This window comes from Muntiacus reevesi, chromosome 4 (genome assembly GCF_963930625.1).
Source record: "Muntiacus reevesi chromosome 4, mMunRee1.1, whole genome shotgun sequence".
Classification (NCBI taxonomy): domain Eukaryota; kingdom Metazoa; phylum Chordata; class Mammalia; order Artiodactyla; family Cervidae; genus Muntiacus; species Muntiacus reevesi.
This window is the reverse complement of record NC_089252.1, coordinates 67,095,298-67,239,182: the sequence shown is the minus strand read 5'-3', so window position 1 is coordinate 67,239,182 and position 143,885 is coordinate 67,095,298. Positions and strand designations below refer to the sequence as shown.

General features: G+C 46.0%; 2 protein-coding genes and 1 non-coding gene across 3 annotated transcripts; 1 reads left to right on the top strand and 2 right to left on the bottom strand.

Annotated features, from left to right (window-relative positions):
* The first annotated feature begins 12,855 nt into the window (after positions 1-12,855).
* LOC136168118 (U11 spliceosomal RNA) lies at positions 12,856-12,985 on the top strand. Its single transcript, XR_010663268.1, has one exon. It is a non-coding gene; the product is annotated as a U11 spliceosomal RNA (small nuclear RNA).
* A 2,232-nt stretch (positions 12,986-15,217) lies between these two features.
* Positions 15,218-17,572, bottom strand: CCR4 (C-C motif chemokine receptor 4). Its single transcript, XM_065935234.1, has 2 exons — positions 17,532-17,572; positions 15,218-16,347 (listed from the first exon to the last, which is right to left on the bottom strand). Exon 2 carries the CDS (start codon positions 16,295-16,297, stop codon positions 15,218-15,220), a length of 1,080 nt encoding a protein of 359 aa, XP_065791306.1. The 5' UTR covers positions 16,298-16,347; positions 17,532-17,572.
* A 38,486-nt stretch (positions 17,573-56,058) lies between these two features.
* Positions 56,059-117,379, bottom strand: TRIM71 (tripartite motif containing 71). Its single transcript, XM_065932395.1, has 4 exons — positions 116,507-117,379; positions 67,972-68,139; positions 62,126-62,260; positions 56,059-57,510 (listed from the first exon to the last, which is right to left on the bottom strand). The coding sequence occupies exons 1-4, from the start codon at positions 117,377-117,379 to the stop codon at positions 56,059-56,061; spliced, it is 2,628 nt and encodes an 875-aa protein (XP_065788467.1).
* Positions 117,380-143,885: the final 26,506 nt, after the last annotated feature.

The window sequence follows — 143,885 nt, the reverse complement described above, 5'->3', positions numbered from 1 at the left end:
AAACTTCCATCGTTTAATTAGGCAAAGGACACATAAGTAAATATCCAGGGCACTGTGTCAGAAATTCAAACATGTGGATTAGGGCCAAGTTGGCAAAACATTCTGTGAGCCTCAGGAGCAGATGAGGAAATGTAAGAGCCAGGTTCCCCTGATATTTGTCAGTGGAGGAACTGTTAACCCTTGCTCAGGTTACATCCCCCTCTATGGCACTTAGCTCATAAAATTGTAGTTATTTGTTTACCACTGACCAGAGAGCCTTCATGACAACTACCATGTGATTTTCATTCTTGTATCCTTGGTACCCAGTTCAGCACATCTAGCCCAAAGTAAGTTGTCCATCAATGCTTCCTGAATGCAAAAAAACCCCAAAAAACTTCTATGTGTATACACACAGATTGGGAGTGGGTCCATGTGTTTTTAGCACTCCTTTAGCCATGTCTATCAGATGTCAGCTGAGGTTTCCTTCTCTTTGAAAATCTAGAAAAATTTGTTTTTAAAATCTTCCCAGGATTTCTGTGAACCCCTGGAGGGCTTCCTTCTCATCGTTTCCTCTGGCTAGACATTGTGCCTCCGCTGAATGAGTTCAAGTCATGAACGAGCTCACCATCCCACATACTTTCTTGCAGTATCTTGACTCAAATGTGGAACTGAGTCCCTTGAGTTTCACAAAAACCTCACCCACATTGGCCCTTTCATCTTTAGAACTTTACAGAAGCTTAAAGAGACAGGGGTGGGGGCGGTCTACAAAGTAATAGCATAAGCTTAATTGTACTGAATATCAGATATTCCAGTTTTTACAAAACATTCTACCATGGTCCATATTGCTTGGCCATCTTTTTTTAATCTTCACTTCTCTTTGTCCACTCCCACCTCCGAATTTCTAAGGATTTTAAAATTAAGCATGTCCCATCTGTATTTCTGAAATGACACATGCTTGCCTCTCTCCTTCAGATCTAACTTCTTAGGAAGGGGCCCTGAGAGGGAAGAGGCTTCCATGGGCTGAGAGAGAGGAGTCAGAAGGAAAGCAAAAGTCAGATGCTAGGACGTACACCTGGGAAGGGTCCTGGCATGACCACTGCCCATGGCCAGGCTCTTAGAGTTAGAGAACACAATGGAATCCCAGCCAAGGTCTTGAAATTTGAGCAAAAGGGGAGGAAGCAAGGTCCCTGCATTTCCCACTGTAGCTCAAGTCTAAAGGAAGCATAGCATAGGTGTCTGCACAAGGACCAAGGTCCCTTCAAGGGTTCCTATGAGCCAGACATGGAGTGGGGAGAAGAAGGGTGATCTCTCATGCCAGCCAGAGCAGCAGGAAGTAGCAATGGCTCCCGAAACTGCTATGTCATCTGAGGCCACAGAGGCACACAGGAGAAAATGAAACATTTCCAGTGTTGTCACAGGATCAGTGGATAAACTCAGCAGGTCAGTCCATGGATTGATGGTTGAAGCCTGGACAGGATCAGGTGAGTCTCAGCAGTTGCTGACAACAGATGACAAAGACCATTTCCCAAAATTGTAATACCAAAATGCCACTGAAAGAGGAGGGAGTAGGTGAAATGCTGAATTGACTTGAGATTAAGTCTCTGACTTTTGGGAGAACTAGGATCTTGAAATAGAAGTTCAGTTCAGTTGTAGAAGGAAGTTTACTGTTGACACCAACATGCATCTCTCCTAACACCTTTGGGTAGGATCAGTTCTATCAGGTGTCAGTAAAAATGCTTGTTCTTTGTCAGTGAGTGTTATAACTTCCGCCAAATGGATCAGCATGTTTATTTAGAAATATTTTCCCTGCTATTTTATTATATTGAGTTCATCTCAAGTGATCTCGTTTTGATTGTTGATCTTGTTCATTGTTGTACAATCATATTTCTTCCTTGGAGTAAGGAATGTTGGACTGCAGGCTCATTTTGAATGGAGATTTCATATTAGTTTGCTTATAAAGGTTTATTTCTCTCTCTCTGCTCCTCCATCTCTGCATAGGAATGTTGAGGTTGCCTCTGTATTGGATGTTGCTGGTACCCTCCCCAGAAGCCTTTGCCTACTGCTGCACCCCTTCTTTAGCTGCTGTGAGTATTAGTTGCTTTTCCCCCCAGAAAACTACTCTTTTAATTAATTAATTTATTTCTTGGCTGCATGGCATGTGGGATCTAGTTCCCTGACCAGAGATTGAACCCAGGCCCTGGACTGGAAGTGCAGTGGACCAGCTACCAAGGAAATCCTACCACAGATCTACTCTTGGCTTCAGTAGGAGGATGCCTCACTGACATGTGGATACAAAAGGCCCTTTGCCTCAAAATGGAACTAATTCTGTGGAACAATTCATGCTCCAGAGCCCCTAGGAAATCAAGCCAGTGCAGGCAACTTGTAATGGTTAAGTTTATGTGTCAACTTGACTGAGCCACAGACATTTGGTTAAACAGTATTCTGGGTATGTCTGTGAGGATTTCTGGATGAGATTAATATTTGAATAGAAGTATTATTGATTTATGTTGATCTTTTATCCTGTAATCTGCTGAACTCACTTAATAGCCCTAAGAGTTTTCCTTTTTTATGAATTCCTTACAATTTTCTACATAAAAGATCATGTCCTCTGCAGAGACATAGTTTTACTTCTTCTTTTCCAATCTGGATGCATTTTATTCAGTATTTTTTTTCTTGCCTTGTTTTCCTGACCAGAACCTCCAATATACTATGATCGAAGTGGCAAGAGCAGACATCCTTGTCTTGTTCCTTCCTGATTTTAAGGCAAAGGCAACTACAATGAGGTATCACCTCACACTGGTCAGAATGGCCATCATCAAAAAATCTACAAAAAATAAATGCTGGAGAGGATGTAAAAAAAAAGGGAACCCTCTTGCACGGTTGGTGGGAATGTAAACAGATACAGTCCCTATGGAGAACAGTACGGAGATTTCTTTAAAAACTAGGAATAAAACTACCATATGACCCAGCAATCCCACCACTGGGCATACACCCTAAGAAAACCATAATTGAAAAAGACACATGTACGCCAATGTTCATTGCAGCACTATTTACAATAGCCAGGACATGGAAGCAACCTAGACGTCTGTCAACATATGAATGGATAAAGAAGTTGTGGTTACATATATATAATGGAATATTACTCAGTCATAAAAAGGAACACATTTGAGTCAGTTCTAGTGATGTGAATAAACCTAGGGCCTGTTGTACAGAGTGAAGTAAGTCAGAAAGAAAAAAAACAAATAATGCATATTAATGCATACATGTGGAACCTAGAAATATGGTACTGATGAACCTATTTGCAGGGCAGGAATAGAGACTCAGACAGAGAGAACAGACTGATGGACACAGCGGGGGCAGGAGAAGTGGGACAAATTGAGAGAGTAACATGGAAATGTATACACTGCCATGTGTAAAATAGATAGCCAGTGGGAAGTGGCTGTATCATACGGGGAGTTCAATCTGGTGCTCCATGACAACCTAGAGGGGTGGGGGGCGGGAGGGAGGCTCAAGAGGGAGGGGACACATGTATACCCATGACTGATTCATGTTGATGTATGGCAGAAACCTACACAATATTATAAAGCAATTATCCTCCAATTAAAAATAAAATTTTTTAAAAGGGGAAAGCATTCAGTCTTTCACCATCAAGTATGATGTTGTGAACATTCTTGTACAAGTCTTTTTAAGAACTAAGGTCTTAATTTCTATTGCACAAATACCTAGATATAGAATTCCTGGATCATAGGGTACATATATGTTCAGCTTTACAATTGTCAAGATATTTTCTAAAGTAGCTTTTGTATCCAGCCACCTTTTAAATTTCTCTTGTTACATCCCAGTGAGTTTTGGAAAACAGAAAGGCCTCCACACTGTAGACTTATGTTGCACCTTAATTGGAAGTCTTCTCTGTGATAGACTCAACATGTCTGTAACCTTCAAGAAGCTTTCAGAAGATGATGTTTTTATTTTCAGCTTAAATCCATTCCCTCACAAGCTCAGTCTTTGTCGACTGTACAAACCCTCTCAAACTCCTCAGTCATTCCCCCAAGAGAAGCCCAGCTAGACCACAAAACGCACCACTTGAACCACCATTCACTTTATTTGCATGTGATGCTTTTGTAGCGATGTCATTACTATTAGGAGGAATCCCTCAAACCAAGGCGACTGTGGAGAGGTAGCAGTACAGTCCAGGGTTGGTGCAGAGCTTTTTCCTGCCTGGCAGGGCTCCAGGCATAGCCTTGGCTTATCTCCTGTGAGATCAAAAGAATGCAGACATTCTGCAGGTTCCCACAAGCTATCTTGTAACCATCTCATATGCAAACTCTGCTTCCCATCCCACGACTGACATCAGCATCTTCTTCAAAGTACCCCTCTCTGTAGGCAGGTATCATACCAGGGTGAGCAACCACCTGCTCACCTCTCCTGGGAGCCCTACTTTTTAGATTCTCTCTGTGGTTCATTAGTCAGCTTTCCCTAATCACAAGGCCTCCCTCTTTTTATTTTTCTAAAATGTGGAGATCCTGATTGTTTTGGCAGGTTGTGAAAATAAGGCATGTTTGTTTAAAGAAATAAAGAAGCCTAGAAATTGTAAAATAGTATAATTCTTCCCTCTATAAAAATGGATAAGAGACGTCCTGGTGGTTCAGTGGTTGAGAATTGCCTGCCAAAACCAATGCAGGGGACACAGGGTTGATCCCTGGTCTGGGAAGATTTCACAGGCCACAGGGCAACTGAGCCAGTTTGCCACAACTAGAGAAAGCCCACGTGCAGCAATGAAGACCCAGTGTAGCCAAAAACAAGTACATAAATATTTTTAAATTGTATAAAAATTTTTAAATAAAAATAATTTTAAGAAATGGCTAACTTCAATAATATCTCAATAAATCCAGAAAATTTTTAAATGAATAACAGTTTGGGATTTAAGTTTTAGGTTTATCGTTCCAGGTTTCTATAATGCACTTACAGGAATTCCTTGGTAGTCCAGTGGTTAAGACTAGACACTTTCAGTGCCAGGGCCTGCGTTCAAAAAAAGCCACACGGCCAAAAAAAACAACAATATTTATTATGAACTTTTGTGCCTAGTAGTAAGTTTACAGCTGGAAGCCATTCTTTTTTTTTAATGGCATATTCCATAATATACATTAATTAATTTTTTATTAAATGTTTTAACCGTATAGAAAAGTATTGAGAATAATGTAACAAACATCCTTTTGCCATTTACCTGTTAGAAAAAAAGTTCAATTGCATATACATATTTTCTCCAGTTTGTCACTTGTCTTCTGAGTTTTATTTTGGTGATGTTTCACCATGCTTATTTTTGTATTCACATGGTTGAATTTATTACTCATTTCTTTTATGGCTTCTGAATTTTGAGAATGTTCTCGCCTGTACCAAAATTATGAAGAAATTCTTCCATGTTTCCATTTAGAACTTTTATTGTCCCAGTTTTTACACTTAAATTTTTATCTATTTGCCACTCAACCATGTATGTATGACAAATGAATCAAGCTTAATTTTTTTCCAACTTGGCCAACTCCTTAAGTAAATTTGTTGTGTCCCTCCTTTGATTTAAGATGTCATCTTTGTTTTTTATTGAAGTATAGTTTATTTACAATTTTGTGTTAGTTTCAGGTATATAGCAAAGTGATTCAGGTATATATGTATAAATATTCTTTTCTAGAAGATTTAGATATAGATACAGGTAGAGATGGGCTTCCCTGGTGGTTCAGATGGTAAAGAATCTACCTGCAGTACAGGAGACCCGGGTTCGATCCCTGGGTCAAGAAGATCCCCTGGAGAAGGGAATGGCTACTCACTCCAGTGTTCTTGCACGGAGAATCACATGGACAAACAGTCCATGGGGTCACAAAGAGCTGGACACAACTGAGTAACTAACGCTTTCACTTGCACTTTTTCACAGGTTAAGCTATGCACACAATGTAATATTACTCAGCCATAATAAAGAATGAAATCTTGCTATTTGTGACAACATGGGTGGACAGAAATGGTATGGACGTAACAGAAGCAGAAGATATTAAGAAGAGGTGGCAAGAATACACAGACGAACACTACAAAAAAGATCTTCAGGACCCAGATAATCATGATGGTGTGATCACTCACACTCACCTAGAGCCAGACATCCTGGAATGTGAAGTCAAGTGGGCCTTAGGAAGCATCACTACGAACAAAAGCTAGTGGAGATGATGAAATTCCAGTTGAGCTATTTCAAGTCCTAAAAGATGATGCTGTGAAAGTGTTGCACTCAATATGTCAGCAAATTTGGAAAACTCAGCAGTCCACAGGACTGGAAAAGATCAGTTTTCCTTCCAATCCCAAAGAAAGACAATGCCAAAGAATGCTCAAACTACCACACAATTGCACTCATTTCACATGCTAGCAAAATAATGCTCAAAATTCTCCAAGCCAGGCTTCAGCAATACGAGAACCGTGAACTTCCAGATGTTCAAGCTGGGTTTAGAAAAGGCAGAGGAACCAGAGATTAAATTTCCAACATCTGCTGGATCATCAAAAAAGCAAGAGAGTTCCAGAAAAACATCTACTTCTTCTTTATTGACTGTACCAAAGCCTTTGACTGTGTGGATCACAGTAAACTGTGGAAAACTCTTCAAGAGATGGGAATACCAGACCACCTGACCTGTGTCCTGAGAAATCTGTATGCAGGTCAGGAAGCAACATTTAGAACTGGACATGGAACAACAGACTGGTTCCAAATAGGAAAAGGAGTACGTCAAGGCTGTATATTGTCACTCTGCTTATTTAACTTATATGCAGAGTACAGCTTGAGGAAGCACAAGCTGGAATCAAGATTGCCAGGAGAAATATCAATAACCTCAGATATGTAGATGACGCCACTCTTATGGCAGAAAGTGAAGAAGAACTAAAGAGCCTCTTGATGAAAGTGAAAGAGGAGAGTGAAAAAGTTGGCTTAAAACTCAACATTCAGAAAACTAAGATCATGGCATCTGGTCCCATTACTTCATGGCAAATAGATGGGGAAACAGTGGAAACAGTGTCAGACTTTATTTTGGGGGGCTCCAAAATCACTGCAGATGGTGACTGCAGCCATGAAATTAAGACACTTGCTCCTTGGAAGAAAAGTTATGACCAACCTAGACAGCATAATTAAAAAGCAGAGACATTACTTTGCCAACAAAGGCCCACTGAGTCAAAGCTATGGTTTTTCCAATAGTCATGTATGGATGTGAGAATAAATTAACAAAAACAAAACAAATGAACAAACATAACAAAATAGAAATAGAAGGGAGGGTGTGGGGGATGAATAAGCCAGGTGAGGGAGTTTTAGGCGTACGGGTTTCCAGTTACAAAATATATGAGTAACAAGTATAAAATGGACAGTGTGGGGAATATATCCAATAACTATGTAATATCTTTGGTAACCTTTTAAAAATTTCTTATCTCTATAAGCAGATGGATATTCCCTAAACTTACATGGTAAACATTTCATGATATATGTAAGTCAAATCACTATGCTGGGGACTTCCGAAGTGGTCCAGTGGCTAATATTCCATGCTGTCAATGTAGGGGCCCAGGTTTGATCCCTGGTCAAGGAACTAGATCCTTCATGCAGCAACTAAGAGTTCGCATCCTGCAACTAAGATCTGAGGCAGCCAAATAAATAAATAAATAATTTGAAAATCATCATGCTGCACACCTTAAACTTATACTTTGTCCATCTCACTCAGTCGCGTCCGACTCTTTGAGACCCCACGGACTGTCGCCCCCCAGACCCTCTGTCCATGGGCTTCTCCAGGCAAGACTACTGGAATAAGTTGCCATGCCCTCTTCCAGGGGGTCTTCCCAACCCAGGGATCAAAACAAGGTCTCCCTCATTGCAGGTGGATTCTTTACTATCTGAGTCACGAGGGAAGCCCAAGAATACTGGAGTGGATAGTCTATCCCTTCTCCGAGGAATCTTCCTGACCCAGGAATCAAACCGGGGTTTCCTGCATTGCAGGCAGGTTCTTTACCAGCTGAGCTGCCTGGGAAGCCCAAACGTATATGATGCTGTATACCAATTATATCTCACTAAAACTGGAAGAATAAGAGAAAATTATGAAGAAAGGAGAGCATTCCCATACACCCCATGCCCCATTTTCCCTATTACTAATATCTTACATTAGCGTGATGCATTTGTTATACTTAATGAACCAATACTGACACATTATTATCAGCTAATGTCCATACTTTATTCAGATGACCTTAGTTTTTAGCTGATGTTCTTTTCTGTTCCACAACTACATTCTATCATCATGTCTCTTCAGGCTCCTCAGGCTCCTCTAGTCTCGGACAATTTCTCAGACTTTCTTTGTTTCTACTGATGTTAACAGTTTTAAAGGATCTTGGTCAGATATTTTGTAGAATGACCCTCTTTCCAAATTTTTATACCTCTAAATTATCCCTAAATAGGAAGGAGCTGGTATCTCAAAGCCTGGTATCATGTAGCAGCAGCAACAGCAGGCGTTCTTGTCTTCTGTTTTGAGCTAAAATATCTCGGGAGTGTGCCCTGTTAAGCATTTTAAGCAAGTGAAAGTGAAAGTCTCTCAGTCGTGTCTAACTCTTTGTGACCCCATGGACTGTATAATCCATGGAATTCTCCAGGCCAGAATACTGGAGTGGGTAGCCTTTCCCTTCTCCAGGGGATCTTCCCAACCCAGGGATCAAACCCAGCGTTCCCTCATTCCAGGCAGATTCTTTACCAGCTGAGCCACAAGGGAAGCTGAGGATAAATATATCTGATGATAGTAATAAAATATTATATTCCTATACTTCTATAGTATTCCTATCCTGATTGTAGTCAGTATTATTTTTCTGGATGTCGATCTCTGAATTGTTAAGTGTGAGTATGCGTGTGTTTGAGGCAGGGTGTCCATTCTTTTTCGGGAGGCAAGCTGCTTTCACAATCCAATGGCTCTCTTCTACTGCCACAGAGACAGATTGCATCCTGCAGATCTGAAACTGAACAAATCTGCCTCCTCTGAACCAAACTGGGACTCGGAGGGCTTCTGATTCAAGCTCTGTTCCTGTCAGCTCCTGCTCCTGGCGGTAAACCTCTCCTTATAGGAAATAGGTTCTTGCAGAGATTGTGAGCTCTGTCACTGCCATACCCTTCTCCACATCTGTGCCTGACATCGGCTGCTTTTAGTAGGTCTTTCATATATATTTTAGACTCTGAAAAGTATTTCTCTCTCCAACTTTGATTGAAAATGGAGTTTGTGGGGTTTTTCATTCTTCTTGCTGATATTTTCTAATTTCCCAGAGAAGACAAAAATGCAGATTTCTGCAACTCTGTTCATACCAAAAGTCATAATGAAGTCATTTTTGACCCAAAGACCACCCACTAATTTCTGGAACGAGGAGGCAAGTCAATCAATCTTTGAACTCTGTCACACAAAGTTTTATTAGAAACATATTGGGGATTTTGGAGAGAGGACTGGTGAACTTTATGTAGTGAAATAGAAACTTGAGTTGCCAGCATAGAGTACTTAATTAAGAGATAAGGAAATTCACTCATTCACTAAAAAATAATTGAACAACTGCTCTGTGCTAGGCATTTTACTAAGCAGTTAGGTGATGATTATTGGTGGTGGAGCGGGTCTACTTCATTATTAAAATGTCGTTTCCCCTGAACTCAATTGCTTGGGGATAATAAAGCCAACCTTATCTACTCTAAGAGGAGGCTGAAATGAGTTTCAAAAACAGTTAGTGGAGTTCTGATATTCTGAAAGGGGAATTTGAAGCCATTAGAAGCTTTTAAGGAGTAAAGTGTTTTTTTAAAAATTTTATTGAAATATAGTTGATGTAAAATGTTGTCTTAGTTTCCAGTGTACAGACAAGTGATTCAGTTATACATATATATCTATTCTTTTTCTGATTCTTTTCCATTAGAGGTTATTACAGGATATTGAACATAGTTCCCTGTGCTATAGAATAGGTCCTTGTTGGTTATCTATTTCATATATAGTAGTGTGTGTATTTTGGTCCCAAACTCCTAATTTATCCCTCCCCCTTCCCTTCCCCCTTTGTTAACCAAACTTTGTTTTCTACATCTGTGAGTCTATTCCTGTTTTGTAAATAAGTTCACTTGTATCATTTTTTTAGATTCCACATGTAAGTGACATCATATGATATTTGTCTTTCTCTGTCTGATCTACTTAGTAAAATAATCTCTAGTTCCATCCATGTTGCTGCCAATAGCATTAGTTCATTCTTTTTATGGCTAATATTCTATTATGTGTGTATATATATATATATATATATATATATATACACACCACATTGTCATCCATTCATCTGTAGCACTTAAGTTGTTTCCATGTCTTAACTATTCTGAAGAGTGCTGCTATGAACATTGGGCGGCTTGTGTCTTTTTGAGCAGGAGTTTTCTCCAGGTATAGGACCAGGATTGGAATTGCTAGATTATGGCAGTTCTATTATTCATTTTTCAAGGAAACTCCATATCCTTTTTCATAGTGGCTGCACCAATTTACATTACCATCAACAGTGTAGGAGGGTTCCCTTTTCTCCACACTCTCTCTAGCATTATTTTTTCCCCTTTTTTTTTTCTTGTTTTGTTTTGTTGGTCACACCACTTGGCTTGTGGGATCTTAGTTCCCCGACCAGGGATGGAACCCAGACCTCGGCACTGAAAGCCGTGAAAGTGAAAGTCCTAACCACTGGACCATAAGGGAACTCCCTCCAGCATTTACTACTTACAGACTTTTTGATAATGGCCATTCAGGAGTGAAGTATCATGACCCCAGAAGTGAATAGAACTTGGGTCTGGTTCATTTGAGTCCAGGAAGCCACAGACCAGTGCAGAATACAGGACCTCATGGTCAAGGGTAGAGTTGAGTTGTTACTATAACAGAAAGAGAATGGTGTAGGGATGATGGCTCAGGGTTTGAGGCAGGCGAATTATGCCAGCAAACGTGAGGTTGACTAAAGGAAGCACATGAACCAAGAGTCAAAGGGGGTTGATAGCCAGAGGGTGATGAATGGACAGCCTGATGCAAACTCTATGCATCCTCATTTTCTCACACCTGGGGTCAATCCCATTTATATTAGGGGACGATCCAGAATTCCCATTTTCGACTTGAGTTCCTGGGAGCAGACTCTGAGACTCTGAGATGAACATACAGGAGATTTAATGGGGAGTCCTCTTGGGAACAACATTTGTAAGGGCATGAAGGAGGCAGGACTGGGCCGCAGAAGTTGTTACCACAATGTAGCTGCAACAGAGGCTCAGCTAATCTTATGGGCAGCTCTGTGGTTGGAATGACTTATCAGCATGTCCCAAATTAAAGCCAGGGAGCAAGTGATTCTCTCCCCTCCAGACCCAGGCACTGGAAGTGAGCTGCCGCCCTGGGAGGACAGTCCTGAAGAGACCAGCTGAGAGCGCCAAGTGTCAGCGCTCCTGGAGTGGATGGGATGAGTGCTACTCATTCTGCACAGGCTGTGTGGACAGCACCCCACAACCCAACAGTCACCTCCAGCCTGCTGCAGGGTGGCCACTGTCCCAGGAGCTCAAAACTGCCGCCAAAAATGAGGTCCTGATTTTTCTTTTGTCTCAGCTTTTCCTCTTTTGCTCCTCTCCCCACCTGACCCCCCTTCACTTTAACTACAAAAATCTACTCATCCCTCTCTGACCACCAGGGGTGGTCTTGACACAATATCTGCCTTTTCATGTGCAATTTCACCAACTTAGAATGTCCTTCCTCCTTTCCACTCACCAAAATCACGCTCCTCTTATAAGGCCAACTTCAAAAGTTAGTTGAAGTTTGACATTTGACATTGATTCCTTCTTCATCTGGGGCCCTAAAGCATTCTGTTTGTGACTCTGTTATTGTATCTGTCCTGCTTGCTTCGGAGTTGATCTTGTATTTGTGTTTTCCCTTCTCAGGTTACAATCTATATGTGCAAAGCCCGCTCCTTTATCTCCTATTCTCCTCTCCATTACTTACCGTCCTGTGTGGTACGAGACAGACTCCCAACAAATCAGAAATCAGTGCATAAAATGTCCCAGAATGTTATGACAGTTTCTTATGAAAAATCTCTCTTAAGTTCAATATATCACCCAGCATTCTTCCTTCTCTTGGGAAGCAGGTGACACTTTTTTATTTAATAGATTTTGAGTGCCTATTATGGGACAGATACTGACAGGGCTATTTCTCATTATTCTTCTTGTTGTGCTTGAGGTAAAATTCATACACTATAAAACCAATCATTTAAAACTGTACCTACCATTCAGGACTTCTCTGGCCATCCAGAGGTTAAGTCTCCAGGCTTCCACTGCAGGGGATTTGATCCAAGGATTTGAACCTTTGTCAGGGAACTAAGATTCCACATGCTGCATAGTGTGATCAAAAAATAAAAGTAAATCAAAATTGTTTTAAATGTACAGTTCAGTGGCATTTGGTACATTCACAATGCTATGCAGCCATAACTTCTATCTTATTCTAAAACAATGACATCACCTGAAAAGCAAACCTCTTTCTTTTGTTCTTAAAGAAATTATACCTAGTCTGTGACTCATTTGAAAAGACCCTGATGGTGGGAAAGATTGAAGACAGGAGGAGAAGGGGACAACAGAGGATGAGATGGTTGGATGGCATCACCAACTCAATGGACATGAGTTTGGGTAAACTCTGGGAGTTGGTAATGGACAGGGAGGCCTGGCATGCTGTGGTCCATGGGGTTGCAAAGAGTCGGACACAACTGAGCAACCGAACTGAACTGAACTGTGTTCCCCAGAAGCTAGACACGGTGCAGCAAGAGAAAAATGGGCCTAATGTTCTAATGGTCCTAATGAAAACATACAGTTACACCCACCTTAAAAAGGGTTTCTATCACAAGAGGCACACGTAGGACAGCTCTTGTTCTTTGCAGAATCAACATCAAGAGATTTTGGAAGTATAATTTTTTGGTTCTTGGGTAGCTGGTGATTCTTGGTCCTGGCACCCTTTAAAAAAAAAAAAAAGCAAAAACAAACTTTGCGTAGAAATCAAGCTGGGTTTTCTATGTTTGTTACTGAAGGGGAAGGAACTTTCTTCCCAGTGATCTGAGAGGGTTGTTTGGGTATCACTAGAGGTTCTGAATCCCCATCCTGAGGGGACAGCTCCCAACTTTGGAGCAAGGGAGGCCCTGAGGCACTGGAGGAGACAGGTGGCCCCATCCGAGGATGGGGCGCCAGGGTTGTGTGGTCTGCAGCCTCGGGGAGCATTGGATGTGATGGACACTAAAGGGAGAGTGAAACCCTGTTGGCTAGTCTTTGTCTTTTGGTGTCCTTACATTTCTGTCTCCTCCTGATTAAATGAATGAAACTGCAAGCTTTAAGAGGACAGGAGAGGCAGCCGCTGGCTAGGAAGTTCAAAACCACACTTTATGACCAAGGAACATAGAAACTTTGAGTAGTCATCTTCCTTTTCAATCACTCTGAACTCTATTCTGCTTTACAGATAAGAGGAAACCAAGGCTAAGACAGGAGAGTAATGGCTCAGATGCACAAGGAAACACAGAAGTATAACTTGCAGACCCTGCCATGTCATGTGGGGTTTTGTAAGGACTGCCCAGGAACCCCTCCTGTCCCCACTCTTCATCCACTCTCATCCCCAAGTGTTTTTGTGACGATGAGTAGTGACTCCTTTCTCCATCCCAAGTGGTTATCTTAACACTGAAGCCTTTAATTCTTCCTCTCGGGAACATGGATCTCTTCTATAACATGTAGCAAAGATGATCAAGCCAGACAATGGGAACATTAGCGGCTCAGAAGCTCATCCCCAGTGGGAGACCAAACATACACATAACCAGGAAAAACTATGCACAGGTTTATTTATTGTCTTTTATTGTATTTCTAAAAAGGCAATATCAACTTACCCTGTTAAAAATCACCTTCTGAAAATAAATTTTTTGGAAATGCATTCTTTATAAATGGAAAGCATGCAATAATGTATAAATTTACAGAAGCATTTTAAACTGGTTAACTCAGGTAATAGTTTGCAAAATAGGTTTTGTTTTTGGAGCAATTACAGATATCCTTAGACTTTGTAAGTCTTAATTCTGATTAAGGCTGTAAGAACAGAGATTTCTCTTAATGACTAATTACATAATTAAAATGACTTGTAAGAAGTGACTGATTGAAATTTTGAATCATCCAAAAGTTAAAAACCAGGGCCAATATTTTAAAAGATGACACTTTTCACAATTCCAAATTTTTTGGAAGTCATATTTATGCCATATCAGCATTAACTTTTAGTGGATTATTTTTGCCTTACTTGATGGCAGGCACTTTGAAATGATTAAGGAAGCTATGTCTTACTTGATTAGTCCTTGTTATTTTTGGTTTTGAAGGAAATGTTTGTAAATGAGTAAAGGACCCCAAATAAATGTATCTGGGCCTATGTATTATTTCTTAAATTTGAATACTTATTATTAATGAAAATAAAATACACCACAAGCATATGAAACTGTGTTTGAATTTCCACAAGTTACATTTAGATTTGTTAATGCCTTGCATTTCATGTTTAGAAATCAGACCATTCTAATGCCCTCTTAAGCTTATACTTGTTCTCAGCATTGGAAGTTTGGCTTTCATTAACAAATAATCCTTCACAATAAAAGAATCCAGATCTAATTCCATGCCTTTACTATTCGTTTCTGCAGACACCTGGCTTCATGGAGTACACTGTGCTTCAGATATATGATTAGGAAACCACTGGGACAGTAAGCTGAAGTTTTTCTATATTGTTTCACAGAAGCTAGTAAAAGTTTAAAGGCCTCATTTTCGCAGCAAGAATTAGCGCTTTACTCCCCCAGTCAATGCTCTACAAACCCCTCTAAAGAATGCCATGAAAAAAAAAAAAAAATCCCATGAGTTCAGGTTGGAAGGGAATGGTCTTCCCTTTCCAAAATCATCTCTCTCCTCCCTGAAACATGCTCAGGACTGTCTCAGGTTCATTCATCCCTGCAGGAAAGCCTGGCGCAGCAAGGAAGGATGCCTCGGTCCAGGGGAACTCTGGTCACACTGAACTTGTGCTTGGCAGGAAGAAAACGTGACTGCCAGGTGAGAAGCCCTGCTTTTTGCAGTGGATGTAATTCTTCTCCCCTGTACTTGTTCAGGAAATTGTTACTTTGATTGCAATTTTAAATAAGCTCTCAACTTGGGAAGCTTATTAACTATTTCTTGCGTTTTCAGTTTTTACAGAGCATCGCGGAGATCATGGTCCACTGTGGACTGTGTGTAAGATGAGCTGGGGGTGTCAGTGTACATTGGGAGGAATCGACAGTATTGGCAGAGCACCAAAGTGCCCCGGCAGGTTTTGAAGAGCTGTACGATGTACTTGCGAAATTTCTCCCCCAGGAAGAAGTAGATGACAGGATTGAGACAGCAGTGAACAAAAGCCAGGGTCTCTGTGGTCTGAATGGCATAGTCCAGGTGTCGCTCAAATGTGCAGTCCTGAAGGACCTCCAGCTCCACCAGGGTCTCCAGGAAGAGCACCACATTGTAAGGGGTCCAGAAACCCAGGAAGAGGACCACCACGGCAAAGATCATCTTCACTGCCTTGTTCTTCTTCTCGTTTTTGCAGTGCTGCAAAGTCCTAATGATCATGGAGTAGCAGAACAGCATGATCCCCAAAGGGATCACCAGCCCTAGAATGTTGATCTCCAGGGAGCTGAGGACCTTCCACCTCGTGGAGTTGAAAGAGTACTTGGTTTTGCAGTAGGTGTGGTTGCGCTCGGTATAGCACGTGCTGAACATGAGGCCTGGGAGGGAGGCGAGCACAGCCACTGACCACGTGGCCACGCTGGTGATGACCCCGTAAGTCAAGGTCCGGGCTCTCAGGGAGAAGACGGCGTGCACGATGGCCAGGTACCTGTCGATGCTCATGAGCGTGATGAAGAAGATCCCACTGTAGAAGCCCACCAGATATATCCAAGAAATGAGCTTGCAGAGGCCAAGCCCGAACACCCACTGGTCTGCAGCGTAGTAGCCCCAGAAAGGGAGTGAGAGCACGAAGAGCAGGTCTGAGATAGCGAGGTTGAGCAGGTACACGTCAGTCATGGACTTGAGCCGCTTGTACTTGAACAGGACCAAGACCACCACAGAATTTCCAAGCAGACCGAAGAGGAAGACCAAGGAGTAAAGTGGGGGCAGGAAGAGCCCCCCAAATGCCTTGACTCCGTCCTTGTTGCAAGGCTTGGGGAGGTTTTCATAGAGATAATAACTGTTATAGATGCTTTCATCCAGGGTGGTGTCTGCTGTATCCGTGGGGTTCATTTTCAGCTTTACAGGCTCCTCAAGGCAGGTCTGAGCCCAACCAGAAGAACCTAATGAGGGGAAGAGCCAACAGATTTCTATAAGAACAGAAACAAATCACAACGGTGCTGTGTGCAGAGCACAGCTGCGTCGCCCAGATCATCAGACACTCTTCCCGAGCTTCCGGCATTGAGGGGCTCAGGTCCTTGAACTGAAGAGCAGTGCAGCCACAGTGAAATAATCCTGCCCTTTGGCGGCAGACAGATACCAAACTCCAGCTCTGCCACTTTCCCTACCCCTCTGCTGGGAGCTCTGGTTCTCCCATTTGTAAGCGGGAGAAGTAAAACCTTCTTTCAATGAGGTGTTTTTCAAGGATGTATTTCTGAAAGCTAGTCTAGCATTTACTGAAATCACTCACAGAAATGACAAGACCAGATGACCTGCCAAACAGTACCGCAGCCAGGGCCTTTCTGACATGAAAGCAAAAAAAAAAAAAAAGAAAGAAAATCTATGCATGTTTCCCCTTCAGATTGTAAAGCCCAAAATTCAGAGGCTAGAAAGGAACCAGGTCTTGCTTTTGTATTAAAATTCTAATTCCTTCTGTGTGTTTTGCACTTTGCAGATTTCATAGCATGTTCGCTGGTATTGTGCATTCAATCCAGTTGTGTATTCCTGTTCCTACACCCCTTCCAACAAAAACCTGGTATTCTAAGCCAAATAGCATACTGAGCTGTGGTATAGATGACTCACGAAAGTCTCAGAGAAGTTAAGCATCTTCTGAAGACCACACGGTCACACAGAGAATGTATTCTTTGGGCCCCACATCCCAGTGATGTGCTGTAGGTGAACCAGGTCTGGGAGGGTGAGGAGGTGGGGCTGGGGGGGCTCTGATGTGTGGCTCGTGCTGGTTCCCATGATGTAAACACTCCCACCATGTGTGTGTACTAAGTCGCTTCAGTCATGTCCTACTCTTTGCAACCCCCTGGACTGTAGCCCACCAGGTTCCTCTGTCCATGCCCTTCTCCAGGCGATCTTCCCAACTCAGGGATCGAACCTACATCTCCTGCATTGAAGGCGTATTCCTTTACCATCGAGCCACTGGGGAAGCCCAAACACTCCCACCATGGCCAAGGTCAGATCACCAACTGCCCCACAAAATTTCTGAAGATTTAACAATCAGCTACAGAGCACTGTTGCAAGTGGGCCCCAGCACACCACACTCAAGTCCCGTGTTTGCTCTGGAGCGCTGTCTTACCTGGAACACACCTGGACTCCCAGGCTGGGTGGCTGGCCACTCCCGGGCCAATCTGACACTAAAGCAGCAAATGTGTTTTTCCAGGCCCTATGGAAGATGGCAGTATTCAGTTGGGTAAGTTGAGGGAAATTTTTGGTCTTTTCATCAGAACTGCATATAAAGATCAATTTTATGCACGAATGCTATCAGAGTGGCAATTAGCAGGATAGATCTAGAAAAGGCACGTCATAGCCAGAAATAAAATCTCTACCTTCCCAACCACCTTCATTTCTTATCTAAACTGGCAGATGAGGTTACAGTCTTAACCTTACACACACGCTCAACCACCCTCATTTCCTATCTAAATTGGCAGATGAAGAGGTTAAAACCTTCTGAAAGTTACACACATGTCCATATGTGAGTCAGAGCAATGCAGGAGGGTTTCTGCCTCAAGGTCACCTCTCCTTGCATCCTTCTTAGTGGCACCCTGATATTCTTAATCAAAGCCCTATCACATCATTCAATAATTCCACATACATTCCCCATCTCCCACTCTGACCACCACACACCCAAACACCCAAACTACGTGTTTCTCAATAGAGAGGTTTTGATTTATTCCTGCAAAGGGATGCCAAAGACCTGGGGCATCGCAGGTTCTCAAAAAAAAAAAAATGTGTTAAATGATTATCAATTCCAATTAAACAAATAACAATTCTGGTCTACCGCCATCATTTTACCAGTGAACATGAAAGGAATAAGAGAGGCTGAGGTGTTAGGAAATTATCAGGAGACGAAACAGAAGTCGACACAGCTGGTAAATGTCTGGAATTATTCTGCAGCCCTTATTTGACTGGTGTCTCTTGAGCCGGGAGTCTTGATAGAAGCCAGAAGTGGAAAAGTATATATGGTGAATGAAAGTTAACTGTGTGTTCTGAGCACATGGCTTAGGCCAGATGTGTGCGGGAGGATAGCACTGTTAAGCCTGTGAGGGCCAGTCAGATGAGGGCTGGGAGGGCTGGGTGTAAGCCGAAAGGACAGGTGCCACCTAGGATGAACCAGCAGAGTGACCGGGATGCCCGTCATCGGCTGGCTGCCCACCTGGGCAGCTCTCAGCGCTTCCAACCCCACACACCTGTGGGCAGAGCAGCACAGGGTCCGAGAATCTAAGCACCCACACCATCTGCCCCCTTACCTCGCTTTTCTGAAAGCGGCTCCAAGGCAGTCTGCGAGGCAGTGCCTGACTTGCTCGAGAAGCAGCGTGCTAAGACAGACAGGTGCCTTTGAAGGGCGCGTGGCTTCCTGTGAACACCAAGTCTGTTCCTCGCCCATCTACGCACGCTGACTTCAAGTGGGGTTTTTTGATAGAAGTAAGAAGCAGAAAATGACTGACTCTCTGCTTGGGTTCAGGTTACTTACTCATTTCCCCAAACTGAAAGCTGGGAAGATTTGTGCTCTGCTAGCTCGGGGAAGTCAGTTTTTCAAGAGAGAAACTTTTTCATGTTTTAAAATTTGTTGGATTTTTAATTTACCTTTTTTCCAGTTTAGCTGGCTATGCACACTAGAGATGACCTTTATGTTCTGGATCAACGCGCTGTTTTGTTATCTCCCCATCCTGGATGCGCCGTGACCAGCAACCAAGATATGCCACGATATGTTCTCTAAAGAGTGGGATCTGAGGAGGTCAGAGTGAGAAGCCAGATTTATTTAAGAATAATAGTTAGGAGCAGGGAAGTGTATTCAGATGTGTGTGTCTGGCAGTGACATGGAGGCTCTGGTCAACCTAGTCAATAAATGTCCTCAGTCTGGTGTAAGGGACATGACGACAAAGCTCCAAGCCCCCCGCACCACAGGAAGACCCTTCCCCCAAGCCTCTTCTACTTAGAAACGGCAGCGCTTCCCCTGGACAGTGGTCCTGGCTGAGCGTTTCTTTGGGTTCACCTACTAGTCATAGCCAAGGGGCTGACATCGGTCTAAGTTTTTTCAATGTGGCAACCTTGGCCCCTGCCAGCTCTCAGATGTCTTCTTTTATGTGTCTACAGGTGCTTGGGTCTTTGGTTCAGCTTTTTTTAAAAGAGCCACAAAGGTCATTTTTCCTGAGGAAGTTGCATGAATAAAAATTGAAAAATTGAACTAGAGTGGTCTTTATCAACCTTTTTTTTTTTTATCAACTTTTTTTTATCACCGCATCCCAAGGAGTCTTTTCAGACATTTTTTTCGTCATCACCTCCCCATGATATATTTGGGTTTTTTTTTTTTGGCCACATCACGTGGCATGTGGAATCTCAGTTCCCCAATGCAGTCTTAACCACTGGACTACCACGGAAATCCTCCACAAAATATTTTAATACCACGTATAAATAGGGGAGTTCCCTGGTGGTCTAGTGGTTAGTGTTTTCTATTGCTTTCACTGCTGTGGCCCAGGTTCAATCCCTGGTTGGGGAACTGATATCCACCAAGATGCGCAGTATGGCCAAAATAAATAATAATACCACAGATAAATAGTATGCTTGTTTTATATATATATATGCTTTATGTATAAAAGAGTAAGATTTATTTAGGGTGGGGGAGTTGCTTCTGGCTTCTAATGGGAAGACACTGGAAATGCTGCTTAAAATCCTACCACATGCAGGGCAGCCCTCCACAATGGAGTCACCCAGCCCGGAAGACCAGCAGTACTGAGGTTGAGGGCTCCTAAGCTAGAGCAATGTTCCCCCAAGTAAACTGCAGAGCCAGATGCACAGAGATTCTGTAAAAGGGAATGGACAAAGAAGCTCAGGGAATGTGTGACTTGGACTCAGGTTAAATGCTGAGCATGGTACAGTTCCTTATCATAGTGCTTTCCCAGTGCTAATATTACCCGAACTCTGGAAGCAGATAGAGAGTAAAAATGTCTCAGGTATATGTTATTACCAGAGCTGACACCAGACCTGTGGACAGGAGCTAACGCATATCTTTAAGTCACAGGGTCCAGAGAAGGGAATCTATGGAACTAGTAGAACCAAAAACCCACATGGAACCAGTTGGAACCAAGATGAATCTCATCTCCAGCAGCCCTTGAGTCTCACTCTACACTGATTTTACTACGTCAGCTACTAAATGATACCCCTGCCCCCAGCCATGGTCCAAAGTTGTGCCATGTTGGGAAGAAGCTCCTCTGAAACACATTCCCACTCCTCCATTCTCAGGCCATTGAATAAAGCTTGTGCTACACCAGTCTCAGCTTTGGTTTAGTCTCTGGCTGCATGAACCTGAAAGGAGTGAGAATCTTCCCTGTCGAGGTGGGGCCTCAGCCGGGCTAGGGCCCCAGCAGGGGTCCATACGGGCTGACTGGGTAACAATTGGACAAATACATGGACACCCAGTATACAGAGTAACCTATAAAATGGACATATTTTTAGAAATGCAGAGCCTGAGGAAGATTCCACCATGGAATTAGAAGCCTTGAGGGACGAGTTGCCCTGGGCAAGGCCATCTGAGTGTGTTGTCCAAGTCTCTGTGGACCCCTGCATGGACAGGGAGAAGAGATGAGGTTCTAAAAGAACTGGTGTTATCTGGATGTTGAAATCGTCATCAGTGGTAGTTGGTCATTATGGGTCTGGAAATGGTCCCTTAAAGCCATCTTTAAGCATCTTTAAGGGAGCAGTTGGTGCTCCCTTGACTGACTGGCCATGTGACAGGCCCCTGGCCCCATGTGTGAGTAAGTTAGAGCTCTGAGTCTGTGCTGGCTAGCGCTTATGTCTGCTCAGTCTGGGTTTGGATTTCAGGGCCACCGTGTATGCTATATGAACCTCAATTTTCTTATCTGTAAAAAAGGGGGTGATAATGCATGAAGATTGTGGGAGGATTAATGAGCCAAAGTTTGTAAAACACTTAGCATGGTGCCTGGTCCAGATAGGGATTCAAAATGGCACCAGCTGTGAAAATTAGTAGGTTGCATAAAACATACAGGAATATGCTAGCTTCGTCTCTTGAAATGGCTGAGCCTGGCATGTTTCCCTTAGCCATCATTAGGAATTCAGAAAATATTTTGATTCAGACTCAGTGGGCCACAATCAATTTTCACAATCACAGTCTGTATTCAGGTTAAAAGCAGGTTTCAGGTTTCCAAGTTGCAAAAGTTACTGTTCTGGAGAAAGTCATTCTTCAGGTTTGCAAAGTAATAATGATACTGTCCTAAAGAAGCACGAAATAGGTTTTCCCTCCAGTAAGGGTTTCAAAACTAAGCAATATTCCCACCCCCACACATAACACAAAAAAAGGATCACATTTTGAGAACCCATAGAGGGGAGGTGGTGCATTCAAGGCAACACAGACAGAGACACAGTGCATTTCATGGACAGAATCTTGTATTGAGCTGAGTTTCCGACACCTGACCAGAGGAGAAGGTGACCAACAGAACACCAAGGGCAAACCCTCCTCCAAAGCAACGTGATAAGCCTCACCACACAAACCTTCACCAGGAAGCAAAGCAATAGCATGAGACTACTGCGCCCCCTGGTGGACCAAGCCTTACTTCAAGACCAAAGACATCAAAGTACAATCCCCATAGCCACGCACAGGACCAGCAAGTCTGACACTGGAAGCTAAAAATTCCCAAGGCCTTCAGAAAGCGCTTCATGAAACTCTGCTGAAGAGCAGTGGTGATAAAACAGCCAGGATCTGATGTCAGACCTGTAACTTACAGCTTAAAACGAGAGAAGGCTGTCAGGCAGGGCCACACAGCGGGTGGACCCAAGGACAGAGTAACAACAAGTTAAGAGTTGTAGGGAGCAGGTTATATACGATAAGCAGGTTGGGATTAGTTAGTTTTCAAGAGTTCTCTGGTGACTAAGTTGAGAAACTTTGTAGGCTTGAGACAGAAGGGTTGTCCCTAATCATCTGGTTCCCAAGCCGCAGGGCAATTAGGGCTGGTTCCTAGTGATTCCAGAGTATTATAGGGGAAGTGACTGCAGGATAGTATAAATGACATGATCATAAAATACCATTTAACCAAAATTGTGGTCAGAGGTTTCCCTGGCAGTCCAGTGGTTAAGACTCCAAGCTTTCACTAGGAGTGCAGGTTCAATCCCTGCTGAGGGAACTAAAATTCCACATGCTGTAAAGCACCACCAAAAAGCAAAAAACAGGACTTCCCTGATGGTACAGTGGATTGGATAAGAACCCACCTGCCAATGAAGGGAAAACAGGCTCAGTCCCTGGTCTGTGAAGACTCCACATGCCTCAGAGCAACTACCCATGCACCATAATTACGAAGCCTGCACACTCTAGAGCCCTGAAGCCACACTACTGAACCCACGTGCTGCAAGGACGTGCAAGAAGCTTGTGCACCGCAGCAAAGGTCCTGCATGCCGCAACTGCCTGCCGCAATAAGACCCAGAATGGTCAAATAATTATTTTTAAAAAAACAAACAAAAAAAAACCCCTCAGGGCAGACGGTTTTGTAGAAAAATCATACCCAACATGCAAGGATTTTTGTTTCGTTGTTAACTACACATCTCTAGCACTTACAACAATGTCACACATGGGATTGTGTTTAATATTATTTGCTGAATGAATATCTTACACAAATTATTTTATACGAAATAACAAAGAAATTTAAATCAACTATATTTCAATAAAAATTAATTAGAAAAGAGAAAAGAAAAGAAACTTAGGACTTCAGTAGTGGACAAAAGATACAAAAGTAAAAATTCGCCAAATAGAAATTATAATTAGTAATAAATGATAACGGAATAATGTGCAATCTTCCTAGCAAACAATAACAAAAACAAAAGCAAGGGATTTTTTTCCTAAGTATTTAAGCTATGACCAGTTCTCCTAGGTGAAAATTTATTCAATGATTCAGTAAGATTTCCTGAACATCTCCTACATATTGAACAATGAGGATTTCAAGAGGAAATATCCATGTTTCAGGGCACCAGTTCACAGTCCCACGGAGAAGATGACAATGTGAGAAGATAATGATGACAGATACATTATATAAAATAAGATTTGAGGACTTCTCTGGTGGTACAGTGGATAAGAATCAGCTTGCCAATACAGGAAACACGAGTTCGACCCCTGGTTCGGGAAGATTCTGTGCGTCACAGAGCAACTAAGCCTGTGCACACCTACTGAGCCGTTGTGCTGCAGCTCCTGAAGCCCGTGGGCCTAGAGCCTGTGCTCCACGACAAGGGAAGCACCGCAGTGAGAAGCCCACACGTGGCAACTGCAAGGTGGCCACTGCCCACCACCACCAGAGAAAGCAAGGCGGGCCCAGCACAACCAAAACCAAAAATAAACAACGAATAAAAAAGATTTGAACAGAAGTGTGCAATGAAGTAAAGAGATACTTTATAAAGTGTAATACTGAATAAGTGAGATTTGAGCACAATTCTCTAACAGAACAGAAATCATACCTGGCTCTGCTTGTTGGAATAAAGGCAGGCTCCTGAAAATAGTTGATATTTGCCAATTGTATTTGCCAAATGAAGCCACAAAGGAAGGACTCACTGGCAAGGCTAAGGAGACAGTGGGGTCAGAGGCAAGGAATGGAGAAAGGGGAGGAAACCAGTTTGGGACGGTGAAGCTCAGCGCAGGAAGTGGGGACTGACATTGATCGTAACTGAGATCTAACAAAGGCTGAAGTCACCATTGACAGTAGCCTTCTGTGAAATAAGAGAAACCATAACTTCATCAATGCTTTTCTTTCCAGCTGAACGTTAGCTCTACCTGTGACCACAGTGATGCAAATGTATTGAAGGCTCCATCTAGCAGAAGTTCTGGGGAACACCCCATGGGGTAAGTCAACTTCCACTTCCATGTTTTCTTTTGAGCTCCTGGTGGTTTTCTTCTGCCCCAGAGCAAACCAGGGCTAGCTTAGAGCCAGTGTGCAACACGCCTTCTTTGAATTCAACCCTGACAGTTCTTCCTTCCCATCAGGCTACGATAGAAGACAACAGCTATTTCCTCTTTGGATTCAAGGAACTATATATAACACCCAAATATGGTCAAATTCTGAAAACAAAACCGGCATTGTTCTATTATGAACAAGTGTATCAGTAAGAAGGCAGGAGGCCAGTGTTCATCAAGGAACAAATCCTATCATCTCAAAGAGATGGAGCAGTCTTACTCCTCCCAGAAGCAACTGCTGACACCAGAAGAGGCCTGGAGCCTAGAGCCCAACGACCTCATTCCCACACAAGCGGTCCCCATGTTATAGCTGGAGACCCACTAAGGGGAAGACACTGCCCAGGATTGCTGGCCAGAGGCCATTTCTACTCTGAGGTGGATCTGTTTCTGGGTGAGGCTTGGACACCCCACGGTCTGGCCTCAGTGAACCCCCTGGTGCTTTGAGAGTAGGACTCAGCCCTCCCACCAACCTGATCTCCGGAACCCTGACCTCTGACATCCCCACCCCCAGTGGCCCAGAGAGGAAAAAGTAAGACAAAATATGGTGGGGAGCAGATAACAACTGAAAGGCTTTGCTCCAGCCTGGCTCAGGTTCACGAAGGTCTTGTCTGAAGGACACGTGGAAGGGTGCTGACTTGCAGCCCTCCAGTCCAGGGAACACCATGGGGCTTCAGGGGAGCTGCTCAGGGCCAACTGCCCCCTTCCGGCTCAACCCTGATCAGCAGGCGGTGCCAAACACTTACCCCCACTCCCGGCAGCCACCTCAGCAGCGCAGCTCCTCCGTCAGTTCCCTTGGCTTCTGCTTGGCAGTCTGGAAGAAGTTGTTGATCTAAGAACATTGCTCATCTCTTTCTTCAAATTCACCCAATAAAGAAAGCCAAACACTGGAACAGGCTGGGGAGGCACTCCTGCCTTTTCATCTTTGCTATACCCAATCAGTAGAAATAGATCTGTAATCATTTGATTTATATGTTTGTTGAACCATTCCTCAGTATGGAGGCCAATTTCAATGACTTTCTTTCAGAGACTTTTTACACTATTAGGAAGCCCCCCAAATATTGTCTACTACCCCTCCAACTCCCACCCCCACCCCCGGCAACTCTACGCCCACTGGTGATTTTATAATCGTTTAACTCTGGGAACTAGCATAAAAGAACAGTGGGACACTGTTGATGGGCTGCAGAGTCTTCACGGAGCATCCGAGACTCTAGAGAGGCCCCTTCCATACTGGGAGACGCCAACATGTTCCATCAGTTCTTCAGAGCATCCTATATATTCCTTTCCTCCTCCAGAGCAACTACCACCCAACACACATTGTTTTTCAGTCACTAAGTCGTGTCTGACTCTGTGACCCCATGGACTGTAGCATACCAGACTCCTCTGTCTTTCACTATCTCCCGGAGTTTGCTCAAACTCATGTCCATTGAGTCAGTGAGGCTATCTGACCATCTTTTATCCTCTGCCGCCCCCTTCTCCTTTTGGCCCAATCTTTCCCAGCATTAGGATCTTTTCCAGTGAGTCTGCTCTTCACATCAGGTGGCCAAAGTATTAGAGCTTCAGCTTCAGCAACACTTCTTCCAATAGGATTTCCCAGGCAAGAATACTGGAGTGGTTTGCCATTTCCTTCTCGAGGGGATGTTCATGACCCAGGGACTGAACTCGAGTCTCCTACAATGGCAAGCAGATTCTTTTCTACTGAGCCACCAGGGCAGCCCCCCCAACACACATATAACCCACCAAATCCTGTCTCTGGAATAGCCAATTCCCTCCATCCCTGACTTTCTACCTGTAAGTCAGCCCTGTGGGGTTCTGCCTCTCTCCTTAACTCAAAGTTCGATCCCTCCTTGTTAAACACAGTTGGGATACAAAATATAAAATACAGGTTTGCATATTCAAAGAGAATGTTTTTATTTGACCATGTGAAGAATTTTGGAAATGACAGTACATTCAATATAAGCAATTTTAATACTGCCATCTTTTTTTTTTAATACTGCCAATCTTACATTTCAAAGAGGCAGTAGAGAAAAGAGTATCATGGGTATTTTTATTACAGAGAAATGGTTTACCACAGCCCTCAAGAAACTGCATGGGGAGTCACCATGAGGATAGAAGCTGGAAAAAACTCATGTTCCTGCAGCTCTGAGAATCCTCAGGTGGAGCCTGTGGAGGCAGGTGGTGGCCGTGGAGACTGGAAAAGAGTGCAGACATGTACCACGGTCTGTTGCTCCCATCTTCTTTTGGGCTAGTGTAAAAAGAGAAGGTGAAAAATCTGTCAAAAAATAATGGCTCCATACTGTGCTAAACAATGGAGCCTTGAGCTGCAAAACCCAGGGCCTTCAATAAAGAAAAACAAAACTGTTTAGAAGCAGTTAGGAGAAACACTGGGCCATATTCCCTTAGGGTTACACCCTCCTCAGCGTTCCCAGATGTCAAGACACCATCTCGCCCATCTCTTAGGAACAGGTATCCCCGTCCTCCCGCTTCTCTTTCCTCTGGCCCCCTCGAGCCCTGCCATTTCCCTGACATTCCCACACCAACACTCACTTCCAGAATCTGCTTACACGTTAGCACCACAGGGCTAAGAGCTGGGATGTGCCAAGCCTTCCTAAGTGCCAGAAGTCAACGTGGATAAGGAGATGAACAGAAAAGTCTGAGTGTGTGCATGCATGCGTGCTAAGTCACTTCAGTCATGTTCGACTCTATGACGGCCAGGCTCCTCTGTCTTTGGGATTCTCCAGGCAAGAATGCTGCAGTGGGCTGCCAAGCCCTCCTCCAGGGGATCTTCCCAACCCAGGGATGGAACCCACGTCTCATGTTTCCTGCATTGGCAGGCAGATTCTTTACCACTGCGCCACCTGGGAAAGACACTATTTTCCTTATATTCACAATGCCACCGTGGTTCTCTCATGCTACGACATTTGAGAACATCTCAAGATAACGAGTGATACCTAGTATAAAATAAAATGTATTTTTAATCAGAAAACATTTTTTATACATTATCTATGGTACTTAAAAATGTCATGTCAAAAATTAACTTTCGCTCTTTTCTGAAAATATTTAAACATTATATAACACAAAATGATACTTTGAATACTTTGTTTAATACTTTGTGTTATCAAACAAGAGTATGTGTGCGTGAACTTATGTGTGAGTTCCTGTTTACATACACTTTTGGGTGCAAATATTGTATAAGCAGTACTCACACCTACACAATGACATAATGTAATAAAAAGCTCATGTAATATCCACAGAACACCACTGTATCTGCATCATAAAAGCCCTCCTCTTGCATACTGTTTTTTTTAAATGGGGCTCATTTTACCTTATAGGATATGCACATATATTGTTAGCAGTTCTAATATATACTTACTTGAGTGTCTTGGTTTATTTAAGGAAAAAAGAAAGAGACGTTGTGATCAATAACAACGCACTTGAAAAGGATCACTCGTATATAATTGAGAAGGGGGACTGATTTGGTTAAAAGTGTCAGTCAAGCTATATTAAACATATTTTAACATACAAAACTGATTTTGGAATTATGAGAATGGAACAAAGAAATGCAATTTCCATGTTGAGCATAACTTACATCATTTATTGATAAGCACAATCTTCTAACCAACTATATTGCAAATAAGGAAATAACCAGAGTATTTAAACTCACCCATTTAATATGTTTTTAAATACTTTAGCTTCTTTCAGCTTCTCTAAGTTTCTGTTTTGTGCTTCAGTTTCTTCTGTTTCCCCCAAAGTTGAAGGCAACTCCAAACTCATTATCACATCCTTATCTGCATACTAGGGCCTCTCGCGGGTTATGTGCTATGAAGTAACGTAACCAGCTTTTCAGTTCAAATTTATTTTATATCTAACATTTAAATTCAGTTTAGAATTAATTTGGGGAATCCAAAGAATATTACAATTCTCAAATATGTGAAAAATTTACACGTGAAGAAATATTCCTTCTCATGAAGTTAAGTTTCAAAATTCTTACCTAGGGAAGTGCTCAAGACAATCACCAACATTATCACTCCCTCCCACCTTACGGTTTAGCAGTCACAGCTTATTATTATAGAGTTTGGAATGTTTGGAGAGAAATATTACTGTAGGTTAAAACCTAGAAAAATTCACATAAGTAGTTGAATGATAAAGATTTTACCCTAGCTGTTGTGTCCATAGGGCAGATCCTGACTATTATTTTTGCACCCAAGCTAGAAATCAGTGCTTGATTCTGGTAGTTATTTGAAGGGCCACACTCTGACGATATGCATGTACAGTCTTTTCATCACAGAATTTAGAAAAATTAAAAACAGATATAATGTACTAATTTAAAATATACTGCCTTATAAAATAAAAAAATAATTAAATAAATAAAACATACTGTCTTAGAGGAGCCTGGTGTGCTCCAGTCCATGGGATCGCAGTCAGTCACGACTGACACACATGCATACACACAGAATCATAGATTTCATACATACATGATGGAATATATGATTCTATATAATATACAGCTTAAATATGTAAAGATTATTCAGGAAACTGGATGTGTTGTATTTATATATATAGTAATAAATGCATATATGATCACATATAATAGTGATATATAATAATTAAAAATTAAAATATACTGCCTTTCATGTATCAGTTCCGTTCAACCGTTCAGTCGTGTCTGACTCTTTGCGACCCCATGGCACCTGCAGCACACCAGGCCTCCCTCTCCATCACCAACACCCGGAGCTTGTTCAGACTCACGTCCATCAAGTTGGTGATGCCATCCAACCATCTCATCTGTCATCCCCTTCTCCGCCTGCCTTCAACCTTTGCCAGCATCAGAGTCTTTTCCAATTAGTCAGTTCTCTGCATCAGGTGGCCAAAGTATTGGAGTTTCAGCTTCAGCATCAGTCCTTCCAAAGAATATTCAGGACTGATTTCTTTAGGATTGACTGGTTTGATCGCCCTTTCATATATACTGAAAATCACATATGAACACTAAATTAAATATTGATACTTAGCCTCTTACCTTCTGAGATGGTCCACACACTGTGGAGTGTCTCTCTTCAGGGCTGCTCTCATCTTCTGAGATGGATCACATTCTATCTATGGAATGTGCACCTCTCTAAATAAATCCCCTTCCTACCTATCACTTTGTCTCTCACTGACTTCTTTCTATGACAAGGCATAAAGAACCTGAGCTTCACTCAACTGACACCAGTTCCGGTTCTGGAGGAACTAAGGCCCCTACCCAGGTGGAGGATGGAATGATGATGCTGACCCTCCTGACTTCAGTCAACTAAAGCTTGATTCTGTTGACCTTTCTCCCAATTCTATGCTGAATTCCCTTCTGCTCAAGCCCCTTCATGAATATGCACATGCTCCTGGTTTAAAAATTACCCCCCTCAAAAAAACTAGCCAATTTTACAGTTCAGGGGGCAACTCCTTTGGAAAAAGATCCTCGTTCTCCTTATTTACAGGAAGTAATAAATCCTTCCTTCTCCTCACTGTCCTCCCCCAAATTAGTATTTCTTTACATCAAAGATTCTTCAATATATAAGTGATACTGGCAGAAATTTAAAGGGCACTTCAAATAATTCTTCTATCAAAGGATCTATTTTGACAGTGGTTCTTGGAATACGGTCCGTGGACCCCTAGAGGGACTCCAGGATTGTTTCAAGGGGCCCATGAGGTCAAAACTATTTTTATAATACTACTAATAATAACAGATTAAATTCTAACTTCTAAATTCTAAAGAATTTGTAGAATTACTATTGACCCTTGAACAACATTTAGGTTAGAGGTACCCATCGTCTGTTCATGTAGTCAAAAATCCAAGTATAAATTAAGTTGGCCTTCGATGTAAGCAGTTCCGCATTCATGGATTCAACCACCTTTGGATCTCACTGTGTAGTACTGTTGGATTTACTATTGAAAAAAATCCACCTGTAAGTGGACCCAAGCAGTCAGTCATTTTGTTCAAGGGTCAACTGTATACATGTGTTTTTAATTTTTTTCTTCTACATTCTAAAGAATGTACAATGAAATTTTCCAGAAGCTACAGGTGGTGATGCTGCCGGCTGGTTTTACCTGCCAATGCTTTTGCACCATTAGTGCAAATATCAACATAGTGAAAAAGGCAAAGAACATCTCATTATTATGAACTTAGTTTTGGACTTGCAAACGCTCTAAAAGACTCTCTGGTTCCCACCAGAGGGCTCCACATTCCACACTTTGAAAACTGCAGTATTAGGGTAGTGAATCTTACCAGCAGGTGACAGAAGGTACAATTTAGCATCTTCGAATTAATCGTAGTCATAATTTAAGATATTTTGAGTTATAAAATGTAATCCTGGATTAGGCAAAACCTTCTCAGACATATTACAAAATTACAAGCAACAAAAGAAAAAATAAAATGGACTTCACAAAAACTTATACGCTTCAAAGGTTCAGCTCAGTTCAGTCGCTCAGTCATGTCAGACTCTTTGCAACCCCATGCACTGCAGCACACCAGGCTTTCCTGTCCATCACTAACTCCCAGAGCCTGCTCAAATTCATGTCCATTGAGTTGGTGATGCCATCCCACCACCTAATCCTCTGTCATCCCCTTCTCCTCCTGCCTTCAGTCCTTCCCAGCATCACAGGGTCTTTTCCAATTAGTCAGTTTTTTGCATCAAGTGGCCAAAGTATTGACGTTTCAGTTTCAGCATCAGTCCTTCCAATGAATATTCAGGACTGATTTCCTTTAGGATGGACTGGTTGGATCTCCTTGCAGTCCAAGGGATTCTCAAGAGTCTTCTCCAACACCACAGTTCAAAAGCATCAATTCTTCAGTGCTCGGCTTTCTTTCTTTTTTTTTCCTGCCTCCTCCAACTTAAGGGGGTCTTCTCAGCTTTCTTTATGGTCCAACTCTCACATCCATCCATGACTACTGGAAAAACCATAGCTTTGACTAGATGGACCTTCAAAGGTTACCATCAAGTAAAAAGACAACCCACAGAATGGGAAAAAATACGTATGTCTGACAAACGACTTGTATCCAGAATATATAAAAACTCTTATAATAAGACAAATAATCAAACGAAACGAATAAAAGAGCTGAACAGACATTTCGTCAAAGAAGAGATACAGTTAATAAGCACATTAAAAAATAGTGAACATCATGAACCATCAGGGAAATGTAAATCAAAACCCCAATGACACACAATTTCATACCCATTAGGATGGCTGTAACTGAAAAGACAGATAACAAGTATTGACAAGGTTGTAAAGAAATTGGAACCCTCACACATCACTATGGGAATGTAAAATAGTACAGTCACTTCGGAAAGGAGTGTGGGAATTCCCTCAAACAAAAGGAGTTGCCATATGACCTAGAAATTCCACTCCTAATATATACCCAAGAGAAATAAAAACAAATATCCACACAAAGACATGTAAATGAAAGCTCAAAGAGTCAGAAGATGGAAACAATCCAAATCTCTATCAACTGATGACTGGATAAAAAGATGTATCACCATACAATTGAATATTATTCAGCTATAAAAAGGAATGAAGTGGAGAAGGAAATGGCAACCCACTCCAGTCTTCTTGCCTGGAAAAGTCCATGGACAGAGGAGTCTGGCGGGCTGAAGTCCATGGGATTACATAACTGAGCATGTGTGCACGAGGGTGGAGGGAAATGGGTTGGTAGCAATAAAGTGGTAGAACTAAAAAAAAAAAAAAAAAAGGAATGAAGTACTAGTATATGATATATCATAGACAAGCCCTGAAAACACTATGGTAAGTGAAGGAAGCCAGTCACAAAAGACCAAATATTGTTTCATTTATATGAGATGTCCTGAATAGGTGGATCTATAAAGAAAGTAGATTGTTATATAGGGTTGGGGCAGAGGAGAGTGAGAGAATGCTGAGTGACTACTAATGAGTATGGGGTTTCTTTTGGGAGTGATGAAAATGTCCTAAAATTGATTGACAATGGTTGCAAAACTCTATGAACATACAAAAAGCCACTGAACTGTACATTTTTTAGAAAGATTTATTTATTTTATACTTTGGCTGTGCTGAGTCTTCATTGCTGTGTGTGGGCTCTCTCTAGTTGTGATGAGAGGGGGCTACTCTTTGTTGCGGTGCAAAGGGTTCTCACTGCACTGGTTTCTCTTGTGGCGTGTGGGTCCTAGGGCACAGGGGCTCAGTAGCTGCGGCTCCTGGGCTCTAGAGGATAGGGTCAGCAGTTGTGGTGCATGGGCTCTTTTGCTCTGTGGCATGTGGGATCTTCCCGGAGCAGGGATTGAACCGATGTCCCCCGCATTGGCAGGCAGATTCTTTTTTTTTTTTTTTTTTCCATTTATTTTTATTAGTTGGAGGCTAATTACTTTACAATATTGTAGTGGCTTTTGTCATACATTGACATGAATCAGCCATGGAGTTACATGTATTTCCCATCCTGATCCCCCCTCCCACCTCCCTCTCCACCCGATTCCTCTGGGTCTTCCCAGTGTACCAGGCCCAAGCACTTGTCTCATGTATCTAGCCTGGGCTGGTGATCTGTTTCACTATAGATAATATACATGTTTCGATGCTGTTCTCTCGAAACATCCCACCCTCGCCTTCTCCCACAGAGTCCAAAAGTCTGTTCAGTACATCTGTGTCTCTTTTTCTATTTTGCATATAGGGTTATTGCTACCATCTTTCTAAATTCCATATATATGCATCAGTATACTGTATTGGTCTTTATCTTTCTGGCTTACTTCACTCTGTATAATGGGCTCCAGTTTCATCCATCTCATTAGAACTGATTCAAATGAATTCTTTTTAATGGCTGAGTAATATTCCATGGTGTATATGTACCACAGCTTCCTTATCCATTCGTCTGCTGATGGGCATCTAGGTTGCTTCCATGTCCTGGCTATTATAAACAGTGCTGCGATGAACATTGGGGTGCACGTGTCTCTTTCAGATCTGGTTTCCTCTGTGTGTATGCCCAAAAGTGGGATTGCTGGGTCATATGGCAGTTCTATTTCCATTTTTTTAAGAAATCTCCACACTGTTCTCCATAGCGGCTGTACTAGTTTGCATTCCCACCAACAGTGTAAGAGGGTTCCTTTTTCTCCACACCCTCTCCAGCATTTATTGCTTGTAGACTTTTGGATAGCAGTCATCCTGACTGGCATGTAATGGTACCTCATTGTGGTTTTGATTTGCATTTCTTTGACAATGAGTGATGTTGAGCATCTTTTCATGTGTTTGTTAGCCCTCTGTATGTCTTCTGTGGAGAAATGTCTGTTTAGTTCTTTGGCCCATTTTTTGATTGGGTCATTTATTTTTCTGGAATTGAGCTACAGGAGTTGCTTGTATATTTTTGAGATTAATCCTTTGTCTGTTGCTTCGTTTGCTATTATTTTCTCCCAATCTGAGGGCTGTCTTTTCACCTTGCTTATAGTTTCCTTTGTTGTGCAAAAGCTTTTAAGTTTAATTAGGTCCCATTTGTTTATTTTTGCTTTTATTTCCAATATTCTGGGACGTGGGTCATAGAGGATCCTGCTGTGATTTATGTCGGAGAATGTTTTGGCTGGCAGATTCTTTACCTAATGAACCATCAGGGAACCCCTGAATTGTACATTTTTAAAAGTGACTTTTATGGTATGTGAATTATACCTAAATGAAACTGTTACATGCACACACAAGTCAGTGTCCTTATTATGACGTTAAGACTCTACCCCTAATATTCTAACCTCATGTCCTACTATCAATCCCTACCTTTCTCCACACTAACCTTTGCCTCAAACATGCTACCAGGCAAGTTGTCACCTCAGGTCCTTTGCATTTGGTTTTTTCTCTGCTTCAAATGTTCTTCTTTCACATACATAAATTCTCCCATTCCTTTCAAGCTTTTACCAAAATATTACTTTCCAAATGAGATCTTCAACTCTTATCGAAATGAAAATGCCAACCCTCTCTGACATACGCTATCAATCCCCACTCTGCTTTTCTTTTTCTCTCTAGCATCTCCTATTATCTAAAATGCCAGATATTCTACTTTCTTACTTCTTGTCTTATTATTTTTATTGAATAAAAAGTTGATTTACAGTACTATGTTAGTTACAGGTATCAGTTCAGTTCACTTCAGTCGTTCAGTCATGTCCAACACTTTGCAACCTGATAAGACTTCAGCACGCAAAGCTTTCCTGTGTGATTGAGGGCAGGAGGAGAAGGGAACAACAGAGGATGAGATGGTTGGATGGCATCACCGACTCAATGGACATGAGTTTGGATAAACTCTGGGAGTTGGTGATGGACAGGGAGGCCTGGCGTGCTGGAGTCCATGGGGTTGCAAAGAGTTAGTTGGACACAACTGAGTGACTGAACTGAACTGATACTGTCTTCCGGACAGGGAAGCCTGGTGTGCTGCAATCCATGGGGTGGCAAAGAGTCAGACAGGACTTTTCTTCCGGACAGGGAAGCCTGGTGTGCTGCAATCCATGGGGTGGCAAAGAGTCAGACAGGACTTTGCAACTCAATAACAACAAACACTGTTTTCCAGTGGCTGCACCAATTTACATTTCTACCAATAGTGTATAAATGTTCTTTTTTCTCCACATCCTCCCCAACATTTGTTATTTGTAGCCTTTTGATGATAGCCATTCTCACAGATGTGAGGTGACACCTCATTGTGGTTTTGATTTGCATTTCTCTGATGATTAGCAAAGTTGAGCATGTTTTCATGTACCTGTTAGCCATCTGTATGACTTCTCAGTAAAAATGTTAATTTAGATCTTCTGATTTTTGATTGGTTTGTTTGCTTTTTGAGTTGTATAAAGCTGTTCATATATTTTTAATATTAATTCCTGTCACATCATTTGCAAATATTTTCTCACACTCCATAGTTTTTTTCATTTTGTCAATAGTTTCCTTTGCAGTGCAAAGGTTTTTAAGTTTAAATAGGTCTCATTCATTTATTTTTGCTTTTATGTCTTTTGCCTTAGGAGACTAATCCAAAAAATATTGCTATGATTTATGTCAGAGTATTCTTTTTTTAGGAGTTTTATGGATTCTGGTCTTACACGTAAGTCTTTAAAGCATTTTGAGTTTGTTTTGCATGTGGTGTGAGGGAATATTCTAACCTCACTATTTTAAATGTAGCTGTCGTTTTCCCAGTACCACTTGCTAAAGAGACTGTCTTCTTTCCATTATATATTTTTGATACCTTTGTTGTAGATAATTGCCCACAGGTGTATGGATTCATTTCTGGGCACAGTATAGATCTATAAGTCTGCTTTTTTGCTAGTATCACACTGCTTTGATTACTGGAGCTTAGGAGTATAGTCTAAAGTCTAAGAGGGTGGAGAAGGAAATGGCAACCCACTCCAGTATTCTTGCCTGGAAAACTTCATGGACAGAGGAGCCTGGTGTGCTGCAGTCCATGGGGTTACATGACTGAGCATGTGTGCACGAGGGTGGAGGGAGATGGGTTGGTAGCAATAAGGTGGTAGAACTAAAAAAAAAAAAAACAAAATAATAAGGTCTAAGAGGGTTATATGACCAGTTTGAAGATGGTTTTAGTATGGTAGATCATAGTAATAATGGTAATAAAGATTAGACATAGACTGAGTTTATTGTTGGCCTTTTCAAAGATGAAAAGCCATAAATTAATCAATCTTATTCTCTCACATTGACATGAGTAAAATGGATTAATAACAGAACTCTAAAAGATGAACTATGGAATGTTTATAATATATACTCTACTGAGTACATATGTACTATCCTTTTCAATCCTCACAATAACTTTATAACGTAGGTTTCTTCATTATCTTCCATATGTTGATAAGGAAATTGAGAAACATTATTTGCAGCCATGCCGACATCATAAAGTTGCTAAGTGATGAACCCGAGATTAATATCCAATGCCTGAGCTCTGAGCTATCTTTTCTTGACATCAGATTTGGCTAAGAGGGATCAGTTCCTATCACTTTAAGGTCTACAAAGGTTCTCAAAGTACTCCAATCTCCCTTAAAAATAAGTGTCAAGTTACAAGAACTTGGAGGGACAGAAAATTATGCTGTATGAAAAATGCCAATCTTAAAAGGTTACAAACTATATGATTATAATTTTTATAACCTTTGTGACAAAATTATACAGATTGAGAAGAGATTAGGTGTTGAGTGTAAGGCTTTATCTCATAGGTATACCTTAAGAATACCCTCATGAGGGGTTCAACTCCCATCTCCTTGCTTTCTCTTGAGCCCAAAAGACCATTCTTCCATTCTTCGAAGGTCACTACTACAACCCCTACAGCTCCTTTTTGAGGCTTAGCCCTGACAATTCTTCCTTCCAACCAAGTAAGGACTGGAGCCACAGCTAGTTTGCTCTTTGCTACCAGAGAAATATACACTATATACAATTTTCTACCAATTCCAAAGAACGAAATATGCATTACTTTCTTTTTTTGCATTACTTTCTAATTATAAACAAATGTATCAGTGTGGCGTCAAGAAGACAGCAATGTGTTCATCGTCACCTCAAAGGAGATCGACGGTTGATGAACCATTTTCGTGCCCCTGACCCCTATGCGACCCTTCGACACCAAGTAAGACCAGGGCCCCAGCGGCCTGTCCTCACCGCTAGTTCGTCCCCATATCACACTCAGAGACTCACTGAGGGGAGGAAATGGGCCAGGTTCACAGGTCAGATGAACTGCCACGCCCTGAGCCAGATTCCGGGGAGATGGGGCCTGGTACCCCCCGATAGCCTGGCCCTCACTTGATCGGCTCAGCAGCCTTCCAGAGCTCCGAGATGGGTGAGGGCCGCCGCCAGGACCCCACAGCCTCCCCTTCCCCACCTCCTGATGACCGGTCCTTCCTCTGTTCCCCAGTTGAGTTACCTGTCACACACCAGCGAGTTCTGTAAAGAAATCGCATGACGACGCCGGCCAGTTAACCGCCATTCTACCTCCAAGCTTGTGGCCCGCGGTATGTCTGAGCATGCGCTTCTCTCAGCCAATCAGAAGCAAGGGGGAGCTGGCGGGCGCCTCTGAGTGGCTAGCCTGAAGGCGCAAGTCTTGCAGCCAATCAGAGCCAAATGGGCTCAGAGGCAGTGGCTCCGTGGGGGTGTGTCCTTTCGTTCCAGGCTGGAAGTTCATCCAGAGCTCCCGGGAGCGACTTGTGTAGGGGCGGCCGCCTTGTGGCCAGTGAAGGTCAACAAAGAGAGGCATGTCTTGGGAATTCGTGTGGGGCAAGGGCTACAGGAACATCTAGGCATCTCACCATGTGCTGTCAGTGCTCACGGCTGTGAGTAATAGGAGGCTGAATATCCGATCCTGCACTCACACTGATTCCTCTGCCATAAATGCCCTTCTCTCACTTTCCTTCGCAGTTAACTCCAGTTCTTCTTTCAGAGGCCGATGGAGTGCCATCTTCTCCTTCTCCTCTAAGCCTTCTCCAACCTGGTAGACTCTGATCTCAGGCAGACCAACCTCAGTGATACTGCATGGAGACTGCGCAGCTATTGTGCCACTCCCTACCACATAAGACTGGGAGCTTGTCACACAGCCAGGAAGTGAAGGCAGGTTGCGTAATAACAGCTTGTAAAGGCTCTGGAGACTGAGACCAAGCTTCACTCAGAGCCAGGTTTCACAGCCACCAAGCTTCGTGGCCTCAGGGAGGAGAATTAACCCCTCTGAGTTCAGCTTGATCACCTGCACAAGGGAGGAAGATGGAAAAGCCTCCATTTGAATCGTTGGACGACTTCAACTGTAACGGGACAGAGAAACGCATCGCAGACTCTTGTCATTTCCCTAACTGTCTGAAGAATGGGAGGAGTTCAGGGTTGAGGAGTAGGAAGGGGATCAGTAACATCTTCTGGTACCTAAAAGCTACTTACTTTGTTGTTGTCATTTAGTCGTGTCCGACTCATTGGGACTCCATGGTCTGTAGCCCGCCAGGCTCCCCTGTCCATGGGATTTTTCTGGACAGGGTTGCGATTTCCTTCTCCAACAGATCTTCCTGGCCCAGGGATCAAACCTGCGTCTCCTGCATTGGCAGGTGGATTCTTTACTCCTGAGCCACTGGGGAAGCCCAAAGGTTTCTTTCAGTTCAGTTTAGTTCAGTCGCTCAGTCACGTCCAACTCTTTGTGACCCCATAGATTGCAGCATGCCAGGCCTCCCTGTCCACCACCAACTCCCGGAGTTTACCCAAACTCATGTCTATTGAGTTGGTGATGCCATCCAACCATCTCATCCTCTGTTGTCCTCTTCCCCTCCTGCCCTCAATCTTTCCCAGCATCAGGGTCTTTTCAGATGAGTCAGCTCTCTGCATCAGGTGGCCAAAGTATTGGAGTTTCAACTTCAACATCAGTCCTTCAATGAACACCCAGGACTAATCTCCTTTAGGATGGACTGGTTGGATCTCCTTGCAGTCCAAGGGACTCTCAAGAGTCTTCTCCAACACCACAGTTCAAAAACATCAATTCTTCGGCACTCAGCTTTCTTTATAGCCAACATTCACATCCATACATGACTACTGGAAAAACCATAGCCTTGACTAGATGGACCTTTGTTGGCAAAGTAATGTCTCTGCTTTTTAATATGCTGTCTAGGTTGGTCATAACTTTCCTTCCAAGGAGTAAGCGTCTTTTAATTTCATGGTTGCATTCACCATCTAGTGATTTTGGAGCCCCCCAAAATAACATCAGCCACTGTTTCCTCCTCTATTTGCCATGAAGAGATGGGACTGGATGCCATAATCTTAGTTTTCTGAATGTTGAGCTTTAAACCAAACTTTTCACTCTCCTCTTTCACTTTCATCAAGAGGCTCTTTAGTTCTGCTTCGCTTTCTGCCATAAGGGTGGTGTCATCTGCATATCTGAGGTTATTGATATTTCTCCTAGCATCTTGATTCCAGCTTGTGCTTCATCCAGCCCCGCATTTTGCATAATGTACTCTGCATACAAGTTAAATAAGCAGAGTGACAATATACAGCTTTGGTGTACTCCTTTTCCTATTTGGAACCAGTCTGTTGTTCCATGTCCAGTTCTAACTGTTGCTTCCTGAGCTGCATACAGATTTCTCAAGAGGCAGGTCAGGTGGTCTGCTATTCCCATCTCTTGAAGAATTTTCCACAGTTTATTGTGATCCACATAGTCAAAGGCTTTGGCATAGTCAATAAAGCAGAAATAGATATTTTTCTGAGACTCTCTTGTTTTTTTTTGTTTGTTTGTTTATTTTTTTTATTAGTTGGAGGCTAATTACTTCACAACATTTCAGTGGGTTTTGTCATACATTGACATGAATCAGCCCTGGAGTTACATGTATTCCCCATCCCGATCCCCCCTCCCACCTCCCTCTCCACCTGATTCCTCTAGGTGTTCCCAGTGCACCAGGCCCGAGCACTTGACTCATGCATCCCACCTGGGCTGGTGATCTGTTTCACTATAGATAATATACATGCTGCTCTTTCGAAACATCCCACCCTCACCTTCTCCCACAGAGTTCAAAAGTCTGTTCTGTACTTCTGTGTCTCTTTTTCTGTTTTGCATATAGGGTTATCGTTACCATCTTTCTAAATTCCATATATATGTGTTAGTATGCTGTAATGTTCTTTATCTTTCTGGCTTCACTCTGTATAATGGGCTCCAGTTTCATCTGTCTCATTAGAACTGATTCAAATGAATTCTTTTTAATGACTGAGTAATATTCCATGGTGTATATGTACCACAGCTTCCTTATCCATTCATCTGCTGATGGGCATCTAGGTTGCTTCCATGTCCTGACTATTATAAACAGTGCTGCGATGAACATTGGGGTGCATGTGTCTCTTTCAGATCTGGTGAAACTCTCTTGTTTTTTTGATGATCCAGCAATTTGATCTCTGGTTCCTCTGCCTTTTCTAAAACTAGCTTGAACATCTGGAAGTTCATGGTTCATGTATTGCTGAAGCCTGGCTTGGGGAATTTTGAGCATTACTTTGCTAGCGTGTGAGATGAGTGCAACTGTGCAGTAGTTTGAACATTCTTTGGCATTACCTTTCTTTGGGATTGCAATGAAAACTGACCTTTTCCAGTCCTGTGGCCACTGCTGAGTTTTCCAAATTTGCTGGCATATTGAGTGCAGCACTTTCATAGCATCGTCTTTTAGGATTTGAAATAGTTCAACTGGAATTTCATCATCTCCACTAGTTTTGTTCGTAGTGATGCTTCCTAAGGCCCACTTGACTTCACATTCCAGGGTGTCTGGCTCTAGGTGAGTGATCACACCATTGTGATTATCTGGGTTGTGAAGATCTTTTCTGTACAGTTCTTCTGTGTATTCTTGCCACCTCTTCTTAATATCTTCTACTTCTGTTAGGTCCATACCGTTTCTGTCCTTTATTGAGCCCATCTTTGCATGAGATGTTCCCTTGGTATCTCTAATTTTTTTGAAGAGATCTCTAGTCTTTCCCATTCTATTGTTTTCCTCTTTCTTTGTACTGATCACTGAAGAAGGCTTTCTTATCTCTCCTCGCTATTCTTTGGAACTCTGCATTCAAATAAGTATATCTTTCCTTTTCTCCTTTGCTTTTCTCTTCCCTTCTTTTCACAGCTATTTGTAAGGCCTCCTCAGACAGCCATTTTACTTTTTTGCATTTATTTTTCTTGGGGATGGTCTTGATCCCTGTCTCCTGTACAATGTCACCAACCTCCATCCATAGTTCATTAGGCACTCTGTCTATCAGATCTGGTCCCTTAAATCTATTTCCCACTTCCACTGTATAATCATAAAAGATTTGATTTAGGTCATACCTGAATGATCTAGTGGTCTTCCCCACTTTCTTCAGTTTACGTCTGAATTTGGCAATAAGGAGTTCATGATCTGAGCCAGAGTCAGCTCCCAGTCTTGTTTTTGCTGACTGTATAGAGCTTCTCCATCTTTGGCTGCAAAGAATACAATCAATCTGATTTTAGTGTTGGCCATCTGGTGATGTCCATGTGTAGAGTCTTCTCTTGTGTTGTTGGAAGAGGGTGTTTGCTATGACCAGTGCGTTCTCTTGGCAAAACTCTATTAGCCTTTGCCTTGCTTCATTCTGTACTCCAAGGCCAAATTTGCCTGTTATTCCAGGTATTTCTTGACTTCCTACTTTTGCATTCCAGTCCCCTATAATGAAAAGGACATCTTTTTGGGGTGTTAGTTCTAAAAAGTCTTGTAGGTGTTCATAGAACCGTTCGACTTCAGCTTCTTCTGTGTTACTGGTCGGGGCATAGACTTGGATTACCCTGATATAGAATGGTTTGCCTTGGAAATGAACAGAGATCATTCTGTTGTTTTTGAGATTGCATCCAAGTACTGCATTTTAGACTCTTTTGTTGACTATGAAGGCTACTCCACTTCTTCTAAGGGATTCCTGCTCACAGTAGTAGATATAATGGTCATCTGATTTAAATTCGCCCATTCCGGTCCATTTTAGTTCGCTGATTTCTAAAATGTAGATGTTCACTCTTGCCATCTCCTGTTTGACCACTTCCAATTTGCCTTGATTCATGGACCTAACATTCCAGGTTCCTATGCAATATTGCTCTTTACAGCATCGGACCTTGCTTCTATCACCAGTCACATCCACAATTGGGTGTTGCTTTTGCTTTGGCTCCATCCCTTCATTCTCTCTGGAGTTGTTTCTCCACTGATCTCCAGGAGCATATTGGGCACCTACCGACCTGGGGAGTTCATCTTTCAGTGTCCTATCATTTTGCCTTTTCATACTGTTCATGGGGTTCTCAAGGCAAAAACACTGAAGTGGTTTGCCATTCCCTCTTCCAGTGGACCACATTCTGTCAGACCTCTCCACCATGACCCGTCCGTCTTGGGTGGTCCCACACGGCATGGCTTAGTTTCATTGAGTTAGACAAGGCTGTGGTCCTGTGATCAGATTGACTAGTTTTCTGTGATTATGGTTTTAATGTGTCTGCTCTCTGATGCCCTCTCGCAACACCTACCGTCTTACTTGGGTTTCTCTTACCTTGGATGTGGGGTATCTCTTCACGGCTGCTCCAGCCAAGCGCAGCCGCTGCTCCTTACCTTGGACGAGGGGTATCTCCTCACAGCCGCCCCTCCTGACCTTGGACGTTGGGTATCTCCATTCAGCCCCTTCAGCACCGCGCAAGGTTTCTTTAGGAAAAGACAGTTCCAGATTGCGGGCAGCTCAAGATCGCATCAGTAAAACTGGGCCCAGCAGATGGAAGCCTCAGGAAAATGGCTTGCCTCGGGGGTGATGTCCCCGTACTAGAAGGGTTCCAATAGGAAAAGGCTATGTCTAGAGCTGACAAAAAACCCCACAGGGGACTTCCCTGGTGTTCCAGTGGTTGGTTAAACCTCTGTGCCTCCACTGCAGGGGGCACAGGTTCAATCCTGGTCAGGGAACTAAGATCACTGCTGCATGGCCAAAAAAAAAAAAAAAAAAACACCCTTCAGACTATCCTAGACTCAGAACCTGTGACTGAGAAAAGAAGACATTCTGCAGCATTTTCCCTTCTGAACCCAAACCTCATTGCTTTAAAATGAGAGGACTGGGCTGAACTTCTTTAGGAGGGCAACTGGGCTAGGAAGGGCGGCACAACCTTGGAAAAAAACCAATACCCCCAAACCCTCCCACTGTACAGCCTTGACCTCGTGCCCCTTCATCAGGAACTCCTTCTCCCATCCCACCCCAACATCCTCAATCATATCCCTCAGTGTTTCCTCCACATTCAACATACTAAGTACCAAATACTAAAATCTGGCTGTTTCCTGAGAACACTGATTTTTCTCTAACCTTCTTTCCAGCGACTGTTGTTTCTCAAAAACACTCCTGGTTCTGAAGTACTTGGAGGAGAAAAAGATCAGGAAGGTGCAACATCTGAGCAGGGAGGAGACGAGAACTGTGAGCCCCAAGGTAAAACAGCTTCAGTTATGAGAAGGCAGCAGCATCTGAATTAGGGGTCTCTGAAAGTTGGGGTTTCTGGCCTGGGGTCCACAGAGGTCTTTCCCCAGGGCTGAATGATGAAATCTAGGGCAGAAGAGATGGAAGCTTGATTCCTTGCTTCACCAGAACCAAAACATAGAAAGGTTTTTGACTCCAGGTTGGAACCACGCCCTTGGGTTTGGGCTCTTGTCTGACACATAGGGAAAGTCACTGAACTTCTGGATGAACTTCCAGCCCCACACATCACCAAGCCTCTCACTCGGGTCTCCACTAACATGTTTTCCCTCAGATTTTCTTAGCTTCAGCTCTTTTCAGCTATTCCACCGACTCCCCCGGCTTTGGGTGTGTCTCCTGCTTCTCATCCCTGGCCCTGGCCTCCTGCACCTGCCATAGAAACAGTCCCCCAACTCTGGGCAATTCTTACACCCTTATCATCCCACCCACCCAAGCCAAACCACTGAGCTGAGCTCCAAGGCACCTGTCCCTTCTGGGCAGTGTGGTGAAAGGATACAGGGGGAAATAGCATGATGGTGAGACTAGGAGAGGAGAGACAGCAGAGGAGGATTTTGTAGTTCTGCACATAACAGGAGAAGCATAATGAGAGAGGAAATAAAGAGGAATGGGATTGGGACTTCCCTGGTGGTCCAGTGGCTAAAATTCTGCGCTTTGAATATAAGGGACCTAGGTTTGACCCTTGATTGGGGGACTAGATCCCACATGCCGCAACTAGGAGTTTGAATGCCACAACTAAAAGGTCTGGCACGTAACATGAGACCTGGTGCAGCCAAATAAATACATAAATATTACAAAAAGAAAGAGACTTGAAATGTTTGAATATTTGACTACAGAATGAACTAATGAATGAACAAAAGGGCATTGCCAAATCTCTTGTCTGTAAGTGTGATGAGGGAAGTTCCCCTGGCAGGGGTGAGGAGGTTGCTAAAGGAAGCCAGCTGGCAGGGAGGAGAAAAGATGTGTTCAGTTTCACAACTTGTTATGGGTGGTGTTGGCAGAGATTCCTGGAGAACTGACAAATATGAAAATGAACTCTTCAGTTCATAGTCAAACCTGAACACACACACACACACACACACACAGACCTGCACATCTGGCATGATCAACAATAAAAATATATAAGAAAAAAACATATATATAAAGAAAAAAGAAAGAATAAAAGAATATACATAGTTGGGGGAAATTCATACAAAAAGAAAAAGTATTAAAACAGAATGGAATAAAAATTTAAAAACAGAAAGAAACCCAAAGTAGTATGCAGTGCCTCTCTTTTTAAAATTTTTTTAAATTAATTTTTAATGGAGAATGGTTGATTTTTCCAGTAGTCATGTATGGATGTGAGAGTTCGACCATAATGAAGGTTGAGTGCCAAAATATTGATGCTTTTGAACTGTGGTGCTGGAGAAGACTCTTGAGAGTCCCTCAGATGGCAAGGAGATCAAACCAGTCCATCCTAAAGGAAATGAGTCCTGAATATTCATTGGAACAACTGAGGCTGAGGCTGAAGCTCCAATATTTTGGCCACCTGATGTGAAGAGCCAACTCATTAGGAAAAACTCTGATGCTGGGAAAGATTAAAGGCAGGAGGAGAAGGGGACAACAGAGGATGAGATGGTTGGATGGCATCACAGACTCAATGGTGTTAGTTTGTTTTTTGGAGTCTGAGTAAGCTCCAGGAGATGGTGAAAGACAGAGAAGCCTGGCGTGCTGCAGTCCATGGGGTTGCAAAGAGTCAGACACGACTGGCCCACTGAACAATAGTTGATTTATAGTGATAGTTTCAGGTATGAATCAGCAAAGTGAATCAGTTATACACATGTATGTGTCCAATCTTTTTCAGATTTTTTCCCTACATAAGCCATTACAGAATATTTAGTTTAGAGTTCCCTGTGCTATACAGTAGGCCCCTAGTTATATATTTTTAATATATATACACAATATACTCATTGTGTGTGCTACTGCTGCTGCTGCTAAGTCGCTTCAGTTGTGTCCGACTCTGTGCAACCCCAAAGACGGCAGTCCACCAGGCTCCCCCATCCCTGGGATTCTCCAGGCCAGAACACTGGAGTGGGTTGCCAGTTCCTTCTCGAATGCATGAAAGTGAAAAGTGAAAGTGAAGTCGCTCAGCCGTGTCCGACTCTTTGAGACCCCATGGACTGCTGCCTACCAGGCTCCTCCATCCATGGAATTTTCCAGGCAAGAGTACTGGAGTGGGTTGCCATTGCCTTCTCCTCATTGTGTATATATAGGTATATATACACAATATACTCATTGTATGTATATATATACAATATACTCATTGGAAAAGACCCTGATGCTGGGAAAGATTGAAGGCAGGAGGAGAAGGGGACAACAGAGGATGAGATGGTTGGGTGGCATCGCTGACTCAATGGACCTGAGTTTGAGCAAACTTCAGTTGATGATGGACAGTGAAGCAATGCCTATCAAGTGGTTTTTGTTTTTTTTTTTTTTTGGCTTACAAAGTACTTTGATAGAGGCAAGCAGTCAGTGATTTCACCAAAAAAAACTGGTGCTCTATAGCAGGTACCCCCACCTCCAGGATCTAATGCCTAATGACCTGAGGTTGTTGTTTAGTCATTAAGTTATGTCTGACTCTGCGACCCCAAGGTGTAGTCCACCAGGCTCCTCTGTCCGTGGGATTCTCCAGGCAAGAACACTGGAGTGGGTTGCCATTTCTTCCTCCAGGGCATCTTCCTGACCCAGGGATCGAACCAGCGTCTCCTGCATTGATAGGTTGAGCCACTGGGGAAGCCCATACTCTTCCAAGGTGGGCTTCTGCATATATCTTGGTCTCACTTGCTTTAGGAAAAACGTCCTGGAGGGAGATCCAGTTGGGAGAGTATGTTGCTACGTGGAAGGTACAGTGAATACCGGTGGTGCTGGAGTCACAACAGAGCTTGTTTTTCGGGGATTCTGCTGGAACTGGCTGGGAACCTTGACATGCTGGCACCTGCCCAGCCCTCCCGGTTGGGGGACAGTATGTTCTGGGCGGATCCCTCCCCCTTTCTCTTCTCATTCCCATCCCAGACGTTAACATTACAGTCACATTCCTAAACTAATTTCCCAAACCTGATGAGATCTCTCAGTCCAGATTAGAGCGTGTGCCAGCCCCTCCCAGCTAACCCCAACTCATCTGGCAGATGGTGGTCCAGGCTGCTGTTGAACTCCCCTCAAGCAGTAGGGTCTGTCTCTGCCCAAAACACGCTGTAAAAACTTAAAAATGTTGGGAATTCCTTGGAAATCCAGTGGTTACGACTCCACAGTTCCACTGCACAGGACACCAGTTCGATCCTGGGTCAAGGAACTAAGATCCCGCAAGACACGTGGCTCAGCCAAAAAAAAAAAAAAAAACAGTTAAAAGTTTCAGATTCAATGATAGTTGGCTTGGTCCAGTGAAAATACTGTCTAGCCTTTTGTAGCAAGGGTAGCACATATTACTAGAAATAGAATTCTTTGTGTTACCTGTGATAGCGATTTTACAACATGTTATCAACTCTACTTCAATAACTTTTTTTTTAATGTTGTTATCAACTCTACTTCAATAACTTTTTTTTTAACGTTGGGAATGCTTGACTGTGAAAGTTGCCAAGATAAGCCTCCAATCACTGAAATCAAAGTTGACATCTTCTGAGTTGAACAGTAGGAAATTACCCCATCCAAGAAAATAGTTGTTGTTAGGCCACCTGTTCCAGCAAGCCCTATCGAAGGGCTTGGTTGAGCAGAAAGTACATTCACATCACGGAATCCACCAAGCAAAAGAGAGGTTAAGAGTGGGTGAACACCCACCCAAAATCATAACGTCTGTATGATTTTGGACTAACAAGGTCATGTTCACATTTGTCAATATTGCGGGAATATTTGCCTGCAAACCTAGCTCAAAACCCACACACCGTCCCCACCAAAAGGCAACCTCCCCAACCTCATTTCTTCTAGGAATGCCTTCATCCTGGCATTAGCCTGGGCTTGTGGGATCAAGAGTAAGCGTCTGTTGGCAATAACCTGGTGGTGGGATTCCGCACTTCCACTGCAGGGGAGATGGGTTTGATCCCTGGGCTGGGAACTAAGAACCTGAGTGCTGCTCTTTGCGTCCCACCTACTCCCCCCACCCCCCCACCAAAAAAGAAAAAACCCATGAAACAAAAAACCACAAATATGTAGTATTGTTTTGAGCTTTTTTCAAACATGTAAAAGTCTTACTGTATGGAGAAGGAAATGGCAACCCACTCCAGTATTCTTTCCTGGTAAATCCCATGGACAGAGGAGCCTGGCAGGCTACGTCCATGGGGTTGCAAAAGAATAGGACACGACTTAGTGATTAAACAAGACCACGCTAAAATACTTTTAAGAGTGAAGGATAGGGATGGGGAATACGTGTAACTCTATGGCTGATTCATATCAATGTACGACAAAACCCACTGGGGGGGGGGGGGGAAGTGAAGGATATTTTCTTACCTCCATTGTTGCTTTAAAAATAGCATTAAAAATATAAAATTAATATGCCCAAACATTGTTAATAAAAGACAAAGTAAAAGTTCTTATATGTCCAACAGTTCTCTGAGACAAACATTATATATTGGCTTCTAATTTAAAATTGTTAATTTCATCAAACATGGTTTGACTTTGGTTGGCCTTTTATAGTTTGCATAAAACAAAGTGGATTTTCTTCAATTCTGTGATTTAGGTATTTTCCATATTGAGCAAATAATAAAATTTGAACTTATATTTCAAAAAAGGTATACTGTCAAGTCCCCCTGAAACTAGCTCCTGCAACTTTTAAATGTACCCAGTTAGCTCCTGGTCATTCATTTTACAGCCCAGTGAATAAATGTATCACATGTACTTTTCTCATGTCCTGTGCTAGAATCTCTTCAAAGCACTCTAGGAGGTGAAAGGACTGGATCTCAGTGCAGACCCACGTCTTCCATCTACTAGGTATTGACAAATACCCCTGCTAACAGTTGTACACTCCCACCAGTTGTGTATGACAATTCCTAGCACTTGCTATAAAGAGACTTGAACATTTTTGTCAAACTTTTGAGTACAAAATGGTATCTTATTTTTGTTTAGTTTATTTCCCTGAGTTCTAGTGCAGCTGAGCTCTATAAATTACTTAACCGATCCTTTGCCTGTTTTTTAACTGGGCTATATTTTCCTTATTGATTTGTAATTCTTTACATATTCTGGAATATCACTTGCTGTTACTTATGATGGCTCTGCAGTAAAGAAGCTGCCTGCAACACAGGAGACGTAGGAGACTTGGGTTTCACCCCTGGGTCAAGAAGATCCCCTGGAGATGGGAATGGCAACCAATCCAGTATTCTTGCCTGGAGAATTCCATGGACTCTCAGAGCTTGGTGGGCCACAGTCCACGGGGTCGCAAAGGGTTGGACATGACTGACCTTCAGGTTTCCATACCTTTATAGATATCTTCTCCAAGGCCAAGCCTTCTGTTTTCACTTTTTTATGATGTTCATTGGACTGATTTTTTAAAGATTTTAAAAGTAACAACTGTACATATTTTGGTCACATGGACATCTCTGGTTGGTGGGGTATGTTTGCCTCGTTCCTAAATCCGGGCTGGTGATGCTGGCTTCCTTAGAATACTGCCTGAGGTCCTGGAAAAGGGGCCAGAACTCAGCAGGGGCTCACCATGCCCAAGAAATAGCCCTGTTGGGAAATGGCACCTTATCATTACCATTTACAACAGGATAGGCTTGCCACACAGCCCTCCCAATACAAGTCCAGAAAAACCAATCAAACCTTTTCATTTAAGCATTAATTTTTAATATGACCAGATGTACTAATTTGTGTACTGTGCCTTTTCATATTGAGATTATTCATATACCATAGAATTCACCCACTTAGTTGTAAAACCATCACCATTGCCTAGTTCTAGATCACTGCATCATCTGAGAGAAATCCCAGGAGGGTGTGGATCTCAGGGGAAGGTTATGCATGTGTGAGGGTAGGAGGCCTCCAAGAAATCTTTGTGCCTTTCTCTCAATTTCTGCTATGAACCTAAAACTGTTCTTTAAAAATTGCCTTACCCCCCAAAAAAAGGACAGTTGGGGACTTCCCTGGTGGTCCAGTGGTTAGTTAGGCAGTTTCACTGCTGGGACCTGGGTTCCATCCCTCGTCGGAGAAAGATCCTACATGCCACAGGGTGTGGCCAAAAATAAAATTAAAAAAATAAAAGGTGTTTTAGGGACTTTCCTGATGGTCCAGCAGCTAGGTTAGGACTCTGTGCTCCCAATGCAGGGGGGACCTGGGTTTGATCCCTGGTAGGGGAACTAGACCCCACATGCCGCAATTAAGCTGCGGTGTAGTCAAGCCAAATAAATAAAAAATATTTTTAATGTTAAACAAAAAAATAAAGTCTTGGTATCCACCTGTTTTGCAAACACTGCAAGGACCAAATCTGACCCACTGACCAGAGTACTCCCTCTGGATCCTCCATCACAGACCGCCCTTTCATGATGACCCTTCTTTATTCTCGAATCAAAGACCACACAGACACAGCCTTTCCATGGAGAAAACCCTCTTGTTTATTTGATTAAACAAAAATAAAATAAGCTGCATAGGAACAATTTTAAAGTCCAAAGAGACACCAACTTTGTTTTAAGGCTGCAGTAGCTGATACATCATCTCCTTGCTACCTTGTCCAGCCTCCTCTGTGGACCACAGCGATACATTCAGAAGCCTGTTAGCTAACACAGGAGTTTTTGAACACTTTCTCATCGGTTCTTCACCTGCTCATTGCCTGTCATGCCTGAGGCCTGCAGTGTATCATTTAAAAGTAAAACTCCAGAAGGGAGGAGGAAAAAAAACACCCACCCCTAACAAGAACCCACCTTAAAGGTCTGGGGAAAACCCTTCACTTCCCCGGTTCTCCACTTAATGGACAGGATCTACACCACCGCTGCAATGCTCATTTTGAAAAGTGTCGAGAGGCAGTCAGCACCCAGGAGGGCTTGCAGCATAGGTTTCTGTGGCCCAGGCAGTTAGTCTGGTGGTGCATATTCCTTACACCATGTCTGCCTTGAACAAATTAAAAAAAAAAAAAAAAGACTTATCTTAGTCATTCTAATCTCAGGCAACATGCCCGTATTAATTTCTCCAACTTTGCATTTGCTTTTCTTACAAAAACAAAAAAACCCTCAACCAAGCCATGTGTTCTACACTTTCAAATTTAAAGCATTTTGTTGACTGGGCATGACAGCTAATGGACAGTATTAAGCAAGATTCATTAAAAAAAAAAAAAAGGCAACAACAACACTAACAACCCTCCCACCCACCCGAATATACCTAACATGCTAGTTAAAAACAACATCCCTTACCCACCCACCCTCTCACCTGCATTGAATTGGGGAAAAGAAGAAGAAAAAAAAAAAAAAAAGAAATCTTACCACCCTAAAAACAAGAACATCCCAGAAATGTGAAAAATCTTCCTCTGAAAAAGACAACTACACAGACTGCTAGAAACACAAAGAACTATTCCAGAGCTGGTTATTTAAAGGAAGTAAACACTTTGCTACACGCATTAACATTCAGTCAGTATGCTCTGGGATAGAGCCTTAAGAAAAATACTACCTGAGCTTGTAAGTTAATACAATCATTAAAAGGAGGTCTACGACCATGTGGATACACAAAACTTTTAGAACCATTACTGGTTAAATGATGATGGAAAAACATCCCACCAGGCTGGCTTGTTAACCCGTAAGATCAGTTTTTAAAATAGGCATCATTGAGGTATTTCTGCACCATGACATCTTTAAACCAAATGCATGATAATGACAGTGGTCTTCAGGACCCTCTCTTCCAAACTGTAACAAAAATTTAAGCGAGGGGAGGAAGAGAGGTGGAGAGGCAATACAGTATTCTCATGGTAATGTGCTTCTCAATTTTATCAAGTATTTAATCAACAAGCAAAGGAAAAGAACAACCCATCAATGTGTTACCTTTGGTAGGGGGAAAAAAAACAACAACACAGAACAAAAGAGTGACATACCCTTCACCATCACTGCTCAGACAGACAGTGATTGTTGCAATGTCATGGTGAGGCATGCTGGGTCCAGAAAGGGTATAAATACAATCACGAGGTCTAAAGGATGCTCATTCCCTTCCAATAGGTAATGTTCTGAACAACCAGACCCTTAGAATTGCTCCTAAAAGGCTGTATTTGTAGACATTCAAAATACAGATAAAATATTTTTTCTCTTGAAGAGAGAGAAAAAAAAAAGAGAGAGAAAGACCTAAAGGTCTTCATTTGCAGTTAAGTCCTCAAACAGGTCAGATGTACCCGTGGTTTCAGAACACTGAACAACGTGGTAACGGTGTGCGTTAACTCCTGGTGGGGGAAAAAGCCAGATTGGTAAGAAATATTCGGGTTGAAGGACTCTGTTCTGAATGAGTATAGGAAGATTTGGTTTCCAGGTTTCTTTTTCAAGGTCGGTCCAATGTTTCTCCTGGGAGAAGTCAGTTCTGGAATTATGAAAACATTTTCTTCTCGAGGTAGCTCCCTGCTCCCACCCACTCCCGGTGGATTAATACTATTCAGAGACCCCGTCAGATGCTATTGTGAGGTAGATGACTTTTTGCCAGAAGTGAGGTAGAAACGACACAAAAGCAGACGGTGTGGAGTGGAGTGGGTGGGTGTGTGTGTTTTTGTGTCTGTCTGTGTTTTATGCCCCGGCCTGCAAACAGCCAGAGAAGATGGGGAGGGCCAGGTTCTGCGATTCCACCACACGCAAGTATTAAGACTTTTTATACAGCCCCAGACTGTTGGAAACTCAGTAAGAGTGATGTCTTAAATAAATACTTTTTGGCACCATCGGATTTTTTTTAACAGAAACAAAACAAAACAAAACCAGCCTATAACTTTGGCATATCTTTCGCTATCTACCAGGACACAGCAGTCTTAAGATCTTCAGAGAGGAAGACAAGACACAGAAGGCAGTACGACTTCCCTCCTCTAATCATTAAGCTTTGGCTTAACTAGAATAAAGCAGATGGAGCCAATCTCACGGTCTTCTCTTACAACCGCATTTCAAAGTGCCTTCAATTCTGGCAACTTGTTTTTGGCCCAGCGTGTAATTTAGATTCTGTTTATGGTACCCTAGTCTTGTGATTCCCCAAATAAGTTAGACTTAAAAGGGTCCTGTCTGGGCCACTGGGCTCCAGCCAACTCGAGTGCCAACTGCCAGCTACCACACAGGAGAGGCTGAGACAGTACTGCTTCTTGTGACCAAATTCACACAGGAATTACTGGGTTGGTCAATAAGTTCGTTTGGGTTTTTCCATCACACCTTATTGAAAAACCCCAGCAAACTTCTTGGCCAACCCAGTATTCAAAAAAAAAACAAACAACCACAAAACAAAACCCACAAAACAAATCCAAACACCAGTAATACTTCTGAAAAGTCAAGTCGGTGTCAACCAAAAGTGGTTTGCCTCTGTGGGTTGTTTAGATTTCCTTTAGCCATTGCAATATTTAAACCTGTACATCTAAATCCAGTTGGCATCTCAAACCATGTACTGACCTTACACCCCACCCCATCCCCTGACCAGATCAGACACACACGGGGATTACTGTCTCAGCATCAGATTTCTCAACAGAAACATTTTATCCTTCCCCCTCACAGCACCCAGGAACCCTATCTTTACACCACGTTAAGGACTCCTGCTTGGACCCAATTCCTGCTACCCTAGCGTCACCTCCTAAGGGGCAAGAGACCTGCACTGGTAAACGCTTACTGTGAACGGCCTCACTCATTCTAGGGAGGTCCCAAGGCTAGCCTTTCTCATGACTCTTTGATCCGGAGCATTCCACACTGTAGGAGAAGCACACTCCGAGTGCTTTGCACCAATCCCTTGTGGGTCAAGAGTCAACCGGGAGCAGCCACAGACGGCAGTGTTTCACAAACAAAAGCTCCCCAAGTGTGACATGTTTCTTGAATGGCGGTGATGCACAATCCTAGGCGCAGACAAGGTAAGGAGATGTATCTTTTACAAAGAGTGAAGAGGCTGGGGTCACCCCCTCTCCATGCTCGCTTCGGGGAGGGGGCCTGTTTGCTTTAAGCCCTCACACTGGACAGTCTATTAATGAAGCCCTGGTCATTTCAGCCACGTGTGGAAACCCTGGATTCACAACCAGATCCACAGACAAACTTTAGAGAAGCAGCGTGAGTTACTGCCACTCACCAAGTAAATTTCTCACTCAGGTCCCAGTATTTCCCCACAAATGGGGAAACTGGGAAGGAAAGGTGACAGTGAAGATGATGAAACCAAAGATAGACTAATCAAAGGTAGTCACTACCTCAAACAACTCAGCCTAACCATAATCACGACCTGAGTTTCAGAGAACATTTGAAAGAATTTAAGATCCACTCCCCCCATAACGAAAAAAAAAAAATTTTAAGCATTTAAAATCAGTTGTCTTTGGTGATTATTTGGGGGAGCAGGAGGACTGAGAGGAGGATCAGCACCAAGTTATTCCAAAACAAACCAAAAAAACAATAAAAATGCTTAATTACATGAGCTCTTTACCGAAGAACTGAGAAGTTAGGGACAACACAGAAGACAACCGAACAAGTATTAGAGGGGAATTCACTATTAGGGAATCACTATTAAATTCTTCAATAAAAGAGGCGCTTTTACAGAACAAAGTCTCCTGACACCTCCCTACCTAGCCACACTGCATCTGGGTGCCAGCAGTTTGAAGCTCCTTTCCAGTTAGGGGATCTTTTATTGCATGTGGTTCTCCTTTAGGGAACGAGGATTCCCCCATTTTGGTCACTTAGAAACCCCAGAACTAAAGCAATGGGAAGAGACGGGGGACCACAACATGGTCAATGTCCCAAAAAGCTGGATGGGAAAAGCAATTTGATTGACTGGCTACACTATTTCCCATCATCTTTTCTCTGGGAACAACAAGAGTTGTTCCGTTTGTTAGTTTATTCTGTTCGTTAAAAACACTAGCCATACTGCAAGAGGAATTTATTTTCAATACAGGGCCAGACACAGATCTGTTAGGGGACAGATTCTAGACGGCACTGCCGTCCAGGCGCACCTCTTTCTGGTGGCCCTCTGGAATTTGGTTCTCATTTCAGTATTTCCAAGACGGCCAAGACTCAGAAGCACAAGGCTCTGCACCCAAGTCCAGCTTCTGACAAACCCACCCTGTAAAGTGACAGATGCCATCTCGTGGTTCCGCAGCTGGGGAGACCGGCTTCATACATCTTCATTCTTTGGTTGAACAAGAGGTATTCTGTCCTATACGATTTTCAAGTTGGGGAGATATTGGCTCACAAACCCTTTACATTCAAAGGCCTTTGCGGGGAAAACAAACCACGCTCCATGGCTCAGGAGCAGACTGCTCTGTGAAGGTGAACTGAGGAGAGGGTGTGGGGGTGGGCTGTTCCTACTTGACTCGCAATCATTCCATCTCCCTGAACTTCCAAAGCAGGAAAAAATTGTGCTTTTAAAACAAAAGTTCATTCCTTTGCCTACTCGTCTTAGGAGAACACCTAGTATTAAGAGAACCACAATCAACCACAGTCTGGGGGTCCCTTGCCTGGGTCTCATGCTCTCCCCTGACTCACCACATGCATGCCCACCCACTCACATCCACACTCCAGTCCACGCCTGAAAATCCTCACTCTGAGTAGGAGGTGAATTTTCTTCTTCCTTCTAATGAGTTCTTTATAACCAACAGCAAACTAAAAATCACTTAACTTCTGAGAATACTTTTAATCAAAAAGCCTGGAACTACATCTATTTATCAGAAACCAAAGTGTGAGAGAAAAGTTCTTTGGGAGGTGGCATAGCATTTTCAACTTTGCTATATTGGTGTAAGGTGGTTTCACTCTCTCACACACACACACACATACACACACCTCCTCCCTCAGAAGAAATAAAGATTGCATACCCTAAAATAGGAATGGTCTGCTTTTCTCGGCTAGCAAGCCACAGCCACATCTTCTAGGAATAAGAAAAGATACTGATGTTGAACAGGATGAGAAACACACTGAGGTATAAAAGGAGAACACAGGAAAGTTCTCTGTTGCAGCATTAAAAAAAAAAAAATAAAGAAAAAAGAAGAAAAGATTTTTTCCCAAAAAGATCAAGATCACACAACACAACCTAACCCCATAAACACAGTATTCTTAAGAACACAAATACTCTACAATTAAGCATCTTAAATCCTATTTTTCCATGTTTTATAGTTTTTTTTTTCTTTTTTCTTTTTACTTAGTAGTTTTCTCATGTTTCCTTGGCTCAATCTACAGAATGCAACCCACCGCACACATCCAGTGCCTGCCCCCCCCAGCCACAGAGATGCTAGGCTTGTGCGTATCACACCCCACGGAGGGGGAGGGAAGCCCTCACTGAGCGAGGGTGGGAGGAGGCAGAGGGCCTGTCGGAGAAGGAAATGTAAAAGGGTTCTGAGGTAGATAGAGATATCACTTCACAGGCTCAATCCCTGCAGAAAAGATAAGTACATTCATCTGTAAAAAAATAAAGATGAGGTAGGACGTAAGCAATGTTGTACTTTTCTTGTTGTCTTTCAAACAAAAGCAAAACAAAAAAAAAAAAATTCTTTTTTTCCCTGAGACAGTTTCCTCTTTGAAATTCAAAAGGGGGGGAGAAGAGACAGGAGAGAAGAGATGGATACACGCGCACCCCAAACACGGAAGCCCAGGAAACGTGATTAGAAGATAAGGATTCGATTGTTGCCGAAGTCCACCACGACGATCATCCCGTCCGGCGTGACCGCGATGCCGGACGGCCGGTCCATCTGCCCGAAGCCGCTGCCCTGGGCGCCGAACTTGCACAGGAAGCTGCCGTTGGACTCAAACATCTGCACCCGGTGGTTCCTGGAGTCGGCCACGATGATGCGCCCCTCCTGGTCCACGGCCACGCCCTGCGGCCGCAGGAACTGCCCGTTGCCCGTGCCCTCGGAGCCCAGGAAGCGCGCCGACTGGCAGTCGGGGTGGATGACCAGAAGCCGGTGGTTGTTGAAGTCCGTGACCACCAGGTGGCCCTCGTGGTTGAAAGCCACGCCCCGCGGGGAGTCAAAGTGCTTCCAGAGAGCCCCCTCGAAGCCGTACTTATTTAGGAAGGCCCCGTCGGGCCCGAAAAGCTGGATGCGGTGGTTCCGCGTGTCTGAGACCAAGATCTTGCCCTCGGAATTCACCGCCACATCCCAGGGGTAGTTGAACTGCCCGTTTTTGGTGCCCTTCTCCCCGAACTTGAGGAGGAACTGGCCCTCGAAGGTGAAGACCTGGATGCGATGATTGTCCTTGTCGGCCACCACGATCCTGCGGGAGGCATCGCAGGCCACCCCGGCCGGCCGGTCGAACTGCCCCGGCCGGGAGCCCAGGGTGCCGAACTTGTGGTGGAAGGCGCCGCACGGCTTGAACACCTGGATGCGGTTGTTACTGCGGTCAGCCACCACGATGTAGCCCTCTTTGTCCACGCTCACGCCCCACGGGCGGCAGAGTTTGCCGTCGCTGTCGCCCTCGCTGCCGAAGCTCAGGCCGGGGAGCCCGATGCCCACGTAGCTGCGGCCGGACTTGACCACCACCTTGAAGGGGCTGTTCTCGATGTGCTGGTTGCACAGCGTGACCGATACCAGGTGCTCCCCCTCCAGCTGCGGCCGGTAGCTCACCACGTACGTCCCGTTCTGCTGGTCGCTCACCTCCGCGCCGAACAGGTTGCCGTCGGGGCCCAGGACCACGGCCGACATGAGGTCACCCCCCGACAGCCGGGGCTCCCCGTCGTGGTCGTAGCCGATGACGGTGAAGGAGGCCACCTTCCCCTGCAGGGCCCGCTTGAGGCCGTCGCCCGTAGCCTTGGTGAGCGGCGCGAAGGCCCCGCTGCTGACGAAGCCGAAGGACTTGATGGCGAGATACAGGGCCTGGTCGGGGGGCGTGAACATGACCCGGTCGTCCTCCTGGGGCTGCAGGAGGCTGCGCACGGTCTTGAGCTCCTGTACCTGGGCCAGCATGCGGTCCCGGGCCAGCAGGATGTCCAGCGCCCGGCCCTCCTCCAGGACCTGCTGGACGGCGCTGATGGTGCTCTCCAGCTTGTTCAGGTTCTGCCGCAGCTTCTCCACCTGCAGGTACAGTGACTTGGCCTTCACCTGGCGGATCTTCTCTACCTGGAGAGAAAGGTGAGAGCCAGAAGAGAGGGCACGGAGGCTTAGAAGACAGACAGAAAGCAATGCATGGGCTGACAGACTCACACATGGAAGGAAACCTCAGACTGAGGGGCTGCAGAAATGACTGGTCTCCACGCCCCCAGCCTAGCAAAATGCAAAGACAGAGGAAGGCGGGGGAACTTTCCCTGGTCACAGGCGATGACTACAGAGGCCTGATGGCTAAATGCAATGACTAACCCTGGACTGAGGAAATGCTGCTATTGAACACATTACAGGTGGGACGTTCCCTCGTGGTCCAGTGGTTTCGACTCTGCACTTCCACTGCAGAGAGTGCAGGCTCCATCCCTGGTCAGGGAACTAAGATCCCACATGCCTGGTGGAGAGGCCAAAAAAAAAAAAACCCCAGTAACAAAAAAAACTACGATTGGTGAAATGTGACTACGGACTAGACTCAAGATTAGAAACTAGTGTCGTGTCAAGCCTCAGCTTCCTGGTTTTGATTAAGAGAACGTCCTTGATCAGAGGAAATGAACATTTAGTTGTAAAGGTGCTGAGTTGCCAACATTCCAACTTACTCTCAAACTGCATGCATGTGCGTGCGGCTCATGCATGCGCGCGCGTGTACACACACACACACACACATTGATGAAAATGGAACATGATGTAAATAACTGGTGAATATGGATCAAGGATACATGGAGTTCTTTTATCATCCCGGCAACTTTTCTCTAAGCTAGAAATTAGGGATTTCCCGCTGGTGGTCCAGCGGCTAAGACTCCATGCTCCCAATGCAGGAGGCCCAGGTTCCTAGTCAGGGAACTGGATACACATGCTACATGCAAGAGTTCACGTGCCGTAGTTCAAGATCCCATCTTCATTCTTCTCTAATGAAGGCCAGTGCAGCCGAATAAACAAAATATTTTTTAAAAATCTGAAGTGAAAGTTGCTCAGTCGTGTCTGACTCTTTGCAACCCTGTGAACTATACACAGTCCATGGAATTCTCCAGGCCAGAATACTGGAGTGGGTAGCCTTTCCTGGAATCTCCAGGGGATCTTCCCAACCCAGGGATGGAACCCAGGTCTCCCGCACTGCAGGCAGATTCTTTACCAACCGAGCTATCAGGGAAGCCTTTTAAAAATTAAATAAAAGTGAAAAACAGCCATGTGACAGATGTAGACATTTCCTGAGCATCTCCTCTGCATCAGGGGCTAGAGATACACGTGGCCAACAGAAAACACCCGCCTCAGCCCACGGAGCTTATAATTTCAAAAGACAGATACTAAGCAAGCAATGAAAGACAGTAAGACAAATTCAGAGAGCGCTAGGGGTTAGAGGGCAGACACAGAGTGCGATGGAAACTCATGAGGGAGGTCTGACTCTGACAGAGGGTTTTCAGGGACCCTAGCCTGAACGGTGGAGAGTAAAGTGGCAGACATGGGACCAGAGGCAGGACTGCCCAACGGACTAGAGTGCAAAGCTGAATCCCAACAGACTGAATCTTCTACGCAAGGGCCTGAGGTCTCTTGAAGGTTATTTCTCTCTGTCTCTTTCTCAACATAAACACACAAACACACAATCAGAGGGAGAACACTTGTGTGTGGAGGGAGTAAAAGGAAGGATTTGGTGAGCATCTAATTCCAGATTACAAACTAATCCCCCCTCTGTCCCCCATCTTCACTGTTTTCTCTGTTCACAGGTTTTAGAGATTTTCAACAGGGAGCCTAAGAGGCCCCACACCCCAGATCTAGAGACATCATCTTTTCTGGCAACCGCTGACCTGGATTATTTCCAAAGGGGCCTCTAAACCTAAAATGCTGTAGTATGTAAAAACACGGCTTCTGTCCTGTTTCCGAGGGTCCCAAACCACACTATTAGGGAACGTGGGGTTTTTGTTTGACTGACGAAACAGCCATTTCTCCACTCTTTCGCATCAAATAACCTGAGATTCCTCTAAATTTAAGTGTTTTGCTCCGTGAAGAGAACAAACCAGCTGCCCGACTAGTCTGCATTGTTCTGCAGAGAGGACCGTGACTTCTGAGTGCCTAACTGATCTGAAAGTCACGGAGTGTCTATTTTAGAAGAAGGGTTCACTGGTAGAAGGGCTGGATTTAATCCGATTTCCCTTTGTGGGGTGGATAACATGATTCTGAACCCGATTCCTGCACATTCATCTGTCCACTCTGGAAGGACGTGCATGCAGAGAGGCCCGGGTGCAGACCAAAGAGAAGCCATATCCTCTTGTTGTCGCTCTGGACCATATCTCTGGGTCTCGGTTCTCATCCCTCAACTGTGTTTGGAAACGTGTTAAGTCACAAGAAAGAGGAGGTGCATCCAGACACATAAAACTGGGTCACCCAGAACTCAAGTATTTTCAATAACCAAGATGCACAAAAACAAAACATTATACACAAAGGTGCCCAGGCAGGGAGAGGCAGGAGGAAGCAGAAAAGTTAGTAATCAGTGGAGAAGGCAGACTCCCTCAGAATCTGGGGCAAGGTACTCCAGCAGAAAGCAGAGATGAACGGGACTGCTGTGTGTCCAGCATGAGCAAGCTGATTCTGGGTCATCCAATAGTGAGTTTTTGGCAAGTAAACAAGAACCTGCTTACATGAAGAAGAGACAGACAATGCTTCCCAGTCTGCCTCTCCTCCAGTAAAGCGCGGGCTCTCTAGTCCTCCCTGAATGAGCACTGCCCTGCGAGGAAGGAGGATGCGAGTCAGGCCCACCAGAGGGAGGGGAACTAAGGTGAGGTCTGCAGAAACCCCCACACACAAAGGCCTTTTCATCCACAAATCCAGAAGAGCAAGTTTGTGGCAGAGTTCACCACAGAGCTCTCAGGTTGCAAGAAGGGGGCCCCTCTCAGTTATAATTAACATTCGTGGGTGGCATGGGACCAGCAGACTGGGGGGACATCAGAGTGTCTGAAAACTGTGGCAGGCCCACGGAGGTGCCCGAATAAACCATGTGAATGAACTCTTAGACTGTTTCTACCCGAGGACTCTCCTGCCAAAAGGGAGCGGAGCCATATTCCTTGAGAGGCCAGAGAAGGCAGAAAGCAGACAGGAAGGGGCAATGCAGAAGCCAACGCAGCCTTCCAAAAGGCCGGCACAATTCACTGTTTTAGGGCAGAGGAAATTGACGAGGATCATTTTCAGAAATCAAGATGCTGTCAGACTGCCCTAGTGGTCCAGCGGATAGGCATCTGCCTGCCAATGCAGGTGACAAGGGTTCAATCCCTGATCCAGGACAATCTCACATGCCTTGGGGCAACTAAGCCCATGCACCACCACTACTCAGCCCAAGTCTAGAGCCCATGAGCTGCAACTTCTGAATTCAGCCTGTACGCCTAGAGACTGTGTGTGCTCTGTAACAAGAGAAACCCCCAAACCGCAGAGAAGAGTAGCACCCCCCACCCGCACAACTAGAGGAAGCCCCTGAGCAGCAACGAAGATCAAGTGCAACCAAAAACAAATAAATAATTTTAAAAAGAAAGAAATCAAGATGCAACGAGTCAAACAAGCACCACACACCCAAATACACCCACTTACATAAGCTCTGTACAGTCTTTGCTGGCATCTTCTTTTTCAATTATTTTCTGGCCGTGCCAAATGACACGTGGGATCTTAGTTCCCCAACGAGGAATGGGACCTGCGCCCCGTGCACTGGAAGTATAGTCCTAACCAGTGGACCACCAGCGAAGTCCCTGCATAGGTGTCGTTGTGTGTTCTGAGAAGGTGGACTGATTCCTCTTGGAACTGGCGAGAGGCACTGGACCCTCTCAGGCCTGTTGCCCTTTTCTTCCTGGGCAAGGGTGGAAGATCTGACAAGAAAATGCTTCTGGGGACGTGGGCGGGGTGAGTCATCTCTCCAGCTGATGTTATCTGAACAGCACACCAGCGGACTCTTCGCTCTTTCCCGCTCCAACAGGAAGAAAGGGCACAGGCGTTCACTGCCCCCGCCAGGGAAAACTGGTTTTCACAAGGGGTCAGGAGTCCCACCAGCCGGAGCACCAAAACTGAGGGTGCGTCCTAGCAGCCTGCCTTCCTGACGGCAGCCTCCACTGTACTTCCTTCTCTCTGCCTAGAATTTTCTGTCCTGTCTGCAACAGAAAACCCGAGCCTCCTGGGACTCCCAGGTGGTCCAGCGGTTAGGTCTTGTACTCCCAGGGCTACCCCTGTAGGGGTGCAGGTTCCAGCCCTGGTTGGGGAATTAAGAGCCCACATGCCAAAAAAAAAAAAAAAAGGCAAGAAAACCCAAGACACCATCCAATCTCAGGGACCTGACTACTTCTGAAAGGAGTCCCTCTGCTTGGAGGGCACCTGCAATGTCTAGATATGCCTGCATCTTTTTGCAAGAAGGAAATGGCAACCCACTCCAGTGTTCTTGCTTGGAGAATCCCAGGGACAGAGGAGCCTGGTGGGCGGCCATCTATGGGGTCGCACAGAGTCGGACACGACTGAAGTGACTTAGCAGCAGCACCATCTTTCTGCAGACTATTCGACACTTGGAGCCAGGGTCCAGGGGACGGTATCAGAACACTCGCTGTCCTGCTGTGGCTCAGAGGTCACGGGGCCGCCGAGCCGGCCCAGGGAGGGGTGGGGAGGCCCCAGTTACCTTCCAGAGCAGCTCACACTCCCGCTCCTCCAGGGCCTTCTTGTGTCTCGCGGTCACAGCTTTGACCTCCGACTGCACCACCTTTGCCTTCATCTCCACCTGCTCTGCCACCGTCTGGGCCTGCTCGATGCTCAGCTGCAAAACCAAAAGCAATCTCAGAGCACGAGAAAGACCTTCACTCCTCACACGCAACACTTAAGGCTGCTTTTCTTCAGCCCCGAGAAATGAATGCCGCGGGCCCCCACCCAGGCCGCGTGGTCCCCGTCCTGGGAAAGAAGAGTGGGCGTTGGGAGAAAGAAGGGATTCTGTCTGACGGGTAACTGGAGGAGCTGCTGGGCAAGGGCTGGATTTCTTTGTACGAGAAATGGCACCTCCACGGTGAATGTCAGGATTGTTAAAGAGATACTCCGGCACAGTGAAACCACTGAAGCTGGGACCCAACCCAAAACTGGGGACTGAGGGTCAGATGTGAAATATACGACTCCGGACATGTGAGCAACTTCCCGCAGGCTTTCTGGCCCGGGGTTGCTACCTGGGGGAAACCCCGAAGGCCAAGCACATCCCTGGAGGGAGACGTGCCACGGGCTGCAGCCCAGCTCGGAAGCCACGCCGAGTGCAAACGGGGAACTGTCGCACCCACCTGAGAAGCCACACCTGTGGCCAGACATAGCTTGCCAGAGCCCATCCCTGCCCCCGCCACGCCCCTACCCTGTACCACCAGCCCCCAGTAAATCAGCCCGTTTAATCAGACGTAGTATTGCTCATAAAAAATTAATGCAGACAGAAGGCCTGGTGTCTTCATGAATATTACATGATGTGTCTTGAGAAGCCACAAGGATTGGAGATACTGAGGTATTAAATCAGGGATTCCAAACCGACTCTGATACTCCAACTGGCTTTAGAGCAGGTGGCCCAGATCAGGAAGAACCCAGGGAGGCCTCAAGGGTCTGGATCCTGCCTGGGCTCAGCAATCAGCTGCAAGTGGGCCGTCAACCGTGTGCCTGGCAGAGGAGGCTTTCTGGGATGTGTAATGCATCCACGGCTGGCGCCCGTCCTGGGTAAGCCAGGCTGGATGGCCAGCCTGGGGCTCAGAGACCCAGGTTCATTCAGATCCCAACTCCACCTCCTACTAGTTTCTAAGGTCTCAGACGTGTTCCTGGCCTTCTCCAACTTTGGGGCAAACGTGAGAAAAATGCAGAACAATACATGGGAAAAGCTGGGTTCAGAACCTGGCCTGGAGTCAAATACGGCTATTATTAACAGCACCTAGCTGATAAACCCCTGCGACAAAGGCGCAACCATCCTTTCCCTTCATCCCATTTAGCCACGTCATACAAGTAAGTAGGCCTATCCATACCTCCTCCCTTGAGATGTGATCCCACAAGCGACCCTCAGTACATGCAACGTGGTGCGGTCACCACCACTATCTGGCTCCAGAACAGCATCTTCACCCAGAAGGAAGCATCCATGCCCATGAGGCAGTCGTTTGCCACCTCCCCTCCCTCTCCCCCATGGCATCCAACACCTACCGTCTCTACAGATCTGTTCATTCTGGATATTTCTCACAAATGGAACCAAACAATACATGACCAACCTTATTTTCAGGACCATGCTCTCAGCTAAGCAGTTATGACAAGGGCTTCCCTGGTGGCTTAGCAGTAAAGAATCTGCAGGGGGACGTGGGCTCAATCCCTGGGTCGAGAAGATCCCCCGAAGAAGGGGATGGAAACCCACTCCAGTATTCTTGCCAGGGAATTCCATAGTGGAGTACAGTCCATGGGGTTGAAAAACAATCAGACAACAACTTAAGAGACCAAACAACAGCAGCCAGCTACAATTCATTCAGTCACTTATAATTGAGAGCCCTAACTGACCACGTTTGATGCTCTCAGTTTGAAGACACATTAATGGCTAGGGAACCCCAAGCAGCTGCCCCCAAATCAGACACAGTGGACATCCCCAGGAGGCCTAAGGACCCACTGAGTGGATCAGAGCTGGTACCTGGCTGATCTGGACACCTCACAGGCTATCCATGGTCTGCGATGGCTCTCACCTCCAAAGTCACCCCAAGATTCCAAAACTCAGCTCAGATGTCACGTCCTTCACTAAAATTGGAAGTAAAGAACACCCACCCATGACTGCAGTGGGTTAAACACCGTCCTGCCAAAATTCAGATGTGCCTGCAACTGCAGGAAATGAGTTAACTTGAAAATAAGGTCTTTGCAAATGTCACTGTTTAAGATGAGGTCACAGAGGACTAGCCTGAGACCTAAATCCAGTGACTCTTAACCATAGAGGGCTGGGGGAAAGTGAAAAATCAGAGTCAGTTGCTCAGTCGTGCCCGACTCTTTGTAACCCCACAGACTGTAGCCCGCCAGGCTCCTGTCAATGGAATTCTCCAGGCAAGAATACTGGAGTGGGTTGAGATTGCCTTCTCCAGGGAATCTTTCCAACCCAGGGATCAAACTCGGGTCTCCACCATTGCGGGCAGATTCTTTACTGTCTGAGCCACCAGGGAGGCCCAGAGGGCCATGGGCAGACAGAGGCAGAAACCAAAAGTGATGCAGGTACAAGTCAAGGCAGGAAGAAGCAAGACAAGGTTTTTCCCTAGTCTTCACAAGGAGCACAGCCTTAGTGATACCTTTGTTTCTGACTTACAGCCTCCAGAACCGTGAAAAAATAAACTCCTATGGCTGTAAGTCACCCAGTTCATAGCAGCCCCAGGAAACTAATACAGTAGCCGACAAGTTGAAATAGGTGGATGTATCCAAACTACCCCAGAGAGAAAAAGTTAAGACTGATCAATCAAGTAAGTGTGTACATGAGCAGAGATATGACAGAGTCAGTAGCTTTCAAAACATCTCAGGTTTGTCAGTCAGGACTGATTCAGAAAAAGAGAAACCTCACTAGACATTTAAACAGAGACGATTTAATGCAGGGAATTCGGCTATACAGGAAGTGGAGACCTGCTCAAAGGGTGCCCTGAGGATCAAGAGAGTAACTTTGGTCAGCAGCTACCACCCTTGGGGTCTGAGAGCAAAGCAAGTGGGGGGTTCCTGGGGCCCAGAAGTGTGGGGAGGGACACCCCAGGGCCCAGCTCACTCTGGGAGTGGCAGCAGCTGGGAACTGGAACCAACTTCTGCTACCAGGAGGGGAGAAGAGCTGCTGCTGAAAACAGGAAGTCAAAAGGAAGAAACGAGGTCCTTTCCCCCACTTCTAGACATGCATTTGAAGCACTGCAGCCCCTGCCTCAGACCATGAAAGGGCGGGCTGGCACAGCAATAATGGGTATACCCTATTTCCAGAGGCTCTGGGTGTTAATTAGCACAGAGCTGATGTCCTCGTCTATATGGCTGAGCCAACCACGCCTATGTCTGCTCTCAGAGTCTTCTCCCCCTGGGTTTGACCCTCCCACCTGATGATAGGAACTATTTCTTCCATTTTCCAAACAGGTAAAATTGAAGTGAAAGTTGCTCAGTCATCTCCGACTCTTTGCAACCCCATGGACTATACAGTCCACGGAATTCTCCGGGCCAGAATACTGGAGTGGGTAGCCTTTCCCTTCTCCAGGGAGTCCTTCCAACTCAGGGACTGAACCTAGGTCTCCCGTATTGCAGGTGGATTCTTCACCAGCTGAGCCACCAGGGAAGCCCGGAACAGGCAGAAGGGGAGCAAAGCTCTGGTTGTGATTCGAGTCGTCCCCATCCCCAAAGTCATAAAAGCTCGGTGTGAAGAGACCAAATGGATCTTTCTTCTCCAAACCCTGCACAACTCGCAGGCAAGCACCGCACTCCACGGTGCGAAGACCGGGACCTGCTTGACTAGTTCCCGTTATCTACGCGGAGCCTTTGAAGGGTACAAGAAGCAGATGGGTTGGGGGAAATGGCAGTGGATGAATTAAAGGGTTGGGGAAGCTCGGAAAACAGAAACACACACTTGATATAAAAAAAAAAAAAAGAAGTAATACGTGTAACTATATGGCTGATTCATGTCAATGTATGACAAAACCCATTGAAATGTTGTAAAGTGATTGGCCTCCAACTAATAAAAAAAAAAAAAAGAAGTGTGCACCGTGGCTGATTCATGTCGACGTATGACAAAAACCACAATACTGTAAAGTCATCCTCCAACTAAAATAAATTAATTAATTTCTTTAAAAAAAAGAGGTAGAGGGACCTCCCTGGTGGTCCAAAAGCTGGGACTTTGTGCTCCTGATGCAGGGGGCCTGATTTGACCCCTGGTCGGGGAACTAGATTCCACATGCCAAAACTAAAGATCCCGTGTGCCTCAACTAAGACCCGGCACAACCAAAAATAAATATCTAAAAAATAAATAAAATAAGAAGGCAGGAAAGAAAGGGGGGGGCGGGGGAGGGAAGAAAAAGGAAGATCACTGAACAGGCATGGCACTTGAGGGAAAAAAGGTTGTCTTCAAATGTTAACAGATTCAATCATACACTTGAAGTGGAGGATCTCAATCTGGGCAGGGAAGTCAGTGATGCCAGCTGACTGTTGAGTGGCGGCCACTTAGTACCGAGGAGAGCCTGAGGCCAAATCTGGGTTTCGCTGAGAAGAGTGCCAAAAGCGATTAGTGATGTCTGCACGGAGGACAGTGGTGACCTGATGACAGGTATCTAAAGTGGCCTGATAGTCAGAAGATAAGAGAGAAGCAAGTGTCACCGATAAACTCAAAGGCCACCACAGCATATGTGAGAATTACTGCTGTATCTTTATCACACTGAGTATCTTTGAAACTATGATTCATCTCAAGGTTGTCAGTGGGCTTCAACTATCTTCCTGATCCCAACTTTGGGTGGCCCCAGGGAAAACCTTTATGAAAGTCTCACATTACATTTGTTGTTGTTCAGTTGCCAAGTCGTGTCCGACTCTTTGCAACCCCACGGACTGCAGCCTGCCAGGCTTCCCTGTCCTTCACCATCTCCCGGGAGTGTGCTCAAACTCATGTTCATCAAGTGGGTGAGGCCATCCAAACATCTCACCCTCTGTCATTCCCTTCTCCTCCTGCCCTCAATCTTTCCCAGCATGTTGTACTTTGATGAGTCAAAGTGCCTTGGATATCAGATTACCTGACTCATCAGGAAGAGTACTTCAGTGTCACGCATAGGAATATGACAGTTGCTGAGAAACTTATTAAAATCCTAAACCATCCTTCCCTAGAGCATGATCGATTATTTTACCATCTCCCCCCAAAAATCGTATTTTAAAAACTGATTCACATTCTAAACAGTTTCCTATTCAAATTCGGCTCGAGGATTAGCAATGTCTGACTTTCAAGCTTATCCTGCCAGACAAGGAAAACAACCCAATTTTTTTATTTTCCTAAAACCTTGTCAAGCTGGCTCAGGCGATACTATTATTACCTATGTAAGCGAACTTCCCTGTGTCCCCAAGTTACATGTATTCCCTCCCAGGGAAGTCTGAGACTCTGAACCTTATATAAAATTTCCCATGCTCACTGATTTCTCACCGATAAACCAATCTGGGTAGCAAGATGAGGACACAATCTTCCTACAGTTCTGATGGAAGCAGGCTGATATCCGCTGGATTGGGGCGGGGAGTGGGGGAAAGGCAGGAGAGAGGAACTTGGATGGGAAACTTGCTCCGGGCAGCTAGTAACTCAAGTCACGTCACTGTCATCTTCTCGAGACTGTGCGGTCTCCATGCCCTGCCCCTCCGCCCTCATGTGACTGCCGCTGCCTGCCGCGTGGGCACATCTGGGCCACTGTCCCATGGCCCGAAGTCTGCACACAGCTGACAGGGGGGCGGGAAAGGTTTCCTGTGCCACCAAGAACCGGGGAAACGGGTAAAGGGGGGTGAGGGACTGACCTGGATGGCCTGGCGGCCTTGCTGGGCGTCGGCCAGCAGCTGGATGGTGAGGGCCCGCGAGTCCTGCAGCGCCTCCTGGAGGTAGACGAAGCTGTGGCCGCCGTGCCGGCCCACGGTGCACTCGCGGCAGATGGGCACGGAGCACGTGTCACAATACAGGTGCAGCACCTGGGGACCAGAGAGGCGCAGGTTAACGGCGGGCGCGATGCTCTGCCGCGCAGACCCCCACGACCAACACGCACCTCCCACGGGGGGCGGCGGGGGCAGCGCCGCAGTCCCCCCTGAGGACCACCCCCTCCCCTCCACCCCCGACACAGAGGAAAACCACCAGCTCCCCCGTGCTACTCCAGTTTCATTCACAGCCGCTTGGAAGGTCAAGAAACAAAGAAACAAAATGATCCTCCTGCCAGAGACTTCCCTAATCCTAATCTAACCAGAGGAAGTTCCAAGAGCATGTCTCTGCGGTCTGAGATGAACGAATACACCAAGTTTCTCTTGCCATCCCAGGCTCTGGGCTGGGAAGCCAGGCGGGGGGCCAGGATCAAACACCCACCCACTACAGCCCGCTGCCACCTTCTCCAGCACTTAAGCAAAGGTGAGCGCTTCCGTTTCTGGAACGAAGGCCAGAGGCTCATGGTAGAGTCAGCTGGCTTCTAGTCTTTCTCTTTCCTGCCAAGTTGTTCCCAGGAGCTGACCCTGGGAGGCAGCCGGTGCTTGACAGAGCTGCTTTTATGCAATGCTCTGTGTTGCCCTGGGGCCCCCCAGAGCTGGGAGGGGCAGAAGGCTTGGCATCACCTCCACCTGCTGATAAACACCCAGCAGCAAAAGCTCCTTGGCACGGGGCCAGTCCCATCGCATCCCTCCCCAGAGCTGGCCCTCAGCACCACTGTCTGTAAATGTTTGCTGGCTTGCTTACAAGAGCAGGGCTTCAGTTTGCCTCTGTTACACGAGGGGGTGAGTGCAAGCCAGCCAACAGGCAGGGAAGCAGTTTGTGTGTTGGGGGTGGGGGGGGGTACTTTCACATCCACAGCACTCAATGCCCAGGTGAAAAGAGGCCACACAGGTAGCAAGGGCTGCTCCCAACACACAGGGGTCTGGCTACCCTGTCCAGGGCACAAACCACCTGCCACGGTGTCCCCGAGGCGGTAAGACTCAAGACCGGGAGATTCTGGAAGCAGAGTGTCGTGAGATGGAAGAAGTTCCTATTACACTCCACGTCCCATACTGCAAGGGCCCGGGTCAGCTCGCATTATTTACTGTGGGTGGAGCATGTCCATTAGGAAATGATGCCCCCAGGCGGCTGTCAGGCAAACATGCCGCTCCACTCAGAGCACGACCCAGTAGAGGTTAGGGTGCTTCTTCTCTGGGATCCAAGAACTGGAAAAAGGAAAGACGACTAAGGAGATCAAATTCTTGCTTGAAAGAAATGGTTGTGATACAGCAAGTTTTCTAGACCCCCTTTTCTCAGGCAGGAAATGTGATCGGGTTTGTAACTCGTCAAGTGCGGTACTTCTCCAGAAGTCAAATCCAGGAGGCACTTGCCTCCGAGAAGGTCAACAGCTTTCTGAAATAGGCCTGCCATTTACAGATGTAATCTTTCTCATTTGATAAACCTAAAATTCTCAAGCCAGCCTGAGATCTGAACCAAAAAACACTAAATAAATAAATGCAGGGAAATTCCCTGGACTCTGTTTTTACGAAGTTCTGCTAAAGAGATTCTCTGGCCTGAACAACCATCCCTCTCCTCTGCTCCTTCCATTTGTCACGGGAATAAAGGGATCACTCCTGCTAATGTGAAGTGTGAAAACCTCCCAGCAGAAGGCTCCTTCCTCTTACCCAATAGCTAAGCAAACTTCTCTTCACCTCTGCTCAGGATCTACCCTTTTTTTGGGGGGGAGGTGGGGGGAGCATGGATGGCCACAGGAGCTGACTGGTGTCTGCCTGTCTTCTTAGATCTGTGGGCTTCTGCCAAGCGGGGAAGAACTTTAGGCTGTCAGCCTGAGCCTGGCGCTACCACCCGCCCGCCAGGAGACCTGCCATCCAGTCACCTGTCTCGGCTTCAGTTCCTTGTATGGAGCACGTGGTGTCTGACCAGGGACCTCAGGAAACCCCTTCCACTCCAGAACTCCCAGGAACCCTATCTCTGGGGACTCAGTGCCACAAACCAGAGAATTCTGGTCTGAGCTGGAAGGCAGCCTCCAGGTGCAGTTGTTCAACTGCAAGGTATTAAGCTGATTTTTCTGGGCTTTTAAGTTTGCAAACTCTAGAGTATACAGGAATGATACTGTCCAGGGGAAGAGATTCCACAAATGGTGGGGTTCAAAGGATCTTGCAGGGACTTCTCTGGTGGTCTCGTGGTTAAGACTCTGTGCTTGAGCTCAATCCCTGGTTGGGGAACTAAGAGCCCATGTGCTACAAAGTGCAGCCAGAAATAAACAGATAAACAGGATCTACAAGTGATGAGGCCAGAAAAGAGATCCTAGCAGAGATGGGAGGCCCAAAGCAGGAGGCGGGAAGCACCACGGGCAGGTGGGGGTCCTGGGGCGTGACCCCATCTGACAGTGTTTCACACGGGATCAGTGTAGCGCTAACATACTACACTTTCGAAGTGCCAGAGCTTCTGCAGTTCCAGGTTGGCTGTGGGTGACATTAACAATGGGTAGGACTTCCCTGGTGGTCCAGTGGCTAAGACTCCTGCTTCCAAAGCAGGGATGCAGGAGGGGGGTCGTGGGTTTGATACCTGGAGAGGGAACTAGGGTCCAATATGCTGTGTGGTATGGAAAAAGAAATTTTGTTTTTAAAAAAAGAAAGGTAAAAGCAGAGCCCCAGCAATGTTTTTATTCAACTGTTGACTTTTTAGCTTGTTAGTTGAAAGATAACTGTTTACAATATTGTGCTCGTTTCTGCCATACATCAACATGAGTCTGCTACAGGTATACATTATACATACGTCTCCCTGCTTCTTGAACCTCCCTCCCACCTCCCACCCCATCCCACTCCTCTAGGTTGTCACAGAGCCGCAGCCAACTATTTTTTTTTAAAGAACACACTATCTAAAACCAAAAAACGTGATGATCACATACTGTAAACTTTCTAGTAGAGTAAAACCTTGGAGGGATGTCACTCCATTCTGAAGCTCCACACCCCACTCGCCTAACAGGTTCTAAGGTCAAAACCCAACAATTTTGGACCCCGTGAGACTCAGTGAACAGGCAGGGTGCACGTGGGTGTGTGTGGGTGCAACTCTCTCTGAACCAGCTTATTTAAGGTTATTTTGAAAGAATAAACTGGAGGGCTGTTCAGAGGGGCCACAGGCAGAAAGAAACGTGGCAGAGGCCATGAACTGTGGCTGGGGGAGGAGGGAGCGAGCAGGCCTCCGGCGGCAGGAATTCCAGGGCCCGAGCTGCCCCTTCGGGGCTTCCCGGGCAGATGCTCGGACACGCCCCCTCCCCCCCCACATGGCGACAATCTGGCTGCCCCAGCTGAATGGAGCAGGCCTGACCTCTGACCCTGCAAGTGACCACCCTCTTCCCTGCCCCCAGCTTCCAGAACGCCCCACCCACTGCCTTCCTCTCCCAAAATTTCTAAAATACCAGGCGGAGACAAAGGCCTAGGAATGTGAGCCCAGCAGGAGAGGAAGGGGGGGTGGGGGTGGGGGGAAGTTTGAGAAAAAAATAAATAAAAATACCAAGCAGGCAGGTTTACCTTAGGCAGGGCTTAAATTAAGTGCTCTGTTAATGAACAAGTCGGCGTGCACACGGAATCTACCGTTTTATACAACGTGTGATCCAACAAGGAACACACACACACACACACTCTGTGGAACAGCAGGTTAAAACACAACTACCCACATCAGTGATAAGCACACATGGAAAGGATGAAGGGGGCCCCTCATTGTCCAGATGCCCCGACTGAAATAACAACAACTTATTTTTGGAGAATTTTTTTGGCAGCCCTTAAAATGAACTGAGGACATGCGGCCTCCCACAAACCCAGGCGTAGACAGGAGGAGGTCTCCACCCGCCCCTCCAGATGCTGGGAGGCTACAGGAGGAGGCGGGCTGGTGACAACCAGAAGCCTTATCTGTTCGTGACACTCAGCAGCCTCTCCTATTAAAAAATGGTAAACCACGTTCAAGGAGTCAAGTCAGGCCACGTCTCTTCAACAACATGGAAACCAAGCTTTGCTTGACTGAGGGAAAAACAGACTGGAAAGCAGGGCTCTCCAATAATCCGCACCAGCTCTCCTGCATCTCCAACCACGTGCGGCCAGCCGCAAAGCTTTGGCCTCGGGGAGCCTGGGAAGAAAGGAAGCTTGGGCCTTCCTTCTGACACCACCACCACTGGCTCAGAGTCCAGCAGGGAACAAACTACCCTCTTACTGGGGGAAAGGAGTCGGACACTTTTCAAAATATGTGCATTTTTAATGCAAAAAGATAAGCCTGTTTTTTTTTTAAATCTGCCCCAACAGCTCGGCTGTTTCTGCATTTTAATGTAATCACCCAAAAACATGTTATATTCTAAGACACAAATAGGAGAGCATGCTACCAGACTCTTTCACTTAAGTGTATTAACTCAGAGACTGTTCTGGGCCCAGCTGCCTATTTTACGGCTGTGTTACTGTTGTCTGTGGATGTACCGCGATTTATTTAATTAGTACCTGCTGATAGGACTTTAACGCGGTTTCCTGATTTTGGAAAACTCGCAAGCAATAATAATGCAGCGAATATCCTTCATATTGCTCTTTACAAAGCCCAGAATTTTCCATTTGGTAATAGATTCAATTGCTACTTTGATATATCAGGAGAAAAAAAAAAACAAAACCAAAAAACCCTACTTGCAAAGTGTGGATAGTAAGCCTTCCTGAATTTAATAACTTGATGTCAGGTCAGCCTCCACTCATGTGAGGAACAAAGGTGGTGCAAGTGTCAGTTTCCGTCCCCAAGAAGACAAAATCTTCTGTTTGCAAAACAGAAATACACACACAGAAATAGGGAATAAATGTACGGACTCTAAGAGGGGGAGGGGGTGGGATGAATTGGGACCAACATATATACACTATTGATACTGTGTATTAAATAGACAAGTAATGAGAACCTACTGTACAGAACAGGGACCTCAATGTTGCCAGGTGACCTAAAGGAGACGGAAATCCACAAAAAGGGGGATATATGCAAACACATCGCTGATCCACTTGGTGGTACAGCAGAAACAAACTGTGAAACAGCTGTACTCCAATAAAATTAACAAACAAACACACACAGACCAAACCTACACGGAAGGCCCGTGCAGGGATGGACACCGGTGAGCCGGGCGACGTGGGGCTGGGAGGACAGGTCCGCTATGCTTGGCTGGAAGTCGAAGGCAGGCCCCAGAGGAGGAGGAGCAAGGAAGCAAGGCTGGGCTCGGGAGTGGGTGCCAGATTTTCCAAGGGTGGAGGGGAGTGGGGCCACTTGTTGGGATGAGTCCAGAGCCGGACAGGGGGAAAGGTCTCAGGCGGCATAAAGAAGAAGGATTCCCAGGGGTGCCATTCAAACACCAGTGAAAATAACACAGGGCGTCCCAGACAAGCCCAGAATCCCATTCTGCAGCTCCCCCCACCCCCCCAATCTAACAGACTCTGGAAAACCAAAAGCTTCTATGTATACTGTGTGGCAGCAAAAACTGAACTGGTGTGAAAATGATTCCTAATTTTTATCTATACCATTTAGGGTGAGTTTTCGTATATGTCACTGAAAAACTGCTAATATTCATTATTTTGTGGTGCTGTCTCACAGGATAAACTTTCCAACATCAGGAACATTGAACTTTAAGGCACATCTAATCCCAAGAGAGAAGAGGAAGGCCACCAGCTCTAACCTTTTATTTTTTTTGAGGGGGGGAGGGGTGCTGTGCCACACTGCTTGCAGGATCTTAGTTCCCCAACCAGGAATTGAACTCAGGCCCTAGCACTGACAGCACAGAGTCCTAACCACGGGACCACCAGGGAAGTCCCAGCTCTGCCAACTTTACACTCAATGTGGTTGCTGGTCCCAAGGGAAATGATCACAGACCATCCCATGCGGCTCATCTGAGGTTTCTGTGCCACTTCAAAAGCCACATCAAAATCCCTTTCCTATTTTTTTTTATAACAAAAGAAAACTTTCACACTCCCAATAACCATTTGCTGCCCTCTTCCTTCCTAACACCAACCAACCACCACCTATCACCCAGCAAGACCCGGCTCCCCACCCACGAGGCTTCCTCCAGGTTTCTCTTGCTCCTCTTCACCTGCTCTCCTGGCTTGCGAGATCAGGGCCCAACACCCCAGAGTCAGGCACACTGGATCTCCACTTTATATCCCGGCAATATTTATATTTTATGCTTTATATTTCCTATCTCAGGGTTCAACCCCAGGAAGAACCCTCCCTGGACACACAGCTTCTACTATCAACACATACAAAAGCAGAAGCATTACCTTTTTATGAAAAACCACCAAAAACCAGAGAAGTAAGTTCTATCTCTACAGCTGAATGACTGGATTTGGCTGAGTTTACCTGCAGATTGCTAAAAGGAGAAAGAACTCAATTTGGGGCTCACGGAACTGTCAGAATTATTTTAAAAAGAATGAAAATGAGTTCATCCTGGAAGAAAATGACTTTTCCTCTAGCACTGAGGCCCCCAGGAAACAAGGACACCCTGGGCAGTAAAGAACACAACACCTTCTCCCAGAGTCACAAAGAGCCTTACAAATATTTCTTATCATAGCTCCCTCCTTAAACTGTGGCTCCAACGGTAAATTTGACTCCTAGAGGGCGGCAAGAAAAGACGTATAACCCATGTGTGTGTTTTTCTAGGATCCCGATGATACTTGGAGACCGAAGCTAGGTTTTCAGGCCAGGAGAAACCCTCCAAGAGGGCTCTAAGCGCAGAGGCTCGAGATGACGAGGAAGGAAGGGAAAAAAAGCAGGCAGCAGACAGAAATCCCCACATGAAGCTACAGTCAGAATTTCTCAGCGCTTTTGTGAAGTCCAAAACGAAACATCAAATTTATTAATGTATCATCAGGATGTCAGAATACTCATCAACTGTGACTCTGTCCACTTGTGATACCCCGGAGTACCTAACCCTCCCTACGCCTGCCCAGCTGTACTTAGGCCCTGCCCCTGGCAGGGGGCGTCACTGAGCGCCTCCTTGGGGGCCTGCATCCATCCTACTTTCTCAGATCATGCTGATAAACAAGTTCTCCACCCAAACCCTGTCTACCTCTGGGGGTGCCCACCCTGCAACAGCTCCTTTGCTGCTGGTCGGATTCTGGTTTTCAGGCTGGAGTTTTGCTCAAAGCAACAAGCCTGAGGCCCCTTCAAGGCCAGCCATGCCCGCCAAGGCCAGCAGGGTTGACTGCCCACAGCTCTGCAGTCTCCCTCACTCCTGGTAAGACTCCAACAGTAGCCTGCGGTAAAAGAGCATGTGACGCTCCTGTGCTGGGCGTTTCTTCCAAGAGACCCAACTCACAGGACATCGAGTGAGACTCGAACACGCCACAACTGCGTGTGGGGCTGCTGCTCACCGAACGGTATTTTAGCAAATAAACTTCTTTACTTAAATAAAAAGTGGGTTATTCAGAAATTCTTCCAGTTCGAAAATGAAAACAAAACTTCCCTATCAACAGAGAAACAGTATTGTCCACACATTATAACACTTTGAAGATCAATTACTGATTTGTGCCACCACACACACAGATGCTTAGTGGAAAGGGCTAGAATTAAAAAAAAAAAAAGCATATACTGTGTAATTCTATTTCTTTGAAGGGAAAACTAAAGTGAAAAAAAATTACAGAAGTTACAGGTGAAAACAGGTGTGGTTGGAAGAAACTCGAGGGAGACGTTCTGGAGTGATGGATGTTCCTACTATCTTGCAAGAAGGAGTGGGTACACAGGTGTACACAGGTGTCAAAATGGGGCCACGTCCCTGGCGGTTCAGTGGTTAAGACTTCCCGCTTCCACTGCAGGGGGCACAGGTTTGATACCTGATCCAGGAACTAAGGATCCCACATGCTGCGTAGCCAAAAAAATTAACTTGTCAAAATGCACGCTTGTATTTATGTCAATACAACACAACACGATGAATATTGGAGCCCGGCCTCTGTACCGACTCCTTAGAGCTAAAGACCTAATAAATACTCATTGAGCCCATAAATGAGTTACTCCAGTGGCCCCACATAATTTACTTCTAATAGGTCGCTACCATTCTTCCCACAATGTTCCCATTAGGTATTATTTTTCCTTTGCCCTCCACTATAAATATTATCTTAAGTTTAATCTCACAAGAGGCAAGTCGGACCAACTCCCTGGAGGCTTTGATAAAATTCGAACCCCGAGTCCGATTTACAGCCCCACAGGCGGCCAGCGGTCACACAAAGCTGCATGAAATCATTAGGGTCCCAGCTGCTGCCCCGGCGCGCACCTGACCTCTGATGTACTAATGAGGGGCCCCGGCAGCTCCCAGCAGCAAATGAAAGAGATCGGTCCCAGCAACGGAGATCACTGCCCGTGGACAGATTTTCAAGCCAGGCACAAGACGACAGATTCTGACACAGATGACACAGTTTTCCTGTTTGCCTCTGAGGTCGAAAAATCAAGGTCCAATTTTAATCTGCTGGGTTCTGGACCAGATTCGGGGAGGCAGAGGGGCTGACTTTAAGAAACGGGCACGCTCTGAAGGCGGCCATGTAACTCAGCCCTCACCTCTTAAAAAAGTGCGCGACGTCGTGCACCTGAGACCTTTTGTCCCTTGAAGCTGCTTAAGGGGTCTCAGTGGCCGCTGCGGCTGAGACCACGTGGACAGGTGGATGTAAGAAGCAAGGGAAAAGCACTCATCTCCAGAAAGGAAGCAGAAACTAAGACTCAAGTAAGGGGCCTCCCTGGGGGTCCACTGGTGAAGAGTATACCTTGCAATGTGGGGGAGGTGGGTTCGATCCCCGATGAGGGCAATAAGCCCGCCGGCCACAACCAGAGAAGCCCGGCACCGCGATGAAGACCCAGCGCCGCCAAAAAAAAAAGACTCAAATAAGAAAAAAAAAATCAAGATGAAGAAGGTTTTAAATTATTACTACGTAAGCCCGTATCTCGGGACTCTCCTAATGGATTAGGGGTAAAAAAACCACCCGACAATGCAGGAAACTTGGGTTTGATCCGAAGGAGGAAATGGCAACCCACTCCAGTATTCTTGCCTGGGAAATCGCAGGGACAGAGGAGCCTGCGGGCTGCAGTCCATGGGGTCATAAAGGGTCGGACTCTCTGAGCACACATGCACACAAGCCGTACCTTATCCCTCCAACACCACCAACAGAAATGTTCCTTTCTCTCTCCCCCCACTGGGCAAGTTCTGTTACTCTGAACTGAACACCTTCTGTACTCAACTGTCTGCTGCCTTGGGCAAGACAAGACAGGTCCAACATCAGCCTTCCCAATGGCTCCCTGTGACAGTCACACCTGTTGACGATTTTAAGGGCCAGTTAACCTGATCGAGCACTGCCTCCAAATCAAGAGGTTAACCGAGTATTTACTGCTCTAAGAACCTTGTTCTGCCCATCAGCAGACGAATGGATAAGGACGCTGTGGTACATATACACCATGGAATATTACTCAGCTGTTAAAAAGAATTCATTTGAATCAGTTCTAATGAGATGGATGAAACTGGAGCCCATTGTACAGAGTGAAGTAAGCCAGAAAGATAAAGACCAATACAGTATACTAACACATATATATGGAATTTAGAAAGATGGTAACGATAACCCTATATGCAAAACAGAAAAAGAGATACAGATGTACAGAACAGACTTTTGGACTCTGTGGGAGAAGGCGAGGGTGGGATGTTTTGAGAGAACAGCATCGAAACGTATATTATCAAGGGTGAGACAGATCACCAGCCCAGGTGGGATGCATGAGACAAGTGCTAGGGGCTGGTGCACTGGGAAGACCCAGAGGGATCGGGTGGAGAGGGAGGTGGGAGGGGGGATCGGGATGGGGAATGCATGTAAATCCATGGCTGATTCATGTCAATGTATGACAAAAACCACTACAATATTGTAAAGTAATTAGCCTCCAACTAATAAAAATAAATGGGAAAAAAAATAAAACAGATAAGATTACCCTTAAAAAAAGAATCTTGTTCACAAGCAGGAATGATTTAAATTGGGAAGTGGGGACAGGGCGGGGGAATGTTCCTATTGGAGGCCCGAATTTGATCCCTGGTCAGGGAAATAAGATCTCACACACCAAGTGTCCAAATGAATTAAAAAAATAAATAAAATTGGGGAAGGAAGCCAAGCAAAGAAGCAGTAGATGGGACTTCCCTGGCAGTCCAGTGGTTAAGACTCCATGCCTCCACTGCAGGGGCACAGGTTCGATCCCTGGTCGGCAAACTTAAGATCTGGCATTAAAAAAAAAAAAAGGTCAAGGAAGCTCTGGGTGGCCTCTGTGAATTCCCTCAATGCCAGTGAGGGGCGACCCTGGGCACGGGACTGGGGCAAGGGCCCCCATGCATCTGCAGAGTCCCAAGCCTCATGTTTTGGTGACACTCCTTAAAACCACCCGCATCAAGGAGAGCATCAAATAGAGATGGACAGACACACTCCTCGACCCCTCTCTCTGTGACCAAGAGCAGAGGGACTTCAAATCGCAGCTCCAGTGCAGCAGCTGGAGGTGACAGGAAAGGCCTATGTCTTTATCAAGACATGGATTTCTTTCTAAAACCCTTTGCAAGTCAGCACTTTCAGATAATTTAAAAATCGAACCCTCCTTGGACTCCAACAACAGGAGACTCTGTGAAATCCCACTGTGTTAGTCGTTCAGTTGTGTCTGACTCTTCGTAACCCCGTGGACTGGAGCCCGCCAGGTTCTCTGTCCATGGGATTCTCCAGGCAAGAACTGGAGTGGGTTGCTATTTACTCCTCCAGGGGATCTTCCCGACCCAGGGATCGAACCCAGGCCTCCTGCATTACAGGATTCTTTACCATCGGAGCCACCAGCGAAGCCCCACGGACACCCCTACAAATGCAACAGGGCCAGGCCAAGCCAGCAGACCAGCTTTATGTGAAGAGTCACCTGTCACCCATGCAGGGCTGGGAGACACGAATAGTACCCCAATTCTGTGATCCAGGCAGTTTACAAGGGCGGGTATCACCCCCCGCCCTCCATCCCAAGGGGAAAATCCAAACCGCAGTGAGCAGTGGAGGTGTGAGACCAGCAGGAATGGAGTTCCTGGAGTTCACCCACCTCCTCTCCCTCACCAGTGTGCGTGGATCCTGTTGGCTATGGTCCTAAAGAAGCACTGACTACAGCAGGATTTGACAAGGAGTCGGGAACTCCAACACAGGCCAGCAGGATTTCAGGCAAGCAAATGCCAGCTAACAGAAACAAGATACAATCAGAAAAAAAAGACCATCCACTGGGGACACTGCAGGTAGAACCATTGAGTCCAACTCCTGTTTAGAAGCCTGAATTCCCAGAATCACTCATCACGCGTGAATGAAGGTCTAATGAGAAAATAATGATAATGAGAAATAATTCTAGCTTCAGAAATGGATGGCGCTTCCTGAGAAACCCCACTTCATTCCAACAAAGGAGGCCTGCGCCTCACCTCTTTGCTCGGCACCTGTGTGCTGTTCAATAGAATTTAATGGATGGCCCCAATGACCCTGACCCAGCAGGTAATGCAACCAGGAGGTACAGGATGGGAGGGGGGCAGCGCCTCCCCAGCATCCCCCCCACGCAGATACTCAAGGATAAACTCCAGTTCAAAGGCCAGACTTGACAGGGTGGAGGAAAGACAAAATGCACAGGCTCTGAGCTGGGAAACGATCAGGTGGAGTGTTATGTAATCCAAACTTCAAGGCAGACAATAAAGGAACAGTCCTCAAAGAGCTCTCTCCTTGGGTTTTTAAACTGCGGGCTTGCTTACTTTGGCTATGTGCGGAGACAGCTGGGATGCAAGGCCAGGGAGATGTAGGAGGCATCTGTCTGTGATGGATCTTCAAATTGGTGTCTGTTTTTATTTTTGGCCACACTGTGCCGAGATGTGGGATCTTAGCTTCCTGACTAGGGATTGAACCGTCACCCCCTTCACTGAAGTGCAGAGTCTTAATCACAGGACTGCCAGGGAAGTCCCAAACTGGTGTATTTTGAACTTCTGGCGCCAGGTTGTTTTTCCTCAGCCCTTCGACAGAAGAACCCGCTGCACCTAATACTCCAAGGGCCTTCCCCAAGTAACAGGCCCACCGGGACAACTCAGACTGGCCTGTCCACTTATCCCCCTGTTCTCCCAACAGTTGCTTCCTGGAGTGAACTTCACTGTTTCAGAGATAGCACTAATATAAGTGGTTTGTAATCTCTGAGGCCATGATGTCTGCATTAACTATGCAGTGTTTGCCGATTAAAAAAAAAAAACCATTTACACTGGATTTCAGGCTCTGCGCTAAGAGCCTTATGAAATTTAAAAAATCAACTCAAGCTTCCAATCTCCTAGAAGTCTTGGGTGGTCAGCCTGGGGAGGTCATGGTCATGTTGTCTAAGCGTGATTATTAACAATTCACTCTCAGAAATGGCCCAGTATGAAAGCCCACTGTACAGGATCAGTAAGACAAATGGGGAATTAACCAAAATACATGAGGGCAGAGAGGAAAGACTGCCATCCAGAGAAGTGCAAAATCCCTTAGGATTTACTGGGGTCACTTGGCCAAGGCGAGGCAGGGTAAGTCAGAAATGACTTTTTATGGGGCTTTCCCGGTAATCCAGCGCTTAGAACTCTGTGCTTCCACTGCACCGGATGCGGGTTCGATCCCTGGTGGGGGAACTAAAATCACACGCAAGCCATGAAGTGCAGCAAAAAAAAAAAAAAAGAACAGGAACTGAGATGCAAGATTTACAAATCCAATTAAGAAGAACACTATGAGCAGAAGCGAACTTTTCTTGGCCCAGGTGCAGGGAAGACCCAGGAACAGACTGTGGGAGAAGTTAGCTGGGAGCTCAAGCACCAGAGGGGACCAACTACATGGAAGGAAGCCAGGGCACAGCCTGGGGCCACCTTTTTGTTGAGAAATAAAAAAACCCGGGTTCAAATACTGATGTGGCCCTTCCTTCTCCAGCTCTTTTGGCTAAGTGGGCTCACTGAGCGTTTTCATGCCCCCAAGGTGGGGAAAGTACACTTCATCTCACGGATGGCAGTGAAGAGCTCCCAAGTGCACGAAACCCAGATGCTAAGAGCAGTTCTAGCAGCGAGGAAAGGGATATGGCCTGCCTTGAAGGCTCCAGTTAGGTCAGTGGGAAAAAAAAGGCAAGGTAAATCCAGCTCCAGAATCCTGTCTGCAAGGCTGTGTTTGCAAGGCAGGGCTGATACGGGCTGCCAAGCCCCTCTCCCATGGTCAATGACCTTTCTCCAGGGCTGGGACTTTCTTTGCCCACTGAAGGGAATATTTACACAGCCCATAAATACAACCGGAAAAAGCAGACTGGGTGCTTCTCTGGTGGTCGTGGCTAAAACTCCACGCTCCAAATGCTGGGGACCCAGGTTCTATCACTGGTCAGGGAACTAGATCCCCCATGCTGCAACAGAGAGCTGGGGCAGCCAAATAAATTTTAAAAGATAAATGTCTCCAACTTCCTGTGCGGCCACGGTGCTGCCCCGCCACTCTCAGACCAGCCCCGTTCAGTCCCCGCTGACACAGGTCATGTGTTCAAACAGGAATCCCCAAGGCAGGCATGCTTCCTGGGACCTGCTCCTGGGACCATGCCCTTTCCTTCCCCTCAAAGAGGGGACAGCCCACCAGCAGGGGCGATGAACGAGGCCCACAAGATCAGGAATGGGGGAAGAAAGGGAACACTGGGCCTCGGGCGGTAATCTCAGCAGACTTCCAGGAGGAAGCGGAACCGAAGTCTCAAAGCGCAAACAGAAATGAGTGCGATAAAAGGTCCACACGAGGGAGACGCTGGGAGAGAAACGCAAGGCACCCTCTCACCCACTGCCCACCCTTCCACCATGCTCCCCTGCCAATCTACTCACGCAGAGTCCCTTCTGTGTATTTTAAGATTTTTTTCATTTATTTTTCCCTGACCAGGGATCGAACCTGCAGTGGAAGCTCGGAGTCTTTACCCCTGGACCGCTAGAAGTCCCAAGAGCGCCTCTTAAAGTCAGAGGCAGTGGCCCCTCCTTGATGCCCTCCAGGGTTCCCACTGCACGTCTGAAGCCCCTCGGCCCGCGGGGTTTCACGGGGCTGTCCTGGACTCCTCCTGGCTGCTCCCCGACACAAGCTCCACCTGCCGATTCCTGTTCCCTCTGCTTGAAAACCGGGACCCCTGGCACCAGCAGCGCCCAGCGGCCCCCCTCCCTCCTCAGTTCCAGCAAGTATCAGTATCGCTTCCTCAGACAGATCCTTCCCCTGACTACGAGCACTAAGGTCCTGGGTCCCTGGCTTCCTCTGAATTTTTTTTTTTTAATTATTTTATCTATTTATATTTGGCTGTGCTGGGTCTTCCTTGCGGGTCGGCGCTCCTCTAGCTGCAGACAGCGGGGACTACTCTCGAGCTGCGGCGTGCAGGCTGCTCATCTTGGCGGCTTCTCTAGTGGCGGAGGCTCTTCCCGGATCAGGGATCGAACCCGTGTCTCCTGCACGGGCAGGCAGACTCTTCAACCACTGAGCCACCAAGAAGGAGAGCCAGAGATCAGTTTTAAAGAGAGTCCTTCCCAGGTGGTGCTGGGTACTCTCTGAGCCGCCAGGGAAGCCCTCTCCTGAATTTTCTGTTGAACGCTTTTCACTACCTGCAAGTGTCTATTTGCTTGCTCTGTGCTTCCTTTCATGTGTCTGGCACGTGAAAGCTCAATAAACATTTGAGTGGCTACTCAGGTGGGGAGACTGGCGCTGTAACCAGCAGAATACACAGGAAAGGGGCGCTGCGTCTGGCAGCAGGTCCCCAGATGAACTGCGCTCTTGGCCACCTGTTGGACCTTGTCTAGTCATCTCCCTAACTGCTGATGAAAAACCCCACATCACGATGAAAACAAAATGAAAAATAAGGAAAGGGGAAGGACAGATGCTGGGAGGTATGACAGAACAGCAGGCTCCACGGTGTGCAGGTTTAATTAAAATGTGGACAGAAATCCAAGACACGATGGGGAAGCCCAGCTCTCATCACTGGCAGGGAGCACCTAGGGGCACTTCTGCGCTTTTCTAGGAAAACCCACTCGTACGCAATTGAAGACGGCTGCCTGTGTTTTGCTATTCCTCTCATCAATGTATAAAATCTGGGACTTCCCTGGTGACCCAGCGGCTAAGACTATGTGTTCCCAACGCAGAGGGCCTTGGTTAGATCCCTGGATCAGGGAACTAGATCCCACATGCCACAACTAAGACCCGGTGCAGCCAAATAGATTGATAAATATTTAAAACACATGCACACACACAATCTACTTCCCCTTGGCTTGAATCGGAGCTGGTCGTGCAACTTCCCTCGCCCCATCAAATGTGTGGTGGTTATTACTACAAACCCTGATGTGCCTGGTTGAAGCCCTCACTTTCGAGTCCAGCAGCAGCGCCCTGAGAAACCCAGGCCAGGAAGAAAGCAGGAGCCCTGGATGCCAGTCCCAGCTGACCACCAGCCAGGAGAGCACCCCTTCTTCCACCTTCAGGCCAGCTAGCCCTCCACCTCCAATAACCAGGTAAAAAAGCAGGCTCTGCTGCTGACTCATGAGAAACAATCAATAATGAAATATTACTCGGCCATTAAAAAGAATTCATTTGAATCAGTTCTAATGAGATGGATCAAACTGGAGCCCATTATACAGAGTGAAGTAAGCCAGAAAGATAAAGACCAATACAGTATACTAACGCATATATATGGAATTTAGAAAGATGGTAACGATAACCCTATATGCAAAACAGAAAAAGAGACACAAAAGTACAAACTTTTGGACTCTGTGGGAGAGGGTGGGATGTTTCGAGAGAACAGCATCAAAACATGTATATTATCAAGGGTGAGACAGATCACCAGCCCAGGTTGGATGCATGAGACAAGTGATCGGGCCTGGTGCACTGGGAAGACCCAGAGGGATGGGGTAGAGAGGGAGGTGGGAGGGGGGATCGGGATGGGGAATACATGTAAATCCATGGCTGATTCACGTCAATGTATGACAAAACCCACTATAATATTGTAAAGTAATTAGCCTCCAACTAATAAAAATAAATGGAAAAAAAAAGTCATAGGACTACCTAGCAAATTAAAACAAACAAAAAAAAAAACACCATTTCAATCTTATCCATTAGAAAAGAAGAGGTTTTTCCTGAGAGATAACGCCTTCTTCCATTCTTGAGTAAGACCTCCAGGCAAGTGTGGATGCTCAGTCCCTTCAATTATGTCTCTTTGCGACCCCATGGATGGTAGCCCGCCAGGCTCCTCTGTCCATGGGATTCTCCAGGCAAGAATATTGGAGTGGGTTGCCGTGCCCTCCTCCAGGGGATCTTCCAGACCCAAGGATTGAACCCAGGTCTCCAGCCACTGCAGGCTGTTTCTTTACCATCTGAGTCACCAGGGAAGCTGAGTAAGGCCCAGGGATTAAATAAGATGGTCACGCTTCCTTCCCAGCTCTGCCCATAGCTGGTTCCATCAAAGTTCAGTTCATTTCCATTCCAGACCCTGATCAGGCAGCAGCCACAGAGGGAGAGCCCAGAGAAAATGTAGATTCTCCAAACCCCAAGAGCTGGCCACAACCTCTCAGAACCTCAACAGCCTACTCAGTTCAACCAGAAGCATCTCTGTGTGTCTGAGGCCAGGTCTCTGAATAGGTGGTTCTCTAGAAGTAGCTACCTAGAAGAAAGTAGGAGAAAACCATTAAAATTGGGAAAAGCGAAATTGTTAATCGTTCGGTTGTGTCCAATTCTTTGTGACCTGGTGAACTGTATCCACCAGGCTCCTCTATCCATGAAATTCTCCAGGCAAGAATACTGGACTGGGTTGCCATTTCCCTTCTCCAGGGGATCCTCCGGACCCAGAGATTGAACCCGGCTCTTCTGCACTGCAAGGACATTCTTTGCCATCGGAGCTACCAGGGAAGCCCCAAATGGGGAAAGAGTCTAAATCCCCAGTAAGCTTCTAAAAGGCTCAACCCTAAGGGTCTTCCCAGGGGTCTCCCCTAAGGCACTACCTCCTACACACTTTTGATAACCTAGATCTGACACCTCGAGTCCAGAGCTCTGATTTGTTATTTCTCACCACGGCCGACTGCAATCCCAGGAAAAGCCTTAACCTCTATTTCTTCTCAGGGAAGAAGAGAGGGCATATTATTTCTCCAGTAAACAAGAACTTCTACAATGTAAGTGTTCAAGCCATCCAGCTAGAACTCGGCACTTCCTTGGGAGGAAAAAAAAACCAGATGGTTTGTGGCACCACCTCTGAGGTTAGATGCAAACTAAATGTCCACCAAAAGGGGACTGACTGGTTACAATTATTAAATAGATTACTGGGCAGCCATAAAAAAGAATATGAGCCATGGAATGAGCTCCAAAATACACAAATGAGGGAAAAATAAGGAAGGAGTGGTGTACACAGCGTGCTATTTGTGTTAAGGAAGAAAAGAGGTATAAGAATTCCTTGCTAACTCATTCTACAGTGAGGGGTACATGAACGTGCTTAGATGCCATAGGATACTATTCTGTAATATTTTTCACTCCACACCCAAAGGGGGCATGATTATATAGTTATTTAGAACCTCATGAAACAGTAAATACTTTCTGCGATTCCCTCCACATTCCTAAAATATTTGCTAAGATAAGCTACATGTTTAATTACTGTTTACACTAAACTAAAACCAGATATTATCATGATGTAATGTGAAGTGGAAAACAGAATATGAACAGTATTTACGGTATGATCTAAATAGGGGAATGCAGTTTCTTCTAGGCCATAAAGTCTAGAATGTTATCAAACCAGGGAAATGCTTGGTGGTCCAGTGGTTAAGACTCAGTGATTTCACTGCCATGGGCCCAGGTTCAATCCCTGACTGGGGAAGTAAGATCCCACAAACCACGATGAACAGTCAAAAAAAAAAAGAATGATATAAACCAAATTGTTAATTCTGGGTTAGGATGACAAGCAACTTAATCTTCTGTGTATTTTTTTGTTCCCCCATACGGCTTGAAGTGTATGGCTCTCCCCTGGGGTTCATTTACCCAAACAGCCTCAGAGTCAACAAGAATTTAATATTGGCAAACATTTCTCCTTAGTGTTTACTCAGGTCAGGCCCTAGACCAGACACTCGACGCATATTAACTTGTTTAATCCTCCTCGCGGTCTTCTGGGGTACTATTATTACCCACATTGCAGATGAAGAAATTGAGGAATACACAGTAACCTGCCCAGGCACACAAGTAAGATGTCAGAGCCATGAGGTCTGCTGATGCTATTAAAAGTAACAACAGTCCCTGTCCCATTGCCTTGGAAAACTCCCCTCTGTTATTTCCCACTGATGCATGTGCCTGTGATACAGGCAACCTGCACTGCGTGCCAACAACCACCGCTAACATCAATCCTCCAATTCTTTTTTCATGACTCCCAAACTCAACAACCCTCAATGGCTCCCCACTACCTATGGGTCAGAAAGAAAGTCCTCAAGTTAAACACGCCTTGTTTTAAAAGCACGTTCCCCAGGCACTCTGAAATGAGTTTAATATGCCGCCCAAAGGTTTTTGTCTTGCTTTGGCCTCTGCCCTTAAGCGTGCAGCGTGGAGAGCCCCACCCTCCCCCGAACGCTTATGGAGACCCTTACCCTCTACAGAGCATTCATCCCACTCCCTCAGCGGACACAGGGTAAATCTGGAAAACACAGACCCCTCTCGTAGTCAGACAGAAGAACACAGCTCTCAATGTCCTGCTCTGGGATGTGCCCCAAGGCTCCGGTTTTAACCCCCTTCCCAGAGGCTCTGTGATCAATTTGGTCCAAGGCTTAGAGTCAATCATAAAATATTGATAGGAGGGTCCAAGATGGTGGCTGGCCCAATACAGAGCCTTTGTTCCTACAAACTTCCTCCTGCTCACTCTCCCCCTCCGGCCCTGCAAGAGGGAAGCTCACAGAAAATCCCTTCCCCAACCCCCAAGAGATAACCCTGGATGCAGGCAAGATGGTAAAATGAGGTTTCCTTTTTTTTTTTTTTTAAATTTCCTTCTCCCTTGTCACTTTCCTACTTGCCACCCTGAAACCGTTAAGCTCCAAAAAGTAAATTTCTATGACTGTCACACAGGAGGTCGTTACTTTAAACCCAAATGGCCCCATCCCTCTCAAAGCTGTCAGCTCTAATATCATTACCGATCGGAAGAAAAGGTGTGGATAACGGCGACCAAGAGACTTCAAACAACTTTATATTAGCTGAGCGAACTCAGTGGAGGAGGAGGAAGGCCTACAATCAAAGTCAACTCTGCAGACGCTTGTTATGGACACATTTCTTTTGCTAATTGTCTGCACTGGGCTATTACCAACTGTATTCATCTATAAGCTCCCTGTAGGCTGAAATGTCGATTTCAGGATTTGCCGAATTTTTAAGTGGGGGGTGGGGATGGAATTAAAACCAACGCTTCTCAAAAAAGAATAAACTTTTCTTGTTCTCCTGAAGAAACACTGTCAAACAGGTTTTAAAATGCAGAAGCTGAAAAAAAATAAAATAAAATGCAGAAGCTGGAATAGTGATGTTTCCAGTCACATTTGGGGAAAGGGGGCTTTTTTAAAGGCCTGTTCACAGAAGTCCAAAAGACAACAGGAAGGTGGAGAAGGTTGTTTTTTTTAAAAGTCATAATGTTTTCCATTTTGCGTATTTTGACAAATCACGTTTTCCATTCAAACCCCTCCCCCACTCTCACCCTTAGGTTTTCTAATGTGAATGGGGTGGCTGGTGGGGGTGGAGAAATGACTTGAGATTTCGGGATTTGATCAATGCAACATGTTAGGGGCAGAGCACAAGGTCAAAAGGAAATGATTAATCCCACAAGAGAAACAGGCGGATGGGGCAGGGACCGGCTCCCCTACAAAAGCCTCACTAATAAATAGGTCAAAAGATTTTTTAAAAAAAAGATACTCTGGTGAGCAAGGTTTTCTCCCCAACCCAGACTCAGCAGTTCATCCTAAAATAGTTTTTAGAATCCAAAGAACATTAGTCCACACAAGCTAGTCTTCCTTCAGGTTATTTTTATTGGCCAACTGCATTCCAGCTGTTGCCGGAGGGGGTCCAAAATGGGGGGAGAATGACCTCAGTCATCTGGATGACTAGACACTCTATGACAATTTCCATTACTGGAGGGAACCATGCTGTCATTAATGGAGACAGGGATATTTCAGGCCCACTTAAAAGAAGTTAGCAGTCCAGACATACAATATCCCTTTGAAAGGCTATGACATCAACACTCTGAAAATACATAAATAGGTCAAACACGAGGAGGGGGAGGGAAAGGCCTTACAAAAATCCTCTGGGAGACAATTTTCCTCTTCGCTTTTCTCACCCTGCCGAATACTTGCATGCTTTTGGAGCATCATACGCAAAACATTCGTATTTCTAATTAACGATGCACAACATCCCCCCTCTAATCACCACATTCTCCTGCAGAAACACAAGCCAGGCTGCCCCACAGAGCTGTCATTGCACCCTTCTGCCCCTTTACCCACCTCATCCCCCCAAAAAAGCATGAGCCCAGAGACAGAACGGCTTCCTCAGGGGGCTCAATCCTGACACCATCCAAGCTGGGTGGAGTTCTGTTCCACTTGTAAAAATTCATGGTTAACAGATGACGATCTAGATTGAAAGGCACTCAAGACATCCCCCAAGAATGCTTTCAACCACAAAAATCTCCCAGGCTACAGGGGAGCAGCCCTCGACTGTGAGAGCGCATGTCTCTCTGGGGCACACAGGTGTCACATTCTCATAAGTCATTGCCTATTAAAAAGAAAGAAATGGTGAAGAATCCGGTGTGCTCAACTCTGCCCCTTCCATCAGACAAAACAGTGGAGCCAGAGGGCTGTCTGTTCGGGTAAAACAAGCATGGTGTGTGCGGGAGCAGGGATCGAAACTCAGTCCTCCAGGGCCCCTCTACAGGCTCCTTCCTCCAGCCAGGCTGTTTACAAATCCATCTGAGGAGGGAATCCCGATGCCAGGTTTATAGTCTAAGCCCTCTGGAGGGGGGAGACTCAGCTCAACCCCAAAGAAAAGATCTGCTTCCGTCTGACCTTGTGCGGCCTATTTTCCAAAGCATGGCTTTTAACTTTAAATTGCAATTACCCTGCCCATCCCCCCAGCTCTCTGCTTAAGGCCCCCCTGACCTCCCAGGGCCAGCATCTCCAGGATCCCATTTCCTAAAACAAGAGAGTCCTTGAAATTTTTAAAATAGTGTCTTAACCCTCCCCCACCCCCAGACACTGAGGCTGCAAGGAGCTGGCTCGCTGATGTGGAGGCGGGGTGGGGGGTGCTGGGGGCTCTGGGTCCCCTGTGGCAGGGCCCAGGCTCCTCCAGGGGAGGCTGGTGTGACTGGCGGGGGTCGGGGCAGGAGGGTCACCCCCCTCCCCACCACCACCACCTTGAGCTGCAGCCAAAGGTTTGCTTGGCTCTCCGGATTTTCTTGCCACCTTGAGTCCTGGCGGCTCTTCCACTGGCTCCTTGGCACCCTAGCTATTGGCCTGGGCTTTAGTCAGCTGCCACGAGTGGGGGCCAAAGGGTAAAAATGAACACACAGCATGGTTAAAAACACCTGGCAGGGACGTCCCTGGTGGTCCAGTGGCTAAGATTTCTCGCTTGCAAGGCAAGGGGCCCGGGTTCAACCCCTGGTCAGGGAACTAGATCCCATATGCTGCAACTAAAGATCCCATGTGCTGCAGTGAAGACCAGGAACAGCCAAATAAATTATCTTTTAAAAAATAATAAGATAAAAATGCTTGACAAGGGGAAAGTAACCTCATCCTCCTGTTCCCGGATGCAGTATAATGTGTTTTTGAGCTTCGTTCCCCAAAAGGAGCATGAAACGAAGCAATCCTAGAAATATGAGAGCTTCCCAGGCAGTGTAGGGGTAAAGAATCTGCCTGCCAATGCAAGTGACACAAAAAAGGAGATGTGGGTTCGATCCCTGGGTCGGGAAGATCCCCTGGAGGAGGGCATGGCGACCCACTCCAGTATTCTTGCCTGGAGAATTCCATGGACGGAGGAGCCTGGCGGGTACAGACCATTGGGTTGCAGAGAGCCGGACACGACAGTGAACAACAACACAGCAAGTCACGTGGCCATTAGAAACCTAAAATGAGGAACAGGGGGCAAAGAATCAGCAGAAACCATCTCCTTACGTCTTCGGAGAGACATTTCCAGCAACCTGAGGCCCCGTGACTCAGGGCCCTGGGCCAGAGGGGTGGTCCCGGATAGCAGCGAGGAAAGCAGCTGACTGGTGCAGAAGCCGATGGATAGGCCAGACCTGTGGAACTCCTTGGGCAGGATTCCTCGGCCCAAAAGAACAAGAGGGAGGGCAGAGAGAAACGCACCCTACCCCGAGGTGTACAACTGTCAGAACTCAACACAGATCAGATTGTGGGTACAGGAATGTAGCTACCCTGGTCCCTAGGCAACACACAAGGGAAAACCAGGCCAAAGGGAGCGAGGAATGGCCCTGCGCCAGGTCAGAGGGTAGGAAGCAGCGCTTCGGTCTTGGCTGCTTTTGCAGGGAGACACACAAACATTCCTTCCAAAATGTGTCTTAACGCAATTCAAAAGAAAAGAACCACCGGAGCTGAGACTCAGGGCTGCGGGGAGGGGGCAGATCCTTGCCAACATGAGGAAGGGGGCGCGTTTAACTGAGCACAGATACTGAGTGGATGCTTGCCAACAGAAAGTCAGACACTGGGCTGGATACTGCCCCGCGTCATCACGTTTAATACAAAATCACACCGGGGGCTTCCTGGAGGTCCGGAGGCTAAGACTCTGCGTTTCCACTGCAGGCGGCGCGGGTTCCATCCCCGGTCGAGGAACTAAGATCCCACACCTCGTGCCACATGGCCAAAGACAGATTGATGAAAAATTGAAAAAAGAAAGCATGGATTAATGAGCCGTAGCCCCATCTCCATTTTACAGATGGTGGAAACTGAGGTCTGGCCCGGGTCAGATGGCTGGTGCACAACCTGCCTCAGAAACCCCGTGGAAGATATCACGGTGCTTTGGTTCCTCAAGGGACTGGGCATGTCAATGTTATTAAGCCGCAGCACGCACAACTGGTTTGTGATGGTATGTAATGCTCAGTTGCCTGGTGCCTCTGCTTTGAGGTTTGTAACCCTAAACAACGCCCTGCAGCCCTGCTGAAGTGAGTCAAAGGCACAAAATCATAAAAGAGCTTACTGCTCTGCGGGTAAGAAAGAAAAGAACCATGGAAGGAAGGAGAGAGGCAGGGAGCGAGGAAAGAAGCCAGCCACCCCTGGAGCTGCCTTCTCCTGTCCTCCTGGTCCCCAGGGCATCCTACATTTTTCAAAAGGTCTTTTTGTATAAATAAGTCTAGTTCTGTGTCAGACGCAGGTAGGCCAGTCTGTATCAGAGCAGGTTGCTATCTCCCAGTCTCCACCCAAGCAGTGGAATTCACCCTGGGCAGTAAACGGCAGCCCTGGGGGTGGGTCTGGGGGGGGGGGGGGTCACAGCCATCAGCTCACCTTTTCAGCTCTATCTTTCCATCCCTGCACTCCCGCCCACAGCAGGTGGGGGCTACTTTAATACAATCTTCAAACGAAAGGGACACTCAGGAAGATGCATTCCGTTTAGAACATTCCACCTTGCACAGAGTTCCTCTCCTAGGGTAGGGGTGCGGGGAAGTGGATAGATTCCAGGTGGGCTCTGCCACTCTAAAGAGTTTGGATGAAACAACTTAAACAGAGGACTTAGAGGGGAGTGAAAAAGAAAAGCTTTATTTACTGACTTAAGTCTTTCAAGGAAACATGGAGATTCAGGGGGGAAAAAAAAGAAAAAACTGAGATATACAATACCAACAGATCAATTTCCCAAGGAAGAGAAATACAGCTATACAAGACTTATTTCGCGGGAATTTCCTGGTGGTCAGGACACTGAGCTTCCAGTGCAGGAGGTCTGAGTTCAATCCCTGGTAGGGGGATCAAGATCCTGAAAGCTTCGTGGTGCAGTCAAAAGGAAAAACTATTATTTCTTAAATGTTAGTTGCTCAGTCGTGTCTGACTCTCTGCAACCCCATGGACTCTACACCAGCAGGCGCCCATGTCCATGGGATTCTCCAGGCAAGAATACTGGAGTGGGTAGCCATTTCCTTCTCCAGGGGATCTTCCCGACTCAGGGATCAAACCTGGGTCTCCCACATTGCAGGCAGATTCTTAACCACCTGAGCCACCGGGGAAGCCCCATTATTTCTCAAGCCAAAATGAAAGCTGATGTGCTCAGCACCCCTGGGGAGTGCTACAGTCATGTCCCCCATAAGCCACCCTGAGATGCTCCTGCAGCCGCAGCGCCTGCCAGGCCCGCCCGTGTCCTGCAGACAGGTCCCTGGAAGGCCTCCAGGTAGCTCCCGCGTGGCTCTGTTTAGACAGAGGAGGTGCCAACTGGCAGCAGGAGCAGCGGCTGAAGACTTGGCAACAGCCTTTGGCAGCTCTACAGACTCTGGGACTCTGGCCCTGGCGCCCAGTCCCAGGGGGGCTAACCTAGTTCCAGCTGCTTTCTGTCCGAGGCGACGGCAGAGGTCTGCAGACTGCTACTGTGGGGAAGCTCACTCCAACACAGGCCAGAACACTGCCTTCTGGACCTAAGTCGGATTTTCACCGCCATGTCAGCAAGACAGGAGAATTCTGGGGGATGTGAATGAATGGGCCCCTTGACCCTCTTCGAAAGTGGCTCTCGGTGGTTCAGAATCAATCAGCCTGCGAACCCAGACAGGTTCGATCCCTGGTCTGGGAAGAGTCCACGTGCCTTGGAGCAACTAAGTCCATGTGCCCCAGCTTTTGAAAAAACTCTGTGCTCTTAGGGCCCCGGTGCGCAACTGCTGAAGCCTTGCACGTCCTAGAGCCTGTGCTCCACAATGAGAGAAACCACTGCACCGCAACTGGAGACTCCATAACCAGAGAAAAGTCCGCACACCAAAGACCCAGCACAGCCAAAAATAATGGACACTGATGTCTTTTTAAAGCAAACAAACAAAAAAGTGGTTCAGAGGAAAGGCCTTCAAATCCCAGGTTACGGCTTAAAGCTAAAACACCAAATGGTATGTTAAAGCATCATTTTTTAATCAAGGGCCGCTGAAACCAAGGCAGCTGACAATAAAACAGGTTAGGACTCAGGTGCACTCACTTAGAGGGGATACATGATATAATTAATGATTGGTAATTGGGGATTAAAATGCTAATACAAAAAAAGCATGCTGGGGCTCCGTGGTAACCTTAAATCTCCTCTCCTGGGTTACCACTTAAAACCTCTCTCTCTCAAAGGAGCCATCTGCATTAGAACCACAAGGTACTTTTTAAAAATGCAAACTGGGACCTTCCTTAGTGGTCCAGAGGTTAAGAATCTGCCTTGGAATGCAGGAGATGCGGGTTTGATCCTTGGTGGGGGAACTAAAATCCCACATGCCGCAGGGCAACTAAACCCAAGAACTCCAAGTACGAAGTCTGCAAGCCACAAGGAGAGTCAGTACACGCAGCAAAAGATCCCACAGGACACTACTAAGACCCAACACAGAAGTATTTTTAAAAATGCGAATTAGAACCCCACCCTGGTTTTAAACAATCAGAATCTCTGTGGGGTTGGGAGCCCTGGGGTTAATCAATGAACTCCAACACAACTTCAGTTGTTAAACCGGAAAAGGCTGATTTAAACAAGATTTAAACAAGATTTTCTCTCCTTAAATGAGAAAATACAAGCTCAAAATGGGCAGTCACAAAAAAATGCTCTTTGCATAAAATACTTTATTTTTCTAACAGCTTAGGACATTTTTTGTTCTTTATTTCACCTCCAGGCACCTTAACAGAAAAAGCGCATGTCTGATGTTATTTGCACAACATTCAATCCAGGAGTTCCTGCACAAAGAAGGGCTGGTGCTGTGTGTTTCAAGTGCAGGGCCCGCAGGCCCACATCCAGGCTGCCTCCTGGTTTTGCTCTGCACTTTCCCTGGAGACAGCAAGACAGAGGGGATTTCAGGGAGGTTCTAATAGCCCTTGGGCCAAAAGACTGCCTCCCAGAATGCTACTCATCCCTGGAACAGAAAACCCAGCAGCTATCGGGATAAGCATGCAGAGGAAGATGAAACAGTTAATTAAAATCCTGCAGAATGGAAGGCAGTGGATTAGCTCACAGGAGGTAAGGAGGGACCTGCTGGCAGGAGAGGAAGGGCCTGCCTAACCCAGAGATCTCTCCCTAAACAAGATCCCATCCAGCCATCACTCCACTGGACAAGTCCCAGCATCCCTTACTTAAAGTCCACTCGGTAAAGCCTGTCCCAAGAGTTGGGCAACCCCAAGTGCTTTCTTCATCAAAAATGAAGCTTACTGAGGAGTTTACTGCTGTATCTTAAAATGCTGATGAAAGATTAAAAAGGGAACTGGGTGGGGAGGGATCCTCTGAAGTGCACTAATCTCTCAGCCCTTCTCATCTCTCCTTGCTCCACCCTGTCCAACCTGCCAGGCCTCCCCAGCGGTCCCCACCCAGCCCCACCTGGCTACAGCACCCAGGGGGCCCTAGCTCTGTCACAATCTCTCCAGCCCAGGCCCCCCTGGGAAGGACTCAAGCCACCACCCCAGTAATCCTACAAGGCTTCCCACTCCACCTCCCAATTACAGAAAACCATGTATTAAAGCACCTAACTGCCTAAAGATTCAGAGGGGCCTGGCCCCTGCCCTTGGAGAGGGTCATTTATGACCATTATGGCCAGAGTAAGGCAGGCTCCCAGAGGCCCATAAAACTCCCAGGGAAGGAAGTGGGGATTAACCACTTCCTCCCACTCCTCAAGAAGGGGTTTCAAGCTCTACCAAATTGCAAAGAGAAGGGCTCCCTGGGTGGGGGAAATGGGGTCCAACGATACTACACCCAGCCACGGCCTCTTCCAGGGGACATGACTCACCCTGGCATCTTTCAGGATGGTTTGATTTTTACAGGTGGGCGCTTTTTGGGTCCTGTTGCCCCCGGAGGTTCGTGGGGCACATTCTACCAAGTCTCCTTGCCCCTCAGCATGGGGCTGGACTCTGTCCAGGGAGGGACAGGCGTGCACGAGGATCATGTGTTTACCTGACAAGTACTACGCTGGTACAACGGCTTGACTCTTTTACATGCTCATCAGCCCGATTTATTGGATTGGAACGATCCCATTCCTGGACAGTTTACAACCCCCTCATCTTTCACTTGAAGAGCAGGTTACAAAGAAAGCCAGTAACATACATGCAAACCAAGTTTGAGCCAACTCATTAGAAAAGGCCCTGATGCTGCAAAAGATTGAAAGCAGGAAGAGAAGGGGACAACAGAGGACGAGATGGTTGGACGGTATCAACGTCTCAATGGACATGAGTTTGAACAAGCTTTGGGAGATAGTGAAGGACAGGGCAGCCTGGAGTGCTGCGGTCCATGGGGTTGCAAAGAGTCGGACACGATTGAGCAGCTTAACCACAGCAACAAACCAAGTCTGAGTTGCCTAAGGAGAAGCAAGTCAACAAACCTCCCTACATGGTTGAAACCAGGAGTTTGGCTCCGAGCTTCCTCGCAGTCAGAGCAAAATGGGCAATATGCCACAACTATGTCACTGTCAAACCATCCACTTGAGTTCTCCCGAGTTCTTCTGGCAGCAGATTGAGACACAATAGTGAACCTGGAAGCCCCCTTCTCCACACTCCCAAACACAAACTCGCTGCAACCTGCTCACTGGGCTTCTCTTCCCCGAGGTACAGAAATTCCTGCTGAAATCCTGCAGGGACCATCTTTCTTTCTCTTGCTAGAAAAAAGCAGATACAAGTGCCCAGAAGCCCTATGGTATGTGGAACGAGCTTCCCCTAAAATCCTCTTGTAGAAATCCCCAAACTGCTCTTCCTAAACTACTGCCCAAATGCTCAGTCAGCAGTGTGCCTCCCCACTCCCCATAATGGCTGGGGTCTTTGGCGGCAACGGACCAGGAGTGTGGTCAAGAGCTAAGCTTTCTCCCACCTCTGAGCTGGCATTTGGTTTCCAAGCTGAGCCTCCATCTCTCCCCCACCATTTTCAGCAAGGATCCCCAGTGGTTGGGGTGAGGGTGAGGAGGTCAGAGGCCTCCTGTTCCAGGTATTCTGTCCTGTGGCTAACTGCTGTCACCTATGAGAACTCTTCACCAAAAGAGTCTGTAGCAGCCCCCAACCTTTGAGGCACGAGGGATCCAGACTGGTTTCCTGGAAGACCTTTTTTCCCAATAACCAGGAGTGGGGCAGGAATGGTTTCAGGATGATTCAAGCACATCCCATTTATCATGCACTTTATTTCTATTATTATTGCATCAGCTCCATCTCAGAGCATCAGGCATTAGCTCCCAGAGGTTGAGGACCCCTGGTCTGTAGGACCTAAAGGCAGAGTCGGGGAGGGGTGGGTCCTGCCAAGGGGGCTGGGTGGTGGGGGAGTCTTTCACTGATTTCAGCCCCCGCAGAAGCCTTAAGGAGTGTCCAGAGAACTGTCATACAAACTACAGCACAGCCCAGTTAAATTCTAATTTCCAACAGACAACAATGTTTGGCACAAGTGTGTCCCAAATATTGCATGGGATATTCAAAAAAATTGCTTACTATTTATAAACTAGGCATGGGGGGGGGGGGGTATGCTAGAGCTTGCAATCTTGGTCAGGAGGCTTCCTGGTGATTTTGGGGGGGTCCCCCAGCTGGGTGAGGTGACTCTAAGAAGGGGAGCCTGGAATTTTGAGGTTACTCATTAGGACAGCGACCAGGGTTTCTGTAGTTTTGTTTTTAATGGGCGGAGGGTTTCGTGTGACTCTGGTAAAACGGGTCCACTTAATCCAGCCCAGGAGTGACCGAGCTGGTCTGACTCATCACCCCCACCCACCCCCACCTGAGCCCTAAGAGCCGCCCCAGGAGCAGAGACCAGGCTTCGGTGGTGCTGGCCACTCAGGCCAGGGCATCCACATTCCAGGAGGCCGCCATTCCCGCCCTCAGGAGGAACAAAGGGCCTGGGGAGGAACTGCTGCTGCCCCAAGCATGGGGGTGGGGTGGTATCCAAACAAAACTGGGCAGAGAAAAGCGCCCCCAGCCAGAGGCCCTGGGAAGAAGCCCACTCCCCTCCGCGCCCCTCACCCGGACAGGAAGGCCCAAGGAAGAACTCCAGCTCAGACAGTAAAATCCAACCTTCCAAACACGGAATGCAGTTTGGGGGGGCGGGGGGGGTGGGGGGGGGGCAGGGTCCCTAGCTGTGATGGAGTAAAGTTCAAGAGAGAAAACTCTCTAAAGGAAACAGGCCAAAAGCTCCAAATGTAATCATTAACTTTATCTTGAGGGTCTTCTTTGTATTCTCGCCAGGGGCTGGCTTTTACAGTAACCCTAGGCAAACATTTCACTGTCCTTCAAAACCAGAGGGTGGGATTCGCAGGCTGGTTTTTTAAAACGACGGCTCCGGCATCACCACTGATGATGCCAGACACGTTCCACTCAGGGATCCCCAGCACCAAAGGCGTTTGGAAGGAGGGGTGCGGCTGGGGTAGAGTTTGGGGAGATTAGCCCAGGCTCTGGCCTGTGTGCTGGGGCACCCACTTCTGGGGACCACAGTGGACAGAATCTGCAGACAGGGGAGATGAGAGACTCCAGGGCCTCAATGAAGGCGACAGGACAGGCTGACACAACTGCAGAGTTCCCTTTTTGAGGGCAGAGGTGGCTCCAAGCAAGGGGGACTCCGTTCCCACCAAAGTCCCCTTCCAGCATCCCAGTCACAGGTTTTCAAGGGGGCCCGACCGCTCCCTGGAGCCTGTTTGAATTAACTCCGCAAACACTGGTTGAACATTTGCTTTTTTGCAGATAACGTTCTAATCGCCACAGGGTCCCCAGCAAAGTGCTTCCCAGTTTTGCAGACGCACTCAAAGGCTCCCAGGCCTTTCTTCCTGGAGACCACGACCGGTCCTCACCATCTACCTGGGTGGGTCCCACCTCACTCTCACCCCTCTCCCCTTGCAAGAAAAAAAAAAAAAAAATTCTCTTTCACGCCTTGTATCCGGTTCTCACAGGATCCAACCCTGATTCTGTCCCAGCTTCGGCTCAGCAAAATACTACTTCCTTTGCAGGCAGACCCAGGTTTCGCTGGGGGCGGACGCCAAACCTCAGGAAAGAGGAAAGGGCAGAAACGATCCTGACAGCGCCCAGGGGTTAAGGACCCCTCCCCTGCAACAACATTCAATGATCAACTTACTAAACAAAACAGCTCCTCGGGTCTGCACATACATGCAAAGCGGCTGAAAACCAGTGGAAGGTGGCTGTGAATAAATCTGATGTAGCCTCTTTGAGGCAGGGAACTGCCTCCACCCCAGAGTGCAGCCAGTGTCAACTCAAGACTCTTCCAAGAAGTGCAAAACCAAAATTTTCCGAAAAGGGAGTCTTCAGGAATAGAAGTTACCAACTGGTCACCCCAGTTGACCTGGCAGGCCTGGAAAGCTATGAATTTTCTCAAAAATGTTTGGGACCACATGGGCCTAGATTCAGGGATAAGAATCCTCTAAAGCAGTGATCCCCAACTTTTTTGGAGTCAGGGACCAGTGTCGTGGCAGACAATTTTTCCATGGATGGGGTGGGGGTGGCCTGGGATGATCCAAGGGCAGTATATTTATTGTGCACTTTATTTCTATTATCATTACATCAGCTTCACCTCAGATCGTCAGGCACTAGAGCCCGGAGGTTGGGGACCCCTGCTCTAAAGGACACACAGGACTCCCAGCACTCTGCTTGGGAGGGCTTCAACTCTCTCTACTGCATTACTCTTTACTGAGCCCTGGAACTCTTTTTTTTAACACGTGAGCCTATAACATCTCATCAACAATTTAATGCTTTTACATGTACATGACTCACCAGAATATCCCAAATCCCAGGCTATTCTAGTTCCCCGTATGGTGATGTAAGTAAGGGTCCCCAGAAGGCATCCTCAGTTCTCCTTTGTGTCTTCAAACACCCGGAGAGGGCAGACACATGGCCGGTGTTCAATGAGAAGTGTGTTGATTGAACGGAATTTACTTCCACATTTTCCAAGCAATCCTTGAGGAATTTGCCTCCCAGCAGGCAACTGCTTGCTGGAAAACAATGTTCCCTGACCATTTGCATTTGTGGCCCTGAAATGGCAAATGTTTAAGACAGGAAAAAAGAGAGAGAATCTGGGCCTTTGCAAAGGATAAAAATGCCTCTCAAGGGTCAAGATTTTAGGGTGTTTTACAGCTCGCCCCCACCTCAGCAATAAACCAGGACATCAGACCTGGCAACGCTGCCATCAGCCTAATTCACATCCAAAGGCCTGTGTCCCACTCCGGTCTCCATAAATCCTCCCAAGACCAGAGCAGCAGGCCAAATTCTCCAGACATGAGCTCTGAAAGATTACTGCGGCAAGGGAACTTTCTAAGGTGGTAGAAATGTTCCATCATGATCATGGTGGTGGTACCACAGATGTATAAATTTGCCCGAAATCCCCACCAAAATGTGCGCTTACAATGTGGGTGTTTGTGACTTCCCTGGTGGTCCAGTGTGGCTAAGACTCCACAATCCCAAAGCAGAGGACCAACATTCGATCCCTGGTCAGAGAACGAGATCCCCCAACTCAGAATTTGCATGCTGCAACTAAAAATCCCTCATACTGCAACTGAGACCTGGCGAAGTCAAAGAAAGAAATAAATGTTTTGAAATGGGTGCATTTCATTATGCCTACACTACACCTCAACAAAGGTGATGACGAATGACTATTTCAAAGACAAAGCAAGATGTAGAACTACAGGTGTGTTACAAATGATACTTTCCAAGCAGCTTTATTAACAGAGTGTGCCCGATTAAAGATTAAATGATAAATACAGTCATAAAGATACTGGAAAGGAGACCAGTGACAGAATCCAGCCTGTTACCAGGAGTTACATCTGGGGAGTGGAATTAGCAAGTTGTATATTTTTAGCTATTTAGCACTTGCCTGGATTAAAATGACTGCTTGCTTCTCTTCCAGTTAAAAAACCCAACGAAGATGAAAAACCCAGGGAAGAAAAGGCAGGTCTGCAGGACCCAGTAACTGGCACACAGAGGGCAACAGGACAACATGTGCTCAGACACGCCGTGATGGGCTTCCCTGGTGGCCCAGTGGTTAGGCATCTGCCTGCCAACGCAGGAGACACAGCTTCTGCCCCTGGTCCAGGGAGATCCCACACGCCACAGGCAACTAAGCCCGAGCACCACATCTGCTGAGCCCACGCTTTACGACAAGAGACGCCATCTCAAGAGAAAGCCCGTGTGCAGCTCAAAATAAATTTTTAAAAACATAATAACAAGCAAAAACCCACTGACTGATGTCTAATGGGCCTACACCAAATCAAGCATTACCATTTATCTGTATTTTATGCAGATATGCATAAAATGCATTTATCACGCATTACTATTACCATTTATTTCCTTAATAGCCACCCAACACCAAAGAGATTTTTAAGAGATCACCGGTATATGACCACAAAGCATGAACACTCAATATACATACATTAAACTGCAACCCAGTTGGCATTCACTGAGCAAAGGTCTTAATACTCCCTTCTCCTCACCCCTAGCGGACAACTATATTCACAACTGTTTCCCAGAAATTTAAGGGTTCAGAGAAAAGGGGAAGATGAGACCATTCACTCATTCAGGACCTCAGGCTCATCGTTCGTTCTGATAAAATTAGATCCCACCTCCTAAGAAAATATTCTAAGATATGATTAAAGACACAGTATGCAGAGACAATGAAAGACGACTGTCAGTAACACTAAAATTTAAATTGTATACCAAGTTAAATTAAACTGAGGCTAGCCAAGGACTCTGAAAAATCTGCTGGAAGAAAGAGCAGTATTTACCCAAAATGCCTACAAATTGATTTTTTTTTTTTTTAAACCCAGCAGAGAGGCCCAGGAACCAAGGCAATTTGGGGAGGGAATCCAAAGGGTCAATAAACAAAAAGACGCCCACCCCACAGCAATCACAGAAATGCAAAGTCAGTCATCAGGAAGAGCCATTTTTCTCCCATTAGACTGACGGCAACGGGGCCGGATTGGGTGGGAGGAAATGTGGCTGGCAGGAAGGCAAATTAACATTTCAAATGTGCCTTGCTAGTCTCTGAGTACTCCCTGGCTGGCAGGCCTGGGGGGCTCTTTCCTCCAGAAGTCACCAGGACACAAATAAACTGCAATGGCCAATGCAGAGGAAAATCCCAAAAAAAGGAACAGCTAAATAAATACCACAGCACGAACACCAAGCCCGGAGCAGTAATGACTAGCAAAGTACAGGAAAATGTCTACATGCTTTTCAAGACGGGATTTCTATACTCCGTGCGTGTGTGTATGTGAACAGTGGTAAAGGTTTGGTAGAGAACACACCCAGATTACACACTTTGGGAAGAAGTAGGACTGCGGGTAAACTTAAAAAAAGTTTCTTACAGATCATCCTAACAAAGATATGTATGTGTTGCTTCCATAATTAAATGAGGATTCAAGTTAAGTGGGCCAAATTAAGTATTCCTGGGAGGGAACACAAGGTAAGCGCTGAGAAAACTCCCAATTTTTCATTCATCCAGCAACTACAAGCTGAGCATGCTGAAGGAAGGAAGGAAAGGTCAAATAAGTATCAGTCACAGACACATACATATTCAGAAAAATCACCACCCAGAATGACAAGTGCTGGGGAAGTCTTAAGCACAACTCAGGTTAAGGAAAAAGCAAAAAAACTCAGTTAAGGAAAAAAAAACAAGTCAGTTAAGAAAGAAAGGAAAAAAACTTCTCAATGTTATTAAAAGAACACAAATTTTTAAAACAAAACTAACTGTTACCTCTTCCCCCTTTCGTGGACCCTATCAAATGTTTGCAAATGTTGGATGGTTTTTATTGAGCACTCGCTCATCCGGGTTCCTCTTTTGCGTTCACGGTGGCTAACCTGTCTGCCTTTAGCCCCAAGATGGGGTGGGGTGAGACCTCCCCACGGTGAGTGGCAACTCGTAGAAGTGCCAACTGAAAGTCAAGGAACCAAAACGAGAAGAGCTTGGCAGGCAGGACAGAGATACCGCCCCAGTTATTTTTTTAGACTCCTGTTTTCTTAACCTGTTGGAACCTCAGAATACTGTGGGCTTCCCCCCATGCAACACCCAGCCTCACCAAGTTATACAAGCCAACATCGGGGCTTGTATTGAGCTGGAAACTCAATCCTTTCTCCCAAATTCAGGCCAAATATCCCCTCCTCATCCTCATCGTTCCATCTTTCATGTTTCTTAGATTTTATTCCCATATATTCATCTGCTGCTTTTCACGAATTTTTTTTTCCCTTTAGTGGAAAAGAGAACTGATTTGGCATCCCAACAGGAAAACCATAAAAAAAAAAAAAAAACACCTTGAGCTAGTTCCAGGGGGCTAGAACAAACAGGCACTGATGAACATTACACTCAGAAAAATTCTGCGCTTGATTCTGCAGTAGACCCCATACAACCAATGAGGGGGAGAAAACACGTATATGAATGCTGGAAACAGTCAATGTGAACACCATCCCTCCTCTTATGAAGGAAAAAGGTTTCCTTTCCAAATTCTAAACAAGCTGCACTGTCACAGTCTGAGATGCCCAAATACAGAGTGCCGTTCTTTGCATGTTCCTGTAAGTTACTAACATTTCAATGGGATTAACAACTTCATCTCAGTTCTTGGATCTCAAGGCACATCTGTCTCTTTACTGTACAGCATACTTTCGGGTGAATAACAAGATTACAAAATTACCAACTCTTGTGAACCTCAAATGTTGCCTGCAATGAACTGCTATCTCAGCCTCGGAAAGGATTCTGCTATAACTTGCTCATAACTTGGTTTCTATTCACCACCATAAATATCAACAACCTCAATATGAAACGCCCCTTTCCTCTGTTAATCTTCCATTTAAAATGGAGACACTTTTCCATCTACACTCCATGGAGGCAATTCTTTCCAAGATTCCCTTAAAAGCTCCAGATACTTGGGGTGGTCCATCACTGATCAGAGTTGTATTTTTTATTTTTTATGTGCACCCATGTGGCTTTTTAAAAATCTGATTAAACTGGTAAAAACAAATTTTCCTCTCTGTATATTCCTCCTGAAAGCTCTTAATAATAAAATGGAAATAAAATGAAAATAAAAACCAAAGAGAATTGTTCTGAAAAGTTATTAATAAAGGGCAGGGGAAAAAAAAAATCAATAAAGGGCGGGACTAATGGTGGGCTGACAGGAGCTTCCCCCTGCAGCACCATCTCCAAAGCAGCTCCTGCACTTTGAATGTCTTCACTTATATTATTTTTAAATTTTTTATTAAAAAAAAGAAAAGATGATCTACAGTGTCATGTTAGTGTCAGGTGTATGACACAAGGAATCAGCTTCACATAAACGTGAAAGTATATATTCCTTCCTTTTCAGATTCTTTTCCCTTACAGATTAATACAAAATACTGAGTATAGTTCCCTGTGATCTACAGTGAGTCCCTCTTGTTCATGTACATTTATATGTAGTGTACACTCAACTTTTTCATCAGGAAATACCCCATCTGATCCTCAAACAGAAGACACCCCTAGGCAGACGAATGCAAATATTAGCATCCTATAGAGCGATGCGGGAACCAGAGTCTCAGAGCCACTTAACTTTGCTGACAAATGTTCCAGGATGAAAACAGGGGCTCCAGCTGGGGACAGTGACCCACCAGGACTCAACATAGCACTGCTCATATTTCAGGCATCCACACAGTCACCACTGCTGACAACAGGAAACACAGCTGCCTTTCAGCTGGGGAACGTGAAAACCATGGGACATTCGTACAGTGGAAAACTACTCAGCAAGAAACAGGAGGACCCACTGCCACCAGCCTCCTGCCACCTGCGAGGACTCGTGAACGTAGCCTGGCAGGCGGAAAAGGCCCAGACTCGGGGATCCAACACTGAGTCCATTTCATGGCCTTCTGGAGAAGACCAGACCACAGGACTGGAGAACAGGTTGGAGGCTGCCTGAGGCTCCGAGACGGGTACTGTGGGGTGTAATGAGGTGCTCTTTAGAGTGTGGAGTGATGGCACCCTTGTCAAAAGGTGCAGAAGTGCATGCTAAAAAAAAAAAAGATCAATTTTACGATGTATATGTTTACCTCAATACGCAAAAACAAATGCCAAAAGCACAAAGACATCACCGAACTTAGAAGTGAGGTTTTCCCTCTCAGCCTCGGGTTCTGCAGCTGCAATTGCCCCCCTCAACTGTAGGACAGAGCCTGGGGGGCAGGTCATCCCAAAGGCGGCGGAGAGGAAGGGGAAGCAGGGACCCGGGCTCCTTCCTGCAGGGCCAAGACTCCTCCCCTCCGTGAGGTCAGGGCCCTGGGCTCTGGGGCTGCAAGGGCTGGAAGGGTGTCAGGGAGGTTCCCCCAGCAGGCCCTGTGCGCCAGAGCCGTCGGCCCAGAGCACCGCCTTTGGGGAAGAAGAGCGCGTCCCCAGTCCCAAGCTGGCTGGATAAACAAGCTCCATGAAGAAAAGGGGTTCAGGGCGGTTCTGCCCACGGCTCTGTCCCCCAGGGCCTCCTACTTTACACCAAAACTGAGTTCACAGGCAGACAGGTCTGCTTACACAGAACTTTTCTGCACTGATTTCATTCTTACTTAAACTGTGTAATTTACACAAACAAGTTCGGAGGACCCAGGGCTTCCCAGGTGGCTCAGCGGTAAAGAATCTGCCTGCAATGCAAGAGCCACAGGAGATGTGGGTTCAATCCCTGGGACAGGAAGATCCTCTGGAAGAAGGAAACAGGGTGTTTCAGTCCTTTGGGGTGAAAAAGAGTCGGACGCGGCGGAATGCCTGGGCACACACACACGGCAGGACACACACAGGTCTGGGAACAGAAGCAGTCTTCCCCCATAAGCAAGCACAGGGTGTGGGCTGCCGGGGCCGAGGGCTGCCTGCTGGCAAAGAGACAGCAAGCTGGGTTAGTAAGAGTGTGAACCACGGGGCTGGGCACTGCTAACCCCGGATCCCCTTAGTCCCCCTTAGCCCGGGGTCTCCCCCACGTTTTCCTGAAATTTTCAAATGCAATCAAGCAACCAAGAGGGAGTCCATCTTCCACACTGTGCTGCTGACCGAGCCCTTAACTGCCTCTTAGCTTAAACCCGTCCCCCGAGTGGGCCACACCTCTGCTTTGCCAGCTGCATCCCTATGACTCTGACACTAGGGAACTTGAAGGGGGGAAAGCTTTTGCTCTATGAGTTCTGCTTCCTGGGTGGTACTTCCTTCAGCAGACTTCTCTAATCCAGCTTCACGAGTCGTTCCAGTGGCAGCACCTAATTCCAGGTTTCTAAAACTGACCCGACCCACAGGAACCCAGAGGAGTATTAGCAACCCCCAACTTTTTCTCTTCTCAATCTCCCAACCCAAGGAGGGGAGCTGCTTCCCGCCAGCCAGGCACACAAGTAGTCTCTCCTTACATTGCAATTTCCCAGCTAAAACCTCACAAACAACTCTATTAATAGTCAACAATGCTTTACATTAAATTATCTGTTAAAGTAACTAAACGTGGCTCTAGCTCCAGACTGATGAGCTATTTCCTCTGCATATCAATAGCCACCCTCCTAAAAGAGGTAAAAAAGGAGGGGAGACCTGGGAATTCCCTGGTAGTCCAGCGGTTAGGGCTCAGCGCTTTCACTGCTGTTGTTGAGTCTGATCCTGGGTCAGGGAAGGGAGATCATGCAAGGGGTGCAGATGGCAGGAGGGAAAAAAAAAAGGAATGGACCCCTAAAACTACCGTAAGTTCACTCCTGGATAGGTATCTGGTAAAATTAAAAAGTTCCAAAAGATACCTGCACCCAATGTTCATGGCAGCATTATTTACCATCGCTAAGACAGTGTCCATCGACAGATGAAGGGATAAAAGAGATATATATACACACAGCCACAAAAAGAATGAAACTTTGTCACTTGCAGCAATGTAAATGGACCCAGAGAATATGCTTAGTGAAAAAAGTCAGACAGAAAGTATGACAACACTTTTAGATTCGTGGAATCTAAAAAATGAAACACATGAAACAGCAAAACAGAAATAGATGCACAGACATAGAAAATAAACTAGTGGTTATCAGTAGGGAGGGGCAAGACAGGGGTATGGGATTAAGAGGGACAAACTACTGTGTATAAAATGGGCAAGCAGCAAGGATATACTGTACAGCAGAGGAAATTATACTCATTATTTAGTAATAACTTTTAACAGAGTATAATCTATAAAAATACTGAATCACTACGTTGGACACCTGAAACTAATATACTACTGTAAATCAACTATACTTCAATTTTATGAGATGGGGAGGGGGAGCTTAACTCCTTTCTTAGGATGCTGAAAGGCAAAATCAGATAAAAGATTGACATCACAAACGCTCTATAGTCAAGCCAATGCAGACTGCTAGAAATCAAAACCACTCCCGCCTTCTTTCCATCTTCTACCTAAATCCCTTCATTCTTCAAGATTCCTGTCTTTCAGCCCAAACTCACCTCCCTATCAGAACCTGTTCAGATGCTGTAAGAGCTTGCTTTAACATTTAGATTTCCTCTGGTAATGTAAATAAGACCACAAATAAAGTAGCCGCACAGGAAGCAAAGAATCCCTCTGCCCCATTCAAACAACTTTCTTCCAGTTCCATCCTCCCAGCGAGGCTAACCAGAAGCTTGGCACAGAGCACAATTCTAAGCAGCAGACATGCAAGTATTTTGATGACAAATCTTAACACATCAAGTCCTCTGTCAGCAGTAAGGAACTGCCCGAATTATTTCATGGTTATCAAATATCATTTGGCCATCAACCAGAAAATATTTTTTAAGAAAGATTAAAAAAAAGAAAAAAGAAAGATAAGTAGCTTATTTAATTTCACGAAGATGGAATTTTACCCGTTTGACTGCAACTTGCAAGAAAAGTTGAAGCTAAATTTTTCTCACGATACTGAAAACATTTTTCCTAGCTCCTTCTTCAAAGCATCTTTATGTAAATCATAACTTCCCTCCACAAACAGTTGAAAACTACTTCAACCATTTCCATCTGAAAGGTACAGAAATAAAAGATAAGTGACTTGTCCAAGGTCTCACAGTTACTCCTGGGTGACACTGGGCTGTGAGCCCAGATCTCACCAAGAAGCTACAAGCATCTTCCCATTCTGTGGCTTGAATAAGAAGTCTTTGTTTCTGATAACAAAATAAAGGCAGCACCACCATTTTCCATCACCACTGGGAACCGGCAATCCAATAAACATCTTTCTCGATTTGGTCCTTAAGGCCACCAATATCAACCAAGGCCAGATGTGGTATAAGAGCCCCAAACCCACTAGTGTTAGAATTTCTATTTGCTCTGAAGTGCTGGGGCGACAGGGTGAGCCTGTGTTAAGAGGTGGTTGGCAGAGGAAGCACCCTTCTCACTTTGATACTGAGAGATCTCCTATGAGACTTATGCGTTACTTCAAGAGATTAAACTCAAGGCCTCCTCCTTGCTAAATTACTGTTCTGACAACACATTAACCCTGGAAGGAGAGGCAGTCACCCTCGCTTTTGCCAAGCTGCACCTGTGTGTGCATTCTCAGACACAAAGTCGTGTTCGACTCTGTGACCCCATGGACTGCTGTCCACCAGGCTCCTCTGTCCATGGAATGCTCCAGGCAAGAATACTGGAGTGGGTTGCCCTTTCCTTCTCCAGGGGGTCTTTCTATTTCAGGGACTGAACCCATGTTTCCTGCATTGGCAGGTGGCATATTTACCACTGAGCCACGTGGGAAGCCTCCAGCTGTAAATTACTCGTATGTTGTTTAATTTTCTCCTTAGTAACTAAAAAAAAAAAAAAAAAAAAAGACCAAAACCAAGATAAAAACACAAGAAGCTAAAGATTCAAGCAATAAATTTAACATTAAATTTCAGACTTTTAAGACAAGTTTCAAAAATATAATTCTGGACTTCCTGGCTAAGACTGCACTCCCAATGCAGAGTCCAGGTTCCATCCCTGGTCAGGGAACTAAGTCACACCTGCTGCAACAGAGAGTTCGTATGCCGCTACTAACACGCAGCGAAGCCAATGAATACATAAATATTTTAAGACATAATAATGATGTATTTGCCAAATATTGTACATAAATTAGCAGAGCGAAAAGAGTGCTGGACCAGGCAAGTTCCTGCTAAAGTCACTTCACCACCCCAGCCTGTCTCCCCATTTGTAAAGTATCAGTTTTTCTATAATGGTTTAAGGCCTTTCTTGTGATAATTGAAGTTTCCTCTTCGGGAACACCTAAACACACAGCTGACAACACCGTGAAATTAAAGCTTATAAAATATTCCCATCTCTGAAATCAAACTGTTCCCTTGAGCAAGTTGATCTGTTTCCTTGAAATGTCACGGTCCCCCAAAAGATCAAGACTTTAAAGATTAATGATTCTCAACACATCATATAAAATGTAAACACAAACACTGGCCTTCCACCAAAGGAAAAAAAAGCCACAGGCATCGATGTAGCCTCTAAACACACTTGTGCCCGCCTTTCCACTAGTTTCAGGGAGCCCTATAACCCAAAGATGGTCTAGACCAGAAGTTAAAGTTGAGGGCTAGTTTTCTAGAGTGAAATAAAGTTTATGCATGTTTCTCCAGTTCACCTTGCATCACTTGAAAAATCACTGCATCTTTCCAATTAGATCAGAGTAGACTGACAGAAGCCAAAGTTTCCAACATCGACAAATAGTTTTCTTTTACAGCATCCTCTTTGGAGGAAAAAGGATAGGGTGAGGAGTCTGCTTCAAAACTCAACAGCTTATTAATTACAAACAGCAAAGTCCTACGTACAGCACAGGGAACCATCATTCAGTATTCTATGATAAACCATAATGGAAAATAAATACTAAAAAAAAAAAGAATGTATATGTATATATGTGTGTAACTGAATTACTTTGCTATATAGCAAAAATTAGTAATATTGCAAATGAACTACACATCCATAAAAAAATTTTTTTTTTCATTAAAAAAAAAAAAAGTTTACAGGGACTTCCCTGGTGGTCCAGTGGTTAAGAATCTGCTTTAGCAAGGCAGGTGAAACAGATTCCATCCCTGGTTGGGGAACTAAGATCCCACATGTCAGGGGGCAACTAGATCCGCATGCCTGCTAAGACCCAACACAGTCAAATAAGTAAAAAAATAATTTAAAAAATATTTACAATTGCCTTCTAGTGTGCTATAAGACACTTTAAATATATTAACTGGAATGCTTACAACACTGCAAAGTGTTACAGATGAGAAAACTAAGGCAGCACAAGAATCTCAAAACGACATTGTCTAAGAGTGCTTAGGTAAAAATAAACCTAAAGAAACATCACAAAAACATTTTCCCAACTTTTACCAAAACTTCCTCTACTATATCCACTTTTCTGCTCAGCACTTATCCAGTACAAGCCTGGAGATGAGCCTCAGGAAAAGATCTTCCTCTGACACTTATCTTAAAGAGAGGTAGAGGATACAGACCTAAATCTTTGATGTAGTCTGCTGAAACACACTATAATCATGACTGCTGATGCCACCATTCTCGTTTTTTTAAACACCTGTTCTGTCAGACCCGTGTGTAGCAAAATCTCCATGCCCAGACTTTTTCTTAGAAGAACATTTTTAGAATTATGTCAGTTGGTCAAAGATATGAAAGAAGTTTGCAAAACCCATTGTCATTTCAAGAAAAAAAAAAAAAAAAAAACACATCTTCAATTGCAAACAGTTAAGGCAAGATGGAAGGAAATGGCTGACTGAACTTTTCAGGAGTAACAACTAAAGGATACAGTTGCTGACCTTTGACAGAGGCTCAGGGGTTCCAAAACCAACTCAGGGACCCTCAAAATTCACAGGGTGTGGGAGCCAAGAAGGGAGCCCTTGGTCTACACAACTGACCTGATCCACTTCATTATCTTGTGCTCTGCTTCATGCAAGCCCCATTAATGTTGGCAGAATGTGAACTTTGCACAAGTTTGTCAGGTAAACAATCACAATCAAGAATTAAGCCCGGGCAGTCCAGGGGTTTAAGACTCCCGCACTTCCACTGCAGGAAGCGTGGCTTTGATATCTGGTTGGGGAACTAAGATACCGCATGCAGCCTGGTGTAGCCAAAAAATTTTAAAATAAATTATGCGCTTATTCATGATCAGGCCTCCTCTTCCCAAAATTTGCAACTTCAACTTGCAGTCTGTATATTACTGAAAGCAATATCACTGAAGAATACCACTTCCTTTGGTAAAGCAATTATCCTTCAATAAAAAATAATTAAAAAAAGAACACCACTTCCTTAGGGGAACTGTGTGGAAAATTGTTTTTGAACAAATTTCTAATTTCTCATGTCTACTGATCCTTAAACTGGGATCATTATACAGATGTACTAAAAATAGGACTCACTAGGTGGGAACTGATGCTCAGGTAAGAAAAATCTCCATGAAAGAGGACAAAACAAAACATTGGTCTGATATCTTTAGATTAAACCGGAATCTCCCCCAAATTTCAGCTGGGTTTGAGTGGGAGATGAAAGCCAGGAGTTAGGGGTCTTCCCCTGTTTCATTCCACCCTACCTTCAAAGTCAACTGCAAGCAAAGCATCTAAAACACGAAGAAGTGGAAGATGCCCTCTGAGGAGGCAAAGAATTCCGCTGGAATAGGGTTTAAGCCAGAGTCTCAGATGTAAATTGCCTGCGCTCAACCCCCCACACCCCTCCCAATTTTTCTGTTAACAAGTCAGAGCCTTGTCAATCAAAACAGTCAATCTGGTTTCAGTCAACTAGGTTTGTGGGTACAGACAAAACCTCAAAGGGAGGAGAATAATTTAGTACTGAAGAAGCGGGAGGTCGCATCAACTGAAGAGGAAAAGATGGCTCAGGCTTCCTCCTCCAAGTCACAAAACTTGAAAGCTCAAGGGAAGGCGCAACGGAGTGGGCTGCGAGGGGAGGCATCTTGCTCCCTTAGGGCGACTGTAATTCTTCATCAATACCTTTCCGCTCCCTTCCAAAGTAACAGAGGTGGCACAAACACCATCAGTGAGTCAAGCCCTGAACTCTTTGTTAGTTACGGGGAAAGGCAGGAGGAAACCGCCTGTGTGGTAGAATTCTTCTCAATCTTTCGTTCAAGTGTCATGAAGAATGACATCGAAATGGTCCTTTATTCCCTAAGAATGAATACATCTGAAATAAACCTTGCCCTGTGAGATGAACTGGTGAGAATAAGCAACCCATGTGACTTCAGTAAGCACCAAAAGATATAAAACTTGGACGGTGTTAAATGTGAGAGCTATATAGAATGATCAAGTAAGTTAAAATTCCTCATAAGCAGAAAAAGTTTATAAACCCTTTCTTCTCCTGGCAAACTACTTCAACAACAAAAGAATTTTAACCATTTCACCTCCTCCTTTATGGCTTCCTCCAAAGCTAATTCCCTTTCCACATATGCGAACTTTTCTTTTTAATGAAAACATAAAAAGCGAAACAGTTGCACTCAAAATTTTACATGTGCAGAGAAATTAGGAAATTCTACATTTTAATGTTGGCTTTAATGCCCTGAAATCTGAAAAGGACTCCCTGGAATTAGCATTTATAAGTAGCTAAAAATGGGAAGGAAAGCTGGGATGGAAAAAGGCAATTTTACTCAGTCTTTAAACACTTTCAGACTGCTTTAGTCCTACAACTATTTAACTTGTAAACACTGAGTCATAAAGAATGTATAGTGCTATCAAACGAACTGAAAGTACCCATTTTCTTCCTAAAATATTTTCACTGTTTGCAAAATATATATTCCTAGCATTGGAAATAAAGATCCTATAGACCAAAACCAAGTCTATGCAACTCCCAAACTAGTGTTTACTCCTTAGCAAGAAAAACTGGTCATAAGTCTCCAGAGACAGCACTGATTTCACAACAGCCTCAGTATCACCAGCATCCTTTCTGACTCTCGGCCATGCCTGTGAGGCAACCTCACCAGCACAGCCCGCCCAACTAGCCACTTGCCTGGGAGCCATGTTGGTGAAATGCATCTCTGTGCATTTTTATGGAAGACCAGGCACATTCCTCCGATCACATGTGAATTTTTTTTTTAAAGTTCACAGTGTAGAGACTATATTTAAAACTAACATATTGAGAAGTCAACAGAGAACATTTCTCTCCCGGACATTTTCCTCAAGCATTTTCGTAATTCAACAGATTTCAATCTACCAATGTCCACCTGCTGAACTGGATTCAAAGCAGGAGCCTTCCAACTATTTCCAAGGTATGGAAGGTCTGATTTTCCAGTGAATAGGTGAGATTTGTGTGCTAAGCAGACATACATCTACCAAGTCCTATCGAACTGGTTGAGGATGCGGAGCAGAAACAACTAGAATGCACATTTTTACTCATTTTTTACTCTTGTCCTTAAACAAAAAAACCTCTTACTATGAATTTTACAATTTACAAGGCACACACATATAATTTTAAAACACAAAGGGATGCATGCCTGAGAAAACTTGGCCTCTGTAAATACAGAATAAAATATATTGATGCCAATTCGGGTACAATCCCCATTCACAGGAACTTATTCAAAATAAGATACAGGAGTACATGCCACAATCAATTATTTTAGGCTGCAAACCTTCTTTCTCCAGAGTGTTTGGGGCTGATTTTTGAAGAGTGGTTTCCTCAATATTTGGGGTCAACATTTAGGGTCATATTGAATTGGAATTCTAGAATCTATCTTCCAGGCAGTTTGTTACAGACACAGAAATAAACTGCATCATCCCTTCATCCCATTCTCCATCCAAAAGACTCAGGAAAATCCACCCCCACTCCCACCTTCCTAACTGGGAACCAAGATTGCCATCTTCGGGGTCTACAAAGAAACCCTCAGCTCAAGATGGCAACTGGGTCACCCCTGCCCTGCTCCCAAGTGACAGGGCCTTTCCGGGGACCGGAACGGGCTCAGACCCCACTCAGCCTCTCCCATTTACAGAGCGCTGCCGCCCAGCCCTGAACACACACAACACAGCCTTTCTGCTCCCAGTGTCGCCTCCGAGGCGGCCGAGGCAGGGCTTGCTTCCCACGTGCTAGCAACACAACATTAAAGGACACCTCGTGACGACGGGAGCCGCGCGCTCCGGTCCCGATCAGCTCCCCAGCGCTCCCCGCAGATGCGTGCAGACCCTGTCTCGGCCCCGCCGCGTCCCCCTGGCGGAGGCCGGCTCCGGGCTGGTCGAGCCGCCTCCGTCCGCCTCTCCCGGGCCCCCGCGGGAGGCGCGCGGCCAGCGGTCCCGGGGCGCCGACCACCCACCCCCCGCCCCATCCCCAGCCAGGCCGCCCGCTAGCAGGCCTTTTGGACTGATCACCACCGAGGCGAAAAACCCAAACTCTCGTTTTTTACCTGGACCAAATACAGAAGAGGAGGAAGCAACCTTCATTCTGTTGGAAAACCCAGCTCCTTTCTTTTAGGTTTTCCGGTTGTTTTAAACCAAAGCTCAAGAGAACCATCTTGTCACGCTCGCGGGGATGCTTAAGGAACGCAGTCTGGGGGAAGAGACCCGACCGGCTACCCTCCTAGATGCCAACTGTTGGACGCACTCTCCCTAAAATTAAAGGGGCAGACCTTGGGGGACCCCCTGCCCAAGGTCAGGTGGCATCAGTCACCATAAGACAAGGGCACGCTGAATTATTTCATGGAGCCTGTTGACACCGGAGCAACTCAGAACAGTACATTTCAAAAATCGAAGCAGACTGTACCCATTAAAAACCACACGGATTTAGGCATTCCTTTCAACACTATCAGAGGACAAGGTGGTCATCTCCCACAGTGACCTCAGGCTCTTTTCCCAGTCGGAAAAAGGGCTTTCTAAAGGCACATCATTCCTAAACTATTAAGGATCACTCCCTTGGAAGGAGAGAAAGAATTTAGGCCCAGGCTGGGACCCCCTGGGTAAACCAGGTGCTTTTCCTCTGAACATCTGACTTTCCCATTCACAGCCCTGGGCTGTCCCTTTAAACTTAAATTCGGTCACATTCCAAACCCAGAAAGGATTAAAAAGGTCTAAAAATTAATTTCCAAGTTTTCTTCTTTTAAAATAAAATCAACAAGGGGCAGGGGGAGTAGAGTTTTGCTCAAAACTGAGAAAATTTCGTGTTTTAAAGGATAGTTGGTCTAACAGGGTAGTATCTTAATGCCTCTGCCAACTTCACCAGAACTGCACACTTTAAAAAATCGAAATTCTCAGGGCATCCAAGTACCTCCCAGGGTGAGGGAACACCGCTCACTTCACACACTCCCATACTATTTGAATGGTTTTATAATTTGAAAAGTATATAAACCTTTTACAAGTCTGGCAACACTGAGCATGTACTGTTTCAACCCAAATAAAACGTATACGGATCTTTAACTGGGAATATAAATAAAACCTGACATTTAAACTCAACTGCTGAGAGGGAGGGTTCCATCCATGCCCCTGCCAGGAGGGAAACTGGGGCGGATTCGAGGTGCCCTCTCCCCCTTCCTCCCCCTTGACACTAAACTTCCCAGTGAATTGATTCCCTCTTCCCATTCCCGGGATTGGGATTCAGATCTCTTTTACCTCAATCTATTTTTTGAAAGAATCTGCTAGAAACATTCAGCCCTGAATGTGGGAAAACTTTCAGAAGAGTCCATTCAAAGCTTAAAAAAAAAGGAAGGCAAAGAATAACGGCCCGCCTAGGCTTCATACCTAGAAAGAAACTTTGAAAATGAGGCGTCCACAACAAATAGATTAGAATTTCAACTTTTTCCCAATAGGAGAAGCCGGCTTAAGGCCAGCAGGCAATAGCTCCGCCCTCCTCCCCAAATAACAGGTTAGAAGTGGAAGAGGCTGCGCGGGGCCAGCCGCAGCCGCGCTCGCAGCCAGCACGCCCACCCCACCTCGCCGGCGGCGACTCCCACGAGGACTGCTGTTCCCCCGCAAGGCGAGGCTCTAGCATCACCTCTCCCCGAGGTACTCTAGGTAGATCGCATCAAGGCACCGACCCTCGCAGGAGAGGCTGAGCCTTAAAACTTTCGGCCCCTTCCACTCAGGGGCTCGAATAGGCTTAAGGTAGCACCCGATGTGAAAAATAAGCAAGAAGGGTTTATTCAACAAACAGCCAAGAGCCAAGTGAACCCAAAGGCTGCCCTTCAGCCCTCGGGCTCTGCGTGCCCGGTTAGAGCCGCGTGCAGCCGGGGCCGGCTTGTTCCCCAGGGGCAGTCGAGCCTCAGGTTGAACGGGGTGAGGACACCTCCCAACCTGGGAAACCGGTTCCCGGAGAGGCCGAGGCCGGGGCAGGCGGGGGCGGCCCGAGGACTTCCAGCTGGGTGAGGGCAACCGGCAAGGTCCCCCCCGCCGCCCGCAACCCGCAACCCCGGGCGCAGCGGTGGGCCCACGAGGCTCAAGTCCACACAAGGGAGGTTCAGAGGCCAGAACGCGCTTTTTCTCCACGTTGCGGAAACGGAACCTCGGGAGCTGGAGGATAAGACCCGAGGCCCTCACAGATCCGCAGCTGCCCGCTTATCCCACACAATCCCAACTATAAGTATAGCCCGCCCTCATGACCGCGCACGTGGAAAACCAGGGCATTCCGGGCACGTGTACCCCATACTCACCCACTCGACCCCCTAACTCCTGGCCAACGCCTTATTTAAAAGCAACCATCGATGAACTTCAAACCAACAAAACTAAAGTGGGGGAAAAACCTAAACGGGAGCCCTCAGTATGCTGGGAAGACCCTGGTGTACCCCCACAAGACCACATCTACGCAGAGACACTCACTCACTGACTCACACACGCCTCCATCCCGTGTCTTACTTAAAACAATAGCCTGCCCGTTTTGTCAAACAGAAACGAGGAAACCAAAGTCTCTCAAGAGGGGGGTATCTCCAACCTCGGAAGCTGTCTGGGGGAGCGGAGTAGGCACCCTCGCCCACGGAGGCCAGGTCTACACAAGCATACACATCTATGTTACCCCAGCTCCTGCCTATAACTGCAGACAGCGGTTACCACGTTTGGTCAGCCAGAAAATTAAATATGGAAACGGGGGGAGGAGGAGTTCGCGTTCTGAGACCCTCTGCGGCCCGCACACAGAAGCCAGCTCTTCTCCGCACACACAGGGTCGTCGGCTCAATGGCAGTGACTGCCACGTAGTCAAAAAGAAAACCGGAGAAATCCGGAAGGGGGAGAGGGATCCCTCCCTCAGTCGGGGACCTGCCCGGAGACCCCTGCGAGCACCCGCGCAGCGCCCCTGGGGCCCAGACCCGCTGCCCACGCCGCCGGGCCGCAGTCCCCCCGCGGGAGCGGTCCCCGCACTCACCTCGTCGTCGTGGTGCTGGCAGAAGCCGAGGCGCTCGGGGAAGACGGAGAGGAGGGAGAAGGGCGCGCCTGGGAAGGGCGGCCCGAGCCCGAGCTGTTGCGCCGCAGCGGCGGCGGCGGCGGCGGGGCCGGGCGGGCCGCGCTCGATGTAGTGGTCCTTGGTGAGGCGCACGCGCTGGTGCGCGCGGACGCAGTTGTCGCACAGGTGCTCCTGGCAGTCGAGGCAACGCGACGAGGCCGCGTTGCCCTCGTCGCAGGAGCTGCAGCCATGGGGCCGGCGCAGCAGCAGCGCCGACGGGGAGCCTGCGGGGCCGCCAGGCGCCGAGCGGGGCGGCGCGGGCGGCGGCGGCGCAGGCGGGAGCGGCGGCGGCGGCGCCGAGGCGGCCGCGCGCGGGTGCGCGTGGTGCGCGTGATGCCGGTGGTTGCTGCCGTGGCCGCCCGCGCCCGCCGCGGCGCCGGCCCGTCCGTTCTTCGGCGGCGGCTCGTCGGCCGTGGCCACCACGGCGTCGAGCAGGTTGCTGAGCAGGAAGGCGGACGAGGGCAGCGCGTCCATGCCCGCCGCCTCGGCCAGAACGACCTTCTGGTCGCACACGGGGCAGCGCAGCTTGAGCGGCTCTCCCGGCGCGCCGCCGCCGCCGCCCGCCGCCGGCAGCCGGTGCGCCTCGAGGCACGGGCGGCAGAAGGCGTGCAGGCAGGGCAGGACGTGCAGGCGGCGCGCCGCGGCCCCGGGGCCCCCGCCGCCGCCCCCCGACGACGTGGACGTCTGCGAGGATGACGACGACGCCGACGAGTTGGAGGAGAGCGGCGCCGGCGAGCCGCACATCTCCTTGCAGAGCAGGCAGATCTGGAAGTCGGTCTCGGGGAACGAAGCCATTTGCAACCAGGCCCGGAGGAGGGAGGAGACCAGAGAGGAAGAGGAGGAGGAGAGCGCGGACGAGGTGGGTGGGGGAGCCGCCGACTCACTCAGAAAAAAGGCATCGATTAGGCCTACGCACGGGAGCCGGCACCAGAGCGGCGCGGCCGCCTCGGCCTCGCCGCGCCCGGCCCGCGCGCTGCCACCCGCGACGCAGCGGGCATTAAATGCTACTTTCCAGAGGCGACAAGGATTCCTCCAGGAGGAGGACGCGGGAGCCGCGCGCCTTCCGAGGCGGGAGCGCCGGAACAAGTCCTGACACGCGAGGGGCGAGCGGGGGCAGGGAGGTCAGAGGACTCCTGGAGCAGCTGCAGCTTAGCTTCTCGCCAGCCGAGGGGAATTGTCCCCCACCCCCAAGTCAAGTCCGCTGTGCAATCCCAGTCCCGGCAGGAGAGGCAGAATTTGGTTCGACGAGTATTTGGTGCGTGGGCTTTTCTTTAAATGGATTTAGTCTCTTCTTGGGACAGGAAGGTTCCCCAAACTAGTAAAGACGGGAGCGGCGCGACGCCGAGCCCGTGTCCCCCCGCGCGACGCCAGCCGCCCCACCGCATGACGCGGCGGCCAGGGGCTCCTGGGTGGCCCGGCGTGCGGCACTCCGGGCTTGCGCACGGCCGGGCGCGGCCTCTCTGCAAGCGCGGTGAGCCCCGCCGCAGCTGCAGCTAGTGGGGCCCGCCGCGGCCGCACGCGGGTAGTACGCACGCGCGCCCCACGCGCCTCGAGTCTCCCGCGCGCCCGCCGAGCCCCGCCGAGCTGCCGGCGCTTAACACGCACGCGCGCCCCACGCGGCCCGGGGCCCTCTTGCCCCGGCCTTGCAGGGCCTGGGCGCCTCCCACGCGCTTCTTCTCCTCCGGTTTAGCCGCGCCGCTGCGCGGGGCCGCAGGTCCCCGCGGGCCGTCGTGAATTATTCATCGGCAGGAAGATATTAGATGTACCCGCTGCCCGCTCCGCGCGAGCCGTCGTGCAATGCTATCCGAGCTCTGCGCGCGCCCCGCGCCCCTCCTCCTCCTCCTCGCGTCCGTCCTCTCTGAAACCTTGGCAGCGAAGGGGGATCACATTTCCTTTGTCATCGGGCCATTTCGCCCTCGCCTTGGTCCCCCCCTCCGATCCCGAGCCGCGGGGACGGAACCTCCACCGAGGCGCGCCGGAATCAGTGGAACCGGCAACGGCCCAGCGCGGTGAGATCAGGAGCCGCGTGGTCAACGCCGCCGGCCCGCGCCCGCGTCATCTTCTTTCTGAAACGAGTCGCCGAGAGAGACTCGGGTGGCCCCGGCAGCGTTGCGCCTACCGGGCTTGGCTCGCGCTGTGCGCCCTGACCGCGCGGGGCTTTGAACAACTCCGCGATTCGGGCTGCGTGCGTGCACGCGCGCGCGTCCCCCCTTTCTCAGCTTTGCCGCCTCTTCCTCCTCCTCCTCCTCTCAGTACGTTGGTTATTGGGACTGATCGGAATTCGGAATCCTTTTAATCTCCAAAGGAGCAAACTCACTTCCGCCCGAGTGCTGGGAGGGGGCTGGGGGAGGGGACACAGAGGAGGGGGTTCCAGGCAAACAGGAAACATTAGCCCTCTCTGCAAGGCTCGCTTTTGTGTGCTCCCCCCCTCCTCCTTCCAACCTCCTCCCTTCTCGCGGCCGCTGGGGAGATGAACGCCCCCGGGCTTCAGTGTGACGACCTTTGAAACCCTCTGAGCGCGGAGTGGAGAGCGACTCTTCCGTTTATTTAAAAAAGAAAAGAAAAGATTTCTTTCTGAATCCTGGTTCTGCAGAGGCTGATGTCCACTGCCCCTGAGATCTCACCCCCACCCCCGCCCCAGCCACCGGTTTCTTTCTTTCTTTTTTTTTTAACATTTTCTTAAGGACTCTGCATATCTGATCAACACCAAAACATCAGGCAGTTTGGAATTAAACGAATCTGAATTTTGACCTGCAGGAGGGCCGGTTTCTTTCGGCGTTTTATTGGGGGGGGGGGGGGCGGGGGGAGATAGGGGGCAGAGGGCAGCTGTTCCGGGGAGGTTCCCGGTGATGGCCCCGCGGCCATCTGGGTGCTGCCCGAGGCTGCCTGGGCGGTTCTGGGAGAGGAACTCGCTGGGCCCTGGAGAGAGACTGACTTGGTGGAGTGGAGAGGGCCAAATAGTACAATTTAGAGCGTATATGGTGTGGAGGCCATCGGGTGGACCGATTGTCCCAGTTTTAACAGCATCAAGCTGTGAGTGACAGCTTGGGTCCCACTTCTACAAACAACCTGGATGAATCTCAAAAAACCATCATGTTAGAAGAAAGGAACCAAACACAAGGTTCATACTGTGTGATTCCATATACGGAAAATTCTAGAACGGGCATAACTAAGCTTTGAAGATAGGAGAAGAACCCTCGAGGGTGAGGGAATAGTGACTGGGGAAGGGGATAGGAGAGAACCTTCTGGGAAAATGAAGCTGAAGGGGCATTTGTGTGTACATTTGTCAAAACTTCTGGATCTGCCATTTAAGATCTGTGCAGAATTACACTGGCTGTAAACTAAGTTCAAAAAATAATCATAACTTGGTGCCCAAGCTAAACAACCCATGCTTGTATCATAAATGTGAAATTAAAAAAAAAAAACAAAAAACACTACATACACATTTGCAGCTCACCAGATTTCACAGAGATTTGCAAGGAAAGATCAACCTGGAAGAAACTCTTAACATGCTGAAGGCCCCATGCTGCAGAAACACCACCCTCGTGGGACAAAGCCATTGTGGGGCCTGGTGCTGCTCTGAGATGGGAAGAATTCTAGGACAAGCCAGCAGACCTAGTCTTCAGCCACTGTCTCCTTGGCACCTGGAGCAAATCTGAGCTGAGTGAACATTCACCCAAATATGGGAGGAGTGCAAAAATTAATATCGAATAAACCCAGAACACATCAGTTATATCTCAATAAAACGGGAGGGGGGACAGATTTCCTTCTTTGACCAATGAAAGAAAAGTAAACATTTTATGCTTTGAATATTAGAAATAATATTGTGCATCAGCTACACTCCAATATAAAAATGTAATAAATATTAGGGGTTTTTCATGCCAACACAAGTTTCTTCCAGTTTGAGACCTGAGAATAAACACGTACATGCTGGCACATGAATTTTCCTACAGAATTTTGTACCACACTGGCCTTGCTTCAACAGAGGTGTGGATGTATTCCGTGGTTTTTGTTTCTTTTCCTTTCTTTGATTGTTTTTAATTTCTTTCTTTTTTTTTTTTTAAACAAAAACAAGAGGAAAACAGATGGGGGAAGAGAATTGCCAGAAGGAAGATGGCCCCAGAGGGTCAGAAAAGGGGTGGGCCAGACCTGCTGTCTCCCTCTTGATTGGCCCCACCCACCAGCATCTAAAAAGGTTTTTTAAAAAAAAAGATGACCAGAGAGGGGGAGGGGAGAATTAGCAGCTCTTCTGGTCCTATGACTCTAAATATCTTGCAAGTGGATGGCAGAGATGGAAAGTCAGCTGAGACATCTCCAAGGAGCAGGAAGACTGTAACTCCAGAAAGAGGAATCAAACTCCACAGCAGGGGGTGCGTTAGTTTCCTGGGGACAATTGCTCAGAATAAGACAAAAAGAAAGAGAAGGAGGAAAAAGAGGTTGATTTCTCCTCTGGAAGTAGCTTCCCTTTCTTTCCTTTAGTGAATTGACAGGACATTGCCGGGAAGCAGGGCTGTAGTGTAAATTGTTAGCACTTTTCTAATTTCCATTAAGACTTAATTCACCATACCTTGGGAAAGAGGGAAATTTTTAAAGCAACTGATTCAATCCCAATTGTAGAGAAAATACAGTTATGATTTTTTTCAATATGGTGTAGTGATGAAGACCAAATTAGGAAGAGATTTTAATAAGGCTGTAGTTTATCCATGAGAGGAACGGGAGCTGTATATCCAGATGAAAGGTCAAAGACAGTCCCCTGCTATAAACTAGTATTAAATTTTTTCATTGCCATCCTAGCTAATAAACACCCTTTCTTAGCAAGAGAGGAACAAGCAGTTGTCCAGTTTTGCCTAAATTAGAAAGGGAATATTAAACATCTTTCTGAAACCTGAAAATCATTTGTATTTTAATAAGGAACTACTTCTTTAAAAAAAAAAAAAAAAAAGCCCTAAAATTATGTAAGCAGTAAATTTGCATTCTTTCTTGAATTCATCTGTAACCATATTTTCTTTTCAAAGAGGACAGTGGCCCCTGCTGCTCTCTCAGCCCTGGGGTTGGGGTTCCACCACATTTCCATCCATCAGAGCGACTGCATCTGTTTTTTGCATCTGATCCTTTCATTAAATATTTGATGTACCAGCTTGTTTTGATGTAAAATTGCATCTTTCCCCATCATCCTCAGGGTGCATTCACATAATTTTAAAATACATGAATCACTAGAATATTCTTTTTGAATATTAAAAAAAACCCTTTATATCGTAATAACTCTTTTAAACCACTACCACTGGGGGGTGGGGGGGGGGGACCACTGGGGGCAAGGGGGAGTGTTACCAGCCAAAGAGACTACCCTTGAATCCTTGTCTGCATCCTGCCAGCTGAAGGGGAATGGAGTTCAACACACCTGGCCAACTCTTAACTCTTCCCTGACTCTGGCCTTGGAGTCATTATAATGAGGAGGACATGGCAACCCACTCCAGTATTCTTACCTGGAGAATCCCCACGGACTGAGGAGCCTGGTGGGCCATGAGTCCATAGGGTCACAAAGAGTCGGACATGACTGAAGTGACTTAGCATGCATCAGCTGCTTTTTTTTTGTTAATTTTATTTATTATTATTATTATTATTTTTTTTGCATCAGCTGCTTTTAACAGCCCAGAGTCCAGAATAGCAACTAGTCAGAGAATATATAAGCTCTAGTCACCTAGACCTTTATAGACTACAGTAAAGAAGCTTGAAAAGTCAGTATCCAGCTTGAATGGTTAAAGGTACTCCAGAGCCCAATCAGGCTTATCTCCCAGCTCAACACTCTGTGTGATCTTGGGCAAGTTACTTAACCTCTCTGTGCCTCTGATTACTCATGCTTATAGCAGGACTGGGCCAAGGACTTAGCCCATCAGGGTTAAATGAGCTGCTAAATATACAGTGCTTAGTATAATATGAAATACATGTAAGTGCTCAGGCATACAGTTAAATATTACCTTTTTGTTTTCATTATGTTTATTCAGTAGAGGGGTTTACAAACTGCCTGCCTACCCCTTAAATTTGTCTTTGCCTAATTACTACCCTCCCCTGGATCTCAGCATTTCAGATCACCAATCATGACCTTCTTCCCCTCCATAGTAGAGAGACGTGGTCTTGCCTCCTGTCACTCACAGCTCAAGACCCCACAGTGGCTGCGTGTGGCCCATCAGGTTTAAGCTAAGCTCTCATCCTATGTTTTATGAAATGAAATGTGTGTCTTTCATAGTGGGGGGGGGGGGGGCAAAAACTATAAAAGTTGTCTTTTAAATAAATATAGCAGAAAATCAAAAGATACTTAAATCAATGCACACTGTTAAGCCTGACCAGCCTCTTATTCCAGAGTCTCAAATTTTGTAGCTGAAAGGGCTCCCTTTTACCTAAAGAAGTCAGACTGCTCAACCTGATGGCCAAGGACCTCTCTGTTGTTGCTTAGTCACTAAGTCACATCCCACTCTTTTCCAACCCCATGGACTGTGAGCCGGCCAGGCTGCTCTGTCCATGGGATTTCCCAGGCACGGATACTGGAGTGGGTTGCCATTTCCTTCTCCAGGGGATCTTCCCGACCCAGGGATCCTGTGTTGGCAGGCACATTCTTTACCACTGAGCCACCAGGAAGCCTAAGGACCTCTCTGCCCTGTCTCAAATCTCCCTTTCTGTAAGACTTCCACACAAGGGCCTCCCACCACCCATAGATACCCGACTCAACTGCTTAAGACCAAGGAAGTCTTCAGCCTGGCCTGACTGTTCCAACTCATGGCTTTCCCTGAGAGGTGGGGTCTGTTGCCCCTCGCCTAGAGTCTGGGTTGGCACCTGGCTATTTCAGCCAATCCAGAGCATGGCAGAAGGGATGTTATGCCTATTCTTGGCCCAGTCTCCAGAAGAACTGCCAGCTTCCACCTTGGTCTCCATAGTGGCTCAAGGAAGAGGAAGCCAAGGGGGAAGAGACCACATGGAGGGTCCCTGAATCACCGTGGACAGAGAGAGGGGGCCACTGGAGTCCAGCATCCCTGCCGTCCCCCCCGAGGTGCCAGGCATGTGGCGGAAGCCACCCTGGATCGCCTAGACCATCCCAGTCTGAATACCACCCCATTGGTGCCACTGGGCTTCACTTCAGTGAGCCAATCTGAATTCCAGATTCACAAAATTGTGAAATATAACAACACGGTGGTTGTTGTAAGCCTCTAAATTTGGGGGTCATTTGTTAACACAGCAGGAAATAAATGGAGACTGCCATCCCCTCCTGCCCCACATTTTCTGCCAGATTAACATCCCTAAATTTCTTCTTCCTTCCTTCCTCTCGCCCTCCTTCCTTCCCTTCCCTCCTTTCTTTCTTCCTCCTTTCCTTCATCTCTCTCTCTTTCTTTCTTTCAAAACAGCTTAAACAGCTTTTATTCAAACAGCTTTAGGGAATTCCCTGGAACTCCAGTGTTTCCAGCCCTTTCACTGCTGAGGACCCAGCCTCTCTCCCTGGCCAGGGAACTAAGATCCCACAAGCTGCATGACAAAATATATAAATAAATAAGTAAAACAGTTTAATTGAGGTATAATTGACATACAATAAATTAACTACACACTTTTAAAAGTACACAGGTTGGTAAGTTTGGATATATGGATATCACCACACCAAGAGAACAAATACATCTCACTCCCCCGAAGTTTTCTTGGACCCCTTGATAAACCCTCCATGTAACCTCTCCCCAGGCTACCACCCGCTGCTTTCTATAGCTATGGATCGGTTTGCATTTTCTAGAGTTTAATGTACATGGAACCCTATAATACATATTCTTTTGTACAATTTGTACTTTTCTTGGGGATATGGAGCTCTGGCTTCTTTAACTTAGCATAGTTACTTTGCTATTTGTTTTTACTTTTTATTGGAGTATAGTTGATTTACAATACTGTGTTAGTTTTGGGGGTACAGAAAAGTGATTTCATTATACAGGTACATATATCCACTCTTTTTAAGATTCTTTTCCCATATAGGTCATTGCAGAGTATTGAGTAGCGTTCCCTGTGCTATACGGTAGGTCCTTATCAGTTATCTATTTTGTATATATAGCACTGTGTATGTGTCACTTCCAATTTTCTGATTTATCAGCATAATTTTTTTGTGATTAATTCATAATGATGTGTGGATAAGTACTCTCTTCCTGCTCAGTAATACTATTGCTGAATAGTATTCCATGGTATGGATGCTCTGCAATTTGCGGATTTACCAGTTTGCTTGATCATTTTGGTTTCTGGGCCATTTGGGTTTGTTTTCAAGCTTTGGCTATTACAGATAAGATTGCTGTAAATATTCATACACAAATCTTTCTTTGGACTAGTATGTATTTTCTCTTGGAAAAATACATGTGTGTGGAATGGCTGCATCACATGGCAGGTGTATATTAATTTTTCAAGGAACCACAAAGTGGTTTTAAATAGCGCTTGCACCGTTTGACATTTCTACCCACAGAACATGAGTTCAGTCTTGTCCACATCCTCACCAAACTTTGTACAGTCCGTTGTGTTTTATTTCATTTTAGCCATTCTTATAGGTGAATGGTGGTAGCTCACTCTGGTTTTAATTTGCATTCCCCTGATGGCTAATGATATTGAGCTTTTTTCATGTGTTTTTTTTTTTTTATGTGTTTTATTTAAAAGTCATAGATCTTCTTTGGTGCAGTGTCTGTTTATAGCCTTTGCTTCTTAAAAATTGGGTTTTTTGCTTTCTTATTAATTGAGAGTTCTTTATGCATTTTGGCTGTGAATCCTTTATCAGATATATGCTTTGCTAAGATTTTTCTCCCAGTCTGTGTTTTCATTCTCTTTTGAATGAATTTTACATTTTGATGAAGGTCAATTTGTCAGCTTTTTTTAAGTTTTCACAACAAAATTTATTAGAAAAGTGGTTTTAAAAAGTCTAGCATCCGATGAGAACTACTGTAGACAACATTACAGCTGGGAATATTTCCCAAAATGTCATTGTCAAGTCACACAATGGAACTATTAAATCTTACACATGCACCAAAGAACCAGCGCATTTGATATACAGAGCCAAAAAAGAAAACCTCATGGGTTAAAGTTTTAAATGTTTATCACATACATTAAGACATGGCTTATTTCAGTCCAGTCCAAAATGAGGACTTCCCTGGTGGCCCAATGGCTAACAGTCTGTACTCTCAACGCAGGGGGCTCAGGTTCAATCCCTGGTCAGGAACTAGATCCCACATGCTTTAACCAATAGTTCACATGCCACAACTAAAGATCCCACATGCTGCAGTGAAGATCAAAGATCTCAAGTGCAGCAAGTAAGACCCAATGAGGCCAAATAAATAAATAAATAAAATTTTTTTTTAAAATCAGAACTGCATTAAAAAATTTAATATAGTGCAAGTGCAATCAAACCAAAAGTTCAATTCAATCATAAGTGCTCTCCTACATAAGTGTGAATCATAGCAAGGAAGAAAATTTCTAAATCACGCAATTCAAAAAAAAATCTGAAAATAAATATAAACTACAGAACAAGAGAAATCTTACATTATACATTCTGTCACACTGTAAATGGTATATTGAAATGAGGTCCATAAGAGAAACAGGGGTTCCTGCTTTGTTGCATGACACTTAAACTTCTAGAAATCTGAAAGATGCCATTTTCCATAATCTTCACAGAGTATGGGTTTTATGTACGGAGAATTCCCTTTAGATGTCAACTATCAAATATTGAAGCAGAGGAAGAATCTTTTTTGTTAACCACAGATAGTATTGCAGAAAACAAAAGGAGTTTTTTTTTTTCTAATTTACTATTTTAATCACTTTAAAAATATATATGTATTTTATTTGACTGTGCCGGCTCTTAGTTGCAGCTTGTGGAATCTAGCTCCCTGACCAGCAAGGGAACCCAGGCCCCCTGCCTTGGGAGCATGGAGTCTTAGCCACTGGACCACAGAGAAGTTCCTCAAAAGGAGTTTTAAACAATAAAGACCTCTAGCAGACAAATCTTAACATTAAAGATACAAAGGGTTAAAACCCTAGAATTCGAACACATCAGAAGAAACTTGTCACTGAGGAGTTTAAGGCTGCAAAATATACTGACAAAACTGACAAGATTGTCTGCTGATATATAGACCAAGACCTCTGCTAATTTTTGACATTTCCATATTCATGTTACAACATCAACTTTGGCAGAATCACTACTACTAAACCGAGAGCACTTCTGGCCCAATGGTTCCATCGCAGTGGCTGCTGCACAGAATTCTCTGAAGACATTGCATAAACTAGAACGTCAGGGTCAAACACCCAAAGACCAGTGCTTGAATTTAGTAGTAAAAGGTGAAGAATCTAGGACCATGTCAATTTATTCTTTTAAGGATTGTGAATTTTTTTACTGTATGTGAAAATCTTTCTCTACATCTTGTTTCCCTTTTCTATAAAATTGGGATAAAATACATGCTAGTAAATTGGGAATTGGTATTAACAGATATGTACAACCTGATATAAAATAAATAAACAAGGAGAATTCCCTGGCAGTCCAGTGGTTAAGACTCCCTGCTGCCAATGCAAAAAGTGTGAGTTCGGTCCCTGGTCGGGGAACTAAGATCCCACATGCCTCGTGGCCAAAAATAAAAATAATTAAAAAAATAAAACATGGAGAAGGAAATGGCAACCGACTCCAGTATTCTTGCCTGGAGAATCCCATGGACAGAGAAGCCTGGCAGGCTACAGTCCATGGGGTCACAAGAGTCGGACACGGCTTAGTGACTAAACCACCTTGCAAGAAGATCTCAGGGTCGGGCTGCATGGAGTAGCTTCCCTGGGGGACCTGGAAACACCTGCTTTCTCACTGGCTCAGCTCCGGGGGGAACCCATGTCCGTGTGTGTGGGAAAGAGGGCAGGCGAAGGAAGCCACTGATGGAGAGGGAAAGGAAAGCGAACAAGGGAAGAAAGAGAAAGAGAAGAAATGACTGTGTGGATTAAACCAGAATCCATATTTTTCTGATCCCACTGCCAAACAAAATAAATAAATAAAAAACAGATAAACAGCAAGGTCCTACTGTATAGTACAGAGAATTATATTCAATATCTTGTAAGTAAGTGAGTGTTAGTCACTCAGTTGTGCCCAACTTTTTGCGACCCCATGGACTGCAGACCACCAGGCTCCTCTGTCCATGAGATTTTCCAGGCAAGGATACTGGAGGGAGTTGCCATTTCCTTCTCCAGGGGATCTTTCCATCACAGGGATTGAACCTCGGTCTCCTGCACTGCAGGCAGATTCTTTACCGACTGAGCTACAAGGGAAGCCCCCCTCAATATCCTGTAATATAACCTATAATGGAAGAGTCTGAAAAAGAATATATATATATGAATCACTTTGCTGTACCTCTGATAGTTTCAAGTTGTGTTAGGATGCAACATAATAACAAGACTTTGCTCAGTGGGACACTCATCTTGAAAACCCTGAGCTACCATAATAAAGGGGGCATGTGGAGAGGTTCTGAACATTTATAATGATGGATGGAGAGATAGACAGGTAGAGAGATGATAGATTAATAGATAGTTATGGTGGATGAATAGATAGATAGATTTCCAGAGAGCCCCAACTCTTCATGGCTTCCCAGCTATGAAGTTAGGTGTGTGTGTGAAGTCATCTCTAGATGGCTCTAGCCTCAAACCCTTGGAGTCTCCGCAGCTGTTCAAATCTTCCCAGTTGAGATTGCAGGCATTGTGGAGCTGACACCAGCCAGCACCGCTGCTGTGGTTGTCTCAATCCCAGACCCACACAGCCTGTGAGCATAGTAAAATGGTGATCGTTTATGCAACTACGTTTTGGAATGGTTTAGAAGGCGGCAGGCAATCGATAACATGCATATACCATGATTACCACATGGAAAAATGTGCCTACTCAAGGTAATGAAATACACTACAGTTTGAAGTAGAGTTAGTAAGATATGCTGATGGCTTGGATGAAAAAAGATAACAGTCATGAGGTGGGAAAGGGGATGACTCCAAAGTTTTTTACCTGAGTAGTTGGATACCTGGATACATTGCCCTGGTTACAGAATGTTGGGGAATTGAGTGAATTTGGCTTGATCATGGTACTAAAAGGACTGTGCCACCTATGTGTAGGACAGAAAGCAACCCCCAGAGACATCCTGGCTAGGCTGCTTCTGGTCCTGTATGCTCTCAGGTTTGTTCTCTGCCCAGCTCTGTTCTGAGTCTCAGAGGGCTGATAACTTTGGGTCCTGCTCCCAGGTTCCTGAGTCAGATTCTGGCTGGGTTTGGCTAACAGGAGACCAGTAGTTGATTAGAGGGGGCTTCCCTGGTGACTTAGTTGGTAAAGAATCTGCCTGCAATACAGGAGACCGGGGTTCAGTTCCTACGTTGGGAAGATCCCATGGAGAAGGCAATGGCAACCCACTCCAGTATACTTGCCTGAGAAATCCCATGAATAGAGGAACCCGGTGGGCTTCAGTCCATGGGGTCGCAGAGTCTGACACTCTGAGCCACTAACACACACTTCCCAGGTGGCTCTAGAGGCAAAGAATTCGCCTGCCAATGCAGGAGACACAAGAAACTCAGGTTCAAAAAAAAAAAAATGCAGGTTCGATCCCTGGGTCAGGAAGACCCCCTGGAGAAGGGCATGGCAACCCACTCTAGTATTCTTTTTTTTTTTAATTTTTTTTTTTCACTCTAGTATTCTTTACTGGAAAATGCCATGGACAGAGGAGTCTGGCAGGTAATAGTCTATGGAGTCGCAAAGAGTGGAACATAGCTGGGCACCATATACACACACATACAGTTGAGTAGAGAGCTAAAAGAAGAGAAAGTCCAGGGCTTTCTCCCCTCCTCTCTCTGCCTTGGGTAGCAGCTCTAGTCTCCAGCCATAGTTGCATCTCTTCCTGGTTCCCTCTCCAGGCCTGCTGTGATTCCGCCTTCCAGCAGGGGACCCCTGGGTTCAGCAAGTCCATCCCCTCCTTTGGCCTTCCAGCCAGCTGAAGTGCAGCGGCTTCCGGCTGGAGCTCAGGGCAGCAGACCAGTACCTCCTGTCCTACTAGTTGGGACATTAGATTAGAAATTAAGCGCACAGTGAATGTAGTGCTCTTGAATCAGCCTCAAACCAGCCCGCCGATTCCGGGTGTGTGGAACAAACATCTTCCACAGAACCAGTACTTGGTACCGAAAAGGTTGGAGGCCATGGCTCTGCCTGACCTCTGGGTTCTATCAGCTGTCCACCCAAAGCTCTCCATTCAGTTCTCTCTGTTGTAAATATGTAAAGCCCTTTGTTTTGCCGCCTTGCCCCTGACCGTAGCAATCTAGGCTGAAGATTCAAGCGCCCATGTGCAGGCTCAGGGGAGCAGCAAACCAGCCCAGCCCCACCTGGGTCAGACTTCCAGGCTCCAAGGTGTTTACCAGACCTTCACCTTGGGATTTGCTCACTCTCGACCTCTGCACTTTTGTACCTGACCTTCCCTCCGTCTGTGTGCAAAATGTGACTCCTGTGCATCCAAGGCAACCCCCCACTCCCCTGCTTTCAACCCCGGCTCAGAACCCATGACCTCCTGTAAGCCTGTCACCAATGACTCACCTGTCCAGCCCCCAGCCTGTGGCCTTGGCTCAGTGGAAAACCACTTGCTGACAAATGGCTCAGTGTTGCATCCTGTCCTCCACCTCTGTGCTTGGCAGGCTGTCTCCTTTACTATTGCTCACAACGTCCCCTTACTGGAAAACTCCTACTCAGCCTCCAAAACCTACTTCAAGTGTTCCTCCTGAGGAGTGAGACATTTCTGGCAGCTTTCCTTCCACATTCCTGCTTCTGTCCTGTTTCCTGCAGATCACACTGCAGTCACTTTACACATCCGCCTCTCCTTGGAGGGGGAGCTAAGTCATCAGCTGGGGTCTGGGCTCCAGTGGCCTTCAGGAAGTCTTGGTTGAACTCTAGACTCATGGATGACCATGCATTTTCAGTGATTGCAGGCAGGTGTCTTTGGTCTTCCCACCCTGCTTACAAATCTCTCTTAGCGGGCTTCCTAATTCCTGTGCAGTTTGTTGGTACCTATTTTCGGGCGGGAGGAAACCAATAAATGTGTCATCAGACATGAACACTTTGTCTATTTCCTTTAGTACCATAAACTTTTCTTCCTTCTTTGTTCCTTCGTTCCTTCCTACCTCTTACCTTCTCTCTCAGCAATTTTTTTTTTTTTCCCCCTGTGCCCAGTCTTAATTGTCACACTTAGGATCCTCGATCTTCATTGCAGCATGTGGGATCTTTTAGCAGGGCCATGCAAACTCTTAGCTGAGGCATATGAGGTCTAGTTCCCTGACCAGGGATGGAACCTGGGCCCCCTGCATTGGGAGCACAGAGTCTTAGCCGCTGGACCACCAGGGAAGTCCCCTTTCCTAGTTTTTTTTCTCTTCGTCATTTATTAGTTTTACTGATTTTTATTTTTTCTAACTTGGTATTTCAAAACGATTTTAAATGTAGAGAAAAATTACAATGACATTCAAAGAATTCCCATCTATCCTTCACCCAGGATCCCTAAAGATGAACCTTTTCCCCATATTCATGGTCACACCCTCTCTCCCTCTCCATATATACATGTGTATTACAATTATTTTAGTTAATTAATTCATTTTTGGCTAGGGATCCAAGTTCCCTAACCAGGGATCAAACCCGGGGCCCCTGTATTGGAAGCATAGAGTCCTAACCACTGGATCACTAGAGAAGTCCCATACATGTGTATTATTATATACATATAACATGTATATAGTACATAATATATATGCATTGTGCATGTATATATGTTAAATGTGTAGCTATGTATAAAATATAGATAGGTGTAAAATAAAATACCTATAGTTATAGATTAAAAATTGTTTTTATGAACCATTTGGGAGGGAGTACGATGCCCTTCTCTGTTCTTAATCACTTCCTGTGCCTTTCCTAAGAATACAAACATTATCTTATGTAACCAAAGTACAGTGTCTGAGTCAGGAAATTTAGCATTGCTACAAGACTACTATCTCATCCACAGACTGTATTCACATTTCACCAGTTGTCTTAATCGGCTCCTTTCCGGGCGAGTTTGTTTTTCCCTTCCTAGGATCCAGTCCAGGACCACAGGCCACAGTCCGAGGTCCTGTCTCTCCAGTCCTCTTTTATTTTATTTTTTTTATATGTGTCTCTATTTCTTTCAGCAGTAAAATACACACTTTAAACATTTTTTTTTAATTTTATTTATTTATTTATTTTTATTTTTTTTAACTTTTTATTTTATATTGGAAAATGGCCGATTAACAATTTTGTGATAGTTACAAAAAAAAAAAAAAAAAATTTTGTGATAGTTACACGTGGACAGCAAAAGACTCAGTCATACACATACATGAATCCATTCTCTTCCAAACCCTCCTCCCATCCAGGCTGGCACATAATATTGAGTAGATTTTACCATGCTATACAATCCTCTTTAATCAGGGCAGCCCCTCAGCCCTCCTGTGTCTTTTAGGACCTGACTTCTTTTTTTTTTTGACTGCCCCACGAGGCATGGGGGAATCATAGTTCCCTGACCAGGGATGGAACCCATGCCCCCTGCTGTGGAAGCCCAGAGTCCGAACCACTGGCCCGCCAGGGAATTCCCAAGACCTGACATTTTTGGAACATCGAGGCCAGTTGCTTGGTTTCCTCATAGGTCTCACCACGTTGTTACTAAACTTTCTTCTTGTCCAGACTCAGGGGAGGACTCTTTGCAGGGCCTTGTAAAACCTTAAATAAACGACATGGACAAATTCCACTTTGACCACTATCTTGTTAAAATTCCTCAAAAAAGTTAACTCATTGGGCCCAAAGTATCCTAACAAAAGCAAGGCTGTACTTCTAGTAGTCCCCCTTCCTCAAAGGATTTTATGTGCTGTTTAATGATTTTTCACAAATAGTCTCTCTTGCCCTTAAAATCGGATTCATTGAATTTTAATTCAGTGGGATCACTCTCTAAAAAGAGAGACACTAGCTCTGCAGGTCAGGTCAGGGCCGCTCCATCTGATTAGGGGCTTTCTCCAACAGAGTGGGATTCTGAAAGTGAGAAAGTCCAGCCAAGCAGCACCCTAAACTCATGGCTATTTTGGATCATGATGAAGAAATCCCTTAAGAATTCCCTGGTGGTCCAGTGATTAGAACTCTGATTTTCTCTTGCAGGGGGCATGGGTTCAGTCCCTGGTTGGGAAACTAAGATCTTGCATACTACATGCTGTGGCAAAAAAAAAAAAAAAAGAAAGAAAAAGAAAGAAAAATCCCCCTTTTCTTTCTTTTTAAAAAATATTCAATAATTTATGTATTTGGCTGATTAGTTGCAGCATGGGGGATCTAGTTCCCTGACCAGGGATGGAACCCAGGCTCCTGCATTAGGAGCATGGAGTCTTAGCTACTGGACCAGCAGGAAAGTCCCAAAATGTTCTTTCCCTTTCCAGCAAAGGGAATTCTGGATGGCCTATTAAGGGAAGCCAGCCACCAGGGCTTTCTGGGCTCCAAATACTCACCTGTCATATTTAAGGCCCCTGCCTATGATGGGTGGGGGTCCTGAGACCATTCTCCTGGTGGCTCCTCATGTTAGCCTCCCTGTTCTTCCTTTACAAATTTTTTTCTGAACAGCTAAACATAGTTGACTTTTGAACTGTGGTGTTGGAGCAGACTCTTGAGAGTCCCTTGGAGTGCGAGGAGATCCAACCAGTTCATCCTAAAGGAGGTCAGTCCTGAATATTCATTGGAAGGACTGATGCTGAAGCTGAAACCCCAATACTTTGACCACCTGATGCGAAGAATTAACTCATTGGAGAAGACCCTGATGCTGGGAAAGATTGAAGGCAGGAGGAGAAGGGGACGACAGAGGATGAGATGGTTGGATGGCATCACCAAGTCAATGGACATGAGTTTGAGTATCGATGGACAGGGAGGCCTGGCATGCTGTGGTCCATGGGGTCACAAAGAGCCGGACACAACTGAGCAACTGAACTGAACTGAAACATAGTTGAAATTCCCCCAAATACAAAAGACTATACCAAGGAAAGTAGACTTTCTCTCCCGAATTCTGGCCTCAATCCCACCGTTCTGGCCTCAGGCCCACTGTTCATAGCTGTTTCTGGCCCAGAAGGACTTGAATTTAACTGAATGAATCCATGAACCAAAGCTTGTTATTTCCTCCTAGAATCCTGCCCACTATTTTCCTGATCAGCCTGGCCTGGAGTTATAGATAGATAGATAGATGATAGATAAAGACAACCCATACTCAGAGTTCTAGAAAACTTTCTGACTTCAAGTGGACAAAACAGTTATCATACAAGAAATATCAAGCTAGCCAACAGCCACTCCACTTCGGTGGTGTCTGAGGGACTCACAGAGGCCAAATGAGGGGCTGCTGGTGACCTTGGATTCCTGAACCACAAAGCCACTATTCCTTTTTCTTTCTTTCTTTGTCATGCCACACAGCTTACAGGATCTTAGTCTTCCGAACAGGGATCCAACTCAGGCCACAGCAGTGAAAGCAACAAGTCCTAACCATTGGACTGCCAGGGAATTCCCAACCACTGTTGGGTTTCAGGGATTTTCACACTGTTCTTAGTGAAGGGCAGAAAGGAAGAAGAAAACACCTATTTCCTTCTCCAAGAGAGGAGGCCTGGAAAACTCAGGCTCCAGACAAGGGGCAGCCAGGGGAGGCCTTTTCCCCAAAAGGAAGCTTTTGAAGTGGAGCAGAACTGTTTCCTCCTCCTGCCTTTTGTCTGTGGAAAAACTTTAGCCAAAGACTAAGTTTAATCAGACAAGTGAGAGAATACAGAAATAAAGGAAAACAGTCCAACAAGACTAAATAATTTGCCATGAAGTGATGGGACCGGATGCCATGATCTTATTTTCTGAATGGTGTTGAACTTTAACTTAATGGCTAATAGTAGATTAGTCATTAAGCAAAGTCAAGGACCTTCAGTTTCTCCTCAAGGGCGAAAGATAATATTCTGAACCATATCCTGTGAGCTGCGTGGTAGAGGCTGAAACCCCCACCAGGTGGAAGAAGTTAACTACATGAGAACCAGACTGTAGCCATGACATAAGCTGCCACAGTTCTGAGAAATGGTGTCAAAGAAATGGGGACAAACCGACCCCGGAATTGAAGACTGAATGTGCTTACGACAATCAAGATGACGCTGGTCAGACCACCTGTGACCAATTGCAAGGTGACTGTCAGAGCTGACCCTGTTGTTTCTGCAAGGAGCCTAGGAAAACTTTTGTCCGAGGATTGTGTGGGGTTGGTGGGGAGTTGGCTTTCGGACAGAAGTCTGCCCTCCTCTCCAGGTTACCTGCATCCAAAATAAAGCTAATTTTCCTTTCCACCAGCCTTGCTTGTTTCAGTTCAGTTCAGTTCAGTTCATCTGCTCAGTCGAGTCCGACTCTTTGCAACCCCGTGAATTGCAGCATGCCAGGCTTCCCTGTCCATCATCAACTCCTGGAGTTTACCCAAACTCATGTGCATTGAGTCGGTGATGCCATCCAGCCATCTCATCCTCTGTCGTCCCCTTCTCCTGCCGTCAATCTTTCCTAGCATCAGGGTCTTTTCAAATGAATCAGCTCGTTGCATCCTTTGGCCAAAGGATTGGAGTTTCAACTTCAGCATCAGTCCTTCCAATGAACACCCAGGACTGATCTCCTTTAGGATGGACTGGTTGGATCTCCTTGCAGTCCAAGGGACTCTCAAGAGTCTTCTCCAACACCACAGTTCAAAAGCATCAATTCTTCGGTGCTCAGGTTTCTTTAAAGTCCAACTCTCACATCCATACCTGACTACTGGAAAAACTACAGCCTTGACTAGACGGACCTTTGTTGGCAAAGTAATGTCTCTGCTTTTTAATATGCTGTCTAAGTTGGTCATAACTTTCCTTCTAAGGAGTGAGTGTCTTTAAATTTCATGACTGCAGTCACCATTTACAGTGATTTTGGAGCCCCCCAAAATAAAGTCAGTCACTGTTTCCACTGTTTTCCCATCTATTTGCCATGAAGTGATGGGACTGGATGCCATGATCTTAGTTTTCTGGAAACTAAGCTTTAAGCCAACTTTTTCACTCTCCTCTTTCACTTTCATCAAGAGGCTCTTTAGTTCTGCTTCACTTTCTGCCTTAAGGATGGTGTCATCTGCATATCTGAGGTTACTGATGTTTCTCTCGGCAATCTTGATTCCAGCTTGTGCTTCATCCAGCCCAGTGTTTCTCATGATGTACTCTGCATATAAGTTAAATAAGCAGGGTGACAATATACAGCCTTGACGTACTCCTTTTCCTATTTGGAACCAGTATGTTGTTCCATGTCCAGTTCTAAATGTTGCTTCCTGACCTGCATACAGATTTCTCAAGAGGCAGGTCAGGTGGTCTGGTATTCCCATCTCTTTCAGAATTTTCCACAGTTTATTGTGATCCACACAGTCAAAGGCTTTGGATGGTTAATAAAGAAGAAATAGATGTTTTTCTGAACTCTCCTGCTTTGTCGATGATCCAGGAGATGTTGGCAATTTCGTCTCTGGTTCCTCTGCCTTTTCTAAACCCAGCTTGAACATCTGGAAGTTCACGGTTCACGTATTGCTGAAGCCTGGCTTGGGGAATTTTGAACATTACTTTGCTAGCGTGTGAGATGAGTGCAATTGTGCAGTAGTTTGAGCATTCTTTGGCATTGCCTTTCTTTCGGATTGGAATGAAAACTAACCTTCTCCAGTCCTGTGGCCACTGCTGAGTTTTCCAAATTTGCTGGCATATTGAGTGCAGCACTTTCACAGCATTTTTTAGGATTTGAAAGAGCTCAACTGGAATTCCATCACCTCTACTAGCTTTGTTCCTAGTGATGCTTCCTAAGGCCCACTTGACTTCACCTTCCAGGATGTCTGGCTCTAGGTGAGTGATCACACCATCATGATTATCTGGGTCGTGAAGATCTTTTTTGTACAGTCCTTTTGTGTATTCTTGCCATCTCTTCTTAATATCTTCTGCTCTGTCAGGTCCATACCATTTCTGTCCTTAATTGAGCCCATCTTTGCATGAGATATTCCCTTGGTATCTCTAATTTTCTTGAAGAGATCTCTAGTCTTTCCCATTCTATTGTTTTCCTCTATTTCTTCGCACTGATCACTGAAGAAGGCTTTCTTATCTCTCCTTGCTATCCTTTGAAACTCCACATTCAAATGGAAATTCCTTTTCTCCTTTGCCTTTTGCTTCTCTTCTTTTCACAGCTATTTGTAAGGCCTCCTCAGACAGCCATTTTGCTTCTTTGCATTTCTTTTTCTTGAGGATGGTCTTGATCCATGTCTCCTGTACAATGTCACAAACTTCTATCCATAGTTCATCAGATATTCTGTCTATCAGATCTAGCCCCTTAAATCTATTTCTCATTTCCACTGTATATAAGGGATTTGATTTAGGTCATACCTGAATGGTCTAGTGGTTTTCCCTACTTTCTTCAATTTAAGTCTGAATTTGGCAATAAGGAGTTTATGATCTGAGCCACAGTCAGCTCCTGATCTTGTTTTTGCTGACTGTATAGAGCTTCTCCATCTTTGGCTGCAAAGAATATAATCAGTCTGATTTCAGTGTTGACCATCTGGTGATGTCCATGTGTAGAGTCTTCTCTTGTGTTGTTGGAAGAGGGTGTTTGCTATGACCAGTGCGTTCTCTTGGCAAAACTCTGTTTTCCTTTGCCCTGCCTCATTCTGTACTCCAAGGCCAAACTTGCCTGTTACTCCAGGTGTTTCTTGCTTATTTACTGGTTTTTAAGCTGTGAGCACCGGTACCTAAGAACAGATTTTTTTTCTTTCTTGAATCTTATTTTATTGGATTTCAACGTTTGTACTTTTGAAAGGTATTGAACCCATATCTATCTATCTGTATTCCAAAGAGTATTGTATTTTGGAGATCTTACCCTAGCTTGACGTGCCTGCTCACTTTTTTTTGGCTTCACTGAGTCTTCGTTGCAGCACTCAGGATCTTTGCTACCACATGAGGGATCTTTACAGTTGCAGCATGTGAGATCTAGTTCCCTGACCAGGGATCAATCCCCGGGCCCCTGGATTGGGAATCCAATGAACCAGCGGTGAAGTCCCGCTAACAGATGTTGGCGCCCAATGTGATGCTGTGTTCTCGTAGGGAGGGAGTCGTTCCCGAGCCAAGGCACCACCTTCATGATGCGCTGGTTTGCGAGGACGTTCCCAGTGGAAACCATTTGTTTTGGGGATCCTTTCTGTTTCTTCCCTGCTCAGCGGTGATGGCCAAACTATGGTTTTCCTTGGTGGAATGAAAAGACACCTCTGACGAGAGCTGACAAGTTCCAAGACATCTCTAAGTCCCCCAGTGTGCACCCAGATAACTTCTCTTTTGAGTATGTAGTGTGCTATTTGGGCATTTTGTAGATTGGTTCTGATGTGTGTCTGATGTGGAGGACAGTTTTTGTAGCAGAGAAAGTTGGGCTGATAAAATACTGTTTTCAGAATTCTGATCCTCAGAGAACAGAAATGTGCCCAGGCGAAAGCTTGATGTGAACCCTTATCACATCTTTTAAACACAAACAAAGCCCACTTTGCCTGAGACTTCAATCTTGGGTTAATCGGTAGAACTTCAAAAGATGTTTGGGGTTTATTAAACACAGTATCTTGTTGTATCTACGTTAAAGAGAAATGGTGCTATGAGAAAAATTTAAGTTTTTGGAGATTATGGAATATGTTAAGCTTTTCAATCAGAAAATGCTGGTGTAACAGTTCAATTACTTGTTTCTTGGTTTTGTTAAGGCTTTTAAGGGTTAAAAATTGCAAATATGTAATGAAAGCTACTAGCATGAGGAGGAAAGCATTTCAAAGTGTAAAGCAACTATATGCATTGTAGGTGAGAAAAGGTATAAAGAATGGAGATGTTTTTGTTGAGGAAAAATGGTGAAAATTTTGTTCAAGAGCTGTTTCTGGATGGGGAAAAATAAGAGACAGATCATATGAATACAAAAAGTGGTAAAAGGTTTGTCAGGAAAGGGAACTTTAAGAAAAGACTTTTGTATGTTGTCAGGAGTGATTAAAATTAGAATGGATTTAATTAGGTAAATAAAGTTTGTTACTAATAGTAAACTGGCAGAAGATGGGATTTTTTTTTTTCTTCCTGCCCTGCCATGCAGCTTGTGGGATCTTAGTTTCGGGACCAGGGATTGAACCTGCACCCTCAGCAGTGAGAGCTCTGAGTCCTAACCACTGGCCAGCCAGGAAATTCCCTGGAATTTGGTTTTCTTTCTCCCTGTTAGTAGAACAAAATTTTCCTGGAATATGTATGTTTCTTTCTCTAGCTAAGTTTGAATATTCCCAAGGGCCCCTAGGCATCTTAGGAAAAATAGTAAAGTAAATTGGATTATTTGGTATATTATATTAGAAACACTTGATAACTTTCAGATCATACTGCTGAACTGGGTAAGAAATTTAAATAATATTATGGAAAGCTATTGTTTTGTCGCAAACCATATTTCATTATTTTTCTTTTTACTTTTGGTATTTTAAAAAACCTTTTGGCTGAACCACTCGGCGTGTGCGACCTTAGTTCCCCAACCAGGGATAGAACCCCAGCTCTCTGCAGTGGACAAGAGACATTCCTTCAAACCATATATATATATTTTTAAAACATAATTTTATTTATTTATTTTTGGCTGTGCTGGGTCTTCTTTGCTGTGTGGGCTTTTCTCTAGTTGCTTCTTTTGTATCGGAGCACAGGCTCTAGGACATGGGGGCTCAGTATTTGCAGCTCCCAGGCTTTGGCGCACAAGCTTAATAGTTGTGCATGGGCTTAGTTGCTCCCTGGCATGTGGGATCTTCCCAGACCAGGGATCGAACCCATGTCTCCTGAATAGACAGATGGATTCTTTACCACTGAGCCCCCCAGGGAAGCCCCCAAACCATATTTTTGACCCCAATGTCCAGGATGGAAAAGACACATTCAGAAAATAATACAAAGATGCATTTTGTTATCCTCATTGTAATGTCTACTAATTTTCAAAATTTTGTCCAGGTGCTACAACAAAATAATCAGAGGCAATGTTTCCATAATACAAAATACTGATGCTGAGCTTGGAAATTGAGATTATTTCCCACTCTGTGTCCATTCCCCAAGTTAGGCTGGGCTTTCCTGGTGGCTCAATGGCAAAGAATCCACTTGCCAATGCAGGAGACACAGGTTCAATCCCTGGGTCAGGAAGATCCCCTGGAGAAGGAAAAAGCAACCCACTCCAGTATTCTTGTTGGGGAAATGCCATGCATAGAGGAGGCTGGTAGGCTATAATTCACAGGGTCACAAAAGAGGAGTTAGAAAGCAAACAACAAGAACAACAGCCCATTTCAGCTGGAAGTAGTAAGTGGTGGTTGCCCCATTCCATTCCCTTCGTTGGAGAGAATTGGAATGGAAGTGGAACCAAAACCAAATTCCTCTGCTGAGTTTATGATTAACCTCTTTGTTCAAAACTTTATTCCCTTTCTTGTTCTGTACCTATTCCTCCTCAAGATTGAGGAATATCACAATGAAGGGGGGGGGGGGATTGAAACAGAGGAGGACTCTACCCAACTGTCCTGGTCCCAGCAGTCCCCAAGGATTTTGGCACCAGGGACAGGTTTCATAGAAAGCAGTTTTTCTAAGGACCAGGAGTAGAGGGGATGGTTTTGGGATGCTTCAAGCACATTACATTTATTGCGTCCTTTATTTCTATTATTATTACATCAGCTCCACCTCATTTGATCAGTCCTTAGACCCCCAGAGGTTGGGGACCCCTGATTCCCCCCCATAACCTCAGCCTGCCTTTTGTTGTGGAAAAAGTTTTAGTAACAACTCCAGGCAAGGGGCAGCCAAGGGAGGCTCTTTTCCCCCTAATTCATGACAGCAGTGCACTTTGGCTTTTTAACAAGCAGAAATCAAAAACTCAGGACACCCCTCTTGAAACAGATAGAGACCATTTGCTGAGCAGCTTTGCTAGGGAAAGCTTTGGGCTTTCCCTGGTGGCTCAGAGGTTAAAGCGTCTGCCTGCAATGCGGGAGACCTGGGTTCGATCTCTGGGTCAGGACAATCCCCTGGAGAAGGAAATGGCAACCCACTCCAGTATTCTTGCCCGGAGAATCCCATGGACGGAGGAGCCTGGCAGGCTACAGTCCACGGGGTCGCAAAGAGTCGGACACGACTGAGCAACTTCACTCACTTTGCGAAGGAAGCACGTCTCCTTGACTCTGCCTCCTGAAGTGAGCGTTCCTCTCATTTTATAGAGGTGGAAGCTGAGTTTTTTACAGAGGTGGAGGCTGAGGTCCAGAGAGAGCAAGCGATTTGCACATAGTCACACAACCAGGAAGTGGCAGAGCAACGCCCAGGACTTTCCCGTGAACCCATCCTTCTTTCTTTCCCAAACTGTAGAAGAGAGCCCGACTTGGGATCTCCACAAGACATCTGATAGTAGCCCCTGCATTAATTTGTTCAACCCTCACTGAACCGGTACTTACTAGTGCCAGGCTCTTTTCCTAGAGCCTCACAAATAGCAACTCACTTAAGCTTCATAACAGGCCTATGGGGTTCGTATTACTCTGATGCCATTTTACAAATGAGGAAACTGCACCCCAAAGTCACATAGGAAGTAGTGAGTGGGATTGGGATCTGGACCCAGACCCAGGCTGCTGGGTTTCAGAGTGAATGTTCCCTACATTCCCTGAAGCCAGATCCAGGAGGAGAGGGTGAGCAGAGAGATGCTATACCAACAAATGAGAAAGCAGAATGGGACACCTCCCCAAATTCATGGATTAGAAACCCATCTTTTGCCCAGTTTGAGTGACAAGAGCCTCACTGAAAGTCATATCTGGGCAGTGTCTTCACTGGGCTTCTTGTCAACCCCATCATTCCCATGGGGCCCTTTCCTGTGGGAACAGCAGAAATTGTGTTCAAGAAGGACCCTTGGCCCTACTGTGGCTACAGGAGCCACGGGGTCCAGGACTGGAGGGAAGCTTCTTTCTTTCTACCCTTCCCAACTCACACCAGGCGGTAGACACCCTATGTGAGTTTTGTTTAGTCACTAAGTCGTGTCTGACTGCTTGTGGCCCCATGGACTATACCCCGCCAGGTTTCTTTGTCCATGGGATTCTCTAGGCAAGAATACTGGAGTGGGTTGCCAGGCCCTCCTCCAGGGAATCTTCCCGACCCAGGGATGGAACCTGAACCCAAGTCTCCTGCATTCTCAGGGGGATTCTTCATCACTGCGCCCCCTGGAAAGCCCAAAGCAAGTATTAGCAAAGTGTTAACTGGTGTTATCTAGGGTATAAATAAACCTGTTCACTAAACCTCTTTTTCATCTTTTCCATAAATTTAATCTTTTTCAGAATAATAAATTGAGGGAAGATAAGGTGAAAATTCGTAAGTGCAATTCACAGTGCTTTCCAGAGAACTGATAGCAAATAGTGACTCATTCTTCTCTTCCTCCCAAATAACGAAAAACATAAACCATATTGCACAAGGTCTTCGGGGAAGTGGGGAGCACTATGGAACTCAAAGAACCATAGGGTCTCAGAGCTGAGACTTCTCTGACAAATGAACCCTTATTTGCCTCAAATTACCACTCTCTCTCCAGCAGCTAAGACCAACTACGGGGTGACAAGAAAAAAAAACACAAAACACACCTTAGAACTTCTTTCCTAGTTTAATCTGGAACGTACCGCCTGTGGTCCAGTCACCTGCAGCAGTCTCCTGCCCCCTCTACCTGACCACCTGCAGTGAAACTTCCTCCATGATGCTGTGTTCCAATTGCTGGGTCCTTGTCTCCCATCCTAATTTGGGCTTGGAGCTCTAAAGGCTGAGAATCTGTGCCCAGAGCAGGTACCTTGATGGAGTTTAAGTATCTGATTGATCAAACATGTCGTGTGGGTTTCACATCGTGTCAACTGGAGAAATATTTATTAACGGCTTTTGGTCAACACATGTCCCTGGTCCAATGATGACATCAAACGTTGTTCTCAACTTTCAAGGTGCTTCCAATTTAGTTGTGGAGATGAGACAAACACTGCAAATAATTAGCTGAAGAGTATTCATTTTCACTATTTCTTAAAATTCAGAGACATGAAAATACATACACCTCAGGATAGGATGAAAAAGATATCCATCTTTTCCCTTCAACCACAAATAAAGTAAAATAAGAGACAATAAAAACAAATGAATTAATGAGATAAAATGAATAAAATAAAAAATAGAATAAAGAGAAAATAAAAATAAAAGCAGAACAAATGAAATTAATGAAATAAAGTTAGTAAAAACAGAATGAATATAAAATGAAATAGTAAGCCAAGAAAAATAAGTGGAATAACAAAACAAAAATGAAACAAAAGAAAATTACTATAACAACTAAAAATAAAGCCAACACAATAAATATAAGAAAATTAGTAAAATGAAAAGGAATGTAATTAATCCAAGAAACACTGTAAGGATTGGAGGGAACGGAGTTAAGTTTGTTGGGCAGGATCTTTTTATGTTTTCCACCTGCATTTGGGCCCCCGGGTGTCGGCCGGAACGAAATCTCGGCGCTGGGAAATGCTGGGTCGCTAATGCGCGGCGCCCTCGGGCGGCATGGCTTTCCGAGCCGGTAAACGTGGAGCCTGGCCGGGAAAGAGGGGCTCCCCGGGTCTGCAGCCCCTCGGCTCCTCTGGGCCGGTTCACCGCGTCGACCCAGCCGCCGGCAGGGGGCGCTCTGAGCCCCGAGGCCCGCGCACCGCGCTGGCCGAGCAGGTTCCTCCCAGACCGCGCGCGCCTTCGCCGCGGCCCCCGCTTAATCCTTTGGAGTCTCCCCTGCCCCGGCCACCTGCGGGACCTCGGCTGCTCCTTCTGAGGATGAGCCGCGCGCGTAATGGTGACTTTGGAGCCCCTAGGAGGGGGGGAAATGTCACATCAAACGCAGGGTTCTTGCCACAAGACCATCAGTGGGAGACTGGACAGAAGGATGCTTCGTGCAAACTCTTGATCTGCCTCGGTGGCAGGTTAAAAAATAACTGCAAGTGTGAAATACAATTTTGAAACTGGAGTAAAAAAAAAAAAAAATTCACCTGCCTGCTGCCTCCGGGAAAGGCTATTCGTCCAGAGCAGCTAGCTACCTGTGGCGTTAGCAGGGACTCAGTGTTGCAGAGGGCGCTTGCAGGCGGCCTGCGCGCGGTCCACAAGCCCCAGGCAAGCCGAGCAGGGGAGGCAGGGCAGCGCTGGGGGTGGGGACGCGGGGGCCAGGGGCCGCTCACATGCAAATGCAGCCGGG

What these genes read in the sequence shown, in the direction of transcription:
- CCR4 (XM_065935234.1), bottom strand. Translation starts at nt 16,297, where the DNA reads ATGAACCCCACGGATACAGCAGACACCACCCTGGATGAAAGCATCTAT.
- TRIM71 (XM_065932395.1), bottom strand. Translation starts at nt 117,379, where the DNA reads ATGGCTTCGTTCCCCGAGACCGACTTCCAGATCTGCCTGCTCTGCAAG. An exon ending in GCCAGCACCACGACGACGAG is followed by an intron (nt 68,140 to 116,506) that starts GTGAGTGCGGGG and finishes TCTGGTCCCCAG; the next exon opens with GTGCTGCACCTGTATTGTGA. An exon ending in AAGGCCGCCAGGCCATCCAG is followed by an intron (nt 62,261 to 67,971) that starts GTCAGTCCCTCA and finishes TTGGTTTTGCAG; the next exon opens with CTGAGCATCGAGCAGGCCCA.